Genomic DNA, 112,862 nt, shown 5'->3' on the forward strand with positions numbered 1-112,862 from the left:
GGTACTATAAGATGATGATAAGGCAATATATGATCATATAGAGCAATTTTATCACATAATAATTAATTTTAAAAAGCCAATATTTTGGCCATTTTTCGAAGAAATCCGTGAATTGCACCCCCTATAATAGATAGTTATTAACTGTTATATTATAGGGGGTGCAATCTGTCACGAGGGTACCTAATATTCTAGACAGTCCGAAATATATTTCACCCCTACAGTATAATAAATATTTATTAACTGTTATATTATAGGGGGTGCAATCTGTCACGAGGGTACCTAATATTCTAGACAGTCTGAAATATATTTCACTCCTACACTAAATATTTATTAACTGTTATATTATAGGGGGTGCAATCTGTCACGGGGTACCTCTGACAGTCCGAAATATAGTTAAACTTTTTTCACGCTGCTGCTTTAGCCCACTACGTCCCAGGAGGATGACTCATTAAGAAACCGAAAGTAAAGCAGCAGTTATATATCTAAGGTTGACAGTTTTGTTAAAATGCATACTCGACTGTAATTTATAGGTACCACCAAAAAACGTCTGGGAAAGAGTCTAACGGTTGAATGACAAATCTCAAAGCATTTGTGGTATTTATGAGTCCCATGATAATTCGCTGTCAGATGATACTTCACACTTGAATGAAGTATCTAGGCGTGATGAAGTGACCCCCAGACTTGACGACCTTAGCAATAAAATAAACTAAAGTGACTGACATGAAACACAGACTCTGTAACAAAAAAATAATATTTGTTCACATATAAAAAAAGAAAAGAATCGTTAATAATTATAACTCAAACCATTGTCTGACAGACAATTTAAGTATTTTTTGCTTTAAAATTACATTTTTTTCAGGTAAAATAACTATTATGTGACAATAAAATGACACATTCAAACACAAATTTGAAATAAAAAATATTTTTCAGAGGGGCAATATATCTTTAAACTGTTACGTCAATAAGCGAGCAGCGTTTTTTGTAAGAAATATTTCTTTTTGTATTATTAACTAGTGAATCAGACGTTCGAAAAAAAAAAATAAATATACAATAATAATTCAATTCAACATTTAGTTTAGAAAAAATATTCCATAGCACACACTTAATTGATATTCAGTCGATTCATAGAGATATTATAGTGATTATAGTTCACTATAATATCTCTATGGTCGATTGAATTATCATCGATTAACAATACAATCGATCATCGTAATTATCGGTCGTGAGTCGTTATGTGTAAAGCGCCAACTATGCATTATATACTCATAAGTAATGGTAACTTGTATTTAACCATTATCGTTATATATAAATTGTTTTGTTCTTTTTTGTGGATTATTTTTCTATACTTTCAGACACAATTATTGTTTGCTGATACATTTTTCGGTTGTTAGAAAATCTCATTTGTAATTATTTAAGTGTTACATATTTTTGCTTATTAAGCGTCCCATATCATTTTTGTAACTATGAGGGCGAACTGGAAAAAACAACTGTAAATAGAAAGTGTGATTCCTCTCTCTAAATTTGGTCAATGAGATGAATTATTAATACATTAGAAAGCGATCCAATATATATATAGTTTTGTAAGCATTAAATGAGTTATATATTGTTTATTTGATGTACAATATAGAAAATAATGTTTTACTTTAGCCAGCCTAGCTGCTACGTTAGGTCCTAGCCTGCCATCATCATTCCCCGCATTTTCATGGGGGCGAAGTGCCCTTTTCTGTGCCTCTCCTCCCAGGTTAAAAGGCAAAAATGAGGGCCTAAACCTATTTTTTTGTAAACCACTCATTGGTTGCATATTTATCCACTGAATAAAGACCTAGACTTAGAAGAATATCGGATATATTATTTATTTAGTGATTACAAAATATTATTTTATTTTAGTAATATTAATATTATCAATTATTACTATTAGGCCTATACTACTATATACTAGCCTAGCTAGGCCTATAATTATATTAAATTGACTGATGCCTGGGCCTAACTAGTCTAGGCTAAATAATATATTATTTATTATTAATTAACAAAATATTATCTTATAAATCATTAATATTATGAATATGATTTTTAATAAACCAAGGCCTACTAGGCCTAGACTATTATTATTAATTACTATTAATAATTATCATCAAATTGACTCTGCAAAACAATTCCTCCTCTACTACTAGTATTACTTGTACTAGTTTACTACTAGTGACAGTGTAAGATTGGGTTTGTAAGATTCCTGTATTTCTTTCTGCAGGCTCACATCATTATCGCAGAGTTTGGAAGATGGCTGTATATTTCGACCATAGAGTCCAGACAGTTGCTGGAAGTCAAGTTGACATTGCATGGCATGATACACAACTACTTCTAGCTGTTGCTACAAGAACAGAAGGAGGTGGAGGCACTGTGCAACTCTATAATGAAGAGGTATTTATTTTTTAATTTTTAACAATATTTTGAATTTATAAAGCGTTAACTAATATGCGACACTTTATAAATAGGGGTAATAATAATTTATATTAATTAGCATCTAAAAGACAAAGATAAGTGATTGTAAAATAATAGTTCATTTCATTTATTCAACAGTATGTAATATAATAATATAATATATAATAATATAATATATAATCATACGAATTTGTAAAGCGCCAATTCCAGCAACAATTAGTGATCAAAGGCGCTGTGGACTTAGATGTTAATACATCTTTTCAACAACATTCTTCTCCCCTAAGGGTCACATCATGGCATCGGCAGACAACGACGGCGCCATTACGTTATGTCCATGACAGTGTGTATGTATGAACTAGTACATAGAAGTAACCCCCTACTCGTCTCGAAAGATGTACTAGGTTCTTTAAAGTGCACATGAGCCAGATGTACACTGGACCTACGGTTTATAGTCCTTATCCGAGAAGAATTGTTCTACCACCAGAACCATGGAGCAATGAGCCTCGAACCCTTGCCGATTTGATGGCTATGGATTACGGTTCCACTGTCTTAACCGCTCGGCCACACTTACTCACAACTCACTGGCCCAAGTACAATAATAGATAATAATACATACATTTAATTTTGAGTAGTACTAACAGCAAGTTACATTCATAGTTGTTCATTGGTAAAAGAAACTTTTTATTTTTATTGACATTCTAAAACAATACAGTAGATGGCCATAGCAAGAGGTTTAAAATGACAGGTCAAAGATGTTTTAAATATAATTTTATATATACAAGCTGTGCCGGGCAATGGGAGGCAGTTTGTGAAAATTTAAAGTTTCATGCAGTATATATTTAGTGTTGTTTTCATTCTCTTTTTTTTAGGGTGAAGAACTAGAAAATGCCTGTGTTCAACGCTCATGTGGCTCGTCTTCGTTAAGTTGGCACCCTCTTAAGCCCATCTTTGCCAGTGGATGGGAATCTGGCCAGGTTCTTGTGTGGAATGATGAATCCAAAGAAGTGCATGAAGCACCAAATTTGCATAAATCAGAAGTGTGCTTGATCACGTGGAACGATCGTGGAACTAGAATCGTAACTGCTGACAAGGTAATGTTGTTTATTGAATCTCTTTTGATACAATAATATTAAATTCAGTATTTGTTTTCTTTTGTGCATAAGAAACAGCATGTGCATGCTGTGGGCACTGTCCTGTGTCTGCCATAAGCCCAGTATACTATGTATGTCATACACTATATTTAACTCCATCAGGCTGGGCTTATAATAGTATGGAAGGCCGATACAAAAGGTCGCATTAATCCAACACCAGTGTGTCAACATGAAAATCAACAGAAACCAAGGCAGTGTATATTTAAACCAACACCACAAGACAATTCAGAGTAAGTTAAACAAAATGGGAAAATTGTGTTGATATTATAAATATATAAAGTTTTATACTACACAAAGAAGATACTCAAGATCCAGAAACATATACTTCTTATTCAATTTATTATAGATTAATTAATTATATTAACTGATTTTTAGATCAGAAATAGCTGCACTGGCCCGGGCAGCTGTTAGAGGAGATGAGAGGGCGCTTGACATGTTTTCATGGCGTAAGGAGCTCATCAAGTCGTCCAAGACAAATGCTGGTGATGGATTTTCTTGTTACATCGCTGGAGCAGATGGTAAGTTTCTTAAAATTGTCTCACTATGACGATAAAGCTCTATCTACACTATTGATATTTATTGATATTTGTTTTATTTCATTTCAAGCACGACAAAATACAGTACATTTGTAACATTGTAAAACTAGTTTGACAAAAAAAGTGTGATGTGCCCAAATATGGTAGTGATATTACATCATTGTGTCTATACTGTATATGGGGGCATCATATTTTTTGTCACATAAAGTTTGATTGTGTAGACAGAGCTTAATATGTCCTTGCCAATTATAATCCCCTCAAGCATTGTTTTTTAAACCTTGAGTAGATTTGAAAAAAACATTCATACAGATCTTTATGTCACTTTTTTTCATTTTTCCATTTTGTAGGTGATGTGATTTACATTGATGAAAAGGGAAACGTCTTCAACATGCATAAGTGTGAGGAACCGGTGAAGAAGCTTCTATACAATGAGCATCGTAACATCCTGGTTATCATCACCGATTCTCTGATGCTTTCTCAACATACTGTCATGAGTGATGGAAAGTTACAGGAGACTATGAAGGTATGAATGATAAAAAGCTCTGTCTACACTATCAAGTGTGGTGTGTCCAAATATGGTAGTGATATGCCCAAATATGGTAGTGTTATGACATCACCATGTCCATATACTGTATGGGCACATCACATTTATTTGTCACATAAAGTTTTATAGTGTAGACAAGGCTTTATATAGAGTTAAACCAAACACATTGAGATTGATAGGCAAATATATTAACCACCATGCTACAGAGCCACTAAATACTGTTTTGAAGTCTCTAAAGACAATTTAGTACACTAGAGTATTTATATTTGAAATAATACAACATGAAAATATTTGAAAAAAGATTATTAGAGTTATAATAGATTTGAACCAAACACATTGGTATTGATTAGCAACCATATAAAACACCATGCTACAGAGCCACTAAATTTATTTTGTCTTAACAGGTTAAATTGAGTGGCAAGCCAACAGACACAGACTGTGCCATTGTCTGGGCTGGCAAGGGACTGTTAGCAACTGCTAGTGGTGACTGTACTGTTCGTATGTGGGACCTCGATAAAGATGATAACTTTGTTCTAGCATTAGATCCACAGTCGGGATTTGAGACAGGAGAATGTGTGAATTGTGTTTCATACTGTAAAAACAAAGGTACAATAATTATTTATTGTTTGAACATTGTTTATTTATATTGACACTTTTAGTTATTATTTAATTATACAAAAAATCCTAATGTTAAATATTAATGCGATATGATTTTTTCAACAGAAATTCTCGCAGGCGGAACTGATCGAGGCCGTGTGGCATTCTGGAAGTACTCGCCCAACCGCGGTCTGATGGCTCGCAAGCAAGAGAGTGAAACCAAATGGAAACTTCAGAAAGCTTCTAACTTAGAGGGAAATATACTTCAAATAAAATGGGGGACAAAGAAGAACCTCCTGGCAACAAATACAATCAACCTTGTTACTGTCTTGAATGAGCAACTTATGAGTGGACACATGAAAGATGAGGTCAGGCCATAGGTCAACTTAATGAGAAATGCAATGTACCATTTAGGCCACCTTTTTACTCATAAAATATTGAATCTTGGTTCCAGAAGACTATTCTACACTATCAAACTTTATGTGACAAAAAAATGTGATGTGCCCATGCATATATGGACATGATGATGTCATATCACTACCATATTTAACCATATCACTACCATTTTTTTTATCACACTTTTTTTGTCAAACTAGTTTAGAAGTCACTATTTTTTTGTGGCAGAGTGTAAGAAGCTTCTCATTTGTTCTATACAAATCTTAAATTCTCAGAATAGTTTATTTCCTGTTCACAGATCTGTGTGGTGCAGACAGGACCTAACACCTTATCAGTGGATATGTTTGCTAATAAGACTCATCACAACGTTAACACCGATATTCATGTTAAAGGAGTCTATGTATCAAAGGTGACATTATTTGTTATATTATTTCGCTATTGTTTTAATCCTGTATAAATATATGTTTTTAAATTCAAAATACAGTATAATAAAATATTATAAGGAAAATACCAAAAGAAAGTTTTTATCTGTTTTAAAATGGCCATTTGTTTTATTTTATATGTGATAGGAGCACATGGTGATTTGGAATGGTAGAAAAGCTGTTGTCTATGAGATTGGCCAACAAGCTATTCGAGCCTCAGGTACAGTATTTAATAGTTCAAACAATTGGTTTTAGGGGTCAATGCAGGTCAATACCTGGTTCCTGAATGTCACTGGGTAATATTGGCATTTGTTCATTCACCACTTTTAAGCTCTGTCTACACTATCAAACTTTATGTGACAACAAAATGTGATGTGCCCATTTATGGACATGAAGATGTCATATCACTACTATATTTGGGCATATCACTACCATATTTGGGCACATCACACTTTTTTGTCAAACTAGTTTGATAGTGTAGACAGAGCTTTAGAGCCTAATGCTGAATGAAATTAATAGTTTGCTGTTAGATTGAAACATATACTCTGTTTGCTTTTAGGTACATTTTCTACCGAGTCTTCAGTTGTTTGTTTGTATGAGCAAAATGTTTACACCACTGAGCCAGGCAAAATACAAGTTAGGACATTCCAGGTATTATTCAAGTTTGTTTGTATTTAAATTTATAAATTATTAATTTTTAAAATTTATAAGAGTAACTGATTTTTCTTCTTTTTAAAAACAAATATAGGGCACAGTAAAGCAATTGATATCGCTAAATGATGATGATGGTGAACCAGTTACCATGGAAATTTGTAACAAATGCCTTGTTGTTGCCACATCATCAGGATTTGTCAAAGTTTACGACATATCTAGGAGGTAAGATGTACATTGCGTTGTGATCTTATACTCCTTTCACACAAGCAACACTTTAACCAGGTTTGTGTAGTGTAAAAGCATGTTCAACCATCCTAATGAAAGGGCCTTTTACACCTGTTCCAGAACGGTTTCGATCTGGTGCTGGCAAATCCGATATAATTTCAATGTTTCATTTTCATGCGGCTATGCGCATATTGATTGCCGCATATTCACATGCTGGATTCGCCCTGCCGGAACAGGTGTGAAAGACCCTTAAGACAAGATACTCTGACTGTACTGGTTTTTTTTTTTACAGGGAAGCCAAATTAACTTGCTCTAAAAACTTTGCAGAAATTATACCAGAACTGAAGATTATAAAGTCAGCCAAAGCAAACAGCACTGGAACTAGGGTGTCTTTAATAGTAGAAAAGGTAAGAAGTTATCTTTAAAAACAATAACTTTAAATATTACTCTGTAATGCTTATTCGTGTGCTTATATTTGGGCTTATCACTACAATATTTGGGCACATCACACCTTTTTTGTCAAACTACTGTAGTTTAATAGTTTAGACAGAGCTTTAGGCTATAGGCTCTCATTCAATGGCGTTAATGTATGGTGATTTGTTTCCATTAGACTGATGGTACACCAGACTCTAAACTATATATATGGGATGTTGATATGGATTCTATACAGTACTTTGATTTTGCAACTGGACAAGGAGACCAAGACGATGTATTACTTACAAATAATGAAGATATGAATGACGTAGAAAGGTTTGTATGCGAAGTTGTTTATTGTGTCTGAATAATCAGTAGTGATCATAATGCTAATTACAAACAGATTTGGACATATTCATTCATCAGATTTTAGTGTAGAGATTTTTGACTGTTCATAAATAAAAAATTTTACAGCATAGTTATAGAATCTGTAGATTTAAGCCCAGTATTAACCATTCACACTTAGGCTATAAGGAAAACACTTACCATTAAAATTAAAACAATTTCCTATCTAAGTGAATACAATTTATGGGAAATACTTAAATATTTATTGAGTGAAATACTTAATATTTACAGAAAATATCTCACTTAAGTGCGATTGGTGAAAAATGCCACAGGTCTCTTTACCTGAATTATTCTTTTTATCCAGGGGAAGACTAGAAGCCGCTCAAGATGTTGCTATGAGATATCCATCCAAATTCTACTGGGATCCAATGGAACCAAAGCTGATTGTCTGTGAAGCTGTTCTGGCGCCTGACAATGAGAATGCAGCGCAAACTAAGAAGAAAAAGATTAGCACCCTTAATAATCTACCCGTACGTACAGTAAATCTTTTTTTATTTCAGGTAGTTGCAGAATGCCACCTAAAAGCAAATCTAATTGAACGTCAATGTTTCGTTTTCACGCGGCTATGCGCATATCAAATAGTACATAGTCGCGTGGAGTGACGTTAAAATGAAACATTGACATTCGATTCACCGTACCGGACAAGGTGTGAAAGACACCATGATAATTAGGTTTTCAAAAATGGAGCCTAGATGGTTGAATAGATTATCACCTATTCAGATGTTGATGACATTTGATATTGCCATTTATATGTATGTAACCTTAACATGCTAGATATAAAATCAACATGGCAAGTTGGGCTAGCTGGATAAATATCAAATGCCACCATAATTGCTGTCAGTAACCATACTACTATTACTTTTTTTTACAGCCTGAAGTAATGGTAGTGTCCCTTTTTACCACCCTGGATTTTGGTGTGATGCTGCAAGGTGGAATTCCTCTCCATTCTGGATACAGCAGTATGCTAGGAGCTGGTATTCCTTACTTATACTTTGTTAAAAAGGTGATTATTCTGCACAATTGACACTAGAGTTTAAACCTTCATTGTGAGAGAAATTAAAATCAAGTGAAATATTATAGAATTGCAACACATTATTATATTATCTTATGCATTGTGTATGACCAACAACACAAACAATATTGTTTAGTTTTCTCCATTCCTCATATACAGGTATAGCAATTGTTGCTATATAATTTACAGGTAGTTATTATATAAATTTTTCCATTAGCCTGGTGAAAAGCATGATGAAGATGCTGACACTCTAGCATTTGACTCCCCATCATCTCGCAAAGTCATGCGAGACTTTGTAGGCCTGGAAGACAGTGACAAGAATTCTCGCGATGGCATGATGAATTTCAGCTTTTACCTTACTATTGGTAATATGGATGAGGCATTCAAAGCAATCAAACTAATTAAAAGGTAAGTGTTACCCACAGTGGTATAAAGCCTTTTAAAAACAGTATTCCTCAACAATAGTAACTTCTTGATTGAACTGGTCTATAATACCAATAGAACTAGTTTGACAAAAAAGTGTGTGACCATACTGTACATGGACATGATGATGTCATATCACTACCATATTTGGTCACATCACACTTTTTTGTCAAACTAGTTAGTGTGGATAGAGCTTTACTACACCTTTGCATATATTGTAGTTGCATCACTGTAAATGTATCCATTTTCAGTGAATCTGTCTGGGAGAACATGGCTACAATGTGTGTTAAAACAAGAAGGCTTGATGTTGCAAAGGTCTGCCTTGGTAACATGGGCCATGCTAGAGGAGCAAGGGCATTGAGAGAGGCGGAGAAAGAGCCTGAACTAGATGCACGTGTAGCTATGCTAGCCATCCAGCTAGGCCTACTGGTAAGTATGGAAATATCTATCTTTGAGGGTACTATACTGGAAGTGCTAGTGCTAAACCCATGTGTTACTTTTCTTGTCATTTTTTATTTATTTTCTCTACACACATATTCTATCTTGTAAAAATATTTGTTGTTTTCAGGAGGATGCTGAAAGACTATACAAGAATTGTGGTCGATATGATTTGCTAAACCAATTCTACCAGGCTAGTGGACAATGGGCGAAGGTATTATAGCAATATGAATTATTTCTTTATAGGGTGAACTCTCCCAGGACTGAAACCTACATAAATGTCCTAGAATGTCCATAAAACAAGACATTTTGGGCCAGGGTGACTATTTTGGGAATGTACATGCCCTTTATTTTACCATCTAGATTAGTTGTGTACCTCTTAGTATTATGCATGTAATCGCCTTATCCTCTATTGATTGTTTAACATCTTGTTTTCTTGTTCACATCAGGCCATGGAGACAGCAGAGCTTCATGATCGAATACATCTTAGGACAACATATTACAACTATGCTAAACATTTGGAATCCAAAGGAGACATGAATGGGGCTATACCAAAGTAAATATTTCCTTGAATACATTCCTCTTCCTGGGTTTTTAGCACCGTCAGACTTCATCAGCCTAATCCAGATGCAGCCAAGTGCTACCTTTGGCTTAGCACAACTGTAGCCAAAAAGATAAATTAGTAGTAACAGCCACAGTACTATTTCATTTCAACATCCTTCAGTGGATCTCATCACACTATATAAAAATATACTGAAATGGACTCGAAATAGAATGACATTTTGATAATTTGTTTCCAATAGTTATGAAAAATCAGACACGCACAGGTTTGAAGTTCCACGGATGTTATTTGACGAGCCTCAGGCATTGAAGGCCTACATTATGAAAACAAAAGACAAGTAAGAATCACATTTATCTCAAAAGACACACAATCTCAGCTCTGAACTTGGATTACAATGTGCAAAATATAATTGGTTTTTAGATGGTTTTGCTGCTTGCATCGTAAAGCACACAACAAACTCTGACAGCATGAATCTAGCACATTGATGCAATCCTAACTAAGTATGGTAATGAAAAAAGTAATTACTACAGTATATGTATGTTATTGAATCTAACAAATTACAGATCGCTTAAAAAGTGGTGGGCTCAGTACATGGAGAGTACAAGTGAGATGGAAACAGCATTGCAATTCTATGAGATGGCTCAAGACTACCTATCATTGGTTAGAGTCTACTGTTATTGTAACAACTTAGAAAAAGTAAGTTGACAACCGTTTCTCAATCATACATTTATACTGCTACAGTATACATATACATTGTATTAAGCTCTATCGACACTATCAAACTAGTTAGATAAAAAACGTGTGATTTGCCCAAATATGGTAGTGATATTCCCTTATATGGTAGGGATATGATCATGTCCATATATGGGCACATCACATTATTTTGTCAAATAAAGTTTGATAGTGTAGCAGATAAGTGAATGTATTACCTATGTTTCTATTTAATTTATTAGGCATCCGAAATTGCAAGTCAGACAGGGGACAGAGCAGCATGTTATCACCTTGCTAGGCAGTATGAAAATGCAGTATGTACAGTACCATATTTATATGCAATATTGTATGATGATAAATAATAATTTATAGCACTTTTCTAATAGTGTTAGCAAGTGGAATAAGAACAATAGAATGCTTATTAAGATTCAACTAAAATTGTGTGTGTTAAATTTTTGTTTCAGGAGGACTACAAATCTTCAATCCATTTCTTTACACGTGCCCAGGCTTATAGTCAAGCTATTCGTCTTTGCAAGGTAACATAATGTAACTGTTTGTCTCAATGTTCCACAATGCACCTTTACTCCAACAAGTGTCCAATCATCAAGGTTTAAACTGGAGAGATGTATTTTGAGGGGTCTACTGCAATGTCTACACTATCAAACTTTATGTAAAAAAAAATTGTGATGTGCCCATATATGGACATGATGATGTCATATCACTACCATATTTGGGCATATCACTATCATATTTGGGCACATTACACTTTTTGTTCACATAAAGTTTGATAGTGTAGACAGAGCTTGTTAAGGCATTAATTAATTAATTGTCTTTTTAATGTTTACAAACCTGTATATCACCATATGTGACTAAACTTATGCGCTCTTACAGGAGAACAACATGGAAGACCAGTTAATGAATCTTGCTTTGATGAGCAATTCAGCAGATATGATTGATGCCGCACAATACTATGAAAGTAGCCCTCAAACCATGGATAAAGCAGTTATGCTGTATCACAAGGTAAAAATGCTTGAACCAATGATCTCTATTATATGTTAATAGGACAGATGCCAATGTTATACCAGTGATTCTGTATGTAGAGGGACCCAACAGTTTTATGTAGAATTTTGTTATGCCACACTGGCAACAATTTTTCCTCTGTCGGTTAATAATGGTTTCAGTTTTAGTAGATTAAATGCCTTATTTTTCCTTTTTAGGGTGGTCATTTTTCCAAAGCCCTGGAGCTTGCTTTTGACACACAGCAGTTTGCAGCATTGCAACTGATTGCTGAGGACCTGGATGAGAAAACAGACCCTATGTTACTCAACCGTTGCGCTGATTTCTTCATGGAACATGGGCAGTATGATAAAGCTGTTGACTTGCTTGTTGTTGCAAAGAAGGTTTGAACATTTTACACAATTAAATCTCTTGAAAATAACTGGTTTGGTCCAAGAAAATTTGTCAAGAAATTAATAATATCCCTTCATTAAGAGATTCTATGATTTACTAATACCATCTGGTAAAAAATCATACTTTAATGTTTGTATTCAGTTTACAGAGGCACTTGACTTATGTATGCAACAAGGTGTGAACATAACTGAGAAGTTAGCTGAGAAAATGACAATTTCAAAGGACGACCCCAACAACGATCTGCGGAACAAATTACTAGAAAGAGTAGCAGACATCTGTTTTCAACAAGGGTCTTATCATTTGGCTACTAAGAAATATACCCAAGCAGGCAATAAAGCTAAGGTGAGCATCACTGAAAAAACATTTTGGTAAAAAGGTGACTTTGGATTAGGTTGACTAGTATTAAGAAAGTTTTATTTCTTTTCTTTGTTCAGGCAATGAAGGCACTCTTGAAGTCGGGCGATACTGAGAAGATTATCTTCTTTGCTGGTGTGTCTCGTCAGAAAGAGATCTATGTGATGGCTGCAAACTACTTGCAATCTTTGGATTGGCGCAAAGATCCAGAAATAATGAAAAATATCATCGGATTCTACACTAGAGGGCGTGCTTTAGATTCTTTGTCGGGATTTTATGATGCTTGTGCTCAGGTAACTTTTTGAACTGATAAAAGAAAAGTCCGTCCGTCCGTAGCTAGTGTAGTGCACTCAACCTTGAATAGATATCTGATTATTACTAATACTGTAATACGGTAAATACTTTTTTAATCCTAGGTTGAAATTGATGAATACCAGAATTATGATAAAGCTCTAGGAGCGTTGAGCGAGGCTTATAAATGTTTGAGCAAGGCCAAGTTGAAGAATGCATCCCAACAAGAAGAAAAGCTAGCTGCCCTAAAACATCGCATTAATCTTGTCAAAAAGTTTGTGCAGGCAAGACGGTAAATACTGATTTCACTGAGCTTAATGCCATTCTTTCACTGTCCAATTTTATGTTTCCATCTTATTGTCTAATTGGGTAATCTCTTCCCTGGAATATATCTTATAGCTTTTTTACTTGAGGTGTTATATTCATAGCTCTTTTATGTCTCATAGTATAATTCTTTTCTTTATAGAGTTTATGATGAAGACCCAGAAGAAGCCATGAAGCAGTGCCAAGTACTGCTAGAAGAACAAGATTTGGACAGTGCTGTGAGAGTTGGTGATGTCTATGGCATGATGATAGAACACTATGCCAGACAAGAGACCTATAAAAAGGTAAACTGAATCCTTCTATTTTACATTTAATACTAAAGCTAACTTTATGTGACAAAACAATGTGATGTGCCTATATATGGACATGATGTCATATCACTACCATATTTAGGTATATTACTACCATATTTGGGCACATCACACTACTAGTTTGATAGTGTAGACAGAGCTATATGTAGCGCAGTCATCTGTATTCATGGTTGTGTTGCCGTTCACTAGTTCTGCTCTATGAAGCAATTATAAGTTGGTTAATCCAAATTTCTTATTCTTCTCTTCTTTAGGCATACGCATGCATGGAAGAAATGCGAAGTCGAATACCAACTGTAAACATGGCGTTTTACGTCAACATGCGGACAATAGAAGCAATCCATCGTTCACTGGATATCCCACTGGGCCGAGGAATGGGAGCAGAGAAAAAAGATGAAGACGATGGTGATGAAGTTGAGGAAGAAGTACAAGAGGAGTATGATGACGACAACGGATATTGCTGATTGGTCCAAGAGAAAAATGATTACTTATAGGTCATCGTACCTGTCAAGTTTTTTTGTATGGTTGTGATTAGTATAATTTATATTTGTACAATTTTAAGCCAGCCTGACCATTTCCCATATAGCACCTTAATGTAAAGACATTCCATTTGTTTTTTAAGCCCTCTTAATTCCTATCACATTTATAACATCCCTATCAATAACCATTACACAGCAAGACACTCAACTAAATTATTTAATAGAACTCCTTTCACACCTCCCTAACTAAGTGCATTCTACTTTAAAAAAAAAATTCTCATGTTACTACATAATGATGTACAGTGTCTTATGAAAATAAAATTGAAGTTATGTCAATGAAGATGTACTGTACTATAGGTATGAGTGTGTGATATGCAATATTCATATTGTATTCACATAATTTCTCTCGTTTGCACATTGAATATAAGTATACCAATATAAACAAATCAGGCAAAGAACATTAATTCTAAACCGCCCGCTGATATACTGAAATTTAATTAATTGATTTGAAATGATAAAGATGAGGAAATCTGTGAGAATGAGAAAAAGTCGCCCCAACCGAGACTTGAACCGCCTGCTTGATATGCAGATGTCCTAAACATTAGACCACTGGGGCTTTCATGGTTTTGTTCAAACTCGATTGGATAGCGACTCTTTAACATTCTTGGCGGAACAGCACTAGTTCTCAGTTGTACGTATGCGCACCAGAGATAAAATTGATACACCCTCATCTTTCAGTATTTTTATTCACGAGGCGGGATCTCTGAAAAGATACTTATATACCAATATAAATATATAGAAACCAACAAAAAAAGAAACCTTTTTAGAAATAGTATTTATTGTCACCTTGAAATCTACAAAAATATTATTACATGTATTTGATTTTTATAATTGCTCCCTGTTTACAGATTGGAGCCAAGAATATTTTATAGGTAAAACATTGATAATTTAACTGTAAATGGGAATTTAAATTCAAGGACTATTATTTTTTAAATGTATGTAGTATTGCTTAAGTAATAATAATAGTAATGTCACACAGTGCCAAGTACTGTAACATCGTTTATTTAACACTATTCACTGGAATAAATAAGTTGATTGATGAATAAACTGCAAAAAAAACATTTCTTGTATATTTGTTTCGATGTCAAGCTAATTTACTATAGGCTCTATTTTACAATGGCTTATGAACTCATCTGTTCAATGAAGGCATACTTTGTACCACATTTCAGCATTATTAAGCTATGTCTACACTATCAAACTTATGTGATGTGTCCATATATAGACATGATGATGTCATAGCACTACCATATTTGGGCACATCACACTTTTTATTGTCAAACTAGTTTGATACACTTGTAGAGACAGAGCTTTATACTTGTTTTATGATCATATTATCCATAAATATTAACCAAAATTGGTATTCTTATCCTTATGATGTGTACATATAAATCAATGTTTTTAGATCAAACGTTAGTTTATACAAGATCCAGGAAAAGGCTTTTAAGAAGCCTTGCCTCATATGTGCATGTATTAATGCCTTCATGTATCCTTTCCTCAGCTAGTGGTTGCTCCACTTGTACAATCACATCACGGCCATAAACTGCAAGAACAAAAATAGAATATTAGGCCTTTTATTTATTATTTATTTAACTTCTCACCAAGCTGTACATAACATCAGAGAAGGATGGGACTAACAGGTGATAAACACCTCTAAAACAGTCCAGTCACAGTCTAGTGGTTGTGTGTATGTGTGGACTAGTACACAGGGGTAACCCCCTACTCATCTCAAAAGATGTACTAGATTCTTTAAAGTGCACATGAGCTAGATGTGTACACTGGACCTATGGTTTATAGTCTTTGTCCGAGAAGACTTGTTCTACCACAAAAACTATGGAGCTGATGTCATGGCTACATAAGTACTGTTCCACTGTCTTAACCGCTCGGCCACACATGCGACTATCCGAGCCAAGCTCGTGATTCACTCACCTTCACAGTGTTCCAGAAATTGTACACACTCTTGAATGACACTATCTCGTAACATAATCATGTGTTTAGACATGTTCTCCAGTAACGAGAGAAAACAACGTTTGGCATAGAACCACGTGTCTGTACCAAGCTGCAAGAAAACATGGCACACTATTTAACAAATGTTACTCCTAGGTATTTTAGCTTTTATTTCACTTACAAAGAATTACAGAATAGAATTTTGTATTGTACAGTATTTACAATAATATAAAACATTTATAAAGTGCTCTTTACTGAGTCTCACAGCGCAACATGAAAAGAATAGCTATTGAAATAGGTGAGTTTTCAAGAGATATTTGTATTGAAAAGGGGATGGAGTGTAATGGATGGAATGAGGAAGCTGGTTCCAGATCTCTGGTGCCTGAGCAAAGACAATAGTCACACCAAGATTAGACAATTGCATGTCATATGGCCTTGTTGAACTGGAGATAATATATTGAAAACATTGAAATACATAGTAAATTGCAGTATACAAGCGAGGTTACTTTAAAAAAAAATACACACCTTCTTGTTGTAAGGTTCCAAGCTTTTAATAACACGTGAAATCCCAAACTCGTAGTTGCCTTTAGCACAGTACAGGGTACCGATGACAAGGTTTACGATACACAAGTGATATATCTTGCGATCAGGGTCGTCGTAAGCTACTTGCTCTTCTTCTTTCTCTATTTTCCGCATCAATTCCTCAGCTTCTTCGTTTTGACTTGTCATGATGTACGAAACACATAAGTTTGCCAATACAATTGCACTTATAGACAAAATCTGCAAGAAAAGATGGATGTACAGTGTTCAATACATTAAAATGACCGAGTCAGTATGGTGATCCCCTGTTTATTGGCCTATCTAAGCCATGTCATTCATTGCACCCAGTTCTATGGAATGCACAAGGTGCCATAATACAACATATGCATAATTTATATAGCTTGGTCATGTTCCTTATGCAAGTGCTGAATCTGAATTTTTTCAATTTGAGGATTATCAAATAAAACAAAATCTTACATTATCAAAATTTTTCTTTACGATTGGTTCATAAAAGCCAGCTGCCTCTTTGTACTTATTTTCTTGCATAAATAAAACGTGCGCAACATTCAGTTTCCATGCGTCATGCTCGTTACAGAATTCAACCGATTTTCGAAAAATCTTCTCAACTTGTTTGTAGTTGTCGAGATCCCAGTATATCTTGGCTTGCTGCATAAGTACAGGGATGTACCTAGTGAAAAAACCAAGACAATTAATAATTGCAATCAGTTCTATGGAACGCTCAATGTGTCATAATACAACATCATATAGCTTGGTCCTGTTCTTTGTCATGCAAATGCTAGATTTGTAATCTTTTACCATATTTAAAAAAACATTTTCATGTACACTAACTCGAATTCTATAAATTTCAGTTCAGTCACTGTGTTTGGTGTTTTTTTTTAATCCATTAGGCTAAAGTTTCTTTACCTTTCTAAAGCATCATCATAATCATTAACCGCCTGCTTCACAGACTCATCATCATGATTCTGCCGCGATTCTTGAACTTGCTTGGTAAGTTTTCGCAACTGTTCAGTATGCCGTGTCGCCATGTCGTCAAAGCGCCGGTATGCTTCCTCAGGCGACGTTTGCTTCGTAATTACAGTGTCCAAGAAATCATAAAGATACTGACTGAGGAATTTGAAAGTCATGTGTGCATTTTCTGCTAAGACATCTGCTGCCAAATCATAGTACTAATAGAAAAAAACAGAAAAGATTGCTAAATAAAATTTTAATTAAATTTAACTATTTCTAAATAAACGTATATCAATTTTAGCAAATATGGTAGTGATATGCCCAAATATGATAGTGATGGTCATATCACTATATGTCATGTCATGTCCATATATGGGTAGATAATAAAGAGTGGTAGATTCAGGTTTGCAGTAAACCATGTGTTTCCAAAGGAAATTCTGCAAGTCAAGTTGAGAATGTCTCAACGTTTTGGTTTTATGCCCCAACTGCCTCCTATAGTAATAATAACTATATTAATACTATTATTGCCAAAGAATTTTCGATCATATGTCTTTACATTTTTGTGAATAAAGTTTGTACAATCATGCAAGGCACTGTACCAGGTGGGAGGAATACCCCAAAAAAAACACTGGAAAGACAACATCAAAGAATGGACCAAACTGACTCACAATAAGACTGAGGATGGTGGAGGACAGGGCCACATGGAGGAGAGTTGTTAAATCATCTACGGTGCCCCAACAGCCCCCAGCTGAGGGCAAAGTAATAAAGTATGTATGTGTACAGTATCTGTGTAATGAATTGCTACCTCATATTTGATATACAGTACAAGTAAATTGCCAAATGTTTCTGGTGGGCAAGGACTCTGTTGCAGCAGGAACTGTAGTTTCTCAAAGCCTTGTGTTGGGTTTGTTTCCATGTTCATTAATGCCTGGTTGTGCAGCGTCACTGGATCTATTTCCTATAAAATAAAAGAATAAGGAAACACATGTGCGCAAATTGTAGTACAGATAGCATCATATTGTGGAGTACTCGAGTGCCTAGCTAACTTAAAGGTAGGATGGTCTATAGCGCAATAGCCAGTAATTTTCACCACCCACCCCAAATCCCCAGCACAGATTGTCATATTTTGTATTAATAATTATATTTAAAGCATCTTTGGCTCATCTGTTTTTAACCTCTCACTGCGAACTTGGTCTAAGATCTGTCAAGTTATTGTGTTTATGAATTATCCTATCCGAGTAGGTTGTCTTGAATTAGTGATGGGGGGGGGGGGGTGCACTCCCTACTTTTTTCATAGTTATTTACAGTATTTTTTTACAAACTACAGTATTACTATTAATCATACATGTTTAGCACTTTTCCAGTTAAAAAATGTTGGATCCACCCCTTAAACTAGCTGTCACATGATTGAGAAAATCTAGGTTAACTACATTACTCACCTCTTCTGCTCTTGGTGGCATGTCTGTTAATGCTTCTTGTGCAGCTTCCACTGGAAAAAAGCAAATCTTATCAATACAACATGCTCATTGAAGGTTTGAACTCTAGGAAAGTATCACACTCTGATTGTCTTGAATTTCTCAACTTTTATAAAGCTCTGTCTACACTATCAAACTAGTTTGTGATGTGCCTAAATATGGTAGTAATATGCTTAAATATGGTAGTGATATGACCATATATGTCCATTTTTTTGTCACATAAAGTTTGATAGTGTAGACAGAGCTTTAGGTTTAAAAAGTACTATAGTTTTATTTTGTAACATTGCTTACTTACAGTTTTTCAATTGAAACTCAATTGCAGCTTTCAGGTTGAATGCTTCGATGAGGGCAGTCTCATGCAGTACAAGGGTGTTGCCAACGCTACGCACCTCAATACCTTCTGTTGTCATGCCAACACTTAGCTCTGTATAGAGTAGAAAATGTAAGCATTTTTAAACTGGGTGCATAGTGTATAGGGATTAAAATAATATATATATATATATTGAAATAAAATAGAAAATTTCACATCATCAGCACTATTTTAACATACCTGGGTGTTCTCGAATGCCTCTTTCAATAATATCGGCAATGTTCTTGAGAGCTGGAGCATACTGTTTCATGCAGTAGTGACACAGTGCAATGTTATAGGACAAATCTACAAGAATAATATGTTTAAAAGTGGGTTATACAAAGTATAAACAGGACAATAAGTTACGATGCTTAGGATGTATTTGTTGGTAAAGCCTGGTTTCCATTAAAATCGCTACAGCGTTTCCATTAAAATCGCTACACGCGCAGATGTCGCCGACGCAATCGGGAAGGCTCCCCGATTCATCGCAGTCAAATCGGCAAAGTTCAACCATGTTCAACTTTGCCCATTTTGTCGGCGATGAATCGTATACACGTACCAAAGAATATTTTGCGCTCGCGTACTAGATTCCCGATAAATTCTAGCGTTTCCATAGAATCGCTACGCTCTGTCGTGTAGCGATTTTATGGAAACCAGGCTTTACCTACCTGGTCTATATCCCAAAATCTGTAATGCTGTTTGGAATTTCTGGCAGGCCACATCATAGCGTCCTTCCTTGAATAGCAAGCATCCTAGGTTCACCTCTGTGTCAGGATCTTCTGAAGCTGATTGTTCGACCAATGTCTTTAAGAAACACAGAGGTAATTAGGTAAGTATGGTGTACATATGTTGTTTACTGTGATGAACTATGGTTGAGTGTACTGTACTATTACAATAAATATGTTTTATTTTAGATTATTTTAAAATATACCTTCGCTGCTGGTAAGTCTTCTTCACCATACTTAATGGCTGCTTGCAGTTTAGTTATCTGAAAAATAATGTTATACAAATACAAAGCATTGTGTGAATGTTATCATAATTATCAAGAGCAAATTTCACCTCACACTCTTTTACAGAATATAGATTTTGGAGGACAAAAATGCATTTAGGTCGACTAAAATAATTTGTGGTTTAACACTATTTTGAGGTTGTACAGTATGTACCTTGGTGGACTTCAATCTGCGCCAGTCTATGAGAACTTCATACCTTGCTTTGATAGCTCTTGTTTTCAATTTGAAATGTGACCTTCATAGCCTCAGGGTACATGCAGGCGTTGTAGAGAGACTGAGCATAGTATAGCTTGTACTCATCTACCTCTGGGTTGATCTCAACTAATTGTTGATAGCACTCAGCAGCATTGCTGTAATCCTGCATTTGATAGTAGCAATAACCAAGTAGAGACAAGGCTGCTCTAGCCTGAAGACACAAAAATATATATTTTATTATATTATACCACTGTAAAAAGGGTTATGTCCAAGTCAAACAAACATTGGTTAAGAGGGATAGTATTAGTAGATAGAATCATATTCCTTTCATCTTAATGTCATGCGCGATTTGAACGATTTGCGCAATTTGAAATTGCGCAAAAAAAATCCTTGCGCAATTTGAATTGAAACATGTGTCTCAAATTGCGCAAGCAACGTATTAAATTGCGCAAGTAATCTGCAAATTGCGCAAGGTTTTCCGACAGATTGTGAAATCATGCACACCCATATTTTTATAGTAATTTCTAAGAATGATTCAAAATTAAAGATAAATATCGCATTTCCTTATTTTAGTAGTGCAAATATTGTTATAAGTTAGCATACCGTCAAAGAACCGACGAAGGAAAACGAAGCGGTGGTGTTCCACCAGGCGGGCGCGGCGCGGGCAGCCGGCTATACTACTCTAGCCTAGCTAGGGTCTGGACTACTGATACTGACTAGGTTACATGGCCTAGCTTAAACTAATATTAAAAACTTAAAAAGTGAGTATTAAACATTATCTTCATTGAAATGGTCTTATTTATATAATAAAATACTAAATTTTAAACTCCTCTGCCTAGGCCTAGCCTAGCCATGTATGGGAAAATTTACAGTTCGTTTTCAAATTGCGCAAAGGTGTCATATTGCGCAAGAACTATCTTGCGCAATTTACAAATTGTGCAGCGCAATTTAAAATTGCGCAAAGATTTTCTTGCGCAATTTGAAATTGCGCAAGTTGATTGCGCAATTTGAAATTGCGCAAAAAAATCCTTGCGCAATTTTAAATTGCGCAAGGATTTTTTTGCGCAATTTCAAATTTGCTTTGAAATTGATTTCAAGTTTGCTTTAACAAACATTTTTGGGGTGTTTTTTTGGGTAGATTTCTGTTTTATCAATTACCTTTGGGTGATTTTGCAACTCTTTTGATAAGATCTTTATTGCATCTGCAAACTTTGCCTCTTTGATCTGAAAATAAGAACAATAGCTTTTAAAAGTGGAGATAAGAATTATCAAAGTTAAATTTAAGTAAAGTATCATTTAAATTAAGGCATTTTGGCCCCAGACTTTCGGCCAATTAAATTAATTATGCCATGTTAGATTACAGTAAATTTCTTGAATAAATATATGCCATCACGTGCTATAGGAGCCTAGGCCTTGATAGGACTAGGATAGGCCTAGGCCCTAGGCCTAGGTACTGCAGTTCAGTGTATCGTATGTAGGCCTACTACTAGGCCTAACCTCCTATTAATTTTAATCATTTATTTTATATGATTTCCATAAACTTACCATTGAATAAATAACAGATGTATATTCACCATCTTTAACTTCAAATCCTGGCATTATTGTGCACAATTTTTAAGCTAATTTAAGTGTATTTTATAAAGCTTTCCGTTGTTATGGTGCTAAACTCTTTTTTAAAGCTTGAGGTATTTTTATCAATTGCGCATGTGTGTACAAAGGTCAGATTTGGTCATGTTTTGTTATTTTGTTTTTGACACGCGGCCGCGGTGTCGGTTCGTCGCGAGAGAGTCGTCGACGAGAGTTCATCTGAAAGTTAAGCTAAAGCTGGCCTGGATATTTGTTTATGGCGTGATTTGTTACATCATTGCAGTAGTTGTTTAAACGTGTTGAGGGTGTATAATCTTGTTTAATTATTTCTCAAGCAATTAAGCTATATATGCCTTGAATCATTGGCAAGTATAATGCTTCTTTGTTATTATAAATATATGATGATGAACAGATTACCTACTGTAGCCTTCTAGGCCCTAGGCCTACGTGATGTACGTGTACTGTACGAGTCGACGTGTGTAGACGGTTTGGTGACTGGTGGGTGGGGCGTTGGGATTGCGAAGTAGGCCAGCTGCGCTAGGCGAAGAGGTTAGGCAAGAGGGCACGGCATCATTAACAAATGCGTTAGTTGTAGCCTTTTAAAAAAAATTATTATACTAGCAACATGACTTTTTTTTTAAACCTGTCTGTGGGTAGGCCTCCCTAGGCCTAGGGCCGGCTATACCGTATTTTAAATTTGATGGAACATTAACAATTTTTTTTATATAATTTTTTAATTAAAATAAAAAAGAAACATTGAACTTTCCCTCGAAATTGCATGATTGATCAAATATTCTGAGGCACGTAAATAGTAACTGAACATTCTGGTACAATTCTCATATTCATAATAAGTTTCTTAAAATGTACTGTAAGTTGTTGTTTATTTAATTATTGTCAAATCCAAACAGTTTCATAATGTTCTTCGAAATTTGAGTACAGATATAGAATTGTTATAGCTAATCAAATTTAAATTAACTTAATTGGATTTGAAGGACTTAAACTACTTTCATTATCATCATTTTCTAAATCTGATCTTGATTTTTCATAGAGCCCTACTTTTTCAAATGTACATTATCATTTGATTACAAGATACAAACAAAATGAGAAACTTTATGAACGCCAGGCTAGTAATCCAGAAGGTTGTGGGGTTGAGTCCAACCTAAGATTTTTCTTGCAAATTGTTTGTTTTCTCAATACTGTACTTATAATAGCATAAGTACTCTATATTGTCCACAAACATCTGACCAAAAACTGATGTTAGCTATATTTATTACAAATTACTGTACTAATAAAATGTCATGAATTTACAAAACAATTGGTATTCAAATCATAGAGATTTCACTATAATATCTCTATGTTCAAACTAAATTTGGAAATATGTACAGAGTACAGTAACGTACACTATTGAAGTAAGTTTGTTTCACCTTTTTATGTCAATAGGTCTTACAAATATTACAGGCACCTGCAGCATGTTCCTATTGTACTGTACAGTATGTGCACTCATGCATCACATTATTGCCCTTGAAATTACTCTACTATGCAAATTATAACATTTTAAAATAAGCTGTTGCAATTTTAGAATACAGTATTTTATGTTATAGCAATAACCCCTTCTTCCATAATTTCTATGGCAACGACCTCTAAACAGCTTATTTTAATTACACATTTGATCTTGACCTAAAGTGTAGTATGGAAAAAAATAACACAAAACAAAACCAATTAATACAATAATTATTATAAGATTGCATCAGATTGCTGGTCTTGATTATTCGCTCACCATTTTGAAAGATTATTTTAATAGCTAATTTATTACATTGTTAAATATTTGATTATTTAACACTTTGACTGCCAAACACGAAGATCTTCGTTTTTGGAAACACAACGCTTGACTGCCAAACACGAAGATCTTCGTTTTTCGCGTTTTTTTACGAAATCCGGTAGATAGGTTAATTATTGGTATATACTATAAATATGGACACTATATTCGGTCTGGACCGTGAATTTTTACATTTTGAAAGTAACTAATCTGGTTACGAACGATTGTCAAAATGGTACCTGTCGAAATAACATAAACCGCACATCACAGTAGCGCGTACAGCGATGGTTTGGCGCATTGTTTATCGGTCGCGCGCTAGCTATGCCGCCGAAGCATTACAAAGGTTTATGTGGATTGGCATGTTTATTTATTATCTGAATAAAACATAATGGATGAATTTTCAATATGAAATCTTTAATTTTATTATTGTATGTATACCCTAATTGTTTTGGTGTTTCACTGTAAGTGGCCGATTATCACGCAACAAACTTGTTTAGAATTGGTATGAATATTATCATCAGTTTACTAGCTAGGCTAGTAGTACTAGGCTATAGCCTAGGCCTGGTCGTAAAACGATTCCGGACCAACTTTAGGCCTAGTTAACTAGGCCTGGTGTCTTTACTATGTGGATTTTGGCGAAACATTGATGTAATATTTATGATTTATAAAATGTAATACATTTTTCGATAGTGATAACTTGTTTTTATAGGCCTATCGGTGCCGTGTAAGTAACTTTTTCGTTGTTTGTTGATCTCACCGGGCGATATTTTTATATTGTGATGTCTTGCACAAAATCGCGAATATCTCGACTTTCTTGCGCGAAACTACGAAAAACTCAAAAAGTTGGTTACTTTCATTTTACTATTACAATTTACATATTGCGATTTGAAAATCGTTCTTGGTACCATTGTAAAGCTAAAATCTTTATGATTATTTTAGTCTAAATTACATGTAAATCAGATCACATACATATTTTCAATCAGCTTTAATAAAAACATCGAATTGGGCTATAAACGCTGGCAGTGGCAGTTTCTAACTGGAAAAACCTCTGGCAGTCAAAGTGTTAAAGGCAATAAATTGACTAAATTATGACTTTACAGTTTACACTGATACAATAGGTGAACCTTTAAATAGTTTAATAACTTGTTGTACCATGGAGTATGGTTGTACACAGTTAAAATTAAACATACTGAAATCCACATATAAATATGTTTCTTGAATAAATGAGAAAAAACTATAGGAGACTGCTTGGTATGTAAACAGGGATGCTAAATTGCAATGCTGATCTACTTTCTATGTTCTGCTGCTAGCAGTATTCTGTAATAAATTACATCATATCGTTAATTTGTTGTATGTATATATGTTGGCCATTTCTAATCAGTGTACTGTATTACAATCAATACCTTTTGATCTTGGACAGGCTGTCGTTCTGTGATGTACTGCACAGGTTATGTTTGATAATGTCATTTAATATCAAAGGCCATATGTTCAATTCTCAGTCTAGCCTGTAACTAGATTTTTTTTTCTACAATAAAATCGGCCATTCATGTTTTTTGGGGTTGTTTTTCCCAGATTTTTACTGGTAATGGTATTTCTAGTTTCTTAAAATTTTGAATATATTATTATCCTTGTAGTTACCTCCGCCAAGGAGGTTATGTTTTCACCCCTGTATGTTTGTGTGTGTGTTTGTGTGTGTGTCTGTGAACAGCCTGGAGGCCACAGTTTTTATCCGATTCTAACCAAATTTGGACACAATGATCTATGCCCAAAAAGCTCGGACGAGTTCGAATTTGAAGGGGAAAGGTCATAGGTCAAGGTCACAACTAACAAAAAACTATTTTACTGCCTAGAAACCACAGTTTTGATCCGATTCTCACCAAACTTAGCCACAATGATCAATGACACATCATATAATTGTGGTTAAATTTTGAAGGGTCAGGGTCAAAGATCAATGTCCACAAAAAAAAAAAAAATAAAATAAAATAAAAAAATAATAAAAAAAAAAAAACCCCTCAGTGGGACTTGAACCCGCGATCTCAACTGTGAGAGGCTGGATACATAACCATTACACCACATTGTCATCCACAACTTTGTAGTGTGCAGTTAACATATTTACACTTAGAACTAATAATAAAAAAAAATGTAAAAAAAAAAATATTCAGGGGGCATTTTATGTTGGGGAATTTTACAGTAGGCGGAGGTTTGTACTCTCGGAGTACCCTCTAGTTTGTTATAAATTGAGTGTGTAATTTTGACAACCATAAATTGTTTTATGAATGGAGTAAAAGCTCTGTCTGTAATCTAGGTATTCCTAGTATTGGCCACTTGTCATTCGCATGATAATTGATTTATCCAGGCCTCAATAGTACAGGAAGTGCCCATATGGAATACCATTTGTTATCATCAATACTTTCAATACTATCTATCAAAACCACAGATTTTTCATCTTCTCTACAACGTATTTAATATGTTGCTGTTGTTACTAGATCAAAAGATATTCTAAGTTTACATAAGCCAAACACTGAGTACAAAAAGAAAAGTTTCTCGTATTCTGGCGCAAAGCTATGGAATAGTTTAAATGCTATAAACTCAAATGCAATTACAGCTCCTTCCTAATATAAATATATTAAAAAAAATAATAAATGGCCAAAGATAAGATATACTTGAAACTCTATGTTTTTCATGAAATCATTTTTATTTTGTTTTTTTTGTATAGTTTTTTTTAATCATTATGTACTATAAATGATAAATTGTGTAAATAGTTTTGTAGTAAGTAACGGCCTTGTGAAAAACACCAATCTGGTGATCCAAGTGTTGCATCCATTTTTAAATAAAGTTGTTATTATTATTATTATTATTGTATGGGACTTATGTATGTTTTTTTACTACTTAAAATGGTTGAATTCTCATTTGAACATACAGCATTATTTCTGATATTATTCTGTATTAAAAGATGAAACATATGGTGCAATGATGAATAAGCAAAAAAAATTATACTTTTTTTAGGTAGGTTATTTACCATAAAAAAACGCTAAAATATTTTGCTGGTTGTTTTATGATACAAACATGTAGTAGTAAACATAATCTTCAGTCTAATTGCTTCGGCTCTACTCTAGTGTATAACCTGAGTTCTAAAGCATGCATCCAACTGTACATTGATAATAATACTTAAACAATTGTATTTGTTGTTGTTTCACATATTCTTGATACACTCTAATAACCAGGGTAAAAAGGAAAATTATATTTTAGGTCATGATTTTTGTAAACAACTGACCTAGGAGTTATTTTTATTATTATTTTAATAGGATTTTTTTTATCTTATACCTATTTTTGTCTTCGTCTTTCAAAAGGTATGGAAGTTGGTTGGAAAGTCTAGGATATTTGATATGACAGCGCAAGCTCAGGCCCAGGTGCTAGTCCCTAACATGGGGCCTAAAAGAAGGCCTAGATGGTACTTTGGTGGCATATCATCAGCTGGAGCAGTGTGTCTCACACATCCATTGGACTTAATAAAGGTAAGAATGTAGATTAGCTTTCCAACAGAGAGGGTCAACTTGATGTTTAATGTTTAAACATATTTTTTATATTTCATATTTGCAAATCGAGGTACAATAATGTTTAATAACAAAATTGCATCTGTAGTTCAATAATGAAACAGAAGAATAATTACTGCAGTTACTGACAGTTACTATATGTTGATAATTTTTTGTTTTTTTATAGGTTCATTTACAAACACAACAAGAGGTCAAACAGGGAGGTTTTACGATGGCCAGAAAGGTCATTAGAAAAAATGGTGTAAAGGCGCTATATAATGGACTTTCAGCATCAATAGGGCGACAGGTAAATAAATGTCTTCACAATTAAATACTGGTGAATTTTGACAGATTTATGCTGTTGTTATTGAGAATCTATTGTATTATTATTGTTACTAGCAAACAATAGACGAGGCAATGAGAGTAAAGTATCTTGACTATGGATACAGACAGGTCTTAACAAAAGTATGTAATTCCTTTATTTGAACCTATCCTACATACTCTCTGACAAATTCGTAATATATGATACTCTTACTGACTAAGATACATTATTTATTTATTGGTATTTATTCATAAAACATGCTGAATTGCCTTTCAATTTACAAAATATGTATACAATTGGTTAAAATTATTTTTAAAAATGACTGCAATATGTCATAAAACCAAATTGCACATCGAAATACATAAACACAGACAGGTCCCAAACCTATGCCTCTCGCACTCTAGTATAATAATTATCTCTTACCATTACATTATACTGATATCTAATTTAAGGGCAAATAGAAAACAAACTTGTTTGTACAGCAAAAATATATTATATTCCTTCATTATTTTATTGTGATTTCCTATCTAATTTACAGTTAACATACTCTCTGACAAGATTTGGAATTTATGATACTCTTAAAAGCCATCTTACAAATGACAATCCTAATCTTCCACTACCCTTCTATCAGAAGGCTCTAATTGCAATGTTTGCTGGTAAGTAATTTACATACATCTATTACCTAAGATCTGTACACTGTCAAACTTTTTCCAGGGACTTGTAAAATATTATATTATTATTTTACAACTCCCTGCTTTATGTGACAAGAAAATGTGATGTGCCCATATATGAACATGATGATGTCATATCACTACCATATTTGGGCAAATCATATCGGTTTTTTTCAATTAGTTTGATAGTGTAGATAGAACTTTAGTATGACCAGCCAGTTTGAGTTGGTGCATTTTCAAGACGTAATTGCTAATTTTTCTCTCAGGATATTTTAACAAGATCAAAGAAATTTACTTTGTTCTATTAGCAATATCAGTGGTAGTATTATTTTTTTACAGTATAAGTACTCCAGCCAGCATACTATATTATTTATGTTACTGTAGTATTCTGTGGCTTTGGCAAATTGTAATTGTACTGCAGTTACTGCATCATTAGGATATTGTCTCTCTGTGTTGTTTCCATGTCCTGTTCTTTACTAATTCATTTTCTATTACTTATTCTTGATGGCCCACTATTCAAACTTTGGCCCTTTTTGTCTCCTGATTTTGTCATTAAAAAAAAAGAAAGTTCCTTTGTATTGTATTATACAATTTTATGAAGGTAAATAATTTAGACTTGGATGTTGCTGATTCTTTACTGTAAGTTTACTACATGTTATTTGTTATAGGTGCTTGTGGTGGTATTGTTGGTACACCACCAGACATGATCAATGTCCGCATGCAGAATGATATGAAAATTGCGCCAGAATACAGAAGAAAGTAAGTTGAATTATCCAGCACTATTATATATAGTATATATATATATTTTAACACTAAAGCCACTATGTTGGGGCCAGAAGGTTCCTTAATAGAGGTGGTACTGTATTATATTTGCCTATTATTTTTTAGTATTATAGTTAAAATGCATGTTTACTGTGCTACTTACTACCCTATTTGAAAAGAGTAAACAAACCATTTCAGTAAGCCATGTACAACATTATGAGAAGATTAATAATAATTGATGTTTTTAATGTCATTTCAGCTACAAACATATTTTTGATGGTATTTGGCGTGTGTACACAGAAGGTACTGTAAACTTATTGATTTAATATTCACTTTTTTCAGTTCTTCAGTTTAGTTAGTGGATACAGTAATAACACAATTTGAAGGTGTATCAATTTGTTGGAGTCTATTACCTGATTAGCTTACCTGGATAAACCGACATAGGCCTTTTCCCCTTCGAGGGGAGAACATATCGAAAAGTAAAAATATTCAGAACATGATTCAGAATCATAGAGACGACCCAAGTGGAAATACAATATTGCTTCCCCTGATATGAATTTTAGAAATGATTGCTTGATTTGTTCATAAATGATAAATACATAACCATATTATTTGATAACATGTATTTGTTTTTATGTAGAGGGTGTACGTAAAATGTTCTTTGGTGCTTCTATGGTGGTAATACGAGCAATGTTGATGACATTTGGTCAGGTACGTGACAAACCCGGCCTTGCACAGGTTTCACCCTAAACTAAAACACCAGTCTCATCATATAGATAACAGGGGCTGACACTAATAAAATTTATAGTTGTTCCTCAAAGAATGAAGTCATTTCCTGTTAGTTTCCATTTTATATCAGAAGATCATTTTTCCCCTGTCCATTATTGACACCATATTGTATGGCAATCCTTGAAATTGACAATTAAAGATGTATTGTCCCCCAAAAACATCTAGTTCTGTAGTAAAAAAAACCCAAAACAATCATTTCACTTATAAAAAGACAAAATAAACAGTTCATTTTAACCAAAAACTCATTGTTTGACAGACAATTAAATTAAATTTGAAAATTACATTTTTTCAGGGAAAAAAGTTTTTTTTTTTATCCAGTTTTTTTTATTAAAGTGAATAACTATTATGTGACATATTCAACAACAAAAATTATTTTTGAGGGGGACATTATATTATCTTTAAAAACCTCTATTAGGGAAACACTTTCTGCGAAATGAACTAGATGCAACCCCTATTCAAGGGAAACCCCTATTAAGAGGACACTTTGTTGGGTCCTGAATGCGTCTAACTGTATTATGGCATGACTGCAGATTGGTTAAAATTGTATTATTAGCAAACAAGATATAGTTACTTAACTTACCAGCACATGGGTACCTTTCAGGGGCGCAGCCAGTGGGGGGGTCACGGGGGTCCTGACCCCCCCTTTTTTTTAGAAAAAATAAATAAAAACATGAGACAACAATACAGATCAAATCATCCTGGAGATACTGTGGAAGATTACTACCGAGCAGTATTACCAAATCAACTTCTTGATTACAAACCGAGTTAAAAAACCCGTTTTTCTGCCGATAACAGGCCATGCTTTAAAATATTTGGCGTAGCACCCGAGTCTATCGTGAAGTGTAATGTTGAAGAAGTCTTCAAGGAACTTGAATTTGGTACGATGATCTGCCAAGACACGAACATCTTCATTCCGAGCTTCAGTGATGGAAGCGACTGTGTAAAATTAGCGGATCCAGATGTGTTCCCGAATGTGTGTGCACTTCTTCTAATCGCGTAGGCCTATGCCCGTAACGTCTGCTTAAGCTGAGCGGAGTTTTTCGACTTTATGAAGAACGAAAACCTGTTTGGGAAATCACATGTCTTATGAGCAGCTTTCGGGATTGTGCCTCATGAACATACACTTTAACATGAACATTAATACAGAGAATGTCATTCGCGAATTCTGTCTCCACGCCAAGAAGAATGTTCCAAACTTATGTTTAAAGATGCATCACGCGATGTCAAGAGCGCCGTTATAGTAACTAACGTAAAATGTATTATAATAATTTAGAAGTTAGTTATTACAATTATGTATAAGCTATCACCTATACTATACATTCGAACAAAATAGGTATATTTTTAAACAAAATATTGTATGTACTGGGTATGATAAGCGTCTCACATACACACGGAGCCAAGATAGCTTCTTGGACTTGCATAGTGTATGAACTCTAACATTACGGTTCTCATTTAATAATATCACTCCCTCCATGCTATCATTCTAATTTCTTTTTTCAAACTTTTGCATCTCACGTTCATTTCATGCAACTTTTGTATTGGTGAAAAGGGAGGAATTCAAATAATTCCTCCTGAGTTTACAGCCTCTCTACACAAATCAACAAACAAGCAAGAAAAAAAGTGTTTGTCTGTGGCAGCCTGGAATATAAAAATGTTCTGTAATGAAAATGAGAGTTGTTTTTTGTTTTCTTTGTTTCAGTTTATTAGTGTTAACATTGTCATATTTGTGTGTGCGTAAACCGATTCAAATGATCTAGATTGCCCTAGACCGCCAAAGCTTCCAGGGGGCTTCGCCCCCTGGACCCCAACCGGGGGCCCTTGGCGGCCCCCTGGCCCCCAGCCCATGGTTGCTCGCTTCGCTCGCAAAATACTCACATATTGGTTGACCCCCCCCTTTAATTCTTTGCTGGCTGCGCCCCTGCCTTTAGCGATTGTAAACCTGTACATTCATGTGACTATGTATGATCAATTTATATTTTATTTTCAGCTATCGTTATATGATCAATACAAGCAAATGCTATTACAAACAAAGTATTTTGAAGATAACATGATTACACATTTCACTGCCAGTCTCTCTGCTGTAAGTTGACTTGCTCCAATATTCTTATTTGTAGTTAAATACCATATATTATTATTATTACTGCATTATTGTATTGTTTGAAGGTTTGCATGGCGAAATCAAATGTTGATAAAAAGTTTGCGGTACACCACGTGCATTAGTTCTAAAAAGAACTGTTGAGTTTCTTGACGTTTCGATCAATATGCTTTGATCGTATCGTCCTCAGGAGTGAGAACTCGGAACTAATTTTCGTGGTGTACCGCAAACTTTATATCAATATTTAAGATTGATAATGGAACCGCGTATGTAATTGTGAAAAGAACTGTTGAGTTTCTCGACGTTTCGATCAATATGCTTTGATCGTCCTCAGGAGTGATTATTATTAGTTCTATATACAAGGGAAATCTGAAGAGTATGTATTTATGTACACTTCTACTATTTTGACAATGACTAATTTTTTAATTTAAACTGATCATCATCTTCGGTGTATACACAGTATTTGTATGGATGTGTACTTAACTGTTTGTTTTTACTTAGGCAACATGTGCAACGGCCATCACTCAACCATTTGATGTGTTAAAAACTCGTATGATGAACTCACCTAAAGGCAAATACAAGGTGTGTTAATGTTTAAATATATTTTAAAGATTTTCTAGGCACAGATGTGAATTTGTATAGGTAGTGCTCATTTGGCCCTAGCCTACCAGGCAGAATGAAGTAGTGTCAGCAGACTAATATTAAAATGAGTATTGTTATTATTGAGCTTATGGTTTGCATACATTGGTGTCCTACCTAGGACCTATGCATACTGTGTCGTTAATCATTGCCTGCACCTACAATCCACCACAACTGTGTCTAATAATTAAGCTCCCTAATAAAAAATTTAGATGGATGTTTGACAAGGAAAATTTAGATATATAGTATTATATAGCAGAATAGAAATGTCTTTGGCTTTAGGATTAAGTAATACAGTAAATCATCGTCCTATGGGACTTTGGAACCTCAATCAGGCTACTCTTCCATTGACCAAACTTCTTCCCCTTTAGTCAACAATTTATGTGATTTTTTTTTTACAGAATTTGTTTCATTGTGGGTTTAACGTGGCAAAACTGGGACCATTAGCATTTTACAAAGGATTTGTGCCAGCGTGGATAAGGCTGGGACCGCAAACAATTTTCACGTTTATATTTTTTGAACAACTCCGAAAACGTTTTGGAATTAAAATTGTATGATCTAATCACTTAAAAGTGGATGATTGAAGAGAAGGGAAGCAAGTCGATAATTTGACAGCACAAACAAAATAACTAAGTTGGTGTAGCGGAGAAAAAAAATTGGTTTCAATCGTTGTACGGTAATAAATGGAGGGAGTCGTTTAGAAAAACCCGCACAACAAGGTACTGTCAGGTGTGATAAACAAATGTTTAATAGCAAGTACATTATATTTACATAGCAACAGTCCTGCATAGCAAGTATAAAACGTGTGCATATTATATTCTCAATGCTTAACTGAGAATATAATTTTCCCGAAATATTTTTATATTTATTTAAAAGGATTTAGAATCAGTTATGAAATAGTAATGGTATGAATAGATTGTGTTGTCTAGACAGGAATGTATTCACAGGTAGAATGTGTCTGTAAATTGTGCATTTTTTACCATGTTAAACTTTTTATTTCTCTAGCCCTAACAATTTGCATAGCATTACTTGTACAGTTGTTTACAGCCCAAGAAATGCGTTGAGATCAGTGATACGATTAGAAAGTTATTGTTAAACAAAGATAACCAGTCTAGAATCAGGATTGTTTCTTTTCCAAAAATCAGTGTCGAAAGTAAAGGAAAAAACCTTTCACATTATTCTTAAATAATTATAATAGGAGAATTTTGAATATTTTAATATTAGAAGTTGAGTTATTAATTTGTTTTCACAAACAGAAAAATTGTGCTCCGAGCACATTTATATTTTATTGTAAATAATTTTACGATATAAGTTTCAGCCAATATATGAATTTTAATAAGACCCTATGGGTCTTTGTAATAATACTGCATTAAAATTGTAGTACCAGTAGTTCATTTTGTGAATGGAATATTAAATGCCATGTTTTATCAAGTCAACACTGTGTAGGTGGTACTGTATCAACCATTTATACATATTACTGTACACTATAGTCCTTTCCTAGCAAAACTACACACAGCCGAATTTTAAACACCAGAGGCGGATTGCTTTAAAACAGTCTTCCCGATTAAAGACGGCTTTATGAGATAGATGGTCTTACTACCACCTCTGTTAGACCATTGCTATAAACAGTCTTAGCTAAGACCATGTACAGTAACAAGTTGAAAAAAACAAGGCCATATACTGTACATACTGCAGTCGTGTGCGCAAATTTGAGTTCCTGTTTACCGATCAACCGACCGACATAGTGACCTATAGTCGCATTTGCACGCGACTGAAAAAGAAAGGGTGTATTTTATGCGTAGAATACCAAATAAGGCAATGCTTTCTCAATTCACAATCGTTAATAGTATACCTTGCATACATTTCTATGCAAGAAAATATATTCTAGGCCTATAATAAGAATAAGATAATCAATAATAAGTGCTTAGACGACTTATGGCAATCCGCGTCAGGGTTTAACAGCTGAATGGACTTTAGGGACAAATACTCAGTCAAATATGTAACAGAAAAACTGATTTTGCAGGTATTATGAGAATGGGTTCTCCATATTTAATTGATACAGTACTAGCATTATGCACACTGTTTAATCATGGCATTTAATGTGAAAGGGATACGTGAAAGACATGGTTGAAGAACACCAAGGGAATGTTATTAACATTGTGAAATGTATTATTGTTACAGTATTATACTTGCTCAGGTTACAGAATTGTTTGCATTTATGATTTGTTTGAATGACTTGTTTGTGCACAACCGCACACATTCACTGGATGGGTACTATTGTAGACGTCAGTCACAAATTGCAACTCAGTGTGGTACAGTAGTTTCCGCCATTTAGAAATGCATGGTTTCTATGTAAAGTAAGCAATCCATTGAGCCTGTAGCCAGAATTTATATAGAGGAATTCTTTTTTCCATAAAAGACAAGTTAAGCAAAAAAAAAAAGAGGTTTGTTCAAAGTTAGATGGATGGAAGAATGTGGAACGTTATAAAATACAGTGTAGTCAATGTTGTTCTCTTAATGTAGACAGACATTCCAAATATTCAGAATAAAGTTTTGATTACGGTGTTGGGAGTGCAAAATACATAACTGCCAAATAATAGTAAACAAAAAACACATTTATTATTTTGTTTATTCAAAAATTAAATGAAATAAATATTTACATAGCTATACTGTATACTACTGTATTTAGAAATATTTAAATTTGCATGTGTATTGCTTCAGCAATTTACTCTGGACAAATATCCTTATTGCATCTCCTGCTTGCCACCCCATGGGTACACCAAGTAGCCAGTCAGCAAGTCTTTTCCAACTGAATGCCACAAGGCCTTGTACTTAGTCTGTTTATCATCCAGTAGATCTGCAGCCATCACCTTCCGTAACGACATTGGTTTCATCTGCGGACAGAGTAAATTTCAAGTTCAATTGTTTCCCACAATACAATATACTGAAACATTTGATAAATTAGTAAATATAATTGTGTGAGGACGCATTAAGCCAAGGTTTTAAGTTAAACAAATTGCCTCATATTTGCAGGATTGTCATCACTGGAACCAAAGGCTCCAAGCTAGGAATGTAATGTGAATCCAAATAATCATCGGCAATGCAGACATTAAAAACACATCAATAGACAAAGCATTTTGGCATTAGACAACCTGCAATCACATATGGACATCTACTCACTTTTAAAAGCAGCCAGCCACATTTGTTATTTTGCAACATTGAATGAAAAGTAATGCCATCAACCATGAAGCCTCCAGTCCACAAAATTAAGGAATACAGTGGAAATGTGTTTATAGATACGATTAAACTGGCAACCAACGATTGTGGAATTAATACTGCAAGTCGAAGCTGGTGGTTAAAAATAAAAAATTATTTTAAAAATTTTCTCAATGAGAAATCAAACCTGTAATGTATAACAAACATTTTATAGCCAATTTTTCATACAATATACATAAACTATTATATTTAAATGATTAAAGTCATTTACCGATGTAAACACAGCATAAAAGAATGCAGTCGTTGGAAGAAGAAAAAGCAGTATCGTGAAGAGCAATGTTCCGATGAATAACTGATCCACACGGAAGTCGCTGGAATCAACACGCTGACGAAGAACATTCCACTTTTTACCACGGAATAAACGCCAAAACGACATCAGCCCATGCACTTGTAAGCAGTAAATCCTGTAAGATAAATGTGATAAATAAAAACCTAAAGATCACATTAAGCCAAATTTAAATGGATTAAATGATTTTAAATTGTTCTTAGATCAGCAATTAAAACAAATTATAAAATCATTATAGGCTTTGCTATTCAATGAGTTTTCTCATCATTTCCAAGAACATTGTGTCCAATCACAATTTGTATTCCATTTTGTTATCCAATCAAATCAGACTGCTTTAAATGTATTTGGTTAAATCTCAAGAACCATAGTTGACAGACCACTTTGAAATAGTTCCCTATCATTTGATGGCTGCGATTTATCAATCATCTGCTTATTTTTACATTAATATTTGTTTTTTTTTAAACATTAGAACGTTTTTAAATCCGAGCCCCAGCATATGGCAAGTATTGTATTACTGTCATGTCCACGTACCTTGCTGCGTATACATAGAAACAGTATACATGGAATGTTAGAATAGATAGGACATCCGAGGCCAATGCAATGACTACACTAACACCTAGGCACCCACAGAGGCTGGCGAACTTGATGGCGACTGCTAGAAACGGAGCAATGGTGTTGAGGTAGCCCACCCAGAGGTAGATGTGGTAGAGAAAGAACTGGCCTAGGAATGAAGCCAGCTCTCTGTTGAGCTTTAGGCCGGCTGGAGCACCCATCAACCAATGCAAGAGCTGTTCTAGAGAGGCTGCAGTTATCTGAAATCAAAAAGTAAGACAGTTACAATACCATTACACTCTACAATTTAGCCAATTTAAATTGAAAGGCTTTTGGCCCAATTGTATCTTCCATGATTACACCCTCCCTACACCTATCTGCAATATATTCACTCACATTGACAAACTGCAAAAACATGGATGCTAGAATGTTGAAGAAATCAACCTGGTGAAAATAAAATACTAGAGCCATACCTAGTACAAGGTCAACCACCAGAAGCAGCAGCAAATTCATTTCCCTAAAATACATTAAAAAAAAATTACTAAATTAATGTGATAATTATTAGATAAATATTAGCAAGATCTGGATTTTTTTGCAAGAATTATCAGATCGGCGAGTGAAGGTAGTTTATCTTCAACCTTGATGTCAGAGCACATGATCATCATCAAACCATCTTGCAATTTAATACAAACCCGAGAAATATTGGTTGGACCACATACCTGTTAAAATGGCGATTTGTTTTATAAAGCATTGAACATTCTTTAATTTGATTGTACTTTTCCTTTAGCTGGCACCCAGTTGCTGGCCAACAAAGTATTTTATCAAAAATAAAATTATGGAATATTCTGCGGGGAAAAATGATATCAATGCATAAATTACTGCAGGTCTTTTATGTTATTTACAGGAATTATCTTTTTCTATTCTATGGAGGTAAATTAAATGTGGTTTAAAAAAACTTGAGTTCAGACCGGCGAGTGAAGGTAGACTATCGTCACAATAACTTCAGAACACATGATCATCATAACAAGTTTGGTAGATATTTGGATAAATAGGAGTAAGAAACGATTATATTTACTTATGTGAGAATATATTCAGGATCCAGGCAAGCAGGTTTAGAGAACATCTAGCTATTAATAGCCAAACAGAATAGCACAAATCTCGAAAGGAGGTATTTAATTTCTTTATTTGTATTTGTTCTAAATCACAACATTCATTCAATGAGTTCCAATCGTGCAGGCAAGCCATCACATGATTCACCAATTTGCCGTTTTTTAAGCAGCTATCCCGAATAGAATAATGCGCACTTTTTGTTTGGTATTCAACTGATGGGTCATATGCAATAAACATTGTATTGTCCTCTATCGAAACATGCCTGCCCTTCGTTTGGCGAATAACAACACATTCATGCGGTGAGCCTCGCCAATCAGATTGCATTAGTAAACATATCTCCATCTCCAAACACAAATCATCAAAATGTTTACTCTTCAAAATCTGTTCATTCTCATTTACTAAAATCCCAACAACTTGAAAGCTCTTCTCACCTATGACCGTACTTTTATCCTCAATTCTTCGGATACGTGCATTCAAATCTTTGATAAACCCCAACATTTGTTCCTCTGGAAACTCCTGTTGTACAACGGATGCGACAGTTACAGACGATTGTTTCTTGTTGACTACTCCAATCAGTACTCCAGAGGGCAGGCTCCATGAGCTTTTTGGGTAAAACACCTTCCAAAGCGTTTGCTCCATCTTTACTAAAACAAAGAGAATATTAATTAATACCAAATTTAAACTGCAACAAAAATTAATACAGTATAATATAAGTTTATCAGACCGGCGAGTGAAGGTATAATTATCATCAAACATTATGTAAGAACACATAGTCATCATCTAAATATCTTACTAAATCAACAACTATACTAGTCCTTTCTTACCACTATAGACTGTGCACTTCTGTTTCTAGGACATCAGCATTATTCCTGCAAACAGATAAAAAATAATGTATTAAAATATGAATCCGTAAAATGCACTCATTGTTTTTTAAGGGATTCAACGACTTGTTTCAGATCGGCGAGTGAAGGTAGTTTATCGTCACAATAACTTCAGAACGCATAATCATCATAAAGTTAGACATACTTTTTTGGTTCTTAATTTTATCTTCATCTTACCATTATTTTCGCGTCAGTAAACTATTTGATTTCACATCTGGGGAATATAAATGAAATAATAATAAACAGATGCTAAAAATAGATTTTATAAAAATCTTGAATACGATTAAGACATTTCAGATCGGCGAGTGAAGGTACTGTATCTTCATTACAAGTATCTGAACACATGATCATCATTTCGTGTCAAAATAAAACTCTGCTGCTTCCATTAAAATTCTAGTTTTAGTGTTTGTCCATAAAACCCCAGCCCCCATATTTACCCAGAATACATTTACATTTCATGCCTTTAGTGGTAGTGCCATACAATATTCTCACCTCAGACCTGGTATAGAAATCAGTGGTAACTATTTTACAGTTAAACATCTTGGGCCTATATCCTATAAGAAAATCGAAACAAGCTTATTTATTGCATTAACATCTATGTATAGACTCGCTTAGTCTGGGTTCCAGACGGAGTTTTGTCTTAATATTAGTAAAAAGATAAATATTTTGGCACATATGGCGTTTCATACGTATACTACTTGATTTTGGATACTCCGTCTGGGGAAACACGCACAAGTCACGTGGTTTGACACCAAGAATTCTTGGTGCATACGATTATCCGGTTGACTAGTTTCAGCTGCATGCGATTGGCTACTCACTCGTACACCGTTTTAATATTCATATTTCAGAATTTCAAAGACTTAACAACTAAGATGATGCGCATGCGCTATGTTACTTTTAGACAATGTGTACTTGGGTATTTTCTGAAGGCTAGAAATTATTTTATATGCCTAGTAGTCTGGTAAACATTTGATGGGATTTTTCCCAAGAACATGAAAACTCGTCTTGATATGATAGGCTAGCTTCTCCGCAAATCAAACATTGAATGGATCATTTATTACGTGGAGATAATTTTGATTTCCCACCCAGACCCTGTCCTGTTCTGTGTGGTGTGTAGCCCTGTTGTGTGCCGGTGGTATAGGCCTACTTTATTGGCGTTTTATTTGGCAGGTCATACGTGCGAGTTGAGTAGGACCTACGAAAGAGGCCTAGCTAGGCCAAGGACTAAACAATTAATAAACCGGGTTAATAAACAAAACAACTTGGCATTACGATTTAGTATATTTCAACAGTCTCGATCGTACATTCAGCACTGTCCGTACTCGATCTTTTTCATTTTGAAACAAAATGATCATTGGTTGATTCGAAATCCATATTTACATACCGCCCGCCCCATATAGCCAAATACGGTATGATAACCTACGTCATTCTTATCGGATGTTTGCGGTCTGCAAATCGATTTCTATACGTGTTTCACAAGTCTGTATTTTCAGACAAAAATCGCGGTCGAAATAAAAACAAATAAATTTAAAAAAAAGATAATACAGACTTGGGGCAAGTCTAAGACTCGCTCATCAAATTTATGAAAAAACTGCCACCATATCAGTAATAATTTTTAATAAAGAGACTTGTTCAGATCGGCGAGTGAAGGTAGACTATCGTCACAATAACTTCAGAACACATGATCATCATTTTTACAAGTCATTGTCTTTTTGTCATTATATTGTACTGTATAATATTGTTGGTCCAGATCCTTCACTGAGTTAGTGAGAAGTCGAATAAATAAAAATAAATAAATACTGTAAATACCTACCTTTTGGTTAATCAAGGATGCTTTTGAAGGCTTCAGTTTAGTTCTATCTGAAAATTAAAAAAAACGTGAACAAGAAAGTTTGAAGTTTGTAATTGCAATGTTAATTATTATTAATATTAGGACATTGTTCAGATCGGCAAATTATTTATATCACAACGAAGTTCAATTAATTTAATCATCATAACAATGCCACAATAATTACAGCAAGTACTTTTTGATGCATTTTGAAAAGAAAAAATTTACAGGCACCCCACCCCAATTGCTTTAATTTAACAACAACAGATTGCTAAAAAAAATTGTGAATGAAAATAGAGCCACTATAATATGTACTATAATACAGCCCACGAATTTCACGTCGGCAATCGGCAATTGCCGACCTTATTGCCGACCTTAAATTGTCAGAGGACGGCAAGAGATTGCCGACCTAGAAACTAGGCTAGATCCCTCCTTTCAAGCCTCCTAGTAGGGATAACGATGTAAAATTAAAAGTTAATATTTTTCCAACAAATTATACATTGCCTGTTAGTATTTTGTATCAATATTATAATAAAGAAAGAATTATGAAAATATGACTTGTAGTTTTCGAAATATAGGGTTTAAAACATCGCCGAAAATGATCGTTTTTAGCCACGAACGATGTAAACAAATTGCACCCTCAGTCGACAATTGTATGAACTAGTCATTTTTCGTAAAAATAATTATATAAAATCACGATTTTAAGTAACATATTTTATATATCAACATTGTAAAATTCAATAAAATATGATATTACTTATTTATTATATAAAAAAGAGTGTTTATTTAACCTCGTTCGAAGAATTTCAATGCATTATTTTCCTGTGTAATTGGACAGGCCTGACACCATGTGACTTCACGGCACTCGCGAGAAAATTATTCCGCTGTGTGTTGAATCGCGTCAACCAATCAAAGGGCGAGAATCCAAAATCGTTCAACCGTGAGACTTGTGGAGCGGTCGAATGCGGAGGTTTGATTGGCTTGCGATGACATCATACCATAAAATGGCGTTTTTGTAGTTGAGCCCCTCGGAATTTTTCAAAAATTATTTAAAAAATGGACTAAACGGATATTTTTTATGGTATATGGGTTGTTACTATGAAATATTCGAATCATAAAGGCCTCATATCGGGATAAAATTGTTTTTTTAGCAGTTAAAATTAATATTTTTCTTAGTAACAAGCACATGGTATGTGGAACTATATTATCTTGGTGTAGGAATAAAAAACATTTTGAGGTCATAAGAGGCTCAACTACAAAAATAAGGTTGAAATGGTAGGTCATTGAGCCTTCCGAGGGTTTCGTAGTAAACAAAAGCTATACGCGCTAGGCGATAACGATCTTTTAACCACTATATTCACATTTTTGGTTGAATGAAATGGAAATAAAAAATACTTGATCTTATAGAATAATAGGTAAATAAATATATACTCAAAATGATATATTTATAATTAATTTATTTTCAGAACAATTACCTAATAAAAAGTGTTTACCAAAGTAAAAAAACACCGCGTAAATGACATTGCGCGCATAGTAACGTGCGCGCTGTTTAATCGTGGTAATGAAAATGGAGTCAGCTCTCGGTATCCCTACTCCTAGCAACAACATGGTACTTTAAGGGATCGTATCATTGAAATTTTAACAGGCATATTCACCACCATGTTGTGTTTAGTTAACAAACCATGGAATTAAGATGATCCCTGAATTCACTCAACCATTACATCATTTTGTGTGTGAGCTGCATGCTTTCGATCCTATCAACCATGGATTAAAGAATAGAAGGATATGCATCGACGGTGACATCAAACGATTTTACAACGCGCTTGCCTATACTAAAGCACTGCTGCCAATCAAACAAACACGTTCATTGAACTCCATGTCTCTAACCGCGGCCCTCTGTAAAACGCTGCGAATCAACTGTTACATTTTTTTGAGACCAAAACGTAACCATGTAGAAATCGTATGCGCAGTCTGAATGTTCTATTGACATGTCTGCGTCGATGATTAATTGATAACAAACATATATTGCTGAATAATTCTGTTTTAGTTTCATCACAATCGGACTACGAAAAGTTCACTTTCTTACGACTGGTAATTTTAAGTAGTTGGTAATATTAATAAAATATGCAATTTTTATATTTGAATTATCATTATTTGCCTGCCATCTTCTGTCATTAAAAATTGCGTTAATCTATAGAATATTAAATTTTGCATTTGACCATGTATGTTGTTAGCGTGGCCTGTGTTCAGACATACAACAATCGTGTTTTTTAATATATGGCTAAGCAGTGGTTTCTTCATAAATCTCCTTAATTATCGATGTGATTATATTTAAACTGTAGTGCCTGGTGATTGGCTAGTGGTTATGTCATCCACATCACATCCAATCACCGGGCCTAATTGAATGAAAACAGCGATCCCTGATCCGGGATTGGCTGGCTATGTATAGTTGCGATTCGTTACCTAGCGGTCATTTTGAAAAGTACACGCAGGGCAAACTTGATCACGAACAAACGAAGTAGGCCTACCTATTATTATTCACACAAGAAGTAAGACAACGGTGAGTATTTAAGATTAGCCTAGGCCTACCTAGGCAGTATCAATGTCGGCAAATCATAGGGTTTACTAGCCCAGTTTAGCCTAGTTAGTACAAGGCCTAGCTAGGCTAGCATTCTTGCTGATTTTGTAATTTTACAACAAATGAGACAACTAATAGTTATTGTCTCAGATGTAGGGCTACTACAGGTCATAAAATGCTACTTTAATCATCATAAAAAAATCATTAGCGTAGATCAATCGCGGCAGAAACCAACATAGTCAATAGTTGACCATAAACATCATGCAACCAAAGAACGCGCGAAAGAAGCGTAGCCAACTAGGTTAAATGTCGTTGCACATGTGCAGTAAACAATATATTAGGCACGCGACCGTTTCGTTGTTACCCTGCGGTTAATTAAACTGTAACATTGTGGGCGGTCCGCAGTCTGTCGGCGAGAGTCAAGGAACCCTTGATCTCACGTCGATGCATATCCTTCTATTCTTTAATCCATGTATCAACCAAGCTGGCTGGGCACAGCGCTGTGCGCGACAGACCTGTGTAGGGGAATACCCTGTTATGCCAAGCAAGCAACTATGCTCTGTGTACGGCTAGCTCCAGAACCATGATGTTCAGCAATTAATTATCAAATAGAATTTATCTTGTAGATTTTAGTGTTAGGTTTTTATATTTTAGTTAATTTTGCTAGTTCTTTTTGCATAACATATAGGCCTAGGCTCTAGCTAGCTAGCTAAGGAGGCTAGGCCTTTAGGTTAGCAAGAGGTTAGGCCTTGGTGAATTTTCTATTTTTAGAACTGCCGAGACTGCCGACCTTGGCGAATTTAAGGTCGGCAATTTTTTGCCGACCTTCTTTTTTCTGAATTTCGTGGGCTGATAATAACTACCTGTGCGATGATAAAAACATAGCCTACCTAGGCTAGTTTAAAATTAAATATATATAGTCTTATAAGTTACATAATAGTTTATAGTAATACATCAATACAGTATCATACAGGCGGCACAGTTTGTTGTAGAGTACACTCAGCCTCAATCAGTACAACAAACAGTTCAGTAGCATCTTTATTTAAAGTTTAATATCATTATTGAATATTGATTTAAAAAGGTGTCCGTCCTACAGACCTACTATTAAGATAAGGTCTAACAAAGAGTAATATTATAATGATTAACCTTTACTTAAACTATTTTTTTTGTATTAATGTATTACACAAAATGCTCTTGTCACCAACAACCATACCTTCCCTCATGCTGTTTTAATTGCAAAAGAGCGGTTTGGTCGCCACGTGCTGGTGTTAAAAGGTACGTCTTGTCAAAAGAGGGCGACAGTCTTTCTTGTATATGAATAGCGTCCTCAACAAGAACCGAACCAAACAAAACACAAAAAGGAGAAGAGGTATAATATTCAATACCTCTGTGTTTACATCAACAATAAATCTACCAATAGTCAAAAAAATTAATTATTATTATTCTCATAACTTATAAATATTCATCCATATTTTCTTTCAATTACATTGTGAGTAAATACCAACAATATTCTTAATATCATCAGTTAACCTGGGCGCAGACATTTTGATTGCGCCCTCATCGGACAGGATATTTTCTTTAAATATTTTTCGCGTTCCCAATAACAACAAATAATTCACGAAAGTTATGGCTTCAAATCCAAGTGTTTTTTTACTTATGTTAAGTGGTCAGATTGAATGTGCTGATGTGAGTATGTGTATTTATATATTAATGATGTTACAAATCAATTGTAAAAGTTTAAATAACTTCTTTAAAAAGTTCGAACAGCTTGATTTAAGCTAGGCCTATCCCCTCCTACTACCTAGCTAGCCAGCGAGGCTCAGCAGGTTTTTAGTTCTAAGTAGGTGTAGGTAGGTAGGCCTAGTTAGAGGGGTGGCCTTGTTGCTAGAGTAATGAGGTATACGTAGCTAGTAGGTATACGAAAAGAGCCTATCTAAGCCCTAGTAGAATCACAGTCCTCAGTTTCTTCCGGTTAATTTTTTCCTTTGATTACCAATTATTATTTATTTATTCTTTATTTATTCATATGATGATATATAATATTAATAATTAATAATGTAAGGTAGGGCCTACTATAATTTTTATGATTATAAAAATATAATTATTATATTATACATGTGTTTATTATTTATATAACCGCATTGAAGTGAGCAGATAAAAAAAAAATGTGTATGTATATAGGCAGCGTACTACTAGTAGATTAAAATCATTCTTATCCTTTTTATTATTATTAACAATTTTTAACAATATATTATTATATTAAATGAGTTAAAATTGTCCTAACTTGTTTTCAGTTTCCAGAATTTGACAACATCTATTTCAAATACAATTTTGTATTTGGTCAAGACTGGGTAATTACATCCGTGAGTTGGTCCATTTATTTTAGACAAACAAATTTTAATCATCATCATCATTCATGCTGTTCTGCATAATGCTAAAAACTAACATAAAATGACAATTTTATCAATTTTTGTTAAAATTTCTTTATGATTGATTAATTTTAGGGCTTAGAAGAGGGAGTGTCACAAGTAAGTAAGAAAAGCCAAGATGGTCGGCAAACGTTTGTGTGGAATTTTCCACTAGAAGTGACGTTCAAAAGCACAAATCCATTTGGGTGTAAGTACATACAATTTCATATACTGTGCAGTGTTTATATACTCCTCATTGACAGTTGATACAGTTTGTTGTTTTGTTTTTAACAGGGCCTCAACTTGTTCTCAGCTGTTACGGACAGGATGTCTTTGGAACGGCTGTTGTCAGAGGCTATGGAGCAGTACATGTACCGATATCACCTGGAAAGTAGGTTTATTTTTGTGTTGCTTTCACGCATAGTGTTTAAATGATAATGATATAAATGCAATGGACTTGGGGTTTCAGAAGGCAAACAACGTATGAGCTACTCACATACTCATAAAAGAACCCACTACTGCAGATGTGAATTCAATTCAACTTGATTTCAGACAAACTGTTCATATGAAATAAATCTGCATTAGTGGGTTATTTTATGAGTATGTGAGTAGCTCTTACGTTCATTGTTTTCGCAATTTTTTTTAAAGAAACCTGTAAATTGTCAGCCTCAAGAATTCATAAAAAAAATTGAAACATGATGGTGTAAATATTCTCAACTGGTATTACATTTTCCCTGAATCAATTCTGACATTAAATTATCTTTTTCAGACATGTTAGAATTATTCCAATGTTTGTGCCAGAATCATCATCAAGATTTCAAAAGTTCACAAGGTAAAACTTTTTTTTGTTCCAAATGTTACCTTAAAGGTGTATCGTCCCCCAAAAACATAAAAAATGAAGATTAAAAAAATCGGGATTTTAATATGCCATTTTGTAGTTTCACTTAAATAATGTTTTCAGTTATAAAATGACAAAATAAATGGTTACAATGAACCAAAAACCCATTGGCTTTTTCTTTAAAATTCCATTTTTTTTTCAAGTAAATACTGTAGTTTGTTTTTGGTCAAATTGAATAACTATTATGTGATATTAAAATGGCATATTCGACAATAAAATAAAAAAAAATGTTTATGGGGATAATACATCTTACATAAAAACTCCAATCATATTAAGAAAAACAAATGATTTATTATCTACTAGAACATTTACATTCATAAGCTTTGAAAATGTTATTTAGTTAATAGCATTAACATATTCATCTTATAATTGTCTATTATTCAGCTGGTTCATGGGAAGAAAACCTGAATATGTTGATGCAAACATAGTTGCTAGGGGTGAAGGCAGAGAAGGTAAACACAATTTTACTTGACAGTATTACTATTTTAATACCACTATTTTTAAATGTGTATGTTTTACAGAATGTAGTCTTTGTATTATTTCTATTCTATGTTATCAGTTGGAGATCCAGGATTTTGAAATTGGGGTGGTTGGGGCCAGGGCCTAGAAGTAGTGAAATGAAGAGTACTGAACTTAATTTGATGTCCTATCTTTTGCATTAAAATTTGTGAAATTTAGAGGGTGACTGGGCCGGCTGAGCTCCTCCACCACCCTTTGAATCCGCCCCTGGGTATATTTTTATTTGGATCATCAGCTGTGTCCAGAAAGTTAGTAGCATTCCCAGGAATCGAATAATTTATTATAAATTCAGTTTTAAAGGAATTAATTACTGTAAATGTCTTTCTTTTATCTCTTAGTAACTAGAGTGAGGTCACAAGGTCACATAAGGGTAACCTTTAATATCGTGACTCGTGATATGAAGAAATTAGGCTATGATGTGCATCCATCATCTCTTAGTATTCCTAGTGCAGCAACAGCTAGTGCCATGGCCGGGAGCTCAGCACCTGGTGCTGCCGCTGCCGCTCTGCCTACTGCTAATGTTGCTAAAGAAGCAAGGTGAGGGCAGCTGTTGGAACATCTTGTTATATTACTGGACAATCAATGATCAACGCCACTGTGTGTGTAGTGTTGAAATAACTGATGCTGCAAGCAACATCAAACCATGCAGATGGTCATCTCCATGCTGGAACTAGATTCTGTTTCACCACCTTTTTCAGAAGTTAAATCAGAATTTGTTTAGCCTAAAGTGGATTGTAAATTTGCAATATAAACAAAACCACCTTGATATGTTATGTCATTCTCATTTGACCAATAGCTTATCTATTAATTGAAAATATCGATTTTAAATTGTTAATTGTAAACAATCATTCTTAAACTTTGTCTATATTGTAAATAGTGAAAGACATTTCAACTGTAAATTCTGTACATATGCAAGTTTTATTTGTAATAAAATAAAATAAATATGCTTGTTAGATAATGTTCACTATATTTGTGTACACATTTTTCAGTTATTTCCAGGCCGTTTTGTATTTAACTACTGTATTTTTATAATTAATTTATTCTGTTTCATCCGCTTAATTCTGAATCTGATCCAAATATCTCCTCTTCTTGATGAAAATTACTGGACATTGTTGCAGCCTGGGATGCAAGACTAGCCATCCCCCACAATCCACCAAACTGTGGTGGTGGTAAACTCGTTGACTGGTCACTGTTTTCATTTGAATCAATGTAGGAATCTGTAAACGCTTGTTGAGTTTCATCGTCAGTTAAGTTAGTGTCTGTCTCCTCAACGTCTTGTTTTGATTCTTCTTTTTGAAATGGATCACATATTTCTAAACTTTCCACAGTGTTCTTGTCTTGGCAAAACTCCCCCTGACCTATAATATTAAAAGATAGGAATACATTACCAGGCAGTAAAGGCAATAGTAGTACATGGAAACAGAATATTTTATATTGACAACATTATCATATCTTTACAAAAAAGGCAGACAATTTTACAATGTATTGACAATGTACAACAACAACAAAATACAAAGCCACTTGTCATATATACCAGAATTACCTTCTCTATTTTCTGGAACATCTCTATATCTTGGCATTCCCTGGTTTTCCACTGTATTTTGGATATCACCATCGGAATTGATTATGTTATTAGTTTTGCCATCTCTACCCTTTTGTTTAAGTTCTTCTCTTACCGCCATTCGTCCTGGCAAGACTGATCTCAATTCTACAAGGAGCTGCAATGATGCTTGCCGTTCCTTACGCTGCTTCTCGGTTTCTTCCTGATACAAATGTCTATTGGAATATTTATCCGGATCTTTCTCATCAGGATCAGTGTAAGCCTCAAATGTCTCATCATCAAATTTAATCTCATTATCCTTCAAACCAAATAACTGGATTGGTTCTTGCGATGGATTTTCTAAACTGTCACCAAGAAAATCTGATTGGTTAGGAATGTCTGGTACTTTTTCTTTATCAGTGAATAATCTATTCACTTCTGTTTCCACCTCTTGATAGCAAACCAATGAAGCTTTTAACTCTGGATTGACTGTTTCTAAAAGAGAGCTCAATTCATCTTTGATATCTTCAGAACAATCAATAGAATGGCGTCTATCTTGATTCAGTGACTCACATTTTACTTGCAAGGCGTGGATACGTTCTGCCGCAACCTGCAAGTGCAGATACATGCTGTGAGCTGCTGTCCAGATCTCTCCATATTGCCCCTTTGAATGAGAATCCAGACTGCTTCTATTAAAAACTGCATTATCATATTTGGCAGCACCAATTTTATGTGTTTCACTAATTCTATCAAGATCGTAAAGATTTTTAATAGTGTCCGACAGTAATGATTTTGTGACTTTTTCTAAAATTGGCAAAACATCATTAAAATTTGTTTCATTTATGTCCCATGCTTTTGAACAAAGTGATAAACCAATGCGACGAATGAACTCTGACCTCTGAACTGTCATTGTCTGCCAAACAATTTTGATGGCAGATAATGAGAAATTATCTGAAGCTTTGGTCAATTCTTGGTGATCTTGTTCTGACCAGTTACTTCTGATAAGTTGCATAAGATTCCCTTTGAACCCAAGATCCTCAATTGAAACATTTGCAATGTAGTTACAAACATTATCAACCTCTGATTGCAACCTGACTTGTTGTAGAAGCTGTCTTGTGCCATCTCGATAAGATAAAAATTGACACAAACATGCTTTAAAAATTGCTACTCTCAATTGTTGGAATTGTCTTTGAGATTGACCAAGCAACGAACTATTCTCCAATTTCATCAATGGGACTTTGTGCGAAACAATTGTAAACCCCCTGGCTATGAGTTCAGCTTCTTGGATATTCCTTAAGGATTTCCGAATACAACTATCCATATTTTCCATCAGACTTAGCTGCTTTGTAAACGATTTAGTGAAAAGTTTTTGTTTATTATCATAGTAGAGTGTAATAATAAACGAATACAAGTGACCAATTCCAAATAAAGTACTGGATGTTAAACAAATTGCTGTAACTATCAATTTTGATGTTATAATATTTGTTAAAGAGTTTTGTAACAGAAACCACAGACAAGCTATAGATCCAAATATGGCAGAATTGGCAATGATTAGAACTTTGGAAGCAGATTTTCGTTGTTTAATTTCTTTTCTGTCTTCTTGCAATCCATATGACAGCAGCCACTGGTGATCTCCAGGCATCAGTACTTTTGAGTTCAAGATTGAGAATCTCGTAACAAGATTCAATGAATACGGTGGTGGCGACTTTGGAAGGATAAATGAATTTACGTTCTTTAAACACATTCTCAGGGATAACAAAACTCGTAAAAATAGACTCTTAGTCTTAGATTGTTTTCCTGCACGAGTAGACTTGGAATAAGAGGAGCTCTCAAAATTCCCAACCATTCCAACATCCTTGAGATATTGATGGAGAGGTGAATTCTCAAACACTACATCATCGTCTTCTTCCATATTTCTATCACCGAGATCGGAGGTAGTACAGTAGACCTGAAAAGACAAATAGATTAGATATAAATGGCATGCGCAATTTGTTTGTTATCAATGATTCAGGGAACATTTTCGCCAGTGTAGCATAGCAAAAAGCTATACAAAACAACCTTTTATTGCTACACATTTCTAAAATTGTGTAGCAAAAAAATACAATACAAAACTAGGCCTATGACTATGTTTCTAAACTTAAAAATCAGTTTGATTAGCAATATTGCTAAACCAAATTTTTTAATGAAATTTTTCCCTGTGATTGTACGAAAAATTCAAGCACGGTTAACCATGCTATTGTACCTACCACCCCACTCCAATATTATGATATATTAGGCCAAACAATTCAACCAATTAAGTGGACCACATGGAGAGTGCCTTCCAGAACCACGTTTTTCCCTCTCTTTCCCACCAATCACACCAAGTTTTGTGGGCCTAACAATTATTTTGTGTCTTTATTCCCGTTATTTAATATTTCAAAGCACCTTATACTACTATATTACTAATTTATCAATATAAAATTATTGTACTAATAAACAATTTAAATAAAAACACACAACAGAAGATAATTCGGTCAAATTCTTCCTTTTTCCACACACAGAATCTTCCACTTTTCACACACAACCCTCTTTTTAATTTATACAGAACGCCCTCAATAAACAGAAATGACAGGAGCTAGAGCGCTGCTGCATGCGAGCTAGCTAAGCTCTCTGCTGCTAGCTGTATGTGCTGCAACCAAAGATTGTACAGCGCATGAGTCTTTCTGTCAAAGATAGTGTGCTGTGTGTGATCGGCCTAGCTTTAGAGGAAGGCCGAGTTTGTTTGTGCTGTCATAAAAAATATCATTTCTATTATGTGCCTATCATAAGCTTTTAAGTTATAACTGGCTTCACATTATGAGATTATATTCAATACATAATGGATTTAGAACAAGACTACACGCCAAAACCTTTGGTTTTTGGGAAGGTAAGCTAAATAAACGGTTCCATCCATCATGATAAATAAAGGGAAGCAGCCGCCACGCTCATCACACACAGGAGGTGTCAGTGATTGAGAGATCATAAACCCAACAAGTGTTTGATAGCTGTGGTTTCAAGGCTAGATTGATAAAATATTGATTGTTATATTATTGAATTTTTACTGATCCATACAGTAATTAGCTGTGAGTTACTGGTAACACCTTTATCTTTCGTTTCATGTTTTTTTTAATATTTCAATTATATGAATTTACACAGTTTATTTTATTTTTTATATTTTATCTTACCTGTCAAATATGTCAAATTAGCAGGAAATGTTGTACACTTCCACCAACATGTCTCATGTTTCCGCATCATCATCAATCAAAATTATCGGTTCATTTTTTAAGCAATCGGGGGAAAAAAAAAATAAAGTGAGCATGATCAGACATTACAGAATAACCAAGTGGCCAATCACAACGCAACGATATGTCAAAGGTTAAAAATTATCGTATTTATTTGATAATTATCTGGTTTGAATTAGATAATTATCAGTTAACTTTTCTTGAATCGTTTAAACCCTGTTTCCGCAGGAACTTTATAGGTTACTTATAATACCTGTAGGTTAATTTTTGTCTGCGAAAACACAGACTCAAAATTATTATTAAAGATGTCCCCCTGAAAAAATAATTTTGAACACAATTTTTGTTGAATATGCCATTTTAATATACATAATAGTTATCCACTTTGACCAAAAATTAGATACTTGCCTGAAAAAACTGGGCAGACCAACAGGGGAGGGGGCCTAGCATCTCTACCTAGCCTACTACTAGAATGGGGCTAATTTCTATTACAACGAAATGGGAAGCCATCTTCCACAAAAATAATGGCAGTCAAAACAAAACAAATGAATGAATATATAGGCATAGACTAATTTGTATGGTGGGGATCAGCAAAAAAAGGTCTAGATGCTACTCAAACAAAAACAAAATGAATCCTAGGCTGGTTAGTGGGCAGACCTAGACTGGGGCCATCTACAAGTAGGCATAGTACTCGCATTACAGAATCGTCAGCACAACCAAGGTACTGAATAGTTAAGGGAACTTTTAAGGGACCTCTGAGGTTCCTTAAAAGTTAAGGGGAAAATAGACCAAGTTAAGGGTTTCCCTTAACCTTAAACCCTTTGTGAATACCACTTAAGTGAAACCCTTAATATTTTCTTGATTTAAGGTAAATCCTTAGGATTTAAGGGAAATATCCCACTTAAGTGTGATTGGTGCTTACGGCCACTGTATTCTAAATTTTCGCTCATGATAATTTTTTAAGTAATTAATTGTCATATTTTTTATTTGATTATTTATTGACTATTGAGCCACCAAATACTGCCCGTGTATTTATGCTATTAATTATTATTGTCGTCTATTAGTATTATCATATTTGTTCAGAATCTAGACACTATGTCTCTTGTTGCAGTATTTCTATCATCTTTCTTTTCAGTAATCAGCAAATGTAGTAGACTAGCATCAGGGTTTTTTTTCTAATTAAAGTTAATTAAAATTTTAAGATAGTACAGTAGAAATTGGATTATCCTCCCTATACAAAATATTTTAGGTTAACTTACAAGTACGAGATGATTACATGTTGAAAATTATTTCTGTACTGTAGTAGAATATCATCAGTTTTTATTTTAATTAAAGGAAAGGTAATTTTAAGATGGTAGAAATCTGATTTATCTACGGTATACATACTGTACAGTTGTTAAACCTTACAGTACAGTAGTTAGATCATAAACAAGAAATATTTCTTACAAAAAACGCCGCTCGACAGTTTTAATCATTGTTCTTTCTTCAGATATAATGATGATTTATTATATCAATTATTTTTGTTTTACAATCAGTAGTATTTACATTTTGTGTAAATATAGTCTGGCCTACTGTACAGAACAAAAATACAATCAAAGGGCGAGAATTCAAAATTGTTGCGTTTTCCGAATTAATACATAAAACATGCTCCTAAGATTTTAGATATAATCATTTTGTTCTGCGCATGTGCACATAAATTTGTGTTTATGATATAGCCAAAGATGACCCTTACATATGAAGCATTATTAGTTTTTAATTTACAGTATGATAAAGAGTAAAAGTAAGTTGTACAGAGAAAAATGTCCATTTCCTTTTTACTGTACACATCTGTTGTTTTTTTTCTTTCCCCATCATTATTGTATTTCTAATTAAGTAATGCTAGTTTAAATACAATAGGTCACCAGTTCTCATAAAATATAATTGAAAAATCTATCACACAAAGTAAATTCTAATGATGAAATCTACTGTAGCATTTTAATAAAACCTTGTATCCAGGAATATTAATAACAGACTTTTATTGCTTTTTGGAACAGAAGTTCGACAGACTTGTTCAGGTTATTAACTATTAACTGTTATTTTAATTTTATATACTTTGTATATATTATTAGGCATATCACTTAAAACCTTGAATTTAACACTTTTAATTTAATTTTTTATTAGTATATTCTTGAAAACAATTGATAGTATGCAATATTACAAATAATGAATGTTTATGAGTAAAAATATTGATCTAGATTTAACCAAGGCAGTTAAATAGATATATACAGTATGTTGCCTAGTATGTAAAAAATAGTACCAATAAATAGACCTTCTTTACTACCCAGTAGATAGAACTATTGAATGGCACAGATACAAAATTAACCAATCAGAGTAAGGATATACTGAGGTGTGTGAAACCTAAATGGTCATTATTGTTGGTTACAGACTTCCAGTATTTTGTAGGTTGTATACGAAACCTGTATTTCATAATTGTGGTCATTTTCATAATTGTAATAATAGAGTTTGTCTTTTACAGACATACTATACAGATTGATATTATTAATATTATTTATAGATGTCAGTCATTGTGTTATAATTAAATTTTATCATTATTAATTTATCTGTTGTATCTATCAATTTTCTAATGATGACATCGCAGTTTGATGTCGACACAGACACACAATAAGTAAAACGCCAGAGAATAGACAACAATGCATGCTATTTAAAGTTAGTTCTAAATATTTAATATACTATCACTATTAAAATTACTTGCACCTAATTAAATTTAATTTAATTAACAATTTGATTTACAAAAATTATGTAGAGAAATCTAGGGATAAGTTTTAAAAAGGGTGGTTGGTAAAAAATAACAGTACATTTGGTACCGAGACTTGTCTTGGGTGTAGGTGTTAAAATTACGTTGAGTAGAAGGCAAAAATAAGTTTTAGGCTGGGTATAGAGACTTTAAGATTCACCTCTGCCCCAGCACAATTATCTATCATCCATGTACTGCAGTATTTTTAGCATTCCACTCTATGTCGACGATATATCATCATCAGTACTTTAATAATAATCGTGTTTCCATGACAAGCTTAATTTAAAACCATGAATATTAAATGTTTGTATAGTATCATATTTCAGACTACTTGCTTTACCTTTTCTTGATTGCACATCTTTGGAATTTGTTTTAATTCAAGAACAGATAGACCATCCTTGCACTGTATATTACAGTACACTACAGTACAGTATATCAAAAACTAATAAGGCTAGAGGACAAACTGTACTTTAATAGATTGTTTGCTATTTATTATTAATATTAATAATGAGAAAAAAATAATAATAAAACAGCACAGCAATATGAATAAATTTATGTGTATCTAGGGTGATCTATTTATATTCACAATTTTTATTGATTATTTTTCCATTATGATTGATTTAAATAATAAAATATTATATTAGCTATTATTAAAAAAATAGGCAGAGTAGAATACAATCTATGTATATTAGCAAGTTATGATAATTTTTTTTTCTTTTTTCACGTTCATACAGTACACATTTATTCAGTTATATTATAAACAATAAAAACTGGGCCCGTACTAGAAGCAAAAGCTTCTCTCATGAAGGCCCAAATGAGATAAAAGATTGTAAATAGCAAAAAAATGTAAATTAATTTGAAAACAATAAAATAAGAATATAACAAGTTGTCATTCCAATATCAGTTACTGTGTATTGCTATAGTACTGTACTATCTATTCCAATATCAGTTACTGTGTATTGCTATAGTACTGTACTATCTATTCCAATATCAGTTATTATATAACACCTATATAAATTCCTGTCATTTGATTGGACGAATGTGGGTCACATGGCGTGCAATAGTACGCACTATTCAACGATCGTTAAATAGTACTTTTTGAAACATTTTTGTGTACGAAAAAAAAACGTCTAGATGTTATATAAAACAAATAATGAATGTTTTGTATTCGTGTAATGGTACAAATAATGGCACTTGGTGAATGATGAAAGGTTATATCAACTCGGCTTTGCCTCGTTGATATAACCTTTCATCATTCACCTCGTGCCATTATTTGTACCATTGCACTCATAAACATTCATTATTTGTATACTGTGTATTGCTATAGTACTGTACTATCTTTCCTTAAAGATGTATTGTCCCCCTGGAAAAATAATTCTAATAAAAAAATTATTGTTGACAACGCCATTTTAATGTAACATAATAGTTATCCACTTTGACCAAAAATTGGATCAAAAAAATGTATTTACCTGAAAAAACTGTAATTTAAAGCAAAAAAATTGCCAAATTGGCTGCCAGTCAGTGGGTTTTTGGTTGAATTTAACCATTTATTTTGTAAATTTATAGATGAAAACATTATTTTTTTTCATTTTTTTTTTCTATGGAAGTGATTAACTTTATCAAAACTACAAAATAATATATTCAAAGTCTGATTTAATTAATCTTCATTTTTCCTGATTTTGGGGGACAATGCCTCTTTAATGTTTAATTTTCGCTTACAACAATTTTAGTCATACAGTAAAGAGGGATCAATGTAATGTAAACACAAAGTTTTCCAACATAGTTTCAATGCCAAATTTACTGAAAACTATAGTAATAAAAATGTATTTTATGTAGATTTTGTTGTAATCATCACTCATTTAACTTTTTTGTTTTCTTTTCAGATGGAAAACTTAATAACCGATATGCAAAATGTTGAAAATGGAGTTCCAGTTGGAAGCCAGAAGACTTTCCTCTCAGTTGTCCCCAGTGCTTTCACAGGTACTGTATACAGTTCAGAAGGTTATTGAAACAAGGAGTGGTGGGAAGTGGGAGAAGAATGGTTTGTTTTGGAAAAGTGTATTGCTGATAGGAATGCTAGTAATAATTGACAGAGTATTGTAAAGATACAGAGTATTGTTTAGTCTGGGTTCCAGACGGAGTTTTGTCTTAATATTAGTAAAAAGATAAATATTTTGGCACATATGGCGTTTCATACGTATACTACTTGATTTTGGATACTCCGTCTGGGGAAACACGCACAAGTCACGTGGTTTGACACCAAGAATTCTTGGTGCATACGATTATCCGGTTGACTAGTTTCAGCTGCATGCGATTGGCTACTCACTCGTACACCGTTTTAATATTCATATTTCAGAATTTCAAAGACTCAACAACTAAGATGATGCGCATGCGCTATGGTATGTACTTGGGTACATTTATGAAAGTTTCTGAAGGCTAGAAATTATTTTATATGCCTAGTAGTCTGGTAAACATTTGATGGGATTTTTCCCAAGAACATGAAAACTCGTCTTGATATGATAGGCTAGCTTCTCCGCAAATCAAACATTGAATGGATCATTTATTACGCGGAGATAATTTTGATTTAATTCCCACCCAGACCCTGTCCTGTTCTGTGTGGTGGTGTAGCCCTGTTGTTGTGTGCCGCCGGTGGTGGTATGTAGGCCTACTTTATTGGCGTTTTATTTGGCAGGTCATACGTGCGAATTTAGGACCTACGAAAGAGGCCTAGGCCAAGGACTAAACAATTAATAAACAAAACAACTTGGCATTACGATTTTATATTTCAACAGTCTCGATCGTACATTCAGCACTGTACGTACTCGATCTTTTTAATTTTGAAACAAAATGATCATTGGTTGATTCGAAATCCATATTTACATACCGCACGCCCCATATAGCCAAATACGGTATGATAAACTACGTCATTCTTATCGGATGTTTGCGGTCTGCAAATCGATTTCTATACGTGTTTCACAAGTCTGTATTTTCAGACAAAAATCGCGGTCGAAATAAAAACAAATAAATTAAAAAAAAGATAATACAGACTTGGGGCAAGTCTAAGTATTGTTGTAAGTTATGCATGGGCTTGTACCCACATGAATGTCTTGGAGAGGTGTTCTTCCCTCTTACGGGAAAAGGGTCATGTTGGTTTATCCAGGTAAGTATAGACTACCAAACCACCTTGGTTTGTGTAAACCTAATATTGATGTGATTGAGAATTTAAAAATAAAGTGTTCATGCTGATGAGGAAAAGGAGTTGGTGATAGTTGAGTGGAATTTCAGATGAGAGATAAAAAGGGAAAATCAATAAAATGAGTGGAGGCATCAATATCATAGTATGTAAAAGTCATGTTATTGTTTTTAAGGTTATGATTTTATTGAATGGTTAATGGAAAGATTAGGAACACAGGATTGTACAGAATCTCTCCATCTTGCCAATCTTTTATGTCAGTATGGTTACATATTTCCTGTTCAAGAAATGAAAACGCTTGTTGTCCGTGATGATGGAACGCTCTACCGATTTCAAAGTCCATATTTTTGGCCTTCGCAAAACAGAAACCCTGACAGCACAGATTATGGTTAGATTATTAATTTTATTAATTGTAGAAAAAAGCATGGATAATTTATGAACTTTATTTCAGAATAAAAACTGGAATTGATGACCAAAATCAGCAGTTGAATAAAACGAGAAATTATGAATTTCCTAAACTTAATCTGTGTACCAGTATAAACACTTATCTGCGTGTCCAATCTTAAAAACAACATGGGATAATAATATTATATGTAGTGGTTTGATTTATTGCTGGTAATATAATATTACAATGAAGAATTATTATTACTTTGACAAAGAAGAAACTGTGCCAATAGGATTAATTACACTATAGAACATCAAAGACTGCAAAGTATAGCAAAATGCTTGAGAGAGCATAAAACACATCTGCACTTGCGCACATGATTTATTTGTTTGTAACATATACAGTAAAACGAAGAAAAACTGTTGTTGTTTCTTGACCTAATACTCAGACAAGCTTAGCTGAAACTGTCATCTCAATGTTTTACATTATTACATACACATCATTCGTAGACTACAAAGCAATAGACTCATACTATTTATAACATTAAGCCAAGACAACCCTAAAACATTTTACTTCGGTATATAGTGTTAAACATTTTTGGTTTAGTAAGCTTAGCAAACCAACAATAACACACCTTTGTAGTTATTAACGTACTAAATAAATTTGATTTTAATAATCTTCAACCTTGGGACTTTTGTGCTGGTTTATTCTAGCATGTTTATACTGTTGGTCAGATATTAAATAATGATGATGATGCACAGTTTGCAGCAACAAATGTTAATTTGAAATTGTTTGTCTATTATAATAACCTTAACAAATCTGTAGTGATAATTGACAGTTCTATAAAAACTAAAGCATATAAACGCTCTTTATTAAATATCAGAAAAACACTGGTGGTAATTTTGTGTGGTTAAAAACACAATAGTATCATCATAGTCTTTTAAAATACTAAGGTAATAGGTTAACGATGTTATTATTGTTTATTTATAGCTGTCTATCTTGCAAAAAGAAATTTGAGTAATAAACAAAAACACAGCCTTGAAGAATACGAAGTTGTAAGTGTATTCATTATAACATTCACCTAGTATACAGTATGTACACCTTAATATTAACACTGCCCTAAAGATGCCACAATAACATAGGTCTAGATTAATTTATAATAATGTAACTGGCTAGTTCATGGACTATACCATTTGTGGAGAGGGGTGTTCAAAGAAAATGTCTACTTTTCAAGGTATATCTCGCTCTTTGAGGAGAAAGACTATTGTCGGTTTATCCAGGTAAGCTAGCACTCATGGTCTGCCAACACCACTGTTGGTGTATGTATGTATGTATCTTTACGAAGACTTGTAGGTCAGGCATCAGTGTCATTTTTTGTTGTACATGCAAAAAATTTTTTTATTTTTACATAGAGTGCTCTTACAAAGCTGAAACAAATGCTAAGTCATAAATGGGAGTTTGTATTACTTCAAGCCCAAGAACAAATAAGGTACAGTTTTTGTGCAAAAGATCATTTAGATCTCTAGTGGTCTTAGTGGTACTGGTAATCAGCGTATATAGGAACTCTTTGTATAGTATGTACAGTGTACAATTCTAACACTTGGTATCATACAACGTAATGCTCTCACGTTACGAAAGAAAATGATGACGGTGGTAAGTTGGTACGTTCCCACATGAGGGCGTGGTTGCGGACTGGTTCATTATAATACAGGGGTGTTCTAGGAACTTTTCACTTTCGTATCTAAAGCCCTCCCTCTGGAGAACACGGGTTATTGTCGGTTTATACAGGTAAGCTAGCACTCATAGACTACTAACACCACTTCTGGTTTGTGTATTTAGATCTCTAGTGGTCTTAGTGGTACATAACTTTATGATAGACACAGTTGCCATTAATGTTATATTTTGGACTATTCATTATTCAACACTGGTACTATTTTACAGATGATTAAAATAAAATTATATCAATTTCCAAGAAAATTAGTCAATGATGCATTCTTTTCATTTATGTGAGGAAAAAAAATTAGTTCATCTGTTTTATTAATTTTTTTTTAGGATTGCAAAACAAAGGAAAAAAACTGACCGATTAATTTTGAACAGTCAAGAACGTGCATTTTGGAGAGTTCATCGGCCCCCTGTAAGTCCAGTCATTGACTATTAAATTCCATTATTTTTGTTTTTTTTGTCTTGTATTATTCAGTCTATAAATCCTCAATATCACAATAATATAATAGTTTTGCTATTTGTAATCTTTAGCCAGGGCAAATAAATTGTTTAGAAAATGGAATCAGGGGAGCCTACACACTAAGAATAGCATGTCCACTACAACGCAAGAACACTGTTGAGAGATACAAAAAGCAGGTAAGGCAGCATATTCATTGGGGTCTATGGCTTTGATTCTGCAGCCAAATAAAAAATTATTGGTTGATTTTTTAACCAATCAGATAATTAATTAAAAAACACAGTTGGCAATCTCAGTTATTACCGAACAACCAAGTGCCTGATCACAATGCAACAATGTTGTCCTCAGGTCAAATGTTAAAAATTATCGCATTTATCGGCTAATTATCTGATTTGCGATGCGATTTTTATCAGTTAATTTTTGGCTGCAGAAACATGGCCTATGAATGTACTATCTATATTTGTTATGTATACAGTGTAAAACTATTAAGGTGTTGTTTTTGTTGTACGCTGCCCCTTCTGTCGTTTTACACCAAAGTGCTCTGACGTCCTTATAAGATGCGCTTTCTCTTTTAACGAACAAGCGTGTCCTCTGAATAGGGTTTTTCCAAAAGAAAGCTTCCACAGTAAATTCAAAGACTTTAGTGCCAACAGCTCCAATACAACATAAAGCTTATGTAAGCAACGCCTACTGTATATTTGTAGTGTTATTTAATATATAGTTTGAATCATGTGATTGTGCGGTTGATTGTCGTTTCAAAGAGGTCGCAGATAATCATTTTGATTGAACAATAATAATGGCATGCTGACATTGCACAAAAAATGCTTTTATTGATCAATTATTTACTCAGTAATAAAATAATTGTTTTTATTGATTGTAAATATGTTAATGATATTATACAATTAACCATGAACATAGTAGCATAGTGCATTTAACGGTGATTTTCTCGTACCACCAGACACCATGTTACGCTTCATTGCTCATGTTTATTCATATTTGTTGTTGTCATGGTGATAATTCCATCTTTGAATGATCCCTGACAGAGCCACTCCTGCCTTGATTACATTTTGTGGATGCGTTGTCGTGACGATGTAAATTTGTATTGAGTTGTAATTGGTGTTATAACCATGCTTGTCCTAATAAGCAAACTGATAAGGAAATGTAATTTTAATAGCAAATAAATTCTTGTGATGCTAATATAGATAGCCATTTCTTTTACGCTATGTATACTTGATACTATCAAGTTCTAGATTCTCTACAAATCATATTCAATGCAAATTATTTACAGGGGCAGATCTAGCTAAAATGAAATTATTAACTACTACTGTATTTGATTATCTATTTTTGACAGATTTTTAGTATTATGTATATTTTATTTTTACTATATTTAATGAGGGTGATCCATCCAGCAATTGCTAATCATTAGGGACCCTCAGAGAGAGGTTCACAAGACAAACATACACAAGATTATCTACATAAACAAAGTCTTATTACAAGTCTTTGGGAGTGGAGTTGTAATTTTGTCCTTAGAAAAAATCCTGACATGTGATGGGACTTGAAGCCAGGACCCTTGGAGTAGTAGCCAAGCATCATAACCACCAAGCCACAACTCCACTCCTATGCTATCGCTCCTCTATTTAAAAATCCTCACTTCATATAGTAATACTATTAGTAAAGTGTTACTTATGTTTTGATAATATAGGCCACAATTTGGATGATTAAAATTTTAACAAAAAACACTATTTCTATGTTTAAAGTTATTATCATTTTATATTCAAATAAAATATAAATGTTTTGTATTTATTGCTCCTTTTATTGATCTTACACTGTTGGACAAAATAAAATAAAAATCAATAGTTTGAAAATAATTGAATTTACTTGAATTTACTCATTTAATGAGTAATACAGTTGTATATCATTCTTATTTGAATAGTATGGTGACTCATATTTTATAGTATGTATAAGTTTTTCTTTCCTTTTTTAGATTTGTTTTTTAAATATGTTACTATCAAGGTCAAAGATCAAACTGTCTAAGGCAATACCAAGGTAAGAGCAGGCAACAATTCTATTCTAAAAACTTCATTCTTTGAACCAGACTCAATGTAAACAGATCTTTGTTTTTGCCAAGCTTGCATTCATATGACACATTTCAAGAATGTTGATGAACTACTAAATGCATATTTATTTTTTGTATATCTTTATAATCTTTAATTGGAAATCATATATGTTATTTTTACTAGCTATTTTGAGTTTGGAAAGAAATAGCGGTACTAAAAAAAATATTTTTTGAATGATCAGTGAAAGTATATGATGTTGTAGAACAGCCTCAGAAGGTTGTGCCCAACCCATTTCCTTAATAATCATTGGAAGGTAAACAGTATTTTTTTAGAGCAGCCTTTACATCAGGTTATGCCCAACCCTTTTCCTTAATAAAAATAATCACCGCGAAAAATAACAGTAAAGTTTTGTTGCAAGAATTAAAGCACATGCTCAAACAGTAGCAGGTGTTTTTTTATCGGCTGATCCTATAACCGACAAATATTACATTTTACAGAAACAACAAGGAAACTAAAGCTCTGTCGCTGTCAAACTATTTTGACCAAAAAAAGTGCGATGTGCACTAATATGGTAGTGATATGCCCAAATATGGTAATAATATATCAATATATGGGCACATCCCATTTTGTTGTCACATAAAGTTTGATAGTGTAGACAGAGACTTCCATTGTTTGTTAGTTTACTATAAAGCTTCACAAAATTAACTTTGTGCACAAAGGGTTACAAAATGTGTGATGAACTGAAGCAGTGAAAAGAAGTGACATTTTGTAGGCATATTATGCAAGGAACGTTCCACACAACTAGTGAACAACAACATACCAACCAATTTTGTTTTTGATTTATTATAGACATCCCACAAATTAATATACATTGAATTATTACAATTTTTTATTAATAATTAATTATTATTAATGAATTAATATGTCCTAGGATGGATACATACATTGGTAGTTTAAAGCGAAGTAATTATTCTGACTAAATTATCTATATGTCGATACTTCTTTGTGCCAATGATGAAGAAATAATCTTTTTTCTTGTAGTTCTGTCAAATGGTGTACACAGTACATGGATCATGATCCTTTAATATCAGGAGCTCAGCCATCTAATCCCTGGATTAGTGATGATCCCACAATGTGGATATTAAACAATGTATTGTAAGTAAAAATACTAGAAAAAATAATATAAAAAGTATATTGCAATTATAGGTGAATGTATTATCTGCATTATCTGGATTATTGAATATTGAACAATGTCGTACTAAAAAAATTATAGTTATATAAATGTATAAAACCTTGTCTACATGATCAAACTTTATGTGACCAAAAAAATGTGATGTGCCGATATATGGACATGATGATGTCATATTACTACCATATTTGGGCACATCACACTTTTTTTGTCAAACTAGTTTGATAGTGTCACCAGTCCATGTGGTACAATTCTGTATTCATCATCATCTTCATATACTGTGCAGAACCTCATTTGAGGATAGTCGCACATGGGTTGGTCACATTTATGCAGGTGGGCTTACTAATTGTGTGGCGGGTGGTGCATGGTGTTTAATAGGACCGATGCTTATATGATTTGAACATGCAATATGATATAAAACACATTTATTTTTAGATAACCGTTTAATCCAGTCAAATGAAAGAATTAATAAATAAATATATATATGTTTCTTTTTAATGACAGAGTTGATATCCCTACGGAACGACGAGTGTTGCGGTGGTCAATCAGTCTTTGTGATCTACTACAAGACGCAACTGGTCGACATCATTTTGAACTTTTTCTGAAGAAAGAGTTCAGTCAAGAGAACATTCGATTTTGGAATGCTTATGAGGAGTTAAAATATGCACCACAATCAATGGTTGCTGAAAAAGTGAAGGAAATATATGAGTAAGCAGTTATCTTTGTCAACAAATAGAAAAAAACTGTCATAGAGTAGGGGTCACATTAAGGGAAGGGTCACATTAAGGGAAATGTCCACTTAATAGGATGGCGTCCCCAGAATTGAGGTGGGTCGTAGTGTTACCCCACATTTGTTTAATGAGAAAGTGTTCCTGAAGATTCTTCTGTATATTTTATGTGCAATTTAATACCAGTGGAGCTGTAGCTATTCTTGCCTTCCAATCCTAAGGTCCAGGGTTCAACCCTGACTAAGGTTGTAACTCACGACTCTTTCAACTCCACTCCCTAAGCCTCAAACTTAGTTTATAAGCACTATCAATTATAAAGTAGTTAATCCATCCTGTAATTTTCCACCGTGGAAATGAATTATTTTTTTTAACGCCCCAATTTTCTTGTCTTTACAGAGAATTTCTGGCTCCATGTGCTCCTTGTGAAATCAATGTTGACAGGCAAACGGTTCAATTAACTAATCAGTCACTGAAGAAGCCAAACAGATTCTCCTTTGAAGCTGCACAGAAGCATATATTCATCCTAATGAAGAAAGATAGCTATCCACGATTTTTGAAGTCAGAAGCCTACAAAAACTTGCTTGCTATGTCTTCACAATGCAGTGGGAAAAAGAAGTAATTTTCGCTATTTTTTACATTTTTAAATGTCACATACAGTACTTATTGTAATGGGGAGTATAACTTGCGACTTGCAGCCTACTGGGTTGAATTGCGCACAGGTGTGGACAACACATACCACAATTTTTTAGTCAAGTGCTGCCACCAAATGGTGCCCGTTCGTCTGTCCATGTCAGGGGCTGAATTGACCAGTACACTGTGGTAACCCCCTACTCTTCTGAAAGATGTACTGGGTTCTTTAAAGTGCACACGAGCCAGTTTTAAGACCTTATTCGAGAAGACGTGTTTTACCACCAGAACAATGGTCGAGGAGTGACTTGAACCTGTGCCGATTGTATAGCTTTGGTTTGTCTTAAACGATCGGCCACTCGACTTGATTGTTAGTCATAGACTAGACATAAAGTTGATACATTCAACTCTTCCAATACCATACACTGTAGGGATGAATGTGGATTTGATTATGGTAAAAATAATTTTGGACCATTTAGACTTCATGAAAGTTTTGGAAGAGTTTTCAGTTTTCATAGAGACCATTATTGAGAGAGCCTACTTTAAGACTTAAAAATATTGTTTAAAGGTTTGCATGACAAATAGACACAAAGTAATATTATTTAAAGGTTTGCATGGTGAACAGACACGAAGTAAGTGCAACATTATATTTTCCAGATTGTTTGGACGGTTTCGTCCCAAAATAACCCCAGTAGGAACCAAAAGGCGTGGAAGTAGTGGCAGTACTGAAAGTGACAGTGAACCAAACGGTGACATGCTTGTACATTCATTAAGTACGGGTAACCTAACAGATACAAACCATGCTTTGTACATGCAACAACGGAAGGAGGATGGTGTGAAGAACATGACTAGGTATTTATCGGGTTTTTTTTTTTTTTGACAAAATGCCACTTTTACCCTCTGGATATACCTTAAAGCAACCTTTAGAAAGTAAAAAAGAAAGCCTTTGTGGCCTAGCCCATTACAGCCTAGAAAAATGATATTTTACTGTAATAAATCTCTTTCTTGTAAGTAATGTTGTAAATTTGTTAGCAAGATGTGATATTTTTCACAGCTGGTTTCATCGTAAGGCCGCATCAACCAAATCATATTCACCAGTATCGGTCAGAAATCCAAGGTAACAAGCCTCAACTGACATTAACTAATGTCACATTTTGTTTAACCTCACCCAGGCTTACTGTTTGAGAAACTGACGTAACAATTTTAGCAATACTAACATTGCAAGATACAGTCAGCTTACCCATAACTGAAAACCAGAATATTTTATGGTGAAAATTGCATTCAGAAAATTAGAAATTTGGTCCTGCCAAAAAGTATTGGGAAAGTTGACTGTAATATCATGGCTTTTCAGGAAAAATAACAAAGAAATATACCATTTTGGTTTGTAGCTTATGTGTATTCAAGATAACATAACAATGGTTACATTAGGAAAATGTATCATAAAGCTCTGTCTACACAAACTAGTTTGGCAAAGAAAGTGTGATGTTCCCAACATCATGTCCATATTATGAGCACATCACATTTTTTGTGTCACATGATAGTGTAGACATAGCTTAATATTGTACCACAGCTATACCAACAACCCTTACTATATATTTTAATATTTATGCAATTAATACATTATACTACTGTTGTATGTATTCAATGCAGGCATGATCATCTTTGTTTCATTTAATTGAAATTTTTTCATTATTTGGTTTACTAATTATAATATTTATTAATATCATAATAATTCTTCAATATTAGTATTAATTCAAATATTTTATTTTAATTTTACGGCAGATTTCTAGATATTTCTTTCTCAAATTCGCCAACTGCTTTATACCATCATACTTTCACCAGTCAATTTTCTAATTTTGACTTCAATTTCTTAATTTGCTAACCACCGTTTCTGTCTTAAATAGTTTTTGCATGTTGAAACGAAATACCATAAGGCTTCTAATAATCACCCTCAGTGAATAATATCATTATTTAATTATTTTTTTACGGTGGGTTACTATTATATGGTAATAGTATATGTATATATAGTAATATGTTTGGTTACAGTTCAGAACATAACATAAATAGTAACCGTGTTGGTTACTATTAAGAATGGAGGTTACTAATATTATAAAGAGATATTAATAGATTATGTTTTTGTGCCACTCATTAAGGCAGTTATATTCAAGAGAATGGAATCATTAGGAAACAGTTACCATGCTGTAGCTTATAGTTTACTACAGCTGAAAAATGGGTATTTGGAAACTCGGACTCGGAACACTCCCCAAGTGGGAGAAAAGAGTGAAAACATTTGCTGATAAATATTAAGATGCATGTAGACGGTAGTTGTCGTGAGATGAGCGGCGTTTTTTGTAAGAAATATTTCTTTCGTATATTCATCCTCTCCGCACGTTTCTGACCAGATTCTGATGTTTTTTGTTTTCGTAGATTTCAATCACTGCAACCAATCAAACCAACCAAGGACAATTATTTAAAGCCAAACTACCCCCTCAACGTACCAGATGGCAACGACGTCATCAACACCAAACTGTCAGAAAAACATTTAATACCAAAGAAAAGCTTGATAACTCCATGGGAGGATGAAGCCTGATTGTCTTATCATTAGTATTATAAAGGTTGGAGAATGAGTTTAAACAAATGCATGCGGTAACACGCCACAGAATTAGTTCTAAAAATATATACTTCAATGGACGATCCAGTGGCCGTATTCACCATTCACACTGGGGCTAAAAACGCTCACCCTTAAAATTGTAATAATCTCCTGTCTACATGAATACAATTTAATGGGAATACTTTTGATATTTATTGAGTTGAGTGAAATACTGAGGAAGCATAATACATGTGCTCCTGTAAGAAGAACCAATTGTTGATATCGCATACCTTTGTTTATTATACAGTAGTAGTATTATAGATATGCTTTCACTCGTGCATATCTAGCTATAGTCTTTCATTAGGTGAATTTGAGAGTTTGTCATAAGTTTTAATTAAATAGGGAAAATGGTGAGGTAGTCAAGTACTATGCACATACAAACTCTTGCTATCTTTAAACCATATCAAATGCAAGGTTCACATGTGCGCATATAACAGGTTGGTTCACATGTGCACATATAACAGGTTGGTTCACATGTGCACCTATAAAAGTTTGGTTCACATGTGTGCATATAACAGGTTGGTTCACATGTGCACCTATAACAGGTTGGTTCACATGTGCGCATATAACAGGTTGGTTCACATGTGCACATATAGCAGGTTGGTTCACATGTGCGCATATAACAGGTTGGTTCACATGTGCACATATAGCAGGTTGGTTCACATGTGCACCTATAACAGTTTGGTTCACATGTGTGCATATAACAGGTTGGTTCACATGTGCGCATATAACAGGTTGGTTCACATGTGCGCATATAACAGGTTGGTTCACATGTGCGCATATAACAGGTTGGTTCACATGTGCGCATATAACAGGTTGGTTCACATGTGCACCTATAACAGGTTGGTTCACATGTGTGCATATAACAGGTTGGTTCACATGTGCGCATATAACAGGTTGGTTCACATGTGCACCTATAACAGTTTGGTTCACATGTGTGCATATAACAGGTTGGTTCACATGTGCACCTATAACAGGTTGGTTCACATGTGCGCATATAACAGGTTGGTTCACATGTGTGCATATAACAGGTTGGTTCACATGTGCACCTATAACAGGTTGGTTCACATGTGCACATATAACAGGTTGGTTCACATGTGCGCATATAACAGGTTGGTTCACATGTGCGCATATATCAAGTTGGTTCACATGTGCGCATGTTAACAGGTTGGTTCACATCACTTAATTCATACATTTGACTGCCTGTACAGATATACAGCCAGCTGTTGTTTTAACTGGAATTTTGACTGCATTATGATATAGTGTAAAAAGTAAACAATATAGCAAACTTTATATAATAATAATATAACAGTATAATACAACATTTAAATGGGAATAATTATTATACTTTGTATATGACAACATTCTCAGGTTAATTATTGGAGAATGGCAATTCTGCTATTAAATTTATTTATTTTGCAATTTCTTTTCGAAAGGTGCAGCTTTGAACCTCTTTTGAATTGTGTGCTGATTGTAATTAAATGATGGTGCAATATCTCAACATCGAAAGCTGTTGTATTCAATATTCAGCTACCTACAGTATGTGTGCTTTCGTATATTATTTAAACACTTTTATCCTTATATTTTATGTGTCATTTTTAAAAGTACTTTTTATTACACTACTATTTATAATTAATATTTTTCTTTTGTTATTTTAACCATTCCACCTCATATTTTATGTGTTTGTCATTTTTTTTAATTGAATTTTATTATTATAGTGTCATTTTAACATTTTTCAATTAATTTCACATTCCAATGTAATGTCAGGTGTGAAATATCTCACTGTGACAGGAACATATTCTCCATATATATATATATATACATTTAATGCAAAATATAATATACAGTAGTTTTATATATTATTTCTGCAGCAAGTTGCTGGAAGTAGTAGGCCTAAGCAACAACTAAATGATGCATAGTAGGCAGTTATGTACATACTGCAGCAAGTTAGAATTACTGCAGCAGTAATAGTGCCTTAGTAGCAAATATTATATAATTGTTATGATTTTAAAAATTACTGGATTGATAATTTTGTATTGGTGGTAATAGAGTAAATTACTATAGAACCTCTCTTTGGTGACACCCCTATTAAGGTGCAACAAACGAGAGGTACCTCAATTCAAAGAACCCCACTATTATGTAACACTTTGGTTTCTAAAGGTGTCCTGTTCAATTCTACTGTAGTGTTGCTACTATGTTATGAGGTAACATTCAACAGGTCGTCTTAAGGCCAACTCAGACAGTGTCGTACGACGAAGACCAACGAGTCAGCTCGTTAGGAGAAATTTAAACATGTTTAATGTTCTCCCGACGACCTGAAAACTATGTTCGATGGCTATCTCAAGACGACTTGTCTCGTCGGGATTCAACTCCGACAGCATTGACAAGTCGAGACGTTTCGTTGGGCCACGTTGTACGATGCTCTCTGAGTTGGCCTTTAGGCAGCTACATTGAGCGTTAGGCAGTAGGAACTTTTCTAGTCGTTTAATTATCGATAGACCTTCTTCAGGTTTGCTTTTAAGCTAAAACTCTTTCTACACTATCAAACTTTAACTGACAAAAAAATGTGATTTGCCCATATATAGACATGATGATGTCATATCACTACCATATTTGAGCATATTACTACCATATTTGGACAGATTTGGACTAGTTTGATAGTGTAGACAGAGCCCTTTATTTAAAAAATAGTTCCTATTGCTTTGTGTTTTATATATACTGTAAATATATTGTATACATTTGTTACATTCATGTACAGTACTGTAATATACATTTATTAATAAAACAATAGATACACAGTACTGTATTCTATTACATAAACATAAATAATACACACTCAGTAATAACTAATACAACTAATTTCATTTACAACGTATGTATAATTTTACATTTAATTCATTTATAAGTCTGTTATGGAGCAAATTCAGAAGGGACCAACTGGTGTTATAAAGCAGTATAAAAATAATATTAATATTGAGTAACTTCCAATTCTTTACTATAATAAGTTATGTAATTATTTTATATTGTTGTGTTTATCATTATGAAAAGAACACTATTTGACATCATATAAGTCAATTTTATTCCAATTTTCATCATTCCTTCATTGACTCGATAGTTTCAGTAATTTAATAGCAACATCTTTATTATAATAAAATACTGGTGTTGGTACATTCTTTACCTCCTGCCAACAAATAGATTTTGTATCTGAAAAGAAAAAGAACATCATTATTTACCCAACAACAAATTATGTGTGAATACAAATGACAAAACTTCATAACTTTTTTACTTATATGAACAATAGTCAAACCAGTAATCAATAGTAAATATATAATAATGTATTTTACCTTTATTAATAGCTTATTTAATTAATGGTAGTAATAAACTCACCTAAAACATCAAGGAATTTGCTAAAAGTTGTATCATTTCTAATTGTTGACGAGACATATGCGACTGATGATGATGATAATAGAGATGAGAGCACCTTTACAAGTGGTTCAAGTAACCGGTCATCATAAACTACATCTAATATTCAACAGGTTTTAGGGAAGTTAGTTAAAGTATTGACAGATATAACAACAAACGACGGACGACTCCAGCTGCTTTAAAATAAAGTAGCTGGAGTCATCTGATGGACACGATGATGTCATATCACTACCATATTTGGGCACATCACACTTTTTTTGTCAAACTAGCTTGATAGTGTAGACTGAGCTTTACTGCAGTACAATTGACGGATATAACGAGTAAACAACAAAGAAGGAGCTACTTTTATGAGTTACTGCAGTACTTACCAGAAGCTAATATCACATCTGACCGTAAATCTTTCACTTCCTGTTCGGTGAACGCTTCCCAATCCAAGTGTTTAATACGTGTTATGTCCTGTCTGCTGCCATCAGTATCTGAACACACGAAATATGAGTTGTCATCGTTTTCTGTTTTATCACATCTTTGTTTTTGTATGTTACAACAATCATCGTTTTCACTGTATGATTCTTGCACAGTGTTTAATGTCACATTTTTCCTCAGTGTTCTTAGTACATTTTCATGACCGTCTGTAAATGTGTATGTTGCTGGGCAACAGAATTTACTGATGACTAGACCGGTTAATCCAAGACCACTTCCCAATTCTAAAACATGTCTAAAAATAACATATAAATATAAAACACTATTTGTTTTCTTTGCTTCCAATAAAAAACAAGCTACATGTAAAATGTTTCTTAATATTTCTTTGGGACTTACTTATCTTTTAGTATTTGTTTATTTTCTATTGCCCATTCTGTGAGGTACTTGGCTGCCTGCCAAGTACACAGGCCAGTTGTCCCATGGGATATCATTTGAGTTGATTCCTGTAATGTAATACACTCATCTGGTGACTAAAAAAGAAACGGTTGTTTAGATATTATATATTATATTGTTATGGATTTTGAACTGTGTGTGGTGTGTAATTTGAAATCCACACTGCCAGTTAGTCTGTGTGTGCTGCAGTGAGGCAACAACTATTATTATATTTAATCCACACTGCCAGTTAGTCTGTGTGTGCTGCAGTGAGGCAACAACTATTATTATATTTAATTGCGTTGAGGGTATAGGAAATTAATGAAAACTTACTATAAAGTAGGTCTTGTAACAGACTTCGCTGACCTCATTTGACTTTCCAATGAGCATTGTATATGATTCATAAAGTTCATCACAGATTTCAAAGTTATTTTCTTCACACTAAAATATAGATGTATTGACAAGTTAAAACTGTGTCAATATATTAAAAAATGGATGATGAACAAAGGGTTGGTTAACCAATGTTAGTGTATAATATTTAAGGTATGTTTTGATTGTACCATTTCAATGTGTGTACAGGTCTAAATATTTCTTAAAATTGAAATTTGAAACATTTAATAATGCATATTTTTCTGATTTTTAAAATGTTTTTCACAAATAAAAGTTGTATAATAAAAATATAAGTAGCGGTATAATAAAGCAACAACCTTTCCTAACCTAACCATATCCTTTCATGCTCACAAACCTTTTTCAGAATTGCTTTCACAAAACACTGTTGGTAAGATGACGACGGTGCAAACTGTTGACAGAGGGCACTATTCACAGTCTGGAAAAAAATTTTTAAATAATAGTACTGTATTTGAAAAATCTCGTCGAGATGTGAATTTCACACCTTTTGTGAGTATATGCCATGACAGCACAACCACGTCACAACAAATTTGAGTTCAGAAATATATGTAGTGTCTAAACAAAAGCAGTTCAGCAGTATTCCTAACCATGTTTAATAGATCGACTTGCTCTTCCAATGTTTCAAAAATAAAATGCCCCTCATCATCCTGAAAAAATAATTTTAAAATAAATTGATTTAAATTTGATTTAATTTACATAATCAAAAATAAAAATGGTATTAATAGAATTATCACTGTAATGTTTTAATCCATGGTTCAATAATGCAAATTTACAACGTATTTAGGTCCTCTTGTCCACATACACATCTGACATCACCACCACCACGACCTTCCCGTTGCTAAACTCAACTCAGTCAGGCATATATACCACTTTAGCCTAGAAATTATCACTGCTATCTATATGCATCTTATGTTATTAAAGTAATAATAATAAATATAATACACTATAAATATTTGGTATTATAGACACAGACACTACCTGAAATGTAAGATCTTTTATTAAAATAACGCTAAAAAACTGTGTTTTTATAGTGTACAAACTTGTACACGTTCTCTTTCCACTTGCCATGCTGCGATACGCTCTAGTGATTTCTAAAGTAAATATTATAATACCGCCATCTATAGTTTAACGCGACTACGGGCGGTTGGTCTCTCAGTCGGTCAGTTTTTCGATTATTATTTTTTTTTAAATTATAGTAAATGGTACATTTATGGAGAACAGCCTTATACATCAGCCCCTATTAATCAATAATAAATTACTATTTTAGGCCATGGAGAATGTTATACTGAGCTACATGATATAAAATAAATAGGAATTCTACTATAGGCCTAGTTTTTAATAATAGGTTATGTAATACCAAACCGATTTCATTTTATCAATTCTGATATCTTCAAATCATATTTTAAAAAGGATTTATTTTTTATTTTTAACCGATTCCAGAAGTATCGAGTCTGGTGACAACTTCTTTCTAAACCACAAGAGACACTTTAATTAAATTAACAGACTTACAAAGATCGTGTTAATAACCATCCATAAGGACTAGCCTATTACTGCGTACTTATTCCATTCTTCTTGGGAATAGTAAAAGTTTATGTGGTTTCTCTGCGCTGCTCGTCAATGAAAAGCCGAAATCCAGGGTATTTTCATATAATCTATTGTTCTTTATCATAATACAATTATTTCGTGTCCACAAAGCATAACGCGATGGATTTAGTGATAACAAAACTGAATTTATACAATACTCTGTTATTATGACTCCTGTATATTTCGTTACTAAACAAAAAAAAACCAGTTCAGTTGCTTTGTGTGGTACCGCCTTGCCTAATTATGTTCATCTATTCAATATCGGAAAACGCCACTATCCAGGGATTCATCTAGGTACCGTGCATCGTGTATGCATCGTACTAATATTAATATTAATAATTTTTTCATTAACCAATTTAACATTAGTGTATTGTATGCCTTAATTATGTTTTGTTCAATATGCAACAATATCGGAAAACGCCATATCAAAGAACAGTGCATATGGTCTGCTTCTGAGTATGTTTATAATACTGAAGTGAAATTGTACAAATAATATATGGATATAATTATAATACATTTTTATCTTTCATCGAATGATAGCCTACCGTTTTATTCATAATGGTATCCTACATTAAAGTATACATGCTCACATTTAGGATCAATTTTTATATATTCATTTTAAATAATAAAAAATTAAAAGTTCTGAAATCCATACCTGAAATTAAATTTAATAACTCCATAATTAATTTCTAATTACATTTCACATAAGGCCTATCCTTATTATTTTTGAATAAAATTATTTCACATTCCTAAACAGATAATAATTATAGTGGCTTTATTGTCTTGACTAAAGATCCATACCTGAAATTAAAGTTTAATGACAAATTTAATTAATTTCTAATTACATTTCGCAGTCTGTCATTATTTTTTAAATAAACTTATTTCACATACCTAAACAGATAATAACTATTATAGTTGTTTGATCGCCTTGACTAAAGTAATAAATAATTAAAACTGCTGGTAATCATAGACCATAGACTAGGAAAAATGAATGATGAATAAATAATAACTTCCTACGCGAACCTACGCGTAGTGCGACGAGTCATAATATTTGAGCGGATGCAAACCGTAGTGACCCCTGGCTGCTCTCTGGTAGACTGTTAGTGTTGGCTTATTGATCCAAGATACGATAAGTCTACAATGGAAGCACTTGCTAAATATGACTTTAAAGCCACTGCAGACGACGAACTTTCATTTACACAGGGTAGTTTAATTAAGGTAACGTTTATTTAGGGTTTAGTATTATTAGAATCAAAATGAATACTTAGTAATGTGCTTAAAATGTTCTGTTTTGTTGTTGTGTTGCGTAGGCCTGAACTGTCTTTAATATGGGAATCTTATCTAATACGGCGTACGCTTAGCATGCATGGAGGAGTTTCCTCTATTATGGCTGTAGTAACAATGTAGTAAACACGGTTTACTGGTGTTCATTTTGCATGGTTGTATACACATAGACCTATAAATTAGTATTATACTTAAGCAATATATCATATAGGGGGTTAATTTAACTTAAATGCTTTTAAAAAACTGGATATAGTGTATAAAGTAAGATATATAATTGCAATTCTTTGTATTTATTAATATTAATTCAAGTTGTTGATATTGATGTTATGGTTGACTGGTTTAAACTTACCTTTTATTTGTTTGAATATTATTCATTTTAAAATGAAAAACTGCAGGATGAAATAATCAATTAATTTATATACTCTCCTCTCCCTAGCCAAAAAACGAGTTGATCATAATAAAAAATGCCATGGCATTGGTACCAATTAATCAATCATTTCGGGCCTAAGTAAAAGTATTAAAAATCTGTATTTTTATCTTACTTTTACTAAAATAAAATTTGGCTGCATATAGGCCTATCACAGCGGCAATACCTATATTTTTGTTGTATTCCTGTAGCCATCTGCTATATAAAAATAGTTTTTTTTCCCCGAAAGATATTAAAACAGGATGATAAGAATTGGTACAATGCAGAGCTAAACGGGAGAGAAGGACTTGTCCCCAGAAACTACATAGAGATGGCGCCACACGAGTAAGTACTGGAGTCACTGATGATATTTAAAAGACAACATAAAATAAACGTCACATTTTGTCAAGATGAGATTCAATAATCACTTTATTTTTCCAAGTACTGACTGTACTTTTAATTACTTAGTTTTGTTTTCACTTTTTTTCTAACTTATACTTAATTGTATTTCTTATTTATTTTAAATACATCTGTTATCCAATGTTGGATCCAGATATTGTTGTGTTGGCTAGCAAATTGTAAAATAAAGTGATTTACAATTTACATAATAATTAATATGTCCTATATTTTGCTTTTTGCGAAATTTAGGGATCCACCTATGACCCAAGAGAATACAGTAGTTGATAAAATTATTGTAAATAACCGAAAGATAATATAACTTATTATTAATTATTGTATTTTTGTTTTGTTTTTATATGCAGTTGGTTCCATGGGAGAATATCAAGAAATATGGCAGAGAATTTGTTGAAAAATCAAAACCTAAAAGACGGCTCTTTTCTCATCCGTGAAAGCGAAAGTAATCCAGGAAAATTTTCATTGTCTGTAAAGTAAGTAAGAATCAATTGTAGCAAATTGAACTTTTCTAGGGAGATCTCAGAAAAATAAATGAACTGAACAAGCCTACCAAACTGTTAATAAGTTACTGCAGTAAACATTTAAACTACTGCAGCAGCAATAGTATAGTAATAATATTTGTCCAGGCCTGGACAGAGTCAGGGGGAAAATGGCAAAAGGCTTCCTACTTTCTAGGAGTTTTATCAGATAATCTATATTGTTTTGACAACCTAACATGCCCACAGTGCTGATTTTGCCATTTTTCCTTTAACTGTGTGGAATAACAGTTGAACTTATTACAACAATTAATGATAGTTGACACTGGTTCAACCAAGGAGAAATTAAGTTCAACTACATTGGAATCATAGTCCCTAGTGATTCAAGAATTAGTACATTTGGTTGACCTTATGCTGAGAAACATACTGTATATTAACTTTAAAAGATTCACTTCCACAAAACATTCAGCTGCTGATTTAACGTTAAATAGTTACAATTGCTTCTGATGCTGTTGTACCAATAATCTTAAGCTCTGTCTACACTATCAAACTAGTTTGGCAAAACAAGTGTGATGTGCCCATATAGTGGTGGTGATATACCCAAATATGGTAGTGATATGACATCATCATGTCCATATTTATTATGGGCACATCACATTTTGTTTGTCACATAAAGTGATAGTGTAGACAGAGTTTAAACTGACAATTTAATCATGTATGAAACGTGCCTGCCATATTTTGGCACAAGTTCATAAGAATAATTATGTGCATGGATATACATCTTCTTAAGAAAAAAAAATCTTCACCGATAATTAGGTCTTAAGCTCTGTCTACACTAGTAGACAGATAGTGAAGACAGAGCTTTATAAAAATTGTATAGGGGAAAATATGATCTTGCTGTGACCAGTAAATCTCTGTCTATATTATCAAACTAGTTTGACAAAAAAAAGTGCAATGTGCCTAAATATGGTACTGTACAGTATTGATATGATGACATTGTGTCCATATATGGGCACATCACATTTTTTGTTACATAAAGTTTGATAGTGTAGACAGATCTTAATGGTATATACTTTAGTATTAGTCCTAACATTATGGTCCCAGTTAACCACACTTTGCTTTTACTTTGTTTAGATATGGTAATGGCGTGCAACATTTTAAAGTTTTGAATGATGGAACAGGAAAATATTTTCTGTGGGTTATTAAATTTACGTCTTTGAATAAACTTGTAGACTATCATCGGGAATTGTCAGTAAGCAGAACACAAAATATCCTGCTCAGGGATATGAAACGACAGGTAAGAGCCAGTGGCATAAACAAAAAAGTGTGGGGTGGGCTGGAGTGATTTGTCATATAATGACTGATGAGACTCATCTTCTCTATGATGTGATTGCCAGGCGTTATATTTCCAGAAGAGTATGAGAGTTCCTGCTTTTACCACCAACAGATACCATGATTCTTTTGTAGTAGGGTATTGTTTTCTTTAATGAAGATCATAAAGGTAACTTGTGGGGTGGTCTGATCTTTTTTTATGTATGTATATGTATAACCTTGTTGTTTTGCAAGCTACTGTAATTTCTTCTTATGGAGATAATAAAGTATGTCGTATGTCGTAAAAAGTACCATTTAAAAGTTAAACTATCATAGCATTGAGAATGTATTCCATACCCTTGTGTAACTGTGAGTAGGCGTGTGTGTTGTCCTACCAAACAGCCCTGTAGGCTGTTAGCTTGCCAGTAGTAGCAGTAGTTCACACAATATTATGATAATAAATTTAGATAGATTTTAATATATTCATGGAGTAAAATTCTTTATTACAAAAACTACACATTATGGAATATATTACAATTACCGTAGTTGAAAGACGGAAATTTAAAACACCAGTCTATCAATAACTACGGATGATTAAAATATAAACTAAATATAGATAATTTATGACCTTGTAACAGGCAATTTAAATTGGAGCCAATCCAGAAACTTGGCATACGTCTGCTGTCTTCCCTAGCACTATTCTCTGGGGCCTAGAGACTAACCTTTGACCTCAAAACAAACTGTAAAGCTTACTTTTTATACAATATGCATTATTCCTATGTTTTATTCATTTAACATATTCAAGGGGTCTTGTGGATTCATACTGTATAAGGTATAGGTGTATAGTATATTAAATGGGGAACATGCACATGGATATCCTTTTAACCCACAGTCTTTAAATTTCCAGAAAAAAGGTTCTACTTTTTAAAAATGTTTTTTAAATTCTTGGTATATGCGTACAGTAATATAGTGTGTAAATAAAAGACATTTCTTGTTTTTAAACTTTATTTTCACCCCATAAACAGTTCTGGATATCTTGTGATTTTATGTGAGGTAGGTAGGCTTATTCAGGAATTGCCCATACACATTTTACGATTTCAATAAATTTGCAAAATTACATAAGATTATTATAAGGTAATAGTTAAAAATAATGCAAAAATGGTGGGGAAAACCAAAAGAGCAATGCTCGTTTTTGTGTCTATCCTTATACAGTACATATAAAAAAACATGACAATGACAGAACAATGCATATACAAATAAGACAATTTACTTACACAAAACAAACTATAGGCTAACATTTTGTTTAATATAAAGTAAACCACAATACAGATTTTTGCATTTATATGATAAAAACAAAACATTGTAACTTAAGTTAAAATAAAATGAGATTTAAGGTATTGTTTGTATTGATGTTTAAATATTAACACTTTTTAAAATTAATTAATTCATCAAGTGCATTCTAAAGTAATGGCCTGTGTCATTATTGTATTTCTAGCAAGATCAGTATAAAACATATGAGGAGGTCGATACATATAGAACATCCTTGTAACATGACGATGATGATAATAACAGTTTTTAATAAAATAATTAACAAAGTTAATAATTATTTATTGTCAAAGTAGAACATAAATATAGCTTTATACAGTTTATGAATAAAATATGGTTAAGGTATTAAAACTAGGAAATAATGGAGCAGAATGATCATAACGTTGCATTAGAACACAATCTGATATATGTTTCTGTTTCAAATGAACTACTGTATCTTATATCCTTGGGTATAATCCCACTTTGGGTCTAATCCCACCCCTACTTATGTCTGATTTCACAAACAGACATATCCCTGGGTATATTCCCAGTATTGACTTTTGATCTGGATGTAGGCCTCTCTCTAGCCAGTTTATATGTTTACCAGGGTTTCCCCGGGTATAGTCCCCCCACAAAATTGGCCCAATTTTGTGTTCTCAGAGGGTGTGGATTTATTATACCAGAGGATATATGGTAACCGAAGATTAGTATTGTTGGAGTCAGCCTAAACAATATTACAGTCTTTCACAGTTTAATATTTTTCTATTTTTTCAGATGATGCCTTTAGTAAAGGCCAATTTTGATTTTGAACCTCAAGAAGACGGTGAATTACAGTTTAAAAACGGCCAGATAATTGAAGTATTGGATGATTCGGATCAGAATTGGTGGAGAGGCCGGTTGAACGGTCAAATTGGAATGTTTCCGGCTCCGTTTGTCACAAAACTTTGAAAGGACAAAAACGATTGTAAATGAAGAACTGAAACTATTGAGTCAGAATTTACATTTCTTTGCACCATAACTTTTTTTTATAAATATTTTTGGGTATCCTGAAAAATTACAAAGAAAGAAAAATGAAGCGAATACTGATATCAGGAAAATATGACAGAAGGAGAAATTTGTTATATATAAAGGTCTGTCTACACTATCAAACTGTGACAAAAAATGTGATGTGCCCATATGTGGACATGATGATGTCATATACTACCATATTTGGGGATATTACCACCATATTTGGGCACATCACACTTTTTGGTCAGTTTGCTTTAGTTTACTTCAACTAACATCACATGTATTTATGAAATGAAATTTACTACTATTTGTGAAGGGAATTGGTGAGAGAAGAGGTACCAAGATTTGAGAAACTATACCGTCTTTCGTGAAATAAGATATTGCTATACGGTTTATTATGTAAAAAGTATATTTTTAAAAGAAAATTATTAAAGATCTATATTCTTGTAGTTACCTAAGGTTATCGTTTCGTAAAATATTGCTACAGAAACCAAAAAAAAAAAAAAAAAAAAATCAGATTGATTAGGGTTCTTGTGATTGGTAGGGAAGGGATGGCTGAGTACAGGTGCTGGCATTTTTGTATTTCTAAGGTGAAAGAAGACTATTCCTGTTTTATACACCCACCTTATACTACTGTACTTATAGATTTCATTTTCGTAGAATACTTACTGCACCAAATGCAAGATTACTGTACTGTAAAGTGATAAGTAGTATAAATGCATACATCTTGCATCTACCTCGACTATTGCACTCATTTTGTTATTTACCAAGAAGTGTCTATAATGCTTGTTTTAGAAATTTAAACATTTATTTTTGTACCTCTCGTACTTTACAGAAGAATGTCGTACGAAATGTTATGTCTGGAAAATTGTTTATAAATGGGTTTTGACTTTTGAATGATTATACATGTATATTTTTTTTTTGGGAAATTGAAACATTGAAAAAGCAGTTTTAAACAGATATTTTAGTAAAGCTGGTTTGTTATATGTTAGAATTTTTTCACATTTTTCAACCATTGTGTTTCATAATTTACTTTAATGTGTATTCTGGCCAAAAAGCATTATTTTTAAGAGTACAGTATTTTCTTTGATTTCACTTGAATGCAATGTTTATCCGTCTTAAATACGTTTTTTGTTTCATAGTATTTATTTTTAATAACATTTTGTTAATTATATAGGCTATTTTCATTTGAATTTACACTGCCAACCACGATGCATTGCAAATGTATATTTTTTAATGAATATTTGTTTATAAACAATGTCTTGCCCTCAAATGAATATCACATTACAACAATGTGACATAAAGATTATTAGTCAAATGAGATAATTCTGATTATTCAAATATATTTGAGAACAAACTGCAACAACAATTACACCATGTCCATGAAAAAGAAAAGTTTTGTTAATTTAAGTTTTATGATCATAGAATTTATTTTTGTATGTGTCTGATGTCAGAATTTAATTCTTTGGTAGTTTTATGTATTCGGAAATCTTTGACTTTAATCTATCTTTACTACTGAGGAAACACAGAATACATTCATAATGTAATTATGTAATGAGTAATCTATTATATTCATGAAATACATACCATAACTTGTATAGGCCTAGTAATGCAATTATGTGCAACTGCAAGGTGTATCAGAGATATATCATAACAAAGGCCTAAAGTGTAAGATTCAAGATTGTATGTTTCTACTACTTGTTGGCAATAAACATGTGTACTATATCAAACAAGTTTGTTTACTTGCAATACTGTAACTTTGCGATTGACATATGCTTACTTCTGTACGTGTATAAGCCGAATAGGCACACATTTGATGATCGACGCGTCGTGATTGGTCAAATTAATTTTGCTGTGCGCGACTAAAAAGTGGGAAAACCACACCCAAGCTGCACAGTTTGTCGTTTACAAATGGCTACTTGCGCTTTATGAAAATGATATTGAATAAATAAAAATAATCAATATTAGGCTATATTAACGAAAAAAAATCAAGTATTTTTAATGAGATGCAAAATTGTAAATGGAACCGGGAAACAGGACAGCTGAGATTAGCAAAATGGTCTTTGAGTTTTAATAAGTTAGCTCGATTATTTTTAATGTTGAGGGCGCTGTTTAACACAGAGTTTGCGCACAGGCGAAATTCACATGTGCCATTAATTTTGCGTTTCTCGGTGGACAGATTGTTGTTAATTTTATGATTATTTGAGATAAATCCTTAAATATTTTAATACATTAATGAAAAGAAGTTTATGTTGAACGATGTATGGTCCAAATGATGATTTTGCTGACGATGTAAGTGTGTAAACCTTGTTGTTTTTTCTGTAGGCTAGGCCTAGGCCAAACTGCCGCCGGTTTGCAGGATAGATAGGTAGGCCTAGAGGAGGAGCGTGCTAGATTGCTTGGATTGAGTAGCGGAATAGGTTGACCCCCGCCACTCTTAAACTAGAAATAGACTAGCCTAGGCCTAGCTAGAACGTAATGGGCGCTACTGCTGCCGTTTCGCACTCGCATCACACCATTAAATCTTCTATTTATATTAATTAATTGCATTGAATGATATACATACGAATAGGCCTAGCTAGCCTATATGGAACGCCGTTTATGCAACATTTCGATGATATGAATTTTTTGACGAGATATGTGAATGAAATGCATCGATATGAATTGAATGGCGCGATATAAGATTGAAATGTTTTGAATTGAATGCTTTGAATTGAATTTTTTGAATGAAATGTTTTAAATTGAATGTTTTGAATGAAATGTTTTGAATTGAATGCTTTGAATTGAATTTTTTGAATGAAATGTTTTGAATGAAATGTTTTGAATGAAATGTTTTGAACGAAATTTTTTGAATGAAATGTTTTGAATGAAATGTTTGAATTTGAATTGAAATATCAAACTATTGGCGGCGTATGTCATTCACGCTAGCGATTTTTTTCTAAAAATATGCATTCCACTGTTTCAGGTCTGTTAGGATTCTCTGTAAAGGATCCATATTGATGACAGCGTGGAAAGGAGATGAGGGTACCCAGGCTTAGGCCTAAGCGGTTGATAAATAAATTGCGAGCGGGAATGACATACGCCACCAATAGTTTGACTATTCAATTCAAAACATTTCATTCAAAACATTTCATTCAAAACATTCAATTCAAAACATTCAATTCAAAGCATTCAATTCAAAACATTTCATTCATCTATTGGGCCATTCAATTCATATCGATGCATTTCATTCACATATCGCGTCATAAAATTCATACAGGGAATAATTTCGCCAGTGTAGCATAGCAAAAAGCTATACAAAACAACCTTTTTGCTACACATTGCTACAATTGTGTAGCAAAAAATACAATACAAAACTATGTTTCTTGACTAAATAATCAGTTTGATTAGCAATTTTGCTAAACAAAATTTTCAAATGAAATTTTTCCCTGTCATATCATCGAAATGTTGCGTGAACGGCGTTCCATATAGCCTATATCTATACATTTTCTCTTGTAAATTTTTATTAAAAACTAAAAATATTTTATTTAAGCAGGGAGTCAACTTCCTGATTTATTTAAGTATGTAAATTTCTCAATCAATATTTAATGTAATTTATTATTTATTCTAGTCTTTAAAATTTGTTTATATTTATTTATTTTACAGTATAATTCGTATGAACATGACGCTGGTGAACGACAGTATGAAGGACATTCCGGTAAGTACAGTATCTTCTCTAGTTAAAATGGACAATGAATATATGTAAACAATAACAATGTTAAAGTGTACTCAACAGTTCTTAAATAATATCATCTGTTTTTTACTGTAGGTGATCCTAGGCAGGATTTAGAGTTTGAAAAACATGCAAACAATCCAAATTACCACATACCTGATGAGGTTCGGAGCTTTATATTACACTTCCAGCGTTGCATGAAGGAAGCTAAAATATTTGAAGTTGGAAACTGTTATGAAACGAGGTAAGTATTGCAATTCTAAATTTTTAATAATTTAATTAATTAACAAAACAAGACATAACAGCGGTGCAGCACCCTGAGGATTGCCATGAGTGCCAAGATGGCTCTCCGTATACTGCACTTGAACATATAGAAGAAGTAGAAGTAAACAATAAAAATACAAAGATATAAAAATTGAAATTTGACTTTTGTGAGCATTAGTAATAATAATACCACGCCCCTTTCATGAGTAATCCTGCTCAAAGGCGCTTTACAAACATTATTACTCCGATCATTTTTTAAAAATCAAAAATGTTTGGAAACATACTCCCATACTGCAGCTAGTAATCAATGCAAAGTTGTGTCTTGATCTAACTGGATACCCATTTAATACACCTGGGTGAGGAGAGGCAAATGTAAGTAAAGTGCCTTGCCTAAGGAATCAAGCAATGCGGCGAGAGTTGAATTCGAACCACGACCTCACAATCGGTAATCCAGCATCCAACACACTGCGTCACATGCCCTTATTAGCAATTACTAATTAGAACATATATATTTTCAGATTATTTGTCCTTGTGTAATATAATAATAATGTGTTGTTTACTTTTTAATTAGTTATCCAAAATTGACGGAGAGGTATTTCAAAACAGAACCCTGGCCACTACCAGAGAGTGTTATTCTACTAGTTGAGAAAGGTGTGTTATTTTACTACTTGACTTGGTTTTTAAAAAATTTAATTTATGTAAAAATAATAACTTATGCACCGTAATATTTCCTTAATCGAAATAGTATCAGTAAAAACATATTTTTATTTGCAGACGTTGTATTTATGATATTGTACAAGGAACTGTATTACCGCCATCTGTATGCTAGGATTCAGAGTGGTCTCACACAAGAGCAGCGGTTCGAATCCTACTACAACTACTGTAACCTATTCAATTTCATACTTAGTAAGTATTTTAGTTTTAATCAGTTTGTCAAATACAAAATACATACAAGTAAACACTAAAGCTCTATCTACACTATCAAACAAGTCTGACAAAATAAAGTGTGATGTACCCAAATTTGGTAGTTATAATATCATCATCATCACCATATATGGGCACATCACATTTTTTGGTCACATAAAGTTTGATAGTGTAGACAGAGCTTTAGAATGAACTGTAAATACCCAATTATTAGTTCCAAATTGTCTTCCTCCTCACGACAGAAATCTGATAAAAAGTCATGTACCTAAACTCCCAACCAAATACATCTCATTAAAAACATTTTTATATTTATATTTTGAACTATAAGTAGATATAATATAAACAGATTGAGTAGATGTATGTGTGTTGACTGCAATAGTGTTATGTTGTGTATTTAGATGCAGAAGGTCCAGTTCCATTGGAGATACCAGATCAGTGGCTTTGGGATATCATTGATGAATTCATATACCAGGTAAACTATTTGGTTACTCACTCATGCCCAATTAAACAGTAGTTGTTGAGAAATAACCAATTGAATAGGACCTTTTCGCTGATATGCGAAATGAATAGTTTTTTTTTGGAAGTAAAATACATGGTTGTGGTTCATTTTAATAACTTTTTTACCATGGCTAAACACTTTATATAAGTACAGTTATTTGGAAAGTATAATACACAAAATGAATTATGTTCTTTATGTATAAAGCCTTGTTTACACTATCAAACTTTATATTACATCAAAATAAAGATGTCATATTACTACCATATTTGGGCATATCACTACCAACCATATTTGGGCATATCGATACCATATTTGAGCACTTTCTTTGTAAAACTAGTTTGGTAGTGTAGACAGAGATTAAGTCCACAAATATAAGGTTTGTTATTTAGTATTAATGTGCTGAAACGCATCCTTTATCATTTATTTTTTACAATACTAAGTGCAGTGAACTAATAGTGTGGTTTATTTATATATTAGTTTCAAGAATTCAGCAAGTATCGATCCAAATTGAACAACAAAACAGACACTGAAATTGAAATATTAAAACAGAATCCAAAAGTAAGTTTTATGTGATGTTAATTTATTTGTTTACAAAATTATTATTTATTTTTACCTTGAACTTTTATTAGTATAAATAATTAAATGTCACTATTTAAATTTAAAGAAACTCGTTTTTTTATTTCTAATAGATCTGGAATGTACACAGCGTTCTCAATGTACTTCACTCTCTTGTTGAGAAATCAAATATCAACCAACAATTAGAGGTGTATGCCACGCAAGGTATGTAAACATTTTCTTTCAATTCATGCTGGTACTGGTACAAATAGCTATCTTTTCTAAGATATTCAAAATACAGTTTAAATCAGTGTTCCAAAGACAGTGATTTTAAAATATGTCCTTTAATGGTAATTGGGTCTGTACCACTGTTATGGTGGGTAATGATAGAGGGTTGATTTACATACATAGGTGATCCAGACAGTGTGGCCGGAGACTTTGGACGTAATCCACTCTACAAGATGTTGGGATACTTCAGTCTTATTGGTCTTCTTCGTTTGCACTCGTTGCTAGGCGACTACTATCAAGCAATTAAAGCACTTGAAAATATTGAGTTGAACAAAAAGGTATGTTTTTGTATAATAATGAATGATACTTTTTTAACTACTGTGGAACAATATTGGTGCAGTACCCGCTGCTTACTTCAGCTCGAACCCAACTCGGCCATCTGCGCAGGCTCGGTGGTCTAGATGTATGAACGCCAGGTTAGTGATCTGGAGGTTGTGGGTGAGAGTCCCATCCTGAGAGTTACTGAATGGTACAAAATTACATCAGAGTAAGGCAAACATCTGAACAAATGTTTCTTTGATATTGATTGATTACCTTGCAGTATCGTAACAGCTATAAGCGCTCACTGGCTAAACCCAGGGTCCCCAAAGCTCAAGGTGCCCCAGAGCATAAGCAGTCCAATGCAACTAGCCAGCGTTAGAGGGCCCCTTAGGTGTGCTAAACCAGGGGCTTTTTCCCTGTGTGTTACGCCACTGTTGCCTTGGGTTGTTTTTCTTATTTTGTTTCTTTTCTCTTTGTAGAGTTTGTATTCTCGAGTACCAGCATGCCAAGTTACCACATACTACTACGTGGGGTTTGCATACCTTATGATGCGCCGGTATCAGGACGCAACCCGAAGCTTTGCTAACATCCTGCTTTACATACAAAGAACGATGCGTCTGTTGCCACCAACTTCCTATCAGACTGACTTTGTAAGTATACTTAAAGATCTGTGTCAACATGCTTACTGTAGTATAATTACCAAAGATTAAGCACATGTAATGTAATTATTAATGCAATAGTATTGTGGGTAATATTCTATTTTTAGATCAAGAGTCTATTACTAAAGATTAAGCACATGTAATGTAATTATTAATGCAATAGTATTGTGGGTAATATTCTATTTTTAGATCAAGAGTCTATTACTAAAGATTAAGCACATGTAATGTAATTATTAATGCAATAGTATTGTGGGTAATATTCTATTTTTAGATCAAGAGTCTATTACTAAAGATTAAGCACATGTAATGTAAATATTAATGCGCTTGCATTGTGGGTAATATTCTATTTTTAGATCAAGAAGATGAATGAACAGATGTACACTCTGCTTGCTATGTGCCTGACTCTTCATCCAATGCGAATCGATGAGAGTATTCACATGCAGATGCGTGATAAAGTCGGTGATCGACATGGCCGTATGCAGAAAGGGTAAGTTTCTAATTAATAAATTTGTTGCTATGGTTTATGTTAATATTTGATAATTAATAACACAAAACTTCCTTACAACTTGAATACAAATTTTCAGCATTGAAATTAATTGTATAAACTTTTCTTATCTAGAGACATTGCAGCATTCCAAGAGTGTTTCGTGTTTGCTGCTCCCAGATTTCTGTCACCAGTTCCACCAAATTATGATGTCCCTCTAGCCAACTACCACAAGGAACCCTCAATGTTGCAGACAAAAGTGTTCTTGGAAGAAGTCCGACAACAACTGCTGATTCCAGAAATTAGAAGGTACGATCTTCTTAGGTAGTTGTAAAATAAAAAGTAATGCTCTGTCTACACTATAAAATTGTATGCGACAAAAAAGTGTGATGTGCCCAAATATGGTAGTGATATGGCCAAGTATGGTAGTGGTATTACATCATCATGTCCATATATGGGCACATCACATTTTTTGGTCACATAAAATTTGATAGTGTAGACAGAGCTTAATGTAATTTCTATTGTATTTTAATTTGTTATCTGTTTATCATATTAATTTGAAACATTCTATTTTGTGTAGTTTCTTGAAGCTGTATACAACAATGCCAATATCAAAACTTGCAGCATTCCTTAACTTGGTAAGTGGTTGTACAGATTATTCCCATTGGTAAGTGGTTGTACAGATTATTCCCATTGGTAAGTGGTTGTACAGATTATTCCCATTGGTAAGTGGTTGTACAGATTATTCCCATTCGTACTCTTCAGGTAGACCTTAACTTGGTAAGTGGTTGTACAGATTATTCCCATTGGTAAGTGGTTGTACAGATTATTCCCATTGGTAAGTGGTTGTACAGATTATTCCCATTGGTAAGTGGTTGTACAGATTATTCCCATTGGTAAGTGGTTGTACAGATTATTCCCATTGGTAAGTGGTTGTACAGATTATTCCCATTGGTAAGTGGTTGTACAGATTATTCCCATTGGTAAGTGGTTGTACAGATTATTCCCATTCGTACTCTTCAGGTAGACCTTAACTTGGTAAGTGGTTGTACAGATTATTCCCATTCGTACTCTTCAGGTAGACCTTAACTTGGTAAGTGGTTGTACAGATTATTCCCATTCGTATTCTTCAGGTAGAGCTGTTTTTCACACTTAAACATGTTATATCATTTGTACAAACTAAAGCCTTATCAAACTTTAGTGAAAAAAAAATGTGAAGTACCCATATTTTGACATGATGTTATATCACTACCATATTTGGGTATATTACTACCATATTTGGACACATCACACTTTTTTTGTCTTTTGTCAAACTAGTTTGACAGCATAGACAGAGCTTAAGATATTTTCATGATATCACAGCAACACGCATCAAAAAAATGTATTTATGTGCGAGTCATATAATAATGATAATATTCATTTTTGTTTTCAATTTTCAGTCAGAAGAAGAGTTCAGGACACAATTTTTATGTTTCAAGGTTTGTACATTGGTATTTTTTATCACTAGTGTTAATGCAAATGTCAACACCTTCACACAGTATCACACTGTTTAGGAAGATGTGCTAGTTTTTATTATTATTAAATTTTTATTTCACTCTTTACTGTAACCTCAACATTATTTTATGTTTGATTTTGTTGTTGTTGTCATTGCAGCACAAAATGATGAACTTGGTCTGGACAAAGGGATCCAGCGGTCTTGATGGTGAATTTCAAGCTGCATCCGAAGTTGATTTCTATGTTGATGGTGTAAGTTATACTTTGATCTACACAGGTTATTGTCTGGTTAAATTACAGTTTCTTTGGGACACACCTATGCAGGGGATACTTTCTGGTATGAACGAGGTTCGATGTTTAGCCCCATATAAGTCCTAGAGTATGTCTGAAGTCAATAATTTGTTTATAATGGTTGAATAGGGAAATTTGGATTTACGATAACCTAGGAACAAGTTGAGTCATGTAAGGTCATATTGCGCATGCATGGAACTTAGTAAATGCTTTATTGCTTGATATAGGTGGTTCTAGGTTCAGATGACAACAGATGACGCATAATGGGTAGGTCGTAGGTCATCACAAATTGAAATACCAATAAATAAATAATTGTTAATCTAGAATTCTAAAAGTTTCTCCAATCATGACAGAAATAAGAATTAAATATTTTGAGTTACTCTTACGACGTCATGCAGTGGATAGCCTCTCGATTGTTATTTTTAAAATAACATTTTTGTAATCCTGCCTCATTGTTTTAATTTTGTTCTGTGCCTGCGAAATAAATGATACAGATTATGTTTATTATCCAATATAATGGAAATTACAATGCTCATATCTTGGCTTGCCTTAAATAAGTATAAATAAAGAAAAAGAACTATCTTACAAATCTAAAATGATATGATATATACTTTATACGCTGTTTTTTACTTACATCTTAGGACATGATTCATATAGCTGATACTAAGGTTGCTGCTCGCTATGGTGATTTCTTCATCAGACAGATCCACAAGTTAGAAGAGGTCAGTTATAAGTATTCTCATTTTAATATTTTCTCCTTTATGAAGAATACTCAATCTTCATGTTCCTGACACCAATAACATTCACAGTTTCTTTTCATTTATTCCTTAAATCTCTGTCTACACTATCAAACTTTATGCGACAAAAAAGTATGATGTGCCTATATATTGACACGACATGTCATATCACTACCATATTTGGGCACACTTTTTTTGTCAAACTATAGTTTGATAGTGTAGACAGAGCTTTACGGTATAGAGGATGTTTGCCTAAATGGTCTGGTTTATCTTGACCACATATTCTATTGTCCATATATATATAAGAAATCTATATATGAAACTAGATTCAGATTCAAATTATTGTCTAAGTACAAAAGCTTTGTTAATATCAGTTATATTTATTTTCTTTTCAGATGAATCGAACATTAAAAAAGAGTGAATTGTCTCTACATCAACAGTGAATCAATCAACAAATTCATTTACACCCAAATCTCTTCTTTTTTTTTCAAAGAGAGTGTTCAAGAACTCAAATTTATATACAATGACCTATGACCTGGACTGTTATTGTCATTGCCTTAAAAGCAATAGATTTTAGTTTAAACTATTTGTGAATTAAATAGGCTAATATAAAATGTTTTACCTACATTGTATCAGCTATAAAAGTATTGTGTATCATTTCTTATCAGTTAGTTTTGAAATTATTTAACTGTCAGACTTAACGTAGAAATCCCCCCAAAAAAGGCAACACACCTGAATTTGATTTTGTAAGACTATATTAGAGAAATTAGAATTTACAGATCACTGTATAAAAGAAATAAAATGCCTAAAAAAGCAATTTGAGCAGTGTTTATTTTGTTTACAATGTAATAGCCACAACAAAATGTTTGTACGATTCTGAATAAGTTTTCTATACACCACCATCGGGCTCTGATGACCGGCCAATGGTGGCGCCCTCTATTTTTTAACCTTGATTATTATTATGAATCAATCGCGTGCACCACCGCCGGCGTGGCGGCACAGAAGCACATCACTCGCAATTAGGCCTAACTAAGAAAAAGGGTAGGTGATCATTTTTGGCATAACAAATACTTTTTAATTATTTTTGAAAAAGCACAAAAATATTATAATTTTGAGCTTCAATATTGACATGTTGTTTGTATGTTAAATAGTAGTACAATAGTAATAGTTGAAGTACAAAATTATTGGACGCTTGGTACCAAATATAGTCGACTGGTACTATGCCTAGGCCTAAGCCTCTAGCGCGCAATGGAATCCTCCACTATTTGTAGCGGAAGAGAAAGGTGGCGCACTATCCATTTAATATATATTGGTCAATTCGTACCAATTTGTGTCACTTAATAATTTGAGTAATTATAAAAAACAAAAAATAGTATAATAAATAATTTTTGCTAGGGAGAAAGGAAGTGTTCTTTGCAAGTTTTGAATTAAAAATGCAGAACTCTGACACTGTTGTTGAATCAACTGAAGACGAAGTTAATCGCTTAATTGAATATACCTGTGCAGAACCTGAAGATGATGGTTTAGATAAAGATGTGCAAATTATTAAAGGTATAAACTAATAATATAATAAAGGAATTCTATATTAATATTAAATTAATTAAAATAAATTCAATTCTACTGTGGACTGCTGTCATAGCCTGTGATTGTGTATAGCGAATACAGTTAAGATTTTCTGAATGTTTCATCAAAAAAAAAATTGTCTAATTAAAAAACAAATTTTTAGTAAATATTGCTGTTCTGACATAGAGAAGTGGAAATAAAGGTGCCCTCACACAGAACAACATGAGTATCGATCATGCGGTTTGAGGGGATATTACAGAATATACACATTTTGAGTTAATGCTATTATAATGCTTATTATTATGCTTTTGTCATTTCAGACAGTCTGATTTCAAAAATTGAAAGTGCTGATCCAGAATTAAATCAGTAGGTTTTTTATTTTTAACAGTTTTAAAATCCTACCATAAGTAAAATAATGTATTGTCCTTGCTTGTGGCTCATTAACCATGGTGGAAAACATATTCACAAATTTATTTCCACATTTCCTATAACCTGTGTATTTGCATTATTCAGGAATGATGGAGTAGTCCCAGAGACTGAATCTGATGTGGTTTTTACTGTTGCTGAATCCGGCTCACAGCGTGGATGTCGTCTTCTCTTGGACAGCAGAGGTTATTCATACACAGTTAAAGTATGCACTTCTTGTTCATGGTACATATAAAGGCCTCAGGGGAGGATCCAAAGTGGGTGCCCAGGCCCCCAGCCCCCACCTAAATTTTGCAAATTGTAATGCAAAAGATAGGACATCCAATTAAGCTCAGCCCTTCATTTTACAATTTTTAGGACCTGGGCTGCCTATTTCAATATTCTGAAAACACCACTAGGCTTGCCCGACTTTGGCTACACTGGTATGGTGCAACCAGTTTCAAGGAGATATAGTTCTTAACTAGAGTGTTAACACCATTCAGGAATTAATCTATGTAACTTATACAATTTTAAATGTTTTATCCGTCATTTTACAAGATTTTAATAGTTTTCTTGTTTTAACATTCTGCTATTTTTTATTTTACCATTTTTTATAAATATTTCCTCTTTTAACTGAACTCATACTTACAACCTATTTTAGGGTTTTATTGAGTTCCATTTTTTGTCAGTAATTTTAACTTTTTATTGTATTCATGTTTTTTAAAAAACAAAATAAAGATTGAATTGAAGTGAAAGCCGTTCACTACTACCAAATGAAAAATGAAATGAAGTTCCTCAATTGAAATGTTCTATTTGTTTTCAGCTTTATGGGAAAACAGGCACTTGGTGGTGGTGCTCAATGCGTAACAGGACAAAGCGTTGTCTGGCAACTGTGAAGCAGATGCCAAACGGATTTAGGATAGGCAAGAAAGAACACAGCCATGAGCCTAAACCGAAAACAATATCTAAAGTTAACATTTATACAGAGGTAATTTGATTGTATTTAATGACGCAGAAACATTTTGATGTTGAAATGATTATTTATTAAATAAATCATCATTCAAATTAAGTGGCTCATAGCTGGATGGAATAAACTTTAGTAGATTGGGAATGGTTGTTTTATGTATTTTTCTGCTTTTCTCATTGGTGAAAGGACAGAGGGAAGTATGCTATTTTTGAAATTAGCCCTGATTTGGATACTTGTGAATTTAACTATAATTATTACTACCATGGGCTTACAACTGAGCTTCTTAATGCTTATTCATTTTTTTTCTAGATTAAAAGGCTCTCAAAATCACAGATCAATGACACTGCTCGAAACATAGTAGCTCATGTAATACGTAAACATTGTGATTCCCAAACACTACTTGAGACATTGCCCTCTACAGCAACGCTGATACGACTTGCCAATAGGGCACGGGAAACTCTACGTCCAACTCATCCGAAGAACCTAAATTTCAAGGTAGAATTTATTTTTCTCATAAACAAAAGTTTATCGTCTTCGTTTATATTATGGAAGTATGTTTCCATACCAGGGTAATAATATGCAGCGCATTGAGAGCTTGCTTATATGCGCTATATAAGGATGAACTGTTATTATGTTATTGTCTAGCAAAGTTACATTAATTGGTAAATATTGATTTTATTCCAAAGATCAATGAAGAATTTATGCCAGAAGATTTCATTAAGGGTGATATGCACTGTGATGCTGACCACCATATCCTGATGGCCACTACAGACCAACTGTCCATTCTGGCTGATACTAAAATCTGGTTGGTTGACTGCACCAATAAGGTATAGTTGTGTTATTAAGCTCTGTCTACACTATCAAACTTTATGTGATAACCAAAAGATGAGTGATGTGCCCATATATGGACACGATGCCATACCACCACCATATTGAGACACGTCACACTTTTTTTGTCAAACTAGTTTGATAGTGTAGACAAAGCTTTAGAATTGTGACCATTTCAAAACATAGTTTCTTACTATCAGCCTTTTGATTTCTGTGCCTCCTCAGGTCTAGGCATGTCCCTAGTACAACTATGAATATTAAAACATAAATAAAAATCAATAGGATAGGCCCTGTTTATGTGGTTAATGTTTACTACCATTAAAATCTTTATTCTCTCATGTTTACAGTTTGTTCGTAAACCTTTCACGCATCTTCTAACAATACAAACATTTATTCGTCTACAACGTGATCTACACACAATTCCATTGGCTTTTGTTTTGATGTCAAATAATCGAATGCGTGATTACAATTCTGTAAGTATCTATTTGTGCGTTCACAACATACATATTTATATTGATTTCCAACCTTTTGGATAATTAAATAGTTTTTGTATACAGGAACTTTAGCTAGTGAGTAACTAAATATCTTATGGTGAAATGAGAATACAGTAGTAGAACCCCTCATTTGAGACATCTCTATTAAAGGGACACCCTATTAAAGGGACACCTCTATTAAAGGGACACCCCTATTAAAGGGACACCTCTATTAAAGGGACACCCCTATTAAAGGGACACCTATTAAAGGGACACACCCCTATTAAAGAGACACCCCTATTAAAGGGACACCCCTATTAAAGGGACACCCCTATTAAAGGGACACCTCTATTAAAGGGACACCTCTATTAAAGGGACACCTCTATTAAAGGGACACCCCTATTAAAGGGACACCCCTATTAAAGGGACACCCCTATTAAAGGGACACCTCTATTAAAGGGACACCTCTATTAAAGGGACACCTCTATTAAAGGGACACCTCTATTAAAGGGACACCCCTATTAAAGGGACACCCCTATTAAAGGGACACCCCTATTAAAGGGACACCCCTATTAAAGGGACACCCCTATTAAAGGGACACCTCTATTAAAGGGACACCCCTATTAAAGGGACACCTCTATTAAAGGGACACCCCTATTAAAGGGACACCTCTATTAAAGGGACACCCCTATTAAAGGGACACCTCTATTAAAGGGACACCCCTATTAAAGGAACACCCCTATTAAAGGGACACCCCTATTAAAGGGACACCCCTATTAAAGGGACACCCCTATTAAAGGGACACCCCTATTAAAGACACCCTTATTTAGGAGACACCCTTATTTAGGAGACACCCCTATTAAAGGGACACTTTTCTACAGAACTAATGAGAGGAAATACATGTTTTAACATTATGGCCATTATGACATTATGGTTACACCAGTGTACTAGTTCACACACACACACACTGGACAGACGTAATGGCGCCGTAGTTGGCTGCCGATGACACGAGTCCCCGTAATAGAGGTTCTAATGTACTGTACTCTTATATCCTTGTGTATTAAAATACAAAATTAAAAATGTTTTTTATTCTGTACTTTTATCTTTTAGGTTTTAGAACTTTTACTTAAGATTCTCCCCCATCGGCATCGTGTCAGAAAATGTATACTTCCTTTAAAGATCCCATTATGGAAGGCGTTTAAATCTAATATGCCAAGAACTTCTCTTCAAGGATGCTCTTTCCATTGGATTCAAGAAGTCCAAAAGAAATCGCAGAAAACACTTAACGATGTAAGTGATTGTTGTAAGACATAATTATATATTGATAATGTCGATGACCCTCCACTGCACCCTGTCTCAGCATAGGACAATCCAAAACCAATTCTGAAATACTAGCTAACTTTTTTGAGACATAGTATGTGGTCCAGAGGATAGACAAAATAGCTTTTATAGTACAGTTGCCAGAAGGGGTATCGTGCACCCCCGGAAATATTTGTTAATTGATGCCACTACACTAAAAAAAATTGCATAGAAATTGATTTTCTATGTTAACACACACACGCATAGAGTTTCCCATTTACCTTTTTTATGAAAATTAGTGCCACCTGAGTAACATAGACAATTGTTTTCCACACAATTTTATATAGTCTAGTGGTATCAATTAAAAAAAATATTTATGGTGGGGGTGGGGGGTGATGATACCCCCTCGGGAGGGAAATTGTACTATTAATGCAAATTATTTTTAATAAAATACTGTAATATAACAATAATAAAATGAATTTTTTTAAGGCAATACAATTACAAGTATTAGCGTTAGTTTACTTGCCACCTGAAGAAATCAAAGAAGCACTTACAAGGTAAGAAGCAGATATTTTATTTCTTGTTGTTTTTGTCTCAACACTGAGATGCCTTTTTCACTCGAGCTCCTGTGAATACGGTGCCGACGAGCTCTCATACGGGACCTTCAAAGTGCTAGAGAATGGAGCAGTGTAAAGGGTTCCTTTGCTTTTCTTCATTTTTTTTATCAACTTTCAATGGATCATTTTTGTGTGTAAATTGCTTAGAAACATTATATTAGGCGCTATAAGACTATCATTATTATTAAACCTTCAAGGTGCAGAAGGAAAACCAAGTCTTTTTCCAAAGGTTGAGGCTACAGTGCCTTTATTACATACTCTAATTCTTCTTAAAGCTCTGTCTACAACTCAAACTAATTTACAAAAAAAGTGTAATGTGCCTAAATATGGCAGTGATATGACATCATCGTATCCATATATGGGTTACATTTTTTGTCACATGAAGTATGTACTTAATCATAGCCAGAGATGAAACCTTTCCTACTGGAAACCAACCACGATCATAACTGCACTTTTTATAATGTTGTTTTCAGAATAGAAAAAAATACTAAGAAATGTCCAGCTGCACAAAGCCTTATTCAATATGTTCGTAAACAATGGGTTAATCATGCTTATTGGGAACCAAAAGATTGGAGTACGTTTGACGGAATCTTACGGACAACTGAGGCTGTTGAGGGCTGGCAAGACAAAATGGATAAAGCAGATGGTAGATTTGAAATTGATTTTTCCTTTATTTATTATTACTTTATAAACAATCTTCTTGGCAAATTTAATGTTTCAAATTAAAATTCAATTTGGCTGTTGGCTGTATATTTTTAAAACAATCATATCTTTAATATCATTTTGTAGGTAAACACTTATGCTCTGTCTACACTATCAAACTTTATGTGACAAAAAATGTAATGTGCCCATATATGGACATGATGATGTCATACCACTACCATATTTGGGCACATCACACTTTTCTTGTCAAATTAGTTTGATAGCGTAGAGAGAGCTTAAAGAATTTCAATCCTTTGATTTGATGATTTAACTTACTACTTCAAATGTATTTATTGGATAGAAGTAAGTTGCACAAGTAGTTGCACCACAATCAATCAATTTCTCAAAACATTCACCAAAATCAATATGAGCGAATCACTCTGTTGGATGCATACCTAATGGACCACTATCTCATTATTATTGTTTTAGAGACTGTTGGGTTGTACAAATTAGTAAATCAACTTCATACAGTATCAATTGATATACCACTACAATGGAAATTGGTATCTGAGGGGAAATTGAATTCCGCACAAAGGTCACAGGTACTGTTTTGCCAGGTTTTTTTTGCATACTTTCTGTATACTAGTTATTGCAATAGAAAGATAAACAGTATTCTTACTTACGTATTGTTGACTATCCACCTTTCAAAGTTTCTTTCTGTTGTCTTTCCATTCTAATTCTCCTTCCCTTTCTAACTTCAGCACCCTGTTGCCCAAAAGTTAATACTGTAGCATTTTCAGTTCTTCTAATTATTTTTTTTCACTTTTATAGGACCGTTTTCAGCCAAACGAGTTATTTAGACTCTGGCGTAAATATTTGAAGAGCAAGATAACTGTAGAAGAACTTTTAGATGGCTGCACGTACCTGGATTATCCATTACCGTGAAAGAAACACGTACCCAAAGGATTTTAGATTATTCTGTATTACCTTTTACATGACATTTGCATACATGACTGTTATGAATGAACATAATACTGAGTTGACAATGGATTTACACAAATCTTTTGAAGAATCATCTGTCACTGTTGAAGGGTTTTGTCTTTGTGGGTAAAGAAAAGAATAATCATGTAATCAAATGTATAATACTGTACATTCATTATTGAAATAAAACTTTTTAAGCAGCACAAATAAATGTTTATATGATTTATTTTTATGTTTCTTTAGCAAGTTTAAAAAAATATAGTTTTTAAGTACAAAAATAAAAACAATATTAAATAATATCAAACTGTAAGAAAATACATGATGGATATTATAACAGTGAGATGAGATATATTATAAGTACAGTATGGTAAAAGTATGTTATTGTTTTTTTATTTTAGAGAAAAAAAACACGTGTGATGTTTGTTTATGTTTTTTAAGACATGCGCAAAAGTTTATTCTAAAGATTGTTATAGCGCCCCCGCGTAGCGTGGAGCTAGCGAGAGAGAGAGCGGCGCTATACACAGTCTTCTTAGGCCTAGTTCTTTTTTATGCATGGTAAGTAAGGGCAAAGCTAAACAGTTTATATTCACTATTTTTAACGTTTTTATGCCGTTGTAGCTTTTGATACTATTATCAATCTAAACACTATTGAGTCTAGACTGAAAATAAAGTGTCGAATACAACAAAAGGTATTAAAAAATGGTCATTTTGAACCAATTTTAGTCGATTCGTACTAAAAACCTTAACGGGATTAGCTTTCCCACCACGCGCTGCCTGAACAATTTTCGCGGGCGTGGTCGGTTTGTACATACTGCTTGGCATTATTGCACAGACTGACCGGCCACATTGTGTTTTGCCAATTGTACAGAGTCGCTTCGCTCCCATCTCGGGTCATTTTGACCTGAGTGATTAACAAATGCAATTGTTAATTAGGCTATTTGTATCAAATGATGTATTTTTAAATGACATTTTAGTTTATTATAATAATATTTTAAGTAATAATACAGTATAGCCTAGATAGGCCTAGCCTAGGCCTAACTAGTAAATGAATAGTGCCATACACACAGTATAGGCCTAGTAGTAATACAGTAATCCACTACAGTACTAAGGGTCCACTGTTGTAAATATACAGTAGTTGTACTGTGTTGTTGCTGGTGTGTGACCAAAACAACATTTTCTATGGGACGCCAATACTGTCGCAGCTACATACAAGCCAATACTGTACAGCACCGCCGTACAGTATTCTGAATATTGATTTATTATGAACTTACAGTAAGCCTATGAAACCAACCAATATGTTTAAAGATGTATTGTCCCTTTGACTAATTCCAAAAAAATTTTTAAAAAAGATTTCGAAAAAAGGTGGGTCATTTTGAAGTATCATAATAGTTTATATTAACTTTCACAAAAAATTTGTCTAAAAAAAAATAACTTTGACTTCCGGTCAAAGTTTTCTATCAAAACATATCTCATAATGCAACGTGCTTGTTTGGCTACTCTGTATGCATAATCATAAAACGCGATATGTTTTTTGAAAACACCTTCTCAACCGTGACGAGTTGTAAACAATCCTAATTAGCATACATGAGTAGCATGCATACTAATTTACCTGTTAATTACGTAAACTTGTTGTTTTTGGCTCGAATTTTCAACTTAAAGTGAATGACTTTGATATGGCCAATTTAAATTTAGATTACTTTGACCTTCATTTTTTTGTGTTTCAAGGGACAATACATGTTCTTATGAAAATAATGATTATTATAATCATTCACCGTTCTAAGCGCAGTATATAGGTTAAAGCAGTACAACAATAACATATAAAAAGATAAATATGGTATGTCAATATTTTCAAGTTAAAATGGGTAAAAATAGGAACGTACTCTAATTTAATATTTAGTAAAGCTATTTATATTGTTATTTATTAAAATATTAGGTCCATAGTGAATTCAATAAAATATTAAATTGTGTAATAATATTCAAAAGACTACGAAAATACAATATAGTATTAACATCTTAATATTATGCCAATAAGTTTTTTCATAAGTACATGTTATTCCTTCTGAATAATATATTTTGTATATAATAATATTTTTTTTATTTTTTTTTTATACACATCTAAATATATTGTTTATTATAAATTTAATTGTTAAGATCATGTGACTGCTGACTTTTGAAGTTGTATCTTGTTTACTTTAGCAACTGACCAAATCAAATCTCTGTATGATTTGTTGGTCAAATAAATGAAATATGTACCTTATCACGAAAGATGCATAATTATGATTTGAATATAATTGTCTGTTTACTGTATGTCTTTATTATTTATTTCTTGTGTTAAATAGCTAAATTTCATGTTGTGTAAAATACAGGTTAAGTGTCTTTTTTGATAGGTGGAATTTTGCGGGAATCCAAGATGGAGAAGAATGTATCGGAAGAAGAAGCTGCAGGAGATGTAGAAGCTGAATCCACAAATTGTAAAAAAGGTAAGGGGAATCCCCAGTGGCATAATGCTGAGGCCCCTGGTTTAGGAACCTTAAGTTTCCCGTCCAACGCTGGAGGCCTTGGATATATTTAGCCTTTTTCAACATATTCTAATGCCAGTTTTTTCCTCTTGGCCCTGCTCAGTGACCCCCATTAGCCCCTGGGTTTAGCCAGTGAGCGCTCATAGCCGTTATGCCACTGGGAATCCCTTCATTTACAGTACCCTCTCTAAAAACGATACATTCCTGTTTGGTAAAACTGAACATGGTTCATCATTTTGAAATCTCCAGCTGGCTGAAATTGTGTATAATGAGAGTTCAAAACCCTAGTTTTAATTTTTACTTTTGCTTTTCATCAAATTGCAGTAAATGATTTTCTTATTTCCAGAATCAGAAATGTCATTGCCCATGGAGCTAGGCCCTATTGAACAAGATGTACAGATGATTAAAGGTAAGAAAACATGCATCACAGGCCTTTATCTTTTAAAAATTGCAGGGGTGCTGTTTGTATCTTGATGTGTTGGTGGCCTATAAATCGCACACCATGAAGACATTTTATCAGTGTGTAGGCGAGTGATCGCACTCCCACCCCTCAAAAGACCAGGCCTGGCATCAACTACAGAGATCTGTAGGTGGTTTAACATAATTGATTTAAAAGGCCACAATCCATTGCCCAATGCTGTGTTCAGTTCATGTATACTACCATGAAGACGTTTTCTAATATCTCTATTATACTACACTGGTGACTGAGAGTGGTACATTACTACAGTATATCAGTATTTGCTATTGTTTTCAGAACTTCAATCGACTCAAGTAAGAACAATTCAAGAAGAGCTACAGCTTATAAAAGGTAGATAAAGCTCTGTCTACACTATCAAACTAGTTTGACAAAAAAGTGTAATGTGCCCAGATATTCGATGGTTGTCATATGACATCATGTCCATATATGGGCACATCACATTTTTTTTGTCACATAAAGTTTGTAAAGTGTAGACAGAGCTTAACTGTAGATTGTGTAACAAATGATCGTGGTGGTATTAGTAGTAATCAATCAGTCTTGAAATTTAGCTATAAATACAACACTTTATTGGGTTGTTCCAACAACAATCTAAAACATAGTCTCTCTATCCTCAACACCCACAAAGTCTCACCCTGAACGCCCTCTATAGAGTGATGTTCACTTATAGGGTTTCAATTGCACAGCCCAATATGCCTTTTTCCAAACCTAAACTAGCATTACAAAATTGAAGTATAGACCATGTTGTGTTGATCTTTTTGTTAAATATCTCTGGTTCTAGTAATCCTTGCCAGTTGGCTAGTTCAGATGAGATTGAATGAGACTTAAACTGGGTTAGTTTTAAAGCTCTCATTTACATAATTGTTATGATTATATTTTTATATCTTTTTAGAAACTCGGAATGCAGCAATGTCTATCGTTAGGTAAGTTAGTTGATTTTTAGTTGGTAAAAGTATTTTATTTGTGGAAAGTTACTTTTTGAAAGTTTTATTGTCATTTATTGATAAGTGAAATATATCATTAAATATGTACAAAAAAGAAATTTGATTAAGTCACATTTTGAATAACTAACAATTAAAATTTCATTTTTATTTTGAGCCAACCTATCACCATTTTCTTTTCACTGTTGTCCAATACTTGTATCAACTACTGTAGCTATTTTTTGCAACTTTCTTTTCAGTGAAGACCCTGCAGCCGAAGAAACAGTTTCTCTATCAGATGGAGTAGTAGTCCTACAGTAAGTATTAGTTTTATTTATGAATATTATTACAGTCAACTCTTTCAATACCCTTGGTCTGGCCTAATACGTCTGTATCATAGATTCTATAATCGTGTGCGTATATGTTTCTTTACGTCATGACAAGCAAGAATTTCTCCAAAAGATTTCAACAAAGATAAAATTTATTTTGTCAATGAACCACATTTTGAACGGTTAATAAAGGCGTATAGAAGTCAAGAGGAATATCCAACTCATATTCCAAATATGTTTTGATGGTAAAGAATTTTGGAACTTGTGATTCTGGTTATCAGATAATTCAATTATGAGAGTTAACTGTATAAAATATTTTTATTTCTAATTGTTCTTTTGTATAGAAATGACATTGATATGTCTGAGATTGTTGGTCCGGTCTATACGATTGCTGATAATGGAACAAAGCGTGGAGGGCGTCTGCTTCTGGATAGTAGAGGATTCTCATTTACAGTCAAGGTACAGTATTACTTATTTAAAGCTTGCAAATTGCCTTTCTTGTATTCATACTTCAATTAACAAGAGTTCTAGTAAGCTTAAAATTATTTTGTACATGCCCCTTACACTTATACAATACTCTGAAGTTTACACACTGGAGTGTCAACACTGGTGTTGCACATACCGTACTGTCAACACTGGTGTTGCACATACCAGAGTGTCAACACTGGTGTTACACATACTGGAGTGTCCACACTGGTGTTACACATACCAGAGTGTCAACACTGGTGTTACACATACTGGAGTGTCCACACTGGTGTTACACATACTAGAGTGTCAACACTGGTGTTACACATACCGGAGTGGCAACACTGGTGTTACACATACTAGAGTGTCAACACTGGTGTTACACATACCAGAGGGTCAACACTGGTGTCACACATACTGGAGTGTCAAAACTGGTGTTACACATACTAGAGTTTCAACACTGGTGTTACACATACCGGAGTGTCAACACTGGTGTCACACATACCGGAGTGTCAACAATGGTGTTACACATACCAGAGTAACAACACTGGTGTTATACATATCAGAGTGATAACACTGGTGGTATACATACCGGAGTAACAACACCGGTGTTACACACACACACCAGTGTCAACACTAGTGTTACACATACTTGAGTGTCAACACTGGTGTGTTTAAACTCTGGAGTTTGAAGAGGGTAATAATTTAGTTTATTACTGTAAATGTATTCAATGAAGAGTACAGATTGACATACCATCATATATTTACTGACAGCTTCAAGGAAAAAATACCACTACCTGGAAATGCAGTGTTCGGAATAAAGTGAACCGTTGTCCTGCTTCCATCAAGCAGACACTGGAGGGCTTCAAAGAAGGAAAGCAAAGCCACAATCATGAACCTAAACCAAAATCGATTACTAAAGTTAACATTATAACTGAGGTATGCTTTTTATCAGTCTAATTTTCTGACCTCTATACATGTTTACAATGATTTCATTTGTTACTACCTAAATTACAGTAGTGTTAGTCTACTAAAGTTAACATTATAACTGAGGCATGCTTTTTATCAGTCTAATTTTCTGACCTCTATACATGTATACAATGATTTCATTTGTTACTACCTAAATTACAGTAGTGTTAGTCTACTAAAGTTAACATAACAGAGGTATGCTTTTAATTAATTTTCAGACCTCTATAGGCCTACATCTATACAATGATTTCTCTTATTACTTATATTAGTGTTAGCATCTATTAGTACTGTATTATACTAATGCGTGGTTCCCACTAGCGACGCAACGCAAGGACGTAACGCAACGCAAGTGAATTGACCAATCACAAGCGATGGCTTATTCGCTTGTGATTGCTAACTGTCTATAACTTCGCTTGTCATTGGTTAAAACGCTTGCGTTGCGTTTACGTCCTTGCGTTACGTTCTACTGGGAACCAAGCTTTACTTTGTTATCTCCTGCAACAATCTAATTTAGACGGGAGTAAACACATTATAAACATTTGTTATTCGGTTTTTACAGATCAAAGAGCGTTCAAGGCTAATGATGAATGATACTGCTCGCAAGGTAGTTAGGGATGTGGTATCTAAATATTACAATGCAGGAATTGTGGCTGGAGGACTGCCAAGCACTCCAGTGTTAATAAGACTTGCAAATAGAGCAAGGGCTACGTTACGGCCTAACAATCCAAAGAATTTAAATTTCAAGGTAATTCTTACAAAACAATGTGATGTGCCCGTATATGGACACAATGATGTCATATCACACAGAGATTTAGTCCTTATTTTTTTTTCTACCTGTTTCTACCTTATGCATAACACTCACTATATAACATACAGGGTACATAAATTAATTCATTAATTTGATTTTATTTTCACTTTTTTAGATAAATGACCATTACATGCCTCAAGACTTTATTAAAGCTGATATACAGTGTGATTCTGACCGCCATATCTTAATGGCCTCAAATGACCAACTGTCCATTTTGGCCGATACTAAAATCTGGTTGGTTGACTGCACAAACAAGGTAAGTTGAAGTACAGTATGTGTAAGATTAGTGGCGTTGTAGCTGGGTGGTTTGCTGCTTGTCTTAAATATACCACAGTCCTCTGTTCAACTCCCAGGCCTCTGCAATATGTTTAATACCACTCTATTACATTACAAATTTGATTTTTAATTATTTCTTTTTTAGCATTGTCTGGTTCTTGCCTTTCTTACTATTCCTTAAAAATGTGCATATTTTTAAAATTATGAATGATAAAATGATTAATTTTAATATGTTTTTTCCTACAGTTTGTGCAACATCCCTTTACACATGTCTTATCAATCCAGACGTATGTGCGCCTGGAACTTGAAGTGATTCTAATACCACTTGCTTTTGTTTTGATGTCAAAACATCGCCAACGTGACTATAAAGCGGTGAGTGTAACAAACCAACTGATTTGTTTTGTTGTAATGTAATTCTAGACAAGTTTGAAATGCAAACTATATTACTGTATTCACTATTTCAATAAAGTTACATTTTATGATGTTGTAAAAATCACTGTAAATACACGTTATTATGGTTACCATTATAATACCAAAAAAATGTACGATTGATGGAATAAAGTTACATATACATACTGTTATAGGAACACTTTTTAACCCAACTAGTGTCCACTGAATATTATTTAAAGTTACAGTAAAATCACTATTAAAGGGACACGTTTTGAACCCAACTAAGTCTCCCCTGAATATTATTTAAAGTTACTGTACAGTAAAACCACAATAAAGGGACACTTTTTGAACCCAACTAAGTCTCCCCTGAATATTATTTAAAGTTGAAGTAGAACCACTATTAAGGGGACACGTTTTGAACCCAACTAAGTTTTCCCTTAATAGTATTTAAAGTTAAAATAGAACCACTATTAAAGGGACACTTTTTGAACCCAACTAAGTCTCCCCTTAATAGTATTTAAAGTTAAAATAGAACCACTATTAAAGGGACACGTTTTGAACCCAACTAAGTCTCCCCTGAATAGTATTTAAAGTTAAAATAGAACCACTATTAAAGGGACACGTTTTGAACCCAACTAAGTCTCCCCTTAATAGTATTTAAAGTTAAAATAGAACCACTATTAAAGGGACACGTTTTGAACCCAACTAAGTCTCCCCTTAATAGTATTTAAAGTTAAAATAGAACCACTATTAAAGGGACACGTTTTGAACCCAACTAAGTCTCCCCTTAATAGTATTTAAAGTTAAAATAGAACCACTATTAAAGGGACACGTTTTGAACCCAACTAAGTCTCCCCTTAATAGTATTTAAAGTTAAAATAGAACCACTATTAAAGGGACACGTTTTGAACCCAACTAAGTCTCCCCTTAATAGTATTTAAAGTTAAAATAGAACCACTATTAAAGGGACACGTTTTGAACCCAACTAAGTCTCCCCTTAATAGTATTTAAAGTTAAAGTAGAACCACTATTAAAGGGACACTTTTTGCATCCACAAAGTGTCCCTTAATATTTATTAGTGGCTTTAGTGTTAAGTTGCCCCTTATTTGTGTCAAGTCTTCGATTTCAATTTGTTTCCACAAACATATAGCAACACAGTTATGATAAAACAAATTCTTCAATTCAATTCACATTTATGTACTCATCGTTTATAAATACAGTTTCATTGCATAAATGATGGCAAGGATCCTGCATAGAGAAGTTTACACTTCTGTTTTCGCAGGACCCTTTTACATAAAAAACATAAAACAATAAACACAAGATAATAGATACAAAATAAAAAAAAACATTTCCTATATACATTTTAGAGTTGTTCATCATCAAAAAGCGATAGTCTTTTTCCAACATGATTATTTATACATTTTTTCTTAAAAAAGAAGATATTCAGTTTATTACTTCCAGTACATGTGGATTCTTTCTATATATATATTATAGCAAATGCAGTTTAAAAGTTTAGTTTCACGTTCATTAGGTGTGTCTCCTGAATAGGGTGTGTCCCCTGAATAGGGTGTTTCCCCTGAATAGGGTGTGTCTCAAAAGAGGGATTTACTGTATTAGCATAATATGTTCTACAATCTGTACCTAATAGGTTCTCGAACACCTTGTTAAACTTCTACCACACAGACAGTCTGTCAAAAAGGCTGTGCTGGATTTTGATGTTCCGTTGTGGAAGGCGTTTCAGTCTGCAATGCCCAACGTATTGATTCAAGGCTGTGCATTCCATTGGATGAAGAACATCAAGAAAAAAATGCCAAGAACAAAACTAGTAAGTATGCGTAACGTAAAGTTTCTGTCAGTGATAGAACCTCATGACTATTTTTGTATGATGGCAGTTATTTATTTTACCATGTTTCGCGAGTGGAACCCTGCCAGCGTGTGCTGATTTTATGGAGGGCCTCAACAAGACAATTAACATGACAACAAATTAGTATAAAATATGACAAATATATAGAGATAGTGACATTGGTACTATTGTCTTCACCAAAGTACAAGAATATCATACTGATTTCTTTCTGCTTTAAAACATGTTGTTTTTAATTAATCTATGTATTTTAGGAGGCAGAAATTAGTTTATCAAGGAAAATAATGGCTTTAGTGTACTTGCCATCTGAGGAGATACCAGATGCTCTAATTAGGTAAGGAATTTAAAATCCAAATAAACACAACATCACCATTTACAGTATATAAATCCTTTCCAAAGATCAAAGTCATTTACATGGACTGATCAGAGAAGAGTCTCTAACACTAATCAGTGAATTTATTGTGAAACCAAATTACAGTATTACCGGTATTATTTCTTTATTTTTAAACGAACCTCCATGCTTCTATATGCAAGACAGTATTAATGTGGTTTTCATATTCAGGTTACAGAAAAAAAACAAAAAGTGCCAAAGCCTATTCAGTCATGTTGAAAGCAACTGGGTGAAACACACTTTTTGGAGACCACATCATTGGAGTGTTTTTGAACAAGTTGTACGAACAGAGACCGATGTTGAAGAATGGCACAGGAAAATAGAAAAGCACATAGATGGTAAGATTGCTTTGTTATCTGTGTGCATGCTCATACATATTCATGACGTATTAAAGTTGAGATAGCTACCCAGTAGGTACGCAATTACTTGCCTTTGTTGCTAGGCCTAGCATAAGAGATGGAATACAAATGATTCATAGCTATTAATATATTGTGTAAATCTTGGCCAATGAATATAATGTAATGTAAACCCCATATCATCTTTATTGTAAGTTTTAATGCTTGTAAATTTTTATTGTAAGTTTTAATGCGTGTCATTTTAAGATTTATCCATTTAAGTATTGTGATGTATGTACGGCGCTCTGGGAAGGGGCCTTATAAATACCATATATTATTATTATTATTTGTTTTATAGGGAAAACGACCGGTTTGTATGAATTAGTTGGTCAATTTGACAGCATATCAAAACTTGATTTACCAGCGCATTGGAAATTAGTATCTGAAGAGAAACTCTGTAGTCTAAAAAAGGTAAGGAAACGGTACAGTGATGTGAGTGATTAGAATAATTTAATTCAGTTCTTTATTAATATATCAAACAAATTTGATAAAATTAACGTCAAGAAGGTAAGCAAAAAAACAAGCAAATAAACAATATCAGAACTTTCATTTCAAAAACAATTATGTCTCCTAAAAAAGGCGGAGTTACAGTAACATAATTGATAACGGGCAAAATAGGGTTTCAACTCCATTCTCTAAACCTAAATATTTATTTTGGTTTTTCCCCCCAGAAACAATGGCAACATGCAAAGTTATTCAGACTGTGGAAGAAGTATTTAAAACACAGGATAAGCATTGAAGACCTCCTTGAATCCTGCACCATTCTGGACTTCCCAATCTAATGCAACTTTTTTGGCGGAGAAAAATACTCCGTAGAATTCCGAAAGGCTGTCTTTTAATGAAGCATTGAAAGAGACGCTGTCAAAAAATATTTAAAACATTGTGTACTGATAAACTATTAATTTTCAGTTATGAATTTTAAATCTTGTTTTTAATTAATTGTAATATTTGTTATTGTACAATAATTATGTTATTGAACACTTTATTGGACTAACGATAATTTAAACACGGTTGTTCTAAAATTAGGAATTACTGGAAAGAATTAAAACACTTTGGAATTTTATAGACTAAATCTCTACACTATCAAAATTCAAGTGACAAAAAAGTGTGATATACCCAAATATGGTAGTGATATGACAACATCATGTCCATACATGGGCACATCACATTTTTTTTTTCATAAAGTTTGACAGTGTAGACAGAGCTTTAAATTGCACTGATTCAGTATTAAATAATGTGTGTACAGGGTGAAACATTCTGTCATTACAGACTGTTCCATTTTTAATTGGGGGATGTACACCCAACTACTGTAAATGTTAATGTTTGTAAATAAAAAGTGGTGTATAACATTAAATATGTTAGTTTAATTATAATTTGATTTTTTAGTTGATTTTTACTAGGTATGTTATAGCTCAAGCAATTATTATTTTTGTATTATACTGTACAGGTATGTGTGTGTTTTAGTAACTGTATATGGTTTAGTGATAATACATCTTATGATACAAAATAACCAGTTATTTAATTGGCAAGAACAATCCGGTCAAAGTTCATGTCCTGTGGCATCCCACACCTTCATTCAGAGGCGCGTTCATCCATTGTGTTATTTCCGAAAAAGGATAATATTTCCACTAATGACACTATATAACCTAAATGAAAATTTATTGTCATAAATAAATGTGTTTTCTCATAGCCTGTATCTGATGAACAGAGATTTAAAACATGACAAAACAAAGGACAAATAAAAGACCAAAATCTTATTACATCAAGTCTGCTCATAAGAAGGGCAAGTATGCCGAGCAGGAGCTGGATGCTGGAATGAAAGGATTCATAATAACCTGCAATTACAACGAGTTTAAATGCAGACAAGATGCTTATCAACTCTTAAATGAATATGCTGATGAAATGTATGGCCCAGCAGTTCAAGGCTTTGTAAAAGGTATATGTTGTTTGTTTTGTCTTATTTGAGACAACTTTCAGGTCTTATCCATCTTCATTCACTGGAAGCTGAGATTGTTGTCTCAGCTGGAAGTGAGAATATGTTCTGTGGATTGAGTAACTAAGTAACAAAAAATACATGTAGAAACTGCTGATTGGATTATGGTTATGTGTTCAAGAAAATGGAGATTTTAAACAATTATATTATTTTGATTTATAAAATAATTTTCCCATTAGTCTTTGTACATATACTGTACTTTCCTCATTCATAACTTTATTTTTTCTTTAGAAGAAGAAAGTGATGATGATGATGAGGAAGATTTTGATTTGGCATTGAAAAAGGAAGTATCCAGCATAAAAGAGAGAAAGCAATTTAGATTCCAGGCGTTAAAAACTAGTGCAAACAATGTGTTGTTTATTAAAGCTGATGTAAGTACACATTTGCTATACATGTCAGCTGCTACTGCTATGGTCTCTTGACATGGTTGTGCTCCCCACTTTGCTTTCGTTTAAAGGGAAGACACCTTTTTTTTATAGTAAAACTGTATACCTGCTTTCACTTAGTACCAGATGATATTCACTTGAAGCAATAGTTTATAACTCGACTGCTTCATGGTTACAGGATGGAGCTATACAATTGTATAGCTCCATGGTTAAAGAAACTGCTCTTGCATGGCTTGTCGTCTGGCTTTTGATTCATTCAGACTATTATTAAGACATTTAAGTGTTATTTAAATGTTATTTTTATCTAGATTGAAAATCCATGCGAGCTAGCCCATTACATTCTCAGTGATCTCCAAGAAACAAAGAAGTTAAAATCACGCGCCATCCTTCGTCTTCTCCCTGTCAGCGGAACGTGTAAAACCTACGACGACAAGTTAGAGCAACTTGCAGACAAAATTGTTGCACCTCATTTTGAATTTTCATGTAAAACATATATGTATGTTATTAAAATAAGAATCAATACCACTGTGAAAAGCAAGACTATTATGGGTATCTTGGATAGGATTATTCGGAGGAATGAAGATTTGAATCATCGGGCAAACATGGATAATCCGGAATTGGTCATCCTTGTTGAAGTTATCCGTAATGTATGTTGCATGAGCGTTATCAAGGATTTCAAGAAGTTTAGGAAGTATAACTTGCATTCCATTGTTGAAGTTCTTGAAGATAAAAAGGAAGGAAAAGAAGAAAGCAAAAGAGATGGAGAAATAGAAGAAAACCAGGATAGTGCAGAAACTGAAGAAAAGAAGGATAGCGGAGAAACGGGAGAAAACAAGGATAGTGGAGAAAAAGAAAAACACAAAGATAGTGGAGCAAACAATACTTCTGGTAATGGTAAACCAGAAGAAATAAAGACTGAAAAGGCTGAACAGGATAAATGTGAAGGATTGCAAAAAGCTGGTGGAGAACAAAAAGAACCAACAACAGATAAGAAGATGGTAGATGTCAATACTATAAAAGAGGAAGCTGTGGATGTTGATGATGAACCAAAACTAGAAACAAATGCCAGTAACTAAAGACAACTATATCCAAATTTAGGAATAATAATTTACATATACATTTATAATTTGTCCAATACAGTATTGGTTTTCTTTATTTTGCACATCAAGACTCCCAGAACAACCCTCACTACTAACAGATTAAATAACAGATCAAAAATGTACTTATTTCTTTTTTGCTATTGAAGGAAGAAAAACTCTTTACCATATTAAATTAGATTTAAAATGCATTATGTAATACTAAATACTGTACTAATTTACTTGGAATTACAAGCCAATATAATATTAATTTATTGCATCTATGCTAACTAACATCTCATAATAATTCATCTTACAAAAATAATGCTAAGACCTTGTACCTTGATTTTATACTGAAAAACTTTGTAGGGTATTAAATAAAATATTTTGATGCTATGATAATGCAATTTAATCTTAACTGCATCTTTCCTATATAACATCAAAATATGAATATCCTACTGTATACAAAATATTGGTAAGTTTTAAACATTTTACCCTGATTTTATTTAATAAATATATACTGTAATTCTAAGTAGGTCGGGTATTAAATAAATAGGACATTTTGATGTTCAATATTATGCTATTAATTTAAATTCCTGATATCTCAATATGAATACCCTATAAAAGTATTGCCAAATTCTCAACTTTGTACCCTGATTTTATTTAATAAATATATACTGTAATCCTAAGAAAAGTAATTAAATAAATAGGATATTTTGATGTTCAATATTATGCTATTAATTTAAATTCCTGATATATCAATATGAATACCCTATACAAATATTGCCAAATTCTCAACTTTGTACCCTGATTTTATTTAATAAATATATACTGTAAATCTAAGAAAAGTAATTAAATAAACACGATATTTTGATGTTCTAGTAGCATGGCCAGATACCTCAACTCTCAAAGTCTTCCATTAAGGCTTTAACTTGAGCGTGTCATACTTTGGTCCGTCGTAATGCCACAAAAACATTAAAATATGTTCTCGAGGTTTAATGCTGTTGCATTTCTTTATTCATTTCTAGAATTAAAGAAAAAAAAACATGGCTGTGAAATAAATAATGAGAATATTTAGAGCTATTACATTTTTAGAGGTTTTAATCATGTGAGTGACAAACTGCTTACCTTAAGCAGGAACAAAGCTTAAAGATGACGAGAATATTTGGAAGCTTGACTTGCCATCGGGACCACCGCCGAGAATTTCATATCCCAGATCATTACCACATTTTGCACAGGTTACCTACACAGAAAAATACAATTTGAATCTCTTGGCCAAACTTTTTGCACAAACCAGCATTTTCTGACTTTAATTGGTTTGTAAGCATGTGCAGATATTTATAATAAGTTTTATTGCTTCATCATAGTTGACATGTCTACCAATACAAAAAGTCAGTAATATACAGTATTGC

General features: G+C 33.5%; 13 protein-coding genes across 21 annotated transcripts; 9 read left to right on the plus strand and 4 right to left on the minus strand.

Annotated features, from left to right (window-relative positions):
- The first annotated feature begins 1,464 nt into the window (after positions 1-1,464).
- On the plus strand, positions 1,465-14,992 carry LOC140060012 (intraflagellar transport protein 140 homolog). The gene is made up of 31 exons (XM_072106045.1): positions 1,465-1,580; positions 2,246-2,415; positions 3,306-3,527; positions 3,690-3,817; positions 3,963-4,105; positions 4,471-4,646; positions 5,072-5,273; positions 5,391-5,632; positions 5,959-6,069; positions 6,230-6,302; positions 6,642-6,733; positions 6,831-6,958; positions 7,254-7,368; positions 7,572-7,711; positions 8,085-8,250; positions 8,652-8,783; positions 9,010-9,200; positions 9,467-9,644; positions 9,784-9,867; positions 10,103-10,209; positions 10,457-10,552; positions 10,779-10,911; positions 11,169-11,240; positions 11,391-11,462; positions 11,818-11,946; positions 12,144-12,326; positions 12,478-12,678; positions 12,771-12,983; positions 13,107-13,273; positions 13,448-13,589; positions 13,868-14,992. Exons 2-31 carry the CDS (start codon positions 2,275-2,277, stop codon positions 14,075-14,077), a joined length of 4,389 nt encoding a protein of 1,462 aa, XP_071962146.1. The 5' UTR covers positions 1,465-1,580; positions 2,246-2,274; the 3' UTR covers positions 14,078-14,992.
- A 167-nt stretch (positions 14,993-15,159) lies between these two features.
- On the minus strand, positions 15,160-22,322 carry LOC140060019 (intraflagellar transport protein 70A-like). The gene is made up of 14 exons (XM_072106057.1): positions 22,180-22,322; positions 21,793-21,858; positions 20,636-20,845; positions 20,361-20,417; positions 20,098-20,233; positions 19,631-19,735; positions 19,376-19,504; positions 19,045-19,094; positions 18,411-18,563; positions 17,561-17,823; positions 17,114-17,324; positions 16,622-16,876; positions 16,079-16,208; positions 15,160-15,692 (listed from the first exon to the last, which is right to left on the minus strand). Exons 1-14 carry the CDS (start codon positions 22,231-22,233, stop codon positions 15,568-15,570), a joined length of 1,944 nt encoding a protein of 647 aa, XP_071962158.1. The 5' UTR covers positions 22,234-22,322; the 3' UTR covers positions 15,160-15,567.
- Positions 22,323-22,422: 100 nt separating this feature from the next.
- On the plus strand, positions 22,423-35,509 carry LOC140060075 (mitochondrial dicarboxylate carrier-like). Its single transcript, XM_072106136.1, has 10 exons — positions 22,423-22,586; positions 27,388-27,552; positions 27,758-27,877; positions 28,431-28,548; positions 29,232-29,322; positions 29,585-29,628; positions 29,966-30,036; positions 32,102-32,194; positions 32,711-32,791; positions 33,250-35,509. The coding sequence occupies exons 2-10, from the start codon at positions 27,424-27,426 to the stop codon at positions 33,403-33,405; spliced, it is 903 nt and encodes a 300-aa protein (XP_071962237.1). The 5' UTR covers positions 22,423-22,586; positions 27,388-27,423; the 3' UTR covers positions 33,406-35,509.
- Positions 35,510-35,511: 2 nt separating this feature from the next.
- On the minus strand, positions 35,512-44,588 carry LOC140060029 (phosphatidylinositol N-acetylglucosaminyltransferase subunit Q-like). Of its 8 annotated transcripts, none has more exons than XM_072106117.1 (12): positions 44,573-44,588; positions 40,767-40,813; positions 39,453-39,507; positions 39,131-39,167; positions 38,897-38,941; positions 38,038-38,711; positions 37,682-37,807; positions 37,359-37,479; positions 36,942-37,222; positions 36,336-36,528; positions 36,029-36,196; positions 35,512-35,742 (listed from the first exon to the last, which is right to left on the minus strand). In XM_072106117.1, exons 6-12 carry the CDS (start codon positions 38,709-38,711, stop codon positions 35,593-35,595), a joined length of 1,713 nt encoding a protein of 570 aa, XP_071962218.1. In that variant the 5' UTR covers positions 38,897-38,941; positions 39,131-39,167; positions 39,453-39,507; positions 40,767-40,813; positions 44,573-44,588; the 3' UTR covers positions 35,512-35,592. The 8 variants fall into 8 exon arrangements, with proteins under 8 accessions (XP_071962218.1, XP_071962186.1, XP_071962210.1 ...); XM_072106085.1 differs by having other exon boundaries at positions 38,038-38,716; XM_072106109.1 differs by having other exon boundaries at positions 39,446-39,507.
- A 343-nt stretch (positions 44,589-44,931) lies between these two features.
- Positions 44,932-47,725, plus strand: LOC140060090 (B9 domain-containing protein 1-like). The gene is made up of 7 exons (XM_072106161.1): positions 44,932-45,045; positions 45,654-45,722; positions 45,864-45,975; positions 46,062-46,158; positions 46,537-46,599; positions 47,050-47,117; positions 47,523-47,725. The coding sequence occupies exons 1-7, from the start codon at positions 44,986-44,988 to the stop codon at positions 47,723-47,725; spliced, it is 672 nt and encodes a 223-aa protein (XP_071962262.1). The 5' UTR covers positions 44,932-44,985.
- Positions 47,726-48,071: 346 nt separating this feature from the next.
- Positions 48,072-51,275, minus strand: LOC140060080 (vezatin-like). The gene is made up of 3 exons (XM_072106150.1): positions 51,221-51,275; positions 48,728-50,672; positions 48,072-48,542 (listed from the first exon to the last, which is right to left on the minus strand). Exons 2-3 carry the CDS (start codon positions 50,634-50,636, stop codon positions 48,232-48,234), a joined length of 2,220 nt encoding a protein of 739 aa, XP_071962251.1. The 5' UTR covers positions 50,637-50,672; positions 51,221-51,275; the 3' UTR covers positions 48,072-48,231.
- Positions 51,276-51,468: 193 nt separating this feature from the next.
- On the plus strand, positions 51,469-70,704 carry LOC140060113 (regulator of G-protein signaling 6-like). 2 transcript variants are annotated; one of them, XM_072106193.1, is made up of 14 exons: positions 51,469-51,629; positions 56,659-56,755; positions 58,144-58,356; positions 59,344-59,408; positions 59,766-59,842; positions 60,406-60,487; positions 60,607-60,711; positions 62,517-62,578; positions 63,631-63,744; positions 64,283-64,486; positions 64,903-65,121; positions 65,791-65,985; positions 66,188-66,250; positions 67,561-70,704. In XM_072106193.1, the coding sequence occupies exons 1-14, from the start codon at positions 51,582-51,584 to the stop codon at positions 67,721-67,723; spliced, it is 1,707 nt and encodes a 568-aa protein (XP_071962294.1). In that variant the 5' UTR covers positions 51,469-51,581; the 3' UTR covers positions 67,724-70,704. The 2 variants fall into 2 exon arrangements, with proteins under 2 accessions (XP_071962294.1, XP_071962300.1); XM_072106199.1 differs by lacking the exon at positions 66,188-66,250.
- LOC140042539 (protein-lysine N-methyltransferase EEF2KMT-like) lies at positions 70,695-73,534 on the minus strand. Its single transcript, XM_072087707.1, has 8 exons — positions 73,445-73,534; positions 73,054-73,113; positions 72,804-72,884; positions 72,392-72,499; positions 72,023-72,156; positions 71,575-71,921; positions 71,171-71,305; positions 70,695-70,987 (listed from the first exon to the last, which is right to left on the minus strand). The coding sequence occupies exons 1-8, from the start codon at positions 73,532-73,534 to the stop codon at positions 70,884-70,886; spliced, it is 1,059 nt and encodes a 352-aa protein (XP_071943808.1). The 3' UTR covers positions 70,695-70,883.
- Positions 73,535-75,161: 1,627 nt separating this feature from the next.
- Positions 75,162-81,970, plus strand: LOC140047455 (growth factor receptor-bound protein 2-like). Its single transcript, XM_072092497.1, has 5 exons — positions 75,162-75,268; positions 75,991-76,085; positions 76,502-76,627; positions 77,765-77,927; positions 80,021-81,970. The coding sequence occupies exons 1-5, from the start codon at positions 75,191-75,193 to the stop codon at positions 80,192-80,194; spliced, it is 636 nt and encodes a 211-aa protein (XP_071948598.1). The 5' UTR covers positions 75,162-75,190; the 3' UTR covers positions 80,195-81,970.
- A 413-nt stretch (positions 81,971-82,383) lies between these two features.
- Positions 82,384-91,329, plus strand: LOC140047465 (eukaryotic translation initiation factor 3 subunit L-like). Its single transcript, XM_072092508.1, has 17 exons — positions 82,384-82,546; positions 83,900-83,951; positions 84,063-84,210; positions 84,802-84,881; positions 85,005-85,136; positions 85,553-85,626; positions 86,131-86,211; positions 86,343-86,433; positions 86,620-86,774; positions 87,237-87,407; positions 87,770-87,903; positions 88,036-88,209; positions 88,481-88,538; positions 89,340-89,378; positions 89,554-89,646; positions 90,327-90,407; positions 90,818-91,329. Exons 1-17 carry the CDS (start codon positions 82,514-82,516, stop codon positions 90,863-90,865), a joined length of 1,644 nt encoding a protein of 547 aa, XP_071948609.1. The 5' UTR covers positions 82,384-82,513; the 3' UTR covers positions 90,866-91,329.
- Positions 91,330-91,395: 66 nt separating this feature from the next.
- Positions 91,396-98,408, plus strand: LOC140047473 (uncharacterized). The gene is made up of 13 exons (XM_072092520.1): positions 91,396-91,463; positions 91,818-91,973; positions 92,306-92,351; positions 92,499-92,616; positions 93,214-93,378; positions 93,667-93,852; positions 94,044-94,184; positions 94,533-94,658; positions 95,769-95,948; positions 96,447-96,514; positions 97,048-97,220; positions 97,706-97,818; positions 98,048-98,408. Exons 2-13 carry the CDS (start codon positions 91,856-91,858, stop codon positions 98,159-98,161), a joined length of 1,548 nt encoding a protein of 515 aa, XP_071948621.1. The 5' UTR covers positions 91,396-91,463; positions 91,818-91,855; the 3' UTR covers positions 98,162-98,408.
- Positions 98,409-98,693: 285 nt separating this feature from the next.
- On the plus strand, positions 98,694-109,590 carry LOC140060137 (uncharacterized). The gene is made up of 16 exons (XM_072106222.1): positions 98,694-98,752; positions 100,585-100,677; positions 101,063-101,125; positions 101,471-101,524; positions 102,084-102,114; positions 102,372-102,428; positions 102,785-102,899; positions 103,680-103,844; positions 104,434-104,619; positions 104,798-104,938; positions 105,205-105,330; positions 106,997-107,173; positions 107,464-107,543; positions 107,772-107,938; positions 108,294-108,406; positions 108,667-109,590. Exons 1-16 carry the CDS (start codon positions 98,746-98,748, stop codon positions 108,775-108,777), a joined length of 1,686 nt encoding a protein of 561 aa, XP_071962323.1. The 5' UTR covers positions 98,694-98,745; the 3' UTR covers positions 108,778-109,590.
- Positions 109,591-109,606: 16 nt separating this feature from the next.
- Positions 109,607-112,529, plus strand: LOC140060144 (THUMP domain-containing protein 1-like). The gene is made up of 3 exons (XM_072106235.1): positions 109,607-109,931; positions 110,220-110,359; positions 110,683-112,529. The coding sequence occupies exons 1-3, from the start codon at positions 109,715-109,717 to the stop codon at positions 111,448-111,450; spliced, it is 1,125 nt and encodes a 374-aa protein (XP_071962336.1). The 5' UTR covers positions 109,607-109,714; the 3' UTR covers positions 111,451-112,529.
- Positions 112,530-112,862: the final 333 nt, after the last annotated feature.

Source organism: Antedon mediterranea, chromosome 1 (genome assembly GCF_964355755.1).
Source record: "Antedon mediterranea chromosome 1, ecAntMedi1.1, whole genome shotgun sequence".
In the NCBI taxonomy this organism is placed as follows: domain Eukaryota; kingdom Metazoa; phylum Echinodermata; class Crinoidea; order Comatulida; family Antedonidae; genus Antedon; species Antedon mediterranea.

Excerpts from the sequence above, each read along its gene's own strand:
- LOC140060012 (XM_072106045.1), top strand. The coding sequence starts at position 2,275 with ATGGCTGTATATTTCGACCATAGAGTCCAGACAGTTGCTGGAAGTCAA. Across the intron at positions 11,463-11,817 it reads AAGCTATTCGTCTTTGCAAG|GAGAACAACATGGAAGACCA; the intron begins GTAACATAATGT and ends GCGCTCTTACAG. Across the intron at positions 11,947-12,143 it reads CAGTTATGCTGTATCACAAG|GGTGGTCATTTTTCCAAAGC; the intron begins GTAAAAATGCTT and ends TTTCCTTTTTAG.
- LOC140060019 (XM_072106057.1), bottom strand. The coding sequence starts at position 22,233 with ATGCCAGGATTTGAAGTTAAAGATGGTGAATATACATCTGTTATTTAT. Across the intron at positions 21,859-22,179 it reads CATCTGTTATTTATTCAATG|ATCAAAGAGGCAAAGTTTGC; the intron begins GTAAGTTTATGG and ends TCTTATTTTCAG. Across the intron at positions 16,209-16,621 it reads TGGAACCTTACAACAAGAAG|CTTGGTACAGACACGTGGTT; the intron begins GTGTGTATTTTT and ends GTTTTCTTGCAG.
- LOC140060075 (XM_072106136.1), top strand. The coding sequence starts at position 27,424 with ATGACAGCGCAAGCTCAGGCCCAGGTGCTAGTCCCTAACATGGGGCCT. Across the intron at positions 27,878-28,430 it reads CAGCATCAATAGGGCGACAG|TTAACATACTCTCTGACAAG; the intron begins GTAAATAAATGT and ends TCTAATTTACAG. Across the intron at positions 32,792-33,249 it reads CACCTAAAGGCAAATACAAG|AATTTGTTTCATTGTGGGTT; the intron begins GTGTGTTAATGT and ends TTTTTTTTACAG.
- LOC140060029 (XM_072106117.1), bottom strand. The coding sequence starts at position 38,711 with ATGGAGCAAACGCTTTGGAAGGTGTTTTACCCAAAAAGCTCATGGAGC. Across the intron at positions 37,808-38,037 it reads CTGAATATATTCTCACATAA|AATATTCCATAATTTTATTT; the intron begins GTAAATATAATC and ends TTTTCCCCGCAG. Across the intron at positions 35,743-36,028 it reads GTGGCTGGCTGCTTTTAAAA|ATGAAACCAATGTCGTTACG; the intron begins GTGAGTAGATGT and ends CTCTGTCCGCAG.
- LOC140060090 (XM_072106161.1), top strand. The coding sequence starts at position 44,986 with ATGGCTTCAAATCCAAGTGTTTTTTTACTTATGTTAAGTGGTCAGATT. Across the intron at positions 45,723-45,863 it reads AAGACTGGGTAATTACATCC|GGCTTAGAAGAGGGAGTGTC; the intron begins GTGAGTTGGTCC and ends GATTAATTTTAG. Across the intron at positions 45,976-46,061 it reads AAGCACAAATCCATTTGGGT|GGCCTCAACTTGTTCTCAGC; the intron begins GTAAGTACATAC and ends TGTTTTTAACAG.
- LOC140060080 (XM_072106150.1), bottom strand. The coding sequence starts at position 50,636 with ATGGAAGAAGACGATGATGTAGTGTTTGAGAATTCACCTCTCCATCAA. Across the intron at positions 48,543-48,727 it reads TGTTCCAGAAAATAGAGAAG|GTCAGGGGGAGTTTTGCCAA; the intron begins GTAATTCTGGTA and ends TTAATATTATAG.
- LOC140060113 (XM_072106193.1), top strand. The coding sequence starts at position 51,582 with ATGGATTTAGAACAAGACTACACGCCAAAACCTTTGGTTTTTGGGAAG. Across the intron at positions 63,745-64,282 it reads TGGATATTAAACAATGTATT|AGTTGATATCCCTACGGAAC; the intron begins GTAAGTAAAAAT and ends TTTTAATGACAG. Across the intron at positions 65,986-66,187 it reads GGTGTGAAGAACATGACTAG|CTGGTTTCATCGTAAGGCCG; the intron begins GTATTTATCGGG and ends TATTTTTCACAG.
- LOC140042539 (XM_072087707.1), bottom strand. The coding sequence starts at position 73,534 with ATGGCAAGTGGAAAGAGAACGTGTACAAGTTTGTACACTATAAAAACA. Across the intron at positions 72,500-72,803 it reads TGAAAGCAATTCTGAAAAAG|TGTGAAGAAAATAACTTTGA; the intron begins GTTTGTGAGCAT and ends TCTATATTTTAG. Across the intron at positions 71,922-72,022 it reads AAACAAATACTAAAAGATAA|ACATGTTTTAGAATTGGGAA; the intron begins GTAAGTCCCAAA and ends TGTTATTTTTAG.
- LOC140047455 (XM_072092497.1), top strand. The coding sequence starts at position 75,191 with ATGGAAGCACTTGCTAAATATGACTTTAAAGCCACTGCAGACGACGAA. Across the intron at positions 75,269-75,990 it reads CACAGGGTAGTTTAATTAAG|ATATTAAAACAGGATGATAA; the intron begins GTAACGTTTATT and ends TTTCCCCGAAAG. Across the intron at positions 76,628-77,764 it reads AAATTTTCATTGTCTGTAAA|ATATGGTAATGGCGTGCAAC; the intron begins GTAAGTAAGAAT and ends TACTTTGTTTAG.
- LOC140047465 (XM_072092508.1), top strand. The coding sequence starts at position 82,514 with ATGTATGGTCCAAATGATGATTTTGCTGACGAT. Across the intron at positions 84,882-85,004 it reads TATTCTACTAGTTGAGAAAG|ACGTTGTATTTATGATATTG; the intron begins GTGTGTTATTTT and ends TTTTATTTGCAG. Across the intron at positions 85,627-86,130 it reads TTGATGAATTCATATACCAG|TTTCAAGAATTCAGCAAGTA; the intron begins GTAAACTATTTG and ends TTTATATATTAG.
- LOC140047473 (XM_072092520.1), top strand. The coding sequence starts at position 91,856 with ATGCAGAACTCTGACACTGTTGTTGAATCAACTGAAGACGAAGTTAAT. Across the intron at positions 96,515-97,047 it reads ATCAAAGAAGCACTTACAAG|AATAGAAAAAAATACTAAGA; the intron begins GTAAGAAGCAGA and ends TGTTGTTTTCAG. Across the intron at positions 97,819-98,047 it reads ATTCCGCACAAAGGTCACAG|GACCGTTTTCAGCCAAACGA; the intron begins GTACTGTTTTGC and ends TCACTTTTATAG.
- LOC140060137 (XM_072106222.1), top strand. Across the intron at positions 102,115-102,371 it reads GCAGCAATGTCTATCGTTAG|TGAAGACCCTGCAGCCGAAG; the intron begins GTAAGTTAGTTG and ends CTTTCTTTTCAG. Across the intron at positions 102,900-103,679 it reads GATTCTCATTTACAGTCAAG|CTTCAAGGAAAAAATACCAC; the intron begins GTACAGTATTAC and ends ATTTACTGACAG.
- LOC140060144 (XM_072106235.1), top strand. The coding sequence starts at position 109,715 with ATGACAAAACAAAGGACAAATAAAAGACCAAAATCTTATTACATCAAG. Across the intron at positions 109,932-110,219 it reads AGTTCAAGGCTTTGTAAAAG|AAGAAGAAAGTGATGATGAT; the intron begins GTATATGTTGTT and ends TTTTTTCTTTAG. Across the intron at positions 110,360-110,682 it reads TGTTGTTTATTAAAGCTGAT|ATTGAAAATCCATGCGAGCT; the intron begins GTAAGTACACAT and ends ATTTTTATCTAG.